The 103,449-nt window shown below is 41.8% G+C and overlaps 4 protein-coding genes across 9 annotated transcripts; 2 read left to right on the plus strand and 2 right to left on the minus strand.

The window, feature by feature from the left end:
* Positions 1-585: 585 nt before the first annotated feature.
* On the plus strand, positions 586-33,031 carry glsb (glutaminase b). 3 transcript variants are annotated; one of them, XM_014973497.2, is made up of 18 exons: positions 586-980; positions 10,053-10,149; positions 10,229-10,350; positions 10,579-10,708; positions 11,980-12,059; positions 13,047-13,210; positions 13,945-14,003; positions 18,664-18,696; positions 18,768-18,826; positions 19,994-20,060; positions 20,917-20,967; positions 21,123-21,299; positions 21,379-21,510; positions 22,269-22,361; positions 29,584-29,645; positions 31,321-31,397; positions 31,829-31,892; positions 31,962-33,031. In XM_014973497.2, exons 1-18 carry the CDS (start codon positions 700-702, stop codon positions 32,104-32,106), a joined length of 1,893 nt encoding a protein of 630 aa, XP_014828983.2. In that variant the 5' UTR covers positions 586-699; the 3' UTR covers positions 32,107-33,031. The 3 variants fall into 3 exon arrangements, with proteins under 3 accessions (XP_014828983.2, XP_014828985.2, XP_014828984.2); XM_014973499.2 differs by lacking the exons at positions 29,584-29,645; positions 31,321-31,397; positions 31,829-31,892; positions 31,962-33,031 and adding an exon at positions 24,102-27,101 and having other exon boundaries at positions 588-980; XM_014973498.2 differs by lacking the exons at positions 29,584-29,645; positions 31,321-31,397; positions 31,829-31,892; positions 31,962-33,031 and adding an exon at positions 24,099-27,101 and having other exon boundaries at positions 590-980.
* A 1,051-nt stretch (positions 33,032-34,082) lies between these two features.
* LOC106907676 (signal transducer and activator of transcription 1-like) lies at positions 34,083-43,001 on the minus strand. 3 transcript variants are annotated; one of them, XM_088003466.1, is made up of 24 exons: positions 42,856-43,001; positions 42,049-42,176; positions 41,378-41,522; positions 41,213-41,308; positions 41,066-41,143; positions 40,911-40,989; positions 40,696-40,784; positions 40,318-40,469; positions 39,811-39,972; positions 39,630-39,722; positions 39,050-39,109; positions 38,934-38,963; positions 37,363-37,453; positions 37,240-37,281; positions 37,057-37,140; positions 36,829-36,930; positions 36,619-36,754; positions 36,387-36,445; positions 36,087-36,163; positions 35,868-36,007; positions 35,618-35,791; positions 34,752-34,812; positions 34,599-34,671; positions 34,083-34,524 (listed from the first exon to the last, which is right to left on the minus strand). In XM_088003466.1, exons 2-24 carry the CDS (start codon positions 42,174-42,176, stop codon positions 34,405-34,407), a joined length of 2,271 nt encoding a protein of 756 aa, XP_087859592.1. In that variant the 5' UTR covers positions 42,856-43,001; the 3' UTR covers positions 34,083-34,404. The 3 variants fall into 3 exon arrangements, with proteins under 3 accessions (XP_087859592.1, XP_087859596.1, XP_087859600.1); XM_088003470.1 differs by having other exon boundaries at positions 36,387-36,433; positions 36,616-36,754; XM_088003474.1 differs by lacking the exon at positions 42,049-42,176 and having other exon boundaries at positions 42,856-42,977.
* Positions 43,002-46,038: 3,037 nt separating this feature from the next.
* LOC106907678 (signal transducer and activator of transcription 4-like) lies at positions 46,039-71,699 on the minus strand. 2 transcript variants are annotated; one of them, XM_088003483.1, is made up of 23 exons: positions 71,412-71,699; positions 63,575-63,710; positions 58,662-58,760; positions 56,503-56,595; positions 56,351-56,429; positions 56,196-56,281; positions 55,962-56,113; positions 54,858-55,016; positions 54,627-54,719; positions 54,482-54,541; positions 54,380-54,400; positions 53,736-53,829; positions 53,615-53,656; positions 52,458-52,541; positions 52,291-52,389; positions 51,960-52,095; positions 51,326-51,378; positions 51,126-51,220; positions 49,772-49,908; positions 49,104-49,295; positions 47,497-47,542; positions 47,077-47,182; positions 46,039-46,228 (listed from the first exon to the last, which is right to left on the minus strand). In XM_088003483.1, exons 1-23 carry the CDS (start codon positions 71,537-71,539, stop codon positions 46,205-46,207), a joined length of 2,214 nt encoding a protein of 737 aa, XP_087859609.1. In that variant the 5' UTR covers positions 71,540-71,699; the 3' UTR covers positions 46,039-46,204. The 2 variants fall into 2 exon arrangements, with proteins under 2 accessions (XP_087859609.1, XP_087859607.1); XM_088003481.1 differs by having other exon boundaries at positions 53,615-53,659; positions 71,412-71,698.
* A 2,257-nt stretch (positions 71,700-73,956) lies between these two features.
* Positions 73,957-101,405, plus strand: wdr75 (WD repeat domain 75). The gene is made up of 21 exons (XM_015003151.2): positions 73,957-74,075; positions 74,410-74,539; positions 75,121-75,186; positions 75,322-75,421; positions 76,226-76,350; positions 76,427-76,497; positions 76,767-76,883; positions 76,950-77,038; positions 78,362-78,520; positions 84,152-84,211; positions 84,372-84,487; positions 84,961-85,136; positions 85,207-85,364; positions 85,733-85,913; positions 89,727-89,821; positions 90,102-90,197; positions 91,231-91,400; positions 98,604-98,663; positions 99,934-100,083; positions 100,175-100,266; positions 100,658-101,405. Exons 1-21 carry the CDS (start codon positions 73,990-73,992, stop codon positions 100,875-100,877), a joined length of 2,517 nt encoding a protein of 838 aa, XP_014858637.2. The 5' UTR covers positions 73,957-73,989; the 3' UTR covers positions 100,878-101,405.
* The last annotated feature ends 2,044 nt before the right edge of the window (positions 101,406-103,449 follow it).

The raw sequence follows: 103,449 nt of genomic DNA on the forward strand, positions 1-103,449 counted from the left end.
GTTGGCGTGTCGGGTTTTGCAGTCTCGGGCGACTGTGTGGTCTACAAGGAGTTGGTGTTTGGCTCCTCTACTATTTATGCCGATGCCCTTCTGTGCCGTGCTCATGTATTTATCCATGTGTCCGCTTATCTTAGCCGCTATGATGCCTGACATGAGCTTCCATGTTGTAGAGAGACAGGTCATTCGGGCCACGATTCTCTCTCTCAGGTCAGTTGCTGTCTCGTTCAGCTTTGATAGTTCGTTCATTACTGGGGCTGCATACCCAGTCTCGGGGCATGTATTTTTTGTATATTATATATATATAATATACAAAAATTATTAATGTGGAATTTAATTGGTGTAAAAATCACATGCATTTATTTTATTTTCTAATTATTTTATAATCTTGTGTTGCAGCATATTGTGAATTATTTCATCTGCCATCGGAGCAGACATCCATATAACACAGGGTATGTGTTTTAATGTAGTTTTAATATCTGCCAAAAGAGGGCAGCAGTGCACCAGTCTAACACGTGTTTCATAATATGAAGCAGAATTGTTTTCACCAATCAGAGCAGGGGTGGGCGGGGCCAGACGGCGGTATTTATTTGGAGGACGGGTGACTCATCGCCGCCTAGATTCTATTCATTCCGAGAAGCAGTTCCTCCAGACCGTCTCGTTAGGACCCACGTTTCTTCCCCACAGCCGGACAGGATTGAGATGTTACATTTCAGGTTCTCCACAGTCCTGAAGGAGTGTTTTCAAGCCACCGTGAAGCGTCCCTTCCCCTGCCGCACCCAGGAGAGCTGGTACCCGGCGCCCCGGCACCGCCGCTGCCTCGGTTCTGTCCCCAGTGATGTTGCTGCCGCCGCCGCTGTTGCCACACCGCACCGCACCGCGCCCTGCTCCGCACCCCGCCGCTCATACTGCGTAAAAACAGAAGGCGCAGCTACCGTGGAGCTGGATGACCACCTGAAGAAGGATGGGGCCGAAGGAGACAAGTACGTTTGCTAGGTTTTCTCTCTCCCGGGGGGAGGGGGGTATGCTGGGGGTCACGGTGAGTCATGACGCACATGAGCGGATGCGGGGTCCTTTCACCGCCTGAATAAAAATGTCATGAATAACCCGTAAAGCTGCTTCCTCCCAGTTAGAATATGTACATATGGTGGCGTCCGACAACATGAAACCATCAGAACCAGTGTCGGCGGTGGTAACGCGGACTGGAGGCGGTGTAACGGCCTGTCCCGGATAGCACCGGCGGCGGCCACCGCACCATGTTACTGCTGTTCATTTCTGTCTGGAGTTTCATTTAAAACCGCAACACATTGAATTAACCCCATTATGGCTCCATCTGGCCAGTCATAGCGCTTATTACCCCCCAGCGTGTTCCTGCTCTGATGGCAGCACGCCGCTCTGAAGTCAGCCTGCGATTTGGAGCTTGGATAAAGGGCTATTACACAACATTTTATGAGTTTAAAATCTAAAATACATAAACGTATTGAACCTGGACTGGATTATTACACAATTATGATGGATTTTATTAAAAAAACTATTTGTTATATGTAAAGTTTGTAATAATTATTTGACGTCTAAATGCACCGATCCACTGTTTTCACTTCCAATATTGATCTGAGGTTTAGCATTAGCTGATACAGGAAAAACAGCTGAACTGACTTGAAACATTTCTTTTTGTAAACACAGACATAAAGGTGCTGAATTAAAAAATGAATTTGATAACTCCTACCAATAGCTTCACAATCTAGGTCAAACTCTTAAAACAACACAACTTTAATTATTTCAGCCAATAAGGAGGATAACAGTCGGCCTGTCATCATAACAAGCTTTACTGGACCATAAATCATTGTTATTGAGACCATTTTCAAGTAACATAATGTTAATGTCAAAATAATGCAAAACCATGTTTTCAAAATCAATCATTTTAAATTCTAATTAACATTTAACACTAGAATTTAAATATCCAAAATAAACAAAAAGAACAGAAACAATAAATACTGAATTATGAAATATCTGTAAACAAACTGAGAGCAAAGGTCCAGACAGAAAACTTTATCATCCAGTTTTTAGTAGAAAGAGAAAAACGAGTCATGCAAATGGAAATTATTCATTTTATTTCCATTTATCACAATTTAATGATTTATTGATTATTGTGACAGGTCCAGACAGCAGCCAATGGAAGATAAATAATAAAGAAACTGACAAAAACCTTTCAAATGGTTCAGAAAGTGCTTCAGATCTGGAACATTGATCTAGAAATGCTTTCAATATTGGGACCAATACAGATATTGATAATGGTATTACCTGAATTCCTAGCAATAAAAGGGAATCTTCTTAGATCAGCAGCTCCACTCAGACCAGTTAATTTAAATGTTTCCCAGCCCTGATCCTCTTCAGGTGTTTCCTGCTTCAGCTCACCTGAGTTAGACTGACGCCTGATTGGCCGACGTCTGCAGGTGTGTTAAAGCATCTGAAAAACACCTGAAACATGCAGGATTGTTTATAAGCTACAAATTAATTTTCTCTTTCTTGTAAACTATAACACAGCAGCATTTTCAAATAGGCCTGTCGAAATAATCAAATCAATCACATGATAGATTAAAACAAACTCACTTTAATTTTCTTGATTTATTGTTTTTCTCTTTCTACCAACAACTGGGTGGTAATTTTTTGTTTAGAAACTTCACAATTAATTTTATCTGTTATTTATTTTGCACGTTTAAAAGTCTAATCTGAATGTTTTAGATCTACGGTCCAGATTTTCTCTGAATCAGATGCGGACTTCACGTCTGCAACGTGGAGTAGCAGCTTAAACCAGCGTGTGTGTGTGTGTGCGTGTGTGTGTGTGTGTGAGAAAAATGAAAAGTATGTGTGTCAGTATTTATTCTGTTCCTGAGGGCGTGTCGGAGGATTTTCCTTTTATTCTGATTTTACACACTGACAAACTAAAAGGAAACTTTTAAAAAAAATCTTATTTAACTTTTTTAAGATCATTTTAATGCCTGAATAATTTGTAGCTAAATAATGAATAGTAGCTACAATAGATAAATAGATTTTATCTTTTTCAGATAAAATCTAGAAAAGGGCTTTAGAAAACAAACAAGTAGTTTTAAAAGATGGCAAGAAAATCTGTGAATATAAAGTTTTTTTTATTATTATTATTATTGCATTTTACTGTAAAATTGGATCCAAGCCTTTAATCTCTTCTAATTCCAGAATATTTAAAGAGGCAGTGTCATGTAAAATCCATTCTTTGTGTTTTAGCGTTTCATCATGTTTTCATGTTTTTCCTTAGAATTTTGTTTTGATTCTTTCATGTTGGAGAAATAGTTTAATCTCCATGGCAACCATTTAGCTGCTAAACACCTGGATGGACCTAGCCCCGCCTTCCAGGTGCAGCTCCTCCCCCTCTCTGCTCCTTCAGACTAGCCAGCAGCAATTAGCAAACAGCTGCTGAGCTCGTTATAGGAGCTGCTGCTCAGAGCAACGCTGGTAAAAACATTAAAGGGTTAATAGAGGAGCCATGTTGGATGACTTCCTGGAGGCGGAGCTTCAGGAAGAGCAGGAGTTCTCAAAGAGACAATTTTAAGGCTTTACATCAGGAAATCAAATTTCTTTAAAGTCATATTTGATATAAACAGCATTTTAATGACAAATGAAGGAAACAGTTTCTTTATTAAGCTGTAAAGTGGGGAACACATGACGCTGCCCCTTTAAGACCAAATTTCCAGCTGTTGTAGAATAATCTAGTCCAGGTTTGAAGAATCTAAATGTTTGTGTATCTGAGCTGGAGCTTCTGTTGTGTGATCCTGATGAAAACACCAAACTTCAGAAATCCCAGATTAGATTTTAAATATTCTGCCTTTAATAATAATTTGGTCCCAGAGTTTTTATCGCCGATGTCTTCATGTCCGTGGCCGGCTGCGCCTCCCCCTCCTCTGCTGGTTTCCAGGTGACCGCCGAGTTCCTGGGCTCGATCCGATCTGTTTGGACACGTTCTGGATGAGCTGGTTACCGTGGCAACGCATGGAGTGTTTACTCTGCTGGGAGTGGAGGAGCAGAGCAGCGTTGCATTCTGGGAAATGTGCAAAGCGTGGCAAACTGCTGCTGCTGCATGGTGGAAAACATGAGAGGATTCTGATAAAACAGGAAAGTTTCCTCATATCAGCTGATCAATAACAGAAACTAATAAAACCAAATCAGTAAATACACGATGGACGATTGATTACTTTACTAATCGATTATTCTAATGATTAATCGATTAATCAGATTTTTTTAAGTTGGTTATTCTGCAGATTTTTCATCTAACCATTGAAGCATTTCTTATATAATATTAAAAATGCAAACAATCTGATTCCTTTATTAAATGATAAAATCAACATTTTGTTTCTAAAAGTCAATAACAGATCAAAGGATCAATCTGCAGCTTCTGACACCAACAGGAGAAACTAAAACTGAACATCAATACAGAGATAATTGATTAACTGATTAATAACTGGACAGAAAAATGTGATTAATGGGAGATTATTTCCAGAATCTGAAAGTGACCCAGATGGATCCAGTAGAACAGGTTTTCAGACTAAAAGCTTTCTTTCATCTTAAATTTGAAATGTTTATATTTTTGTTCACTTTTGTTTAATTTCTGCTCTGAATGTTTTGTTCTTTCAGCAAATGATGTTTTACAGTTTGTGTTACTGATTAATCGATTAGTGGACTACTTGAGTAGTCGATGAATCACGATCAATCGCTGCCTGACAGCAGGTGATTGATCTGAGGTATCGGCTCTGGTTGGTGCGCTGAACCGACCAATGATCTGTAGGATAATCTGCTGATTATTTATTATTGATTTTGTAAAATTGCAGAATGTCCTGGTTTGGCAGCAGTGTGGCGATATTTCAGAGGCAGATAAAATCGGTTTCTCATGTCCATATCGGTTGATTCCTGATGTCCAATCGATTTATTGGAGTGTTCTTCTTCTTCTCTCTTTCAGTTTCAGATTTGTCATTTTCAGAGTAGAAAATGTAGTTCTAGATCCGCTCCGATGGTTTAATCCCCTATAAACAAACCGATCGGCCTTTTTGTTTTGGAAACTGCTGCCTGCATTGCTGCTCTGCCTTCCTGCTCTGACTCTTCAAAATAAGAGCACAACGCAAACAGGTTCTATCGATGAGCTCAAATTTACAAAACATTTTTATTATTATCGTTTTTAAGATCATTTGGAAGTAAAATTGGAAGTGGATGATAAATATGATTAATTACACGTCTGTAGTTTTTACTCAGGTTGGATGGAGAATATCTGAGAAAATCAGGTTTCTTTAACTAGGCCGTTTGATGCATGACTATGATCTCCTTCAGACTGTTTTATTGTGGTTTTATGCAGGACTGAAGCGATTAATCGGTTTAGTTGAAATACTAGTAAACTAATGTATAATAATAAATCTTAATTTATATAAGAAAAAAATAATAGTAAATAAAAAATGAAAGGCTATTTAGTAATCGATTAATCGTTATCTGGAGAATCAGACTCAAAAATGGCTATTTGCTGGAAAATATCTATCAAATGTTTTCATTGCATTTTGTATTTACCAAAAATCATATTAAATGTTTACCTGGCAACTTTAAATAAAACTGAGCCGTTTAAGGCAGCATGTTTCTTCTATTTAAAAATAGAATTTAATTATTTGTTTATTTGCATCTTTTAATGTATTTTTTACCTTAGAAAAGGTTAAAGAGGTTAAATGAAAAATACAATTAATCATCAGAATCACTGAGCTGTAGCTCTAGTTTTAAATTTGCTCCAAAATAAATGACTTTAGAGTATTAATGTGTGCAGATGAGAGCTGGATGAACGCATGAATGGGCCAGCAGCCATGTTGACTTTATTAATCCGCCTGCAGCAACGAGGAATCTGTGGAACGCAGAACCAAACGCTGGAGGCAGAAAGGTACCAAATACCATCTGATCGGGCTGGGAGCAACCGCGAAGGTCGATCAGGGGAACCGTCGATCAGGGGAACTGCGAAGGTCGATCAGGGGAACCGCGAAGGTCGATCAGGGGAACCGCGAAGGTCGATCAGGGGAACCGTCGATCAGGGGAACTGCGAAGGTCGATCAGGGGAACCGCGAAGGTCGATCAGGGGAACCGCGAAGGTCGATCAGGGGAACCGTCGATCAGGGGAACCGTCGATCAGGGGAACCGTCGATCAGGGGAACCGTCGATCAGGGGAACCGTGAAGGTCGATCAGGGGAGAGGTGAAGATCGTTGGTGTGTTTTCAGCCTGTGAGTCGTTTGTGATGTCATAAATGTTTCAGCATCTCTGAGCGCGCTCAGTGAGAACAGACAGGACCTCAGTGGACCGGTTCCATTTTAACCCGACCCAAACATCCTCTGACTCCTCCCACAAACCGGCGGCCGGCCAGTCAGTGGTCGGTTACTGCAGCGACGAGTCGGTCAGTCTGGAGGTCAAAAGGTCAAACCTGCTGGTTGAGTCCAGGAAACCAGGAAGGTTTGACCACAGCTGGAAGGAAGATGGAGGACGGAGCAGCAGCTCCAGCATCCATCCATCTGTTCATCCATCCATCTGTTCATCCATCCATCTGTTCATCCATCTGTTCATCCATCCATCTGTTCATCCATCTGTTCATCCATCCATCTGTTCATCCATCCATCTGTTCATCCATCCATCTGTTCATCCATCTGTTCATCCATCCATCTGTTCATCCATCCATCTGTTCATCCATCTGTTCATCCATCTGTTCATCCATCCATCTGTTCATCCATCCATCTGTTCATCCATCCATCTGTTCATCCATCTGTTCATCCATCCATCTGTTCATCCATCTGTTCATCCATCCATCTGTTCATCCATCTGTTCATCCATCCATCTGTTCATCCATCTGTTCATCCATCCATCTGTTCATCCATCTGTTCATCCATCTGTTCATCCATCCATCTGTTCATCCATCCATCTGTTCATCCATCCATCTGTTCATCCATCTGTTCATCCGTTCATCTGTTCATCCATCCATCTGTTCATCCATCCATCTGTTCATCCATCTGTTCATCCATCCATCTGTTCATCCATCTGTTCATCCATCCATCTGTTCATCCATCCATCTGTTCATCCATCCATCTGTTCATCCATCTGTTCATCCATCCATCTGTTCATCCATCTGTTCATCCATCCATCTGTTCATCCATCTGTTCATCCATCCATCTGTTCATCCGTTCATCTGTTCATCCATCTGTTCATCCGTCCATCTGTTCATCCATCTGTTCATCCATCTGTTCATCCGTCCATCTGTTCATCCATCTGTTCATCCGTTCATCTGTTCATCCATCTGTTCATCCGTTCATCTGTTCATCCATCTGTTCATCCGTTCATCTGTTCATCCATCTGTTCATCCATCTGTTCATCCATCCATCTGTTCATCCATCTGTTCATCCGTTCATCTGTTCATCCATCTGTTCATCCGTTCATCCATCCATCTGTTCATCCATCCATCTGTTCATCCATCTGTTCATCCATCCATCTGTTCATCCATCTGTTCATCCGTTCATCTGTTCATCCATCTGTTCATCCGTTCATCCATCCATCTGTTCATCCGTTCATCTGTTCATCCATCTGTTCATCCATCCATCTGTTCATCCATCCGTTCATCTGTTCATCCATCTGTTCATCCGTTCATCCATCCATCTGTTCATCCATCCGTTCATCTGTTCATCTGTTCATCCATCTGTTCATCCGTTCATCCATCCATCTGTTCATCCGTTCATCTGTTCATCCATCTGTTCATCCGTTCATCCATCCATCTGTTCATCCATCCATCTGTTCATCCGTTCATCTGTTCATCCATCTGTTCATCCGTCCATCTGTTCATCCATCTGTTCATCCGTTCATCTGTTCATCTGTTCATCCATCTGTTCATCCGTTCATCCATCCATCTGTTCATCCGTTCATCTGTTCATCCATCTGTTCATCCGTTCATCCATCCATCTGTTCATCCATCCATCTGTTCATCCGTTCATCTGTTCATCCATCTGTTCATCCATCCATCTGTTCATCCATCTGTTCATCCGTTCATCTGTTCATCCATCTGTTCATCCGTTCATCCATCCATCTGTTCATCCGTTCATCCATCCATCCATTCATCCATCCGTGTTTCCAAGACAACTAGAAGTTAACTTTAATAGAAATTATCGGTCTAATACTAAAAAGTTTATTTAATATTTACTTATTGATTAAAAGCATCAAAACTTTAAGTCTAAATAATCTTCAACCGTTAGGCGTTTCCCAATAAGCAATAATCGATGATTTATCAACAATAAAATGTGTGATTTCCTTTCTAACTATTAACTATTAGCAGTTTTCTGTGTAATAATCTGTTTTATTTATGGTTTGTGGTTTTCATTTGTTTTCTGTTTTAAATGTTTCCATTTCCAGAGTTTCACTTCATTTCTGGATCCAGTTCACAGCAGATTAAACTTTAATCCTTCAGAGGGAATTTTTTCCATCATCAGTTGAAAATGGTGTCAAAACAACAATATTATAATTTATCTCAATAAATGATGACATTTTAGTTCATCATCCAACATGTTTTAGTTCCAGTTCTACTGCTGATAATCAGAGCTGGTAGTTTGCTCTGTTTGCTGCTAAACTCTTCGCTCCGTCCCAGAAGCTGCATTCATTATTTCCTCATGTGGAAAAATCCTCGGAGAAAACTGAGTCACACAGAAGAGCGGATGGTTGCTTCTTTCATTTCATTTAAGTGTTTTAAGCTGTACTGATTCATGCCTGCATATTTTTAAAGTTGACTTTTTGACAGAGTCAAAGGAAGTTGGAAAGTTTTGAGCTGCTCATTGTTTTATTTCCTATCAGCGTTTCCTCTGTTTTGGTTTAAAACTGAATCCTTCAGGGGTTAAAAGTGACAAAGGCTCCATTTATTCCCATTTATTTTATTACGTTATGAGAAAAGTCACGGAAATGTCCAAGTTTGCAGGAACTGGGATTGTAGCACCAAGGAGATCAACTGGAAGGAAAAACAGCAGAAATAAAGAGCAGATGAAAACTTTCCTCTGAAGTTACTTCACTCCCTGCAGCATCTTTCATGGGCTCCAGTTTATAAATGTCAACACGTTTCCACGCTAAAAGCAGAACAGTTAGAAACTACACTGAACAAAAATATAAGCCCCGAGTCAAATGTCAGTTTTATGAACATTTGAGTTACGCAGTATACAGAGAAACTCAAACTATATTTTCAGTAATTACTGATCTTCGTATCGGCATTGATGACATCGTGGTTCGGCCGTTTGTAGCGGATTAACAGTCATGATCGGGGTCAGGATGAGGAGTCCGATTCTGACCCAGTTGGCGTAGCGATTACAGTCTGATGCGTCTGTTGTTCAGACCGATCAGCTGTGTCGCTGGTCTGAGCCGATCCTCCGGTGGACGAGCCGATGTGGCGATCTGGAGTCGGTCAGACGAGATGAGGAGGATCTGCAGTCTGTTGGAAACCAGCTCCGAAACGGCCGGCGGTCCGATACCGGAGCTGCTGCTCTGCTGGACGTCCTGCATCCAACACGCCAACGGCTCCACAGAACATCTGAGGCTTTATGACTGGAGACATCATGTGACGTGTTGGGGCCTTTTATTGTCCAGTCGTTTTCATCTTGTCTGGTCACCCAGTGGACATGTCCCACAATGCACTGAGTAAATGACTCACTGACAGCAGCTTGGATTAAAAAGCATACACAGATCAAGAGAAATATTACTTTGCTACAATAAAATGACAGCAAATGCTGATTTACAGTTGCTTGCTCCATATAGCAACAATATCTGACATGTTTATATTTTTGTTCAGTGTAGTTTGTGATTTTTTAAACCTCTAATATGGATTTTCATTTTCTCTGGGGGGGGAATAAAAACTACGAGTATCAAGTGACCAGCCTATCCAAAGCTAATGTTAGCAAGTACTCTCCCTGTCCTTAGCCTGTGGTGTTGCTCAGTTAGCGGTGCTAGCCAGTCATTAAGCGGATGAGTTTTTCTCTGTTGCCGTCAGGAGGAGGAATCCAGGAATCCTGCCCAGTTTGGAGGATCTGCTCTTCTACACGGTCGCTGAAGGTCAAGAGAAGATTCCAGCTCACAAGTTCCTCACAGTGAGTTCCTCAATCAGAACTTCTTTCCTGTAGTTCCTGTTGCAGAGCTTTGTAACCGACCTTTGACCCTGGGAGCCAGGCGCTGAAGGCCACCGGGCTTCGGACCGGAGACCCCCGCCTGAAGGAGTGCATGGAGACGCTGAAGCAGACGCTGAAGAAGACTCCGGACGGCGTGACGCTGGACCGCCACCTGTTCAAGAAGTAAGGTCCGCCGGACTCACCGGAACCGCAGGTTGTTCCACTCAGACCCGGTTCCCGTGGAAACAGCAGAAATGAGGACTTTCTGGCTGTGCCTCTCCACTCTGCATCAGTTTTTACTCTCATCCAGTTTGTCAGACTTCAGAGTGGCTGAGCTGGTCGGCAAACTGCAGCTGCATGGTGCCGCCGCCGCCGCGCTGTCTCAGCATGCTGTCTGGTTCTGTTCATCAGGTGTGTCCAGAGCAACATTGTCCTGCTCACTCAGGCCTTCCGCAAGAAGTTCGTCATCCCCGACTTCCAGTCCTTCACCTCCCATATTGACCAGCTTTATGAGAAAGCCAAAAACCTCTCTGGAGGGCAGGTGTGTCCCTACGGCCGTCAGGTTTTGGGGTGTTTTTGCTTTTTCATGTTTATCATTTATTTCTGCATTCGGATTCATAATCGTCGGCCTGGTGTGGGTTTGCTGCTCTCTGCTGGGATTGAAAGGGGAGAAATTTGCCCTTCAGACGTGTCAGAAGTATCAGAGAGCTGCTACTTTCACACAGCGCTGCAGGATGTTCTGCTGCTGCAGCCTGAGACTAAAACCTGCTGACAAAAACATGGAAAATTCACACCTTGCATTCAGACGGAGCCAAAATGGCCCGAGGAAAAACTAAGTACACCCCTGATGCTGCCACAAGACATCAGCAGAGAGTTCACACCTCCATCAGCAGGTCCCTCCGACCCTCGAGGAGGAGCTGGGGAAGGGGTCAAAGGTCATCGCAAGACCATCTGAACTCCCCAGAGAGGAAGATAATTCCCAAGATAAAAATAAATGATTTAAAAAAAATTAATTCAAAAATAAAAATAAATTTAGAAAGTTAAAAATATAATAGTTAAATTTTTTTTAAATAAAAGTAAAATGTTAAAAATTGGTGAAAAAAAATGATAAATACACTTAAAAATAATGCAAGAAAATAAAATATCAAAAATAATACAAGTAAAACAAATAAAATGAAAAAATAAAACCAGTGAAAAAATTACAACAAAATTAAAGTTTTGTTTTTTTTGTGTGTTTTTTTTAAGTCAAAAATAATCTGCTTCCTTAAATAATGACCTGTCTTTTTTTAAGACAAAGAAGAAAACTTTTGGCAAAAAATGACAGGCTTTTATTTTATGAAGGTGGTAAAAATTAAAGAATCTAAATTAAGTAAATGATAAAATATAAAAAAATAAAATTAAAACAAGAACTAGAACAGCTGCACTGGATGAAAGACGTCTGGGACGATGTCCTCTGGACAGAGGAGACCAGAGACGTTGACCAAGATGAAGGAAACCAGACACAGCACATCAGCACTGTGGTGGAGGAATGACGGCCTAGTCAAAGTCCAGACTCCTCCTGATTGAAAAGCTGTGGTGGAACCTTCAGGAAACGTTGGAAACAGGACATTCCTGCTGAACAGGCTCATGGGGTGTACTTAGTTTTCAGGTCAGCAGCTGGTTTTGGTCGTCTCTGGGCGGATTTGTCCGTTTCTCCTCCGCAGAAGCAGATTGGACGGGTTGTTGTTGTCGGAGGCGCTCCACTGAACCCTGAACCTGAGCGCTGAAAGGCGATGCCTTTCTTTCTCACTCCGGCCTCGCCTCTTTTTCCAGGTAGCAGATTACATTCCTCAGCTCGCCAAGTTCAGCCCGGACCTGTGGGCCGTCTCGCTCTGCACTGTCGATGGACAGAGGTGAGACTTCCAGCACCAACTCAATGTTTTCCACTGAAATGACACATTTTACCTGACAGCAAGGATCAACAGGAGTTTATGTCTTTAGATGCACATTAGCATGAAACCAGCAACAACAAAATCCTCAACAAAAGGGGCACCACATTGTTTTTCTTAATTGATAACGTCAAGTATTTAATGAGGTAGCGGTGCTACATCTTGCTCTGCTTTTAAAGAGTTTCCGTCTTAGTTTTAGGTTAATTACAGGTTGATGACGATCACTAACCTCATGGATATGATTTCCATCAAGTGGTTATCTCATATTTTTTGCTATTGTACTAACTAGTCTAATGTAGACTGCGTTTTCCGAGTGAAATAACAGTTCCTAGTTTGTTAGCATTTTGCCGCTAGCATGCTAGTTGCCGCGCTAGATTAGCAGCTAGCTTAGCAGCGGTTGGAACAATACTTGGTATAGAAGCACAAAATAAAGTATTTCAGTCAGAAATGAACACAGTACGTGAGCAAAATATATTAATTGTTAAAAATTAAGTATTTTATGCAAAATAGCACTTAAGTAGCCTTCGTAGGACTTTGTAAAACATGTTTTATGTTTTACTTACTTTAAGAACAAATGTTTGTATGTTAGTTGTTTCTGGTCTAGTTCTCCCATTTGCAGAGTCTGCTGTCCTCAGTACATCATGTCCTCAGTACATCATGTCCTCACGTGGAGTCATTAGACTTCATGTCTAAAGGCGTTTATTTCTCTGAAATTGGGAAACTTGTACAGAAGATAATTGGCAGCAGTACTGATCAATGATTAATGGAGGTGTGTACCTGACGCTGCTTTCTGCTTGGCTCAGCGCGTGTCTGTGGAAAAACGACTCCATAAAGATAAAACTGTTTTGTTATGAAGTTGTGACCTGTTTTATTGGTCTATTTGAAGGATCCTGATTATTTAACCTACTGCTGCATGTTGACCTTTAATGAGTGGTTTTGTTTTTTGCACAGGCACACGGTGGGCGACACCAAGGTCCCTTTCTGCCTGCAGTCCTGTGTGAAGCCTCTGAAGTACGCCGTGGCGGTTCATGACCACGGCACCGAGTACGTTCACAGCTTCATCGGGAAGGAGCCCAGCGGCCTGCGCTTCAACAAACTCTTCCTGAACGAAGACGGTGAGACTTCACCGGGTCAGAACCGGATCTGCTTCTTGCTGCTGCGTAAAGACAGGAATGTCGCTGTTTTCTCCCCTGACGTGGTTTAACTCCGCAGTAAACACTTCCTGTGTTGATTGGATGTCAGAAGCAGAGAGCTGCATCTAGAATCAGTTTGACAGAAAGTAGAGCTTGGATTTCCAGATCCTGCAGCTCTGCTTGGTTTTCCAGGTGTTTTAACGTCTGGTTAAGAGTAAAAATAATAATAAAAATATAAGAATGATACAAAAATATAAAACTAAATTGACAATACAAATTACAAAATAGCATTGCAAATAAAATATAATGGAAAAAAATGAACATATGTAGTACTATATATAAGAATGAGAATAATTGTAAAAATTAAAACTATAGTATATCTAAGAAAAATATTAGTGATACAAATCAAAATAATAAAATGATGATGCAAATAAAAATACAACACAAATAAAATATGTAATGCGAATAATGATGATGAAAATTTAAAATAATTTAGGACATAATTAAAAATAAATACATAATAAAGTGTATTAAATTAACCTGGCTCGTTTTGACTTTAAAACCTGTAGAGACTTTTTGCTTTTCGAGTTTCTGTTTTAAATGAATCCTTTACTTTATTTGTGCCACGTTGGGTCTGTTTGTTCTGCGCTTGTTGCTGATTTTCCTGTGAGCTCCTGTTGCGACAGCGGCTAACTGAGCTCCTGTTGTTTTGGCAGATAAGCCCCACAACCCCATGGTGAACGCCGGAGCCATTGTTTGCACGTCGCTCATTCAGGTAAAAGCAGAATCGATCTGTGAAGGGGGGGATCTCTGAGCTGCTACTCCAGATTAAAAATGATGATAAATAGCAGAAATGTTTGTTGCTGACTGGTCAGGTTTAAAACAACCCTGAGAAAATCTCCTGATTTAACTTCTTTAGATAGTTTGGATATTTCTGACTCTCAGCGTTTCTCAGCCTTCCTGGTTATAAATAAAACCAACGACACTCAGATGATCCTCTGGGCTTCTAGAGGCCTCAGCCACTGTTGGCATCTGAAAATAACCAAAGTCTCTGCAGCAGACTGTTGGTGTCGCTGAAGGAGACTCTAACCTGGAACAAACATGGAGCTGCTAAATGCAACCAAACGGGTCTTTAAATTCCTGAAATAATCTTGAGGTGAAGCAGGAGGCGTTTAAGCAGCTCCTCTTGTGCTTTTCCAGTTGGACAGGTTCCAGTGATTTATGAGGCGCCAGGTTTTCCTGCTGCACTCCACACCTGGCTGCTGGAAATGGTGACCTGGTTTCACTGAGGAGATCAAATCCCGACTCAGAGGCTGCATCTCAGAACCAACTAATCAAACACAAATAGATTCTTCTGGGCATCTAGATGGTTCTTAGGTCAAACTCACTGCAACACCAACGATTGAATCGTGAAAACAAAATGAGCCCAGTCCTCTTATTAACATGATAATGCTAATAGCAGCATTGCTGTAAAGCAGCAGACTGCAGGCTAGCTAACCAGACTCTTTGTATTGAATTTTGCACAGGAATTCCTGTAATAATAATATAATAATAATAATATAATAATAATATACATTCATTAATCAATAGTTCAGTTTATTTAAGCAGCAGATGGACTGACTGTTTCTCTTCTGTTTTAAATCAAATAAATTAGATCATGTCTTACAGCTTAATGCTGCTGTGTTTGGTGTTTAGGCTTCTGAACAGTGGTGGGCACCACTAACTAAGAAGCTAGCTGCGCTAACCTTAAAGAGCTAGTCATAAAAATGAGTTCCACTAATGCTACCCCAACAGAGTATTTAGTCAAAGCTAATGCTAAAGCTACCCCAACACAGTATTTAGTCAAAACTAATGCTAAAGCTACCCCAACACAGTATTTAGTTAAAGCTAATGCTAAAGCTACCCCAACACAGTATTTAGTCAAAACTAATGCTAAAGCTACCCCAACACAGTATTTAGTTAAAGCTAATGCTAAAGCTACACCAACACAGTATTTAGTCAAAGCTAATGCTAAAGCTACACCAACACAGTATTTAGTCAAAGCTAATGCTAAAGCTACCCCAACACAGTATTTAGTCAAAACTAATGCTAAAGCTACCCCAACACAGTATTTAGTTAAAGCTAATGCTAAAGCTACACCAACACAGTATTTAGTCTAAGCTAATGCTAAAGCTACACCAACACAGTATTTAGTCAAAGCTAATGCTAAAGCTATCCCAACACAGTATTTAGTTAAAGCTAATGCTAAAGCTACACCAACACAGTATTTAGTCAAAGCTAATGCTAAAGCTACACCAACACAGTATTTAGTTAAAGCTAATGCTAACGCTACCCCAACACAGTATTTAGTTAAAGCTAATGCTAAAGCTACACCAACACAGTATTTAGTCTAAGCTAATGCTAAAGCTACACCAACACAGTATTTAGTCTAAGCTAATGCTAAAGCTACACCAACACAGTATTTAGTCAAAGCTAATGCTAAAGCTATCCCAACACAGTATTTAGTTAAAGCTAATGCTAAAGCTACACCAACACAGTATTTAGTCAAAGCTAATGCTAAAGCTACACCAACACAGTATTTAGTCAAAGCTAATGCTAAAGCTACCCCAACACAGTATTTAGTCAAAACTAATGCTAAAGCTACCCCAACACAGTATTTAGTTAAAGCTAATGCTAAAGCTACACCAACACAGTATTTAGTCTAAGCTAATGCTAAAGCTACACCAACACAGTATTTAGTCAAAGCTAATGCTAAAGCTATCCCAACACAGTATTTAGTTAAAGCTAATGCTAAAGCTACACCAACACAGTATTTAGTCAAAGCTAATGCTAAAGCTACACCAACACAGTATTTAGTTAAAGCTAATGCTAACGCTACACCAACACAGTATTTAGTCAAAGCTAATGCTAAAGCTATCCCAACACAGTATTTAGTCAAAGCTATTGCTAAAGCTACCCCAACACAGTATTTAGTCAAAGCTAATGCTAAAGCTATCCCAACACAGTATTTAGCAAGAGCTAATGGTAAAGCATTATAACACAACATAGCAAAAGCTAATGCTAAGGCGCTAACTTCTACAACCCTGAGCACCAATTTAATTTGACATTATAACTATAATGGCCTTAAATATTGTATTTTCTGTATTTTATTTTTTTTCTTGCTTTAACTAAAATTATTAGTGAATAAAAACAGGAGACGAAACTGCACCGCAAATGATCTTCATCCTCTTCAAAATAAGAGCATGATTAATGGTTGGATAACCTAAACTTAAACCTGATTCAACTAGATGTTTATAAAACAGCCAAGTAAATTTATTTGGAAAAATTAATGTAGGGGAAGCTAGGTGTGCTAAAATGCTAAAGCGCTAAGCTAAACATTAGTTCTACCATTAGCATGTTAGCAGATGGGTGCCCAGCACTGCTTCTGAAGCATAAGCACTACAGCTGAATTGACCCTTGAACTTGTGCAGTCTCTGAACCGGCCCCTCCCCCACCTGTTTCTAAAAGTATTTCTGAATCTGCGGCAAAATAAAACCAGCCAGTAATGTTTGATTAAAATGTTTGTTTGCTTTTGTTTCTAAGTTTTGAAGTGAAGCTGATGTTTAGCGTGTAGCTGGTTGGATTTGCGCCGGTGGGTGACGGCGGGCCGCCGGCGCCCGCCCGCCTCGGCCCTCACTGTTACTGCTTCAAGGCTACATGTTGTTGTTGTTTGTGTGTATGTTGCATATTTTCCAGACGTAGGAACTGTGGGAAATAATGACTGCTGCTGCAGGTCAAATGACGTTGGTAATTTTTTCTTCCTTTTCCATATCTATCCTCTGACCCCCCCACTCTCCCTCCTTTCTCTCTGTCCTCTCCTCCAATCAGCCGTTAGAGCCATGTAGTGACTGTTAACACCTCCATCTGTGACAGCGTGCAGACAGCCGATCAGACTCTGATCAGATCAGTTCACTGAGTGCAGCTCGCTCAGTTTTAACTCTTCACATGTGCATGTGTGCAGATTGTTGTTGCTGTGTTTTCCTGAGGCAGTGAGGGCCATTCCTCCCTCTTTCCATCTCCTCCCCATCTGTTTGGGCTGATAACCTCTTCAGCGCATCCACACCTGCATTATCGTAACAAATAATGCAGAAACCCAGCTGTCACCTACACACACACACACCTACACACACACACACCTACACACACACACACCTACACACACACACACCTACACACACCTACACACACACACCTACACACACACACCTACACACCTACACACCTACACACACACCTACACACCTACACACACACCTACACACACACCTACACACACACCTACACACCTACACACACACCTACACACCTACACACACACCTACACACCTACACACACACCTACACACACACCTACACACACCTACACACCATGCACACACACACTGCGCACACACTACACACCTACACACCTACACACACACACACACACCTACACACCTACACACACACACACCTACACACACCTACAGACCTACACACACACTACACACCTACACACACACACACCTACACACACACACACCTACACACACACAGACCTACACACACACCTACACACACACTACACACACACAGACCTACACACACACTACACACACACACACCTACACACCTACACACACACACACACCTACACACACACAGACCTACACACACACTACACACACACACACCTACACACACACAGACCTACACACACACACCTACACACCTACACACACACACACCTACACACACACAGACCTACACACACACACACCTACACACCTACACACACACACACCTACACACACACAGACCTACACACACACCTACACACACACTACACACACACAGACCTACACACACACTACACACACACACACACACACACCTACACACACACTACACACACACACACCTACACACACACAGACCTACACACACACTACACAATCCTACACACACACAGACCTACACACACACTACACAATCCTACACACACACACAGACCTACACACACACTACACAATCCTACACACACACAGACCTACACACACACTACACAATCCTACACACACACAGACCTACACACACACTACACAATCCTACACACACACACAGACCTACACACACACTACACAATCCTACACACACACACACTGCCAATCTGGTTGTTCTAGATTAGCTAATCTACTAAAATCTCCTCCAGCTGCAGGCAGATTTTTCTCTCCTTAAATTGAGAAACCAATCATAATAATAACGTCACTTTATAGAGGCAAAGCTGCAGCGTTTAGGTTTTTATTTGTGATAAAATAATTTCTAATTCTGTAGCTTTAACCTGTCAGCAGTTAGCGTCCTCTGCTGCCCCCTGCTGGAGGACCTCCTCTCACTGTCTTCTTCTGTTCTCTCTGCAGCAAACTGCCAGCAATGCAGAGAAATTTGACTATGTGAGTAATCTGATCCTAAATGTTCCCCGCATCCGGTCAGCAGCCGATCAGCAGCTCTGTTTCTCCTCCAGGTCATGACCTTTCTGAAGAAGATGGCAGGAAACGAGTATGTCGGGTTCAGCAACGCCACGTGAGTCTCTGCATTTAATCAACACACAATAATATTTACCATCAGCAGGGATGAAATGTCTGAACTATTGAAAATTATAAGATTGCTAATCCCAGATTATCTGAGTGAAAGTCCTGGATGGTTTTCTAAAATATCTCTGCAGAGGCAGAAATCACACATCAGAGTTCAACATTTCATTTACAGGAATAAATTTGTCCTTTTTGTCAAATTTACAGCAACATTTACAGCCGTGTTTCTGAAAATTCAACGCAGCGACACACGAGTCTCAGAATGGAAATAAAATCGTTTTTTACCATCGGCTCGGCTTCACTTATCAGACCGATGTTGATGAAAATCATGGTTTATTTTTTTTACCCAGCTGAGAAACTCAGCTTTGATTCCAACTAACGAAGATTTTAGTCATCAATTATTCTGATTAATTGGATAAAATAAATTGGCACATTAAGCTATATGTTTTCCTTTTTTAGCAAATTGTCTATTTTTGAGTCTAAATACCAAGACTAATCAATTACTAAATTAGTTAATGATTATTGTGAACTGATTGATCTGATTAATTGTTTTGGCAGCACTGATCTTTCGTTCATGTTCAGTCCAGAACCAGAATAATTCTAGGTTTAATGAATTTATGTCAATTTGAACTTTGACCTGTGAATCACTGAGGTGTGAAAATACAAACGGTGTCGTTCCTGAAATGTATTTCATGTAGTGGAGGATGAAGCATCGTCAGGATTCAGACACTTTTCAGTTGTTTAATAATATAATATTTTCTTTTGACTTTAAAACGACTTGATTTCTTTTCTGTTTTTCATTTTACCTTTTAATGTTATATTCCTCTTTTTAGTTTCAAATGATGCATTTCTGAGGAAAGAAAACCTGCACTTTTACTTGCAGTTGTTTTTTATTTTTAGTTTTTTACAAGAATTTCTGCTCATTTAATTCTGTTTTTGACATTTTTTATGTTTAATTTTTTATCATCTTCCTGGTTCTGTCCTGTGATTGAACTGGTCTATGTAAAGATGGCGGCTGCCTGCATGCTTTCTGCTGCATGCTGGGAGTGTTTTCTGGCAAACATCATCATCATGTGATGATGATGATGATGGCGGCAGCGCTAACAGACGCTAACAGACGCCTCCATGCTTCCTGTAACGCGGCTCTCTGCTCTGACAGATTCCAGTCGGAGCGCGAGTCTGGAGACAGAAACTTCGCCATCGGATATTACCTGAAGGAGAAGAAGGTCGGAAATTTCATTAAACTGTGGAAACACTGAAAAACTGCACAATATGTTACAATGTATCCTTGTGGCGACGTAGCAGTTCTAATCTACGCTTGGTAATGGATCGTCTGAACGGCATAGAGGAACGTTTTACTTCTCAAAAGTAATTAGTTTAAATCAAACTGGTAGCTGGATACTTCCTGATTTAAAAACAATGTATCAGACAAAAATTTTCCAAATTATTTTATCTTAGAGATTAAAATTAAGAAATAAATTTAATATTCACAAAATAACAAATTCAACACCTTTCTAAATAAAATATTTGTAAAATAATGCTTACATTAAGAAACTAAAACAAAAAAATGGAATAAAGCTGGTTTATAAACAGGAGGTCTCACTTTGACAAAAACAAGTTTGTTCTTCATTTATCAAAGTTTCTCACTGCGAGTCGAGGATCCAGAGTTTAGACTCAGGATTAGCAGTACTTCATAACACGCAGTAAAGTTACTCCTGGAAGGTTTTTTTTTCATTGTCATTCAAGTAAATGGACAGTAAATTTTTACACCAACATTTTGTAACAGATTTCGCATCTGATGTCAACATCAGAACATCTGCTAATGTCTAAAATATCTAAAAGATTCAGATCTGTCGTCTTCCTGTTTCCAAATGAACATCACAAAGTTTCATGAAGAGGTTTAGAAGCTGTGTCCAGTTTAGGAACCTAATATTTTACTGGATCGTCTTTTTTTTTTGTTAAATAAAAGCTGAACCAAACATCAGCGGAAGGTTTTTTTATGAAGCTGTTTATGTTGAATATTTGATCCATTTATTAATTATTAGTTTCTCTGGTGGTAAACTGTCTAATATTTGTCTGCAGTGTTTCCCTGAAGGAACCGACATGACGTCTGTGCTGGACCTTTACTTCCAGGTGAGTGTTTTCATTTAAAAGTTTAAAATATGAATGGCTGAATATTACCTTCTGTTATTTCTCTCCTCCCTGAAGGTCAGACCAGTTTCTTCAGCTCATGTTTGCACCGTTTGTCCTCCATTTTGTTTGCTGACGGTTCCTCTCTGCGCCTCCAGCTGTGCGCCATCGAGGTGACCTGTGAGAGCGCCAGCGTCATGGCCGCCACGCTGGCCAACGGCGGCATTTGTCCCATCACGGGCGAGCGCGTGCTGAGCCCGGAGGCGGTGAGGAACACCTTGAGCCTGATGCACTCCTGCGGGATGTACGACTTCTCGGGACAGTTCGCTTTCCATGTGAGGCCCGGCCCGGTCCGACCCGATCCGCTCCAGGTGGTTTCGCTCCTCTAACCGCTCTGCTGCCCCCCCGCCGCAGGTCGGACTGCCGTCCAAGTCCGGGGTGGCCGGAGGAATCCTGCTGGTTGTTCCCAACGTGATGGGAATCATGTGCTGGTCGCCTCCACTGGACAAACTGGGAAACTCGGTCCGAGGAATTCAGTTCTGCACGGTACGGACAGAACCGGCCTGCCGGTCCTTTTAATGCAGGACGTTTACTCTGATCAGGTTAGAGCATCTGAACCTGATGAGAAAGCCTAGCCCCGACAACGTCTGAAACGTTCCACCAAAAGTGGGCGGAGCCAAGAGAGCGGAGGGGCGTGGCCAAGCCTCGGGCGGAGCAGAGGGGGTGTGGTCAGGACAACAGAACCACTGATGCTAACTTATACACGCTACTGCTACATTTAGCAACTTTTCAGACCTTAATGGCAACTTTTTTCAGAAATATCAACAAATGTAGCATCTTTTATTTCTCAGTGCAAAAAATCAAACATTTTGTTTAACGACATATTTAGATGCTTTTTTTCAAGAAAGCAACTAGCGATAAGTTTGGTAACATTTCCAAAAAGGAAACGTATCTAGCAACATTGTTTTCATGTTGATGGCCCAGTCTGGACCAAACTTCAGCTTCTAGACTCGCATCAGTCTCTAGAATACTCTGGTCTGCAGGGGAAGTTGATGATATTAAATGCTTCTGCTTCTGTATTTTGCTTTAGTTTAACCAGGCCCGATTTCCTACATTAGACAAATGATTTGGATTGAAAGTCTGAAGAATCTTTTATTTTTCAACCGCAAACCCTTAAAAATCCTGCGTATTGAATGGAAACTTTCCAGATGTCGATGGACTGCTACTGTTTAATCAGTGATGGAGTCCCGGCTAACGGTTAGCATCCCGCTGGAGGCTAAGCTAACGACTTCCTGTTGTTTCAGGATCTGGTCGAACTTTTCAACTTCCACAACTACGACAACCTGAGGCACTTCGCCAAGAAGCACGACCCGCGCAGAGAGGGAGGCGACCAGAGGGTAAGGACGCCACGCGGTACCGCCGCGTCGGCCGTCAGCTAGCGGTCGTCACGGCAACCTTCAGTGTCTGTTTCTGCAGTCCATCCCAAAACATACAAGCCACTCTGGTGTGAAGTTTCCATATATTCATCAAGAAAGGATCAGCAAAGGGTCACAACTATACATACAGGTTCAAATATATTCATACACCTTCTGTTGCCGGGTCAGATTTACTGGGCGGCGTTCCCTCTAACCCAGAGGAACGGCTTCACCTTTACAAGGAGCCGAAGATGAGGAAACAGGATTTAACGTCAGGTTATTGTCAGAAGTCACATCCAGGTTCTTCATAAAGGATTTAAATAAACCTTTAAAGGTCAGAGGTCACAGAGAGTCAGGACTAGAAAACAGGGACCTCATGAAGTGGCTTCACATCCTGCATTTATTCCGGTAAGACCGTCAGATAGATCTGTTGGTCGTCTCCATAGCGATGGATGCCATGTTTTTTAAAAAGCATGTACCGTATTTTCCGGACTATAAGCCGCTACTTTTTTTCTAAGCTTTGAACCATGCAGCTTATATGTGGATTTTTCTTCAACCACCAGGGGGCTCTTTAGCAGGAAGTGAATCATTGGAAGTCAAAATTGGAAATAAAAGAAGAAAGCGCCATTAAAATTGAATTAGGTTTTAATAGGGAATTGAAATTTGAGAATGTTGTTTATCAGTTAAACAGCATTGAGGGGAAAAATAAGATTTTTCATTTTTTTAAATACTGGGATCATTATGAGAATTTGAGGTATAGATATTAGGATCCAATAGATGGCAGTAGTGCAACAATAATGGATGCAAGCTGCCGTTGGACTCTAAAGCAGAAGAAGAAGAAGAAATCGTCCATTTTCATTTAGCTTATGCTAGTAGCAACACGAAGGATCAGCACTTTTACTGTTATAGTTTCTGTTCGGAAACTTCCGTAATCAGTTCAGTTAAATCTAAACTGGGCAACTTTTTCTTTTTCAACCGTAATAAATGTGATATTCAGTTGACCTGTTATGACTCAGATTTTGGGTGTCCGCCCCTCTGCTGCATCGCTGTGGAAAACCTGGAGCGGCAGAGATATCTGCGGCTTATATGTGAATGTTTACTGGTTTTAAAAACAACCTTGGGGTTGTGGCTTATAGTCTGGAAAATACGGTAAATCAAAACATACCGGGCCACGGATGGAACCCTGAGGATCCCCACAGGTCGGCCGGCTTTCTCAGGATTTCTCCCAGGCCAACGTAAATTATGGGATGCCGTTTGTAAGTTAGTCAAAAAATTAATTTGGATTATTTCGGCTTTCATGAGAGAACATGGGAGGTTCTTTTTTCACATTTCCACCTTGTTCATTAATTTACAATGTCAGTTTCAAACTAAATATTTAGTTTGGAGAGAACTATTTAAATATTTAGAGAGATGAGGCCCTAAAACTAGAGTGTGTGTGTGTGTGTGCGCGCGTGTGTGTGTGTGTGCGCGTGTGCATGCGTGTGTGTGTGCGTGCGTGTGTGTGTGTGTGCGCATGCGCGTGTGTGTGTGTGTGTGTTAGCCTGTATGCGTAGCTCCTGGCTGGTGATGCGTTCATGGTGACCTCTGACCTCGGCTGTTGAAAGGGCAACGCAGCAAGGCGCCGCTGCTGTTGATGATAAACTCCTCCAGGTGTTTTGTTGTTGCTGATCAAAGCGATCGGTAATGAGACTAATTGATTATCCGTGTCGATTGAAACAGCAGCACCACTTCGGACCGATGGATTACGAGAGCCTGCAGCAGGAGCTGGCACTGAAAGCGCTGTTCTGGAAAAAAGTGTCTCCCACCGAGACGGACCAGGACAGCTCCACCACTGTAGTCTATAGGATGGACAAAGTCGCCGAGTGACCCCTGACCTCCACCGCCTGCTCCACCCCATACTTATATTTATAAACCATGTAGATCATTATTTATTGTTTGTGAAGCGGTTGCTATGGGGACGAGCCGGGAAGCTCTTTTTACTGTTTCATTTGGTTCATATTTGCTCTGACCATCGGCTTCATCTCACTCCAGATTCTGCAGAACCGACCGGGTTTTCTGGGTTTCTCTGTCAACAGGAGGCTCCGCCTCCAAGGGGTGGGGCAAATAAGCAAGCAGCCAATGAGGATGGAGAACTGGTTTGTGTTCAGATATGCAGAAATATTTTAGATTTAGACGGTATTTGCACAAGAATATAAGTGACATGGTGATGTGGTCTGCATGGAGGCTCAGTTATTGCTGGAAAGAGTTTTAATTTCTGGAAACTGACAGTTTGGATGAAGATTTAGGAAAATAAGGCACTTGTTTAGAAAAGTTGGAAAATTGATGGATTTTACAGAAAAGTCACATTTTAAAGCTATAAAATTTATTTAGTTACCATATTTAAGTAAATTATCCATAACACTTTGAAGTATTAATGATCAGCTGCTGTTAATTCTTTCCTGCTGCAGTAGATCCTGAACCTCCAGTCGATTTCTCTGCTTTTATTTTAATCAGTTTAAAGTAAAATGTAAATTTTCTCGGTTTTAATCATGAACATTTTATCGTGTGTAATTTCAATGCGTTGGACCCACGACCATGACTGCCCACAATTGTAGTGAGCAGAAATATTTTCAAAGAGCCTCATTTTGTCTCTTTAAGCCAGCTGAGCAGCAGTGCACAGCCTCTTTTAACTGCTGGAAGAGTTTAGTTTTATTTTGTCTCGTTACTTTTACAAATTAACGCTGTAGAGAAACGAAAACATTTTTGTTGCTTGCACTGGATTTTATTTAGTGACGTCACAGTAAATTGGGCCGAATGCAGATAGATGCCCGCCACACTTTCCAGAAAAAACAATAATAATCTTGCAGTGTACGTTTCTAAGGTGCAGTTTATCCAAAATGTTCCGTTGTCATCAACCCTCAGTCAGTCGGTGCTGAGACTCCGGTCGCTCCGGGTTTTCCTTCCTGCTCCGGGTTTTCCTTCCTGCTCCGGGTTTTCCTTCCTGCTCCGGGTTTTCCTTCCTGCTCCGGGTTTTCCTTCCTGCTCCGGGTTTTCCTTCCTGCTCTGGGTTTTCCTTCCTGCTCCGGGTTTTCCTTCCTGCTCCGGGTTAACCCTGCGTTTTTCTCGGCTGCTTTCCGAATCCGGCAGGTTTACAGAAAATCTGCAGAAGTTTTGCTGCTTTATAAATAACTGACAGAAACGAGGCTTTAAACCTCAAAACCTGTTTGAACGTGAAGATCCTCAGAAAGCTTGAAGGAAAGTCTGACTAAACCTGGTCTGGATGAAGAGTTTTGCACAATGCTGTAGTCCTCTTCATTTCCCATGATCCTCCACTAGGGTCAAAGGTCAACTAAATGATCAGAAAGGAAAACAAGCTGAAATCTGTTCATTGTATCACTAAATTATCAGTGGATCTGTTTCTTCTTCATGGCTGTTGGTGAGATGATTGCAGCAGCGTTTTATTCCAGGCTCTGGTCTCGGTTCTGGTTCTGGTCTCGGTTCTGGTTCTGGTCTCAGGCCTGCAGTGTGTTGTCAGTATTCCTGATCCGTTCTGCGATGCTCAGAGCAGCATCTGTATTTTGCTTTCTGGCTTCTTTTGTTTGTGTTGGATGGAAACTTTGGCCGGTTGCTGTCGCCCCCTGCAGGAACCTGAAGGCGTTGCAGGTGAAAGGGCTTAATGGTGGCTGCACCAGTTGGTGCTGGAGCCGTTCAACTGGTTTTAGGGTGGAGTTGAGCTCAGAGAGAGAGAGCTGCTGGAGCAAAAAATCTGATATGTGAAAATGTTTTTTACTTTGTTACATTTCTACTCTTTTATTTTTGTCTTTTGTCTGTAGTTAAAGATTCAAAGCTTCAGCTGCTTTAAGGCCCCTTGGAGACGATTTGAAGCTAAATCAGGTTACAGCATGATTTCACTGTAAATAGACAAAACTTTAACCAAAATGAATACAAAGTTAAATTGCAGAGTTGTAACTCGGTGTCATCGGCGTAGACATGAATTTTAAGTCTCCTTAGGAAGGAAGGAACTGGTCTGAGGATGGATAAATCATTTGTTGACTCAGATTCTTTTTTGAGGAATGAATTAAAACGCCGTTGATTTTCTGCTTTTCCACTCTGCATAATGCGCTCCATTAAATCCTTGGGGGTCATAAAGTTAAATTTGTAACACTTTAAATCAGTTTGTTGTTCTGAAATCGACGTTTCCCTACGATCTGCCGTGATTCATGAATCGTCTCAGCGTGTGAGCTTAACGCCGGCGGAGCTTTTGAATCTTTTACTGATTGTTCTCATGAAAATCATCCGTTTTTGTTTTCTGCTCATGTCATTCCGTTTCTTTGAATTCTCATCCTGCATGCTGAGTTTTGTACAGAATGTTAAATGTTTTTATTTTCTCCATTCTTATGTTGATTCTCGTGCTGAACCTTTTCTTTCTTTAAGAAATGTTGCTACAGATGCAACTTGGATGAATAGGGATCATTTCTGCTACTGTCTGACTGGAACTGTGAGGTTTCTGGACTCAAACCAAAGATTTCATGTTTAATTATGAAAATAAACTCGTTTCAGGTTTTAAATGTAGAAATGAAACCTTACATTTCCAGGTGTTTATGTTTGTGATTGTGTATGAAGTCTCCATGAATCCATCATCTGTCTGATTGGAGCAGACGTGACAGTCTGTTGTTCATTTGATTTTTCTTGTTTTGCCATTTTTGTCTCATGTATGAAATAAAATAAAGCTCTTATCTATCAGCTTCCTGTTTTGTTCCACAACTCTAACTTAACCCACAGGGATAAATTGCAGTTTAGTTCCTACTGGGTGTTTGAAGCTGTTGGTCATCATCATGGGGGCGGAGCTTCAGGGTTACATCAGTAAGGGTTGCCACAGGGTTTGCTACTGGGCCCATTTCTTTTTAGTTTATCGTTTATTAACCATCAGGGAGGAGTTCAGAGTAGAGCTGCTGGATGAACAGATGGTTGGATGAATTGATTACTTTATTTACATTTAAAACAGTTTTTCTTAGAAGTCCAATAATAACGATGATCCAAATATTTTCATTCTAGTCTTTACCAGTGAAGTAAAGACTATCCTGAACCGGAAAAAGAGCGTTCAGGAACAAAAACTGACCAGATCAGGAGGACACAAAGGGAACTTAAAATCTGCCTGAAGGAGGCTAAAGAGACGTATAGGAGGAAGCTGGAAAAGAATTTTAGTGAGAACAACATGCGAAAGGTGTGGAACAGTATGAAGACTAACAGGCTGTAGTGGTAAGATGGCACTGCAGCGGATGGGGATCCTGAGAGAGCCAACGAACTTAACATTTTTTAAATCGGTTCAGCTCCCCCCAGGCCACCCCCACCTTTTCCCAATTCCCCTCCAGCCCTCCTACCCATCATTCTTCCACCTCTACCTCTCCCCCTTCTGCCGTTATTTCCTGCTCACCTTCACTATTTGCTCTCACCACTCATCCTCCTCCTTTTACCGCTGACCAGGTACGGACTGAGCTAAGACGACTCCATCCTAGTAAGGCTGCAGGACCAGATCGGGTGTGTCTGAGGGTTCTAAAGGCCTGTTCTGTGGAGTTAGGAGAACCTACAGCATGTCTTTAACCTGAGTCTGCGACTGGGTGTGGTCCCCACCCTATGGAAAACATCTTGCATAGTTCCTGTTCCAAAAACGGGTTGCCCAAGCGACCATTTGGTTCGCTGGATAATGGATTACTTGACCAACAGACCACAGTTCGTCAAGACGGCGAACTGTAGGTCCACCATTCTGACCAGCAACACAGGGGCTCCACAGGGCACGGTTCTTTCGCCCCTCCTCTTCACCCTCTACACCTCTGACTTTAAATACAACTCGGCTACATGCCACATGCAAACATTTTTGGACGATGCTGCCATTGTGGCGTGTATAAAGGAGGGTGGAGCCTGGTGAAGGACTTCGGAGCATGGGGCCACAGGAATAAACTCCAACTGAACATCTCTAAAACAACAGAGATGGTTCTTGATTTTCGTAGGGTGCCCCTCTTGCCTCAGCCTACCACCATTGATGGCATTGAGGTAGAGGTGGTCAGATCATATAAATACTTGGGCCTACAACTGGACAATAAGCTGAACTGGTTTTCCAATACAGACAATGTAATAAAGCACAGAGTAGAATGTACTTCTCGAGGAGACTGGCCTCCTTCAATGTGTGCTCTAAGCTCCTGTACATTGTGTCGACTGTTATATTCTATGGTGTTGTTTGTTGGGGGGCAGTGCAAAGAAGAGGGACATACAGAGATTGAATCGCCTCATCCGCAGAGCTGGCTCTGTGGTCTGTGTGAGCCTGGAGTCTGTGGAGACAGTGGTGGGACAGAGGACAATGTCCAAACTCAGTTTAGTCCTGGAGAACCCAAGACATCCCTGCATACTGTCCTCTCCAACCAGAGCAGCTCCCCCAGTGACAGGCTTCTCTCACTGGGATGTTCAACTGAGAGGATTAAAAACTCCTTTGTCCCACCGGCCATCAGGCTTCACAATGCTGTGATTTCTGGGAGGGTTAAGGGAGGGAGACGGAGTAATTAGCATTTTTAATGTATTTATTGTATTTAAGTTCTTTTACTAGACCATTTTTAATGCGTGTGGATGTGAATTAATGTGTGAGCAACAGACAATCTTAATTTCCCTGTGGGATTAATAAAGTTTTTACCTTACCTTGACAGAAAATGGAAATAATCTGAGAATTTAAAACTAGAAAACGTGGATTTCTTATTTCACTTTAACTTTATTAAAACTAGCTTTGGGGATCCTGACTCCATGGTTATGACAGCTGGGTTTTATAACGAGCTGCTAAACCAGTAGAAACTTCATAAACCAGTTTTAGGTTTCTCCTGGGAATCCAGAACGTCATCATGACCATTTTAAATGTCTACGGTGAGATTTTACAACCTGTTAGATGTTCAGGACTTTCACGCATTGAAGTGTGCAAAAAGTCTGATTTTTCTGTATCCATACAGTATTTATATTCATCCTGCAGGTTAATTTCTATTGCTTTAACTTCAACGCTTCAAAGAAGGTTAAATTTAGAGGTGAACAAAACTGATCTTATTGGTTTTCATATTTACAAACAGTTTAATGTATTAATTTTGAGGCGGATCATCTCCATCAGTCCGTCTCCAACATGTCGCAGCGGTTTGTCCTCCACCCGGAAGCCATCGGTTTGTGGGCCTGATGTCTGTGATTGTGTCCTCAGGTGAAGTCTGTCATCAACCTGCTGTTCGCTGCCTACACAGGAGACGTTTCCGCCCTGAGGAGGTGAGCATTTCTCCCTCTGAATCCAATGTCAAGGTTTTACTCTCAGAAGCTCTGCACTGACGCAGCTGTGCGCTTTACCGCCCTCTAGTGGCGACACAACGAGCATGTCTACTGTTTTTAGATGTTACTGGTGGCCACTTTATGACTACATGTATGATCCATTGGCAGTAACAATTCCCTTCATTTAGCCTGTCTAAAGGGGCTAAAGTTTTTTTCCACGTTATTTATTCATTTGTAAAAAAAAAAAAAAAATCAAATAACTAATCTGCAAACTACATATTTAGCTGTGGAAATTAACTTAAATATTTAACTATCAAGCTAACTTCAGTTCAGAGCCATTGCTATGTAAACGATGGGAGCAATTAGCTCTGAGCTTTTCATCTAACTGTATGTTTAGCAAGCTAAATATTTAGTTTGGAGCCATTGATGCTCAGAGTTACTGAGGAGCTATTTAACTAAATATTAGTTCAAAGTAGTTAGCAAGCTAAATATTTAGGTAGTGCAGAGATAAATATTTAGATATTTATCTAAATGTGAATTTGCATTTGCTTGCCAACAAGCAGAAGTGAACTACCAAAATAAAACTCACCTGGTATAAATTACATTTTTAGCTATTGGAATAACGCTCAAGAGAAATTAATTTAATCAGAGAATGTCATGAATGTGTGTGCAGGGCTGCACCGATTGCAGCTTTCTGGCCGATCCCTGGTTACCGATATTTAAAAAGCCTGAGCTGCTGATTTTGGTTTTGGTTGATATGAATTTTTTTGTCTGAAATGTTGCTAAATATAGCAAGAAAGTCACTGAGTTTCCACAGTGGGTGAATATTGTTAACTGTAAAGGTTCAGACCTGGTGGGTCTGTCAGTCAAACCTCTCACTGCAGAGCAGGAGAGGACAGAGGCTGAGTTATAAAGATCAGCTTCACATGTAAGTATCAGCAGATCATGATCCGCCAAAATTAAGGAAATCGGTCCCAGAAATCGACTGGTGGATAAATCAGTTGGCCAATAAATGTATCCTATATTATACATGTATATAATGTAAACAGCCAGAGATGCAATCAGCTTATAGCAGGTGTGTGAATGATCCAATGATCGGACTGCTGACTGCAGCCGGTCCACATTGTTAGCAGAACTACAGGGCCCCAAAACCACATTTTGCTTAGGGCCCCATGGAGGCCTGGGCCGGTCCTGTGCCTCAGTGTCTCCAGCAGCAGTTTCTCAAGACCCAGTTTTTATTTTGGTAGTCCACTTCCGTTTATTGGCAACTGTGTTAGCATATTAGCTATTTAGCTCTAAGCTTGCTAAGCAGTATTTGACGATAACCTGCAGGTCCAGTCAGAAGTTCACAAACTTTTCAGAGCAATGAAGATTATATTAAAAATAAATCTTAAAAAAGATTTATTTCAGATTGTCTTTTCTTTAAATGTCCAATAACCAGTTTTGTGTGGATCTGGGATCGTTCCTGCTGGTCTACATGATCCAATTTCACCTCAAACAGCAAAGTTGAGGAAACTTAACAGTGAGGATGATGACCTCCAATCCAAGCTGGTTCTGATTGGATACATCCGGCTGACACGGTTCAGTTCAGAACCCAGACCTGTGACAGGTTCTGGTCTGACGGGACCAGAAAACCGGCTGAAGACACGTGCGCGTGTGTTTGTGTGTGTTTCAGGTTCGCCCTGTCCTCCATGGACATGGAGCAGAGGGACTACGACTCCAGGACGGCGCTCCATGTCGCAGCAGCTGAAGGTAAACCGGAACCAGAACCTTCAAAAGATCTAAAGTATCATGTCTGATAGAACATTCACTTAAGTCTGAGCCAGGACCGCACAGTATTCTGGGAGATGTAGGCAGAGGAAAGGCTTTAGCCGTGCAACCTCTCACGGCTAGCTAAGCTAAATTGGGTGGCATCAACTCACCTGCTCTTTGGTTACCTAGCAACTCGGTCATTCTTTGGTTGCCTAGTAACAACCTGCTGAGTCACTTTCAGGTTTCTCCATCATGCCTCAAAATTTGCTTAAAAATAAAAAAAGGCATGGAGTGAAAATTGTAAAACAGGAATGGTCACTCTACCAGTTTGGCAGGATTTTACATATTTGAAACAAAACTAAATAAATCTGTCAGCCATATTGTCGTTCAGTTACCCAGCAGAACCAGTTAGCGTCTCTGTCTGCCTTCAGGACACCTGGAGGTGGTCCGCTTCCTGCTGGACGCCTGCAAGGTGAACCCGGTCCCTAAAGACAGGTGAGTTCCGCCCAGCAGGTCCATTATTCGGTCCGGCCTGGTTCTGAGTCCAGCCTGTCCTCCGGCCAGGTGGGGCAACACGCCGCTGGATGAAGCCGTGCAGTTCGGCCATCACGACGTGGTCGCCGCCCTGCAGCAGTACCAGGAGAACTACAACCCGGCCGACGGTTCTGACAAGACGAGCAACGAGAAGAACCTGGACAGCCTCCTGTAGAACCGCCGGATCCTCCGGAGAAAACCCGCTTCAGTGGCTTTGCTTTGTGTTTCCGCCTGTATCCTGGTGTAATGTGTGTGAGCTTCATGCAGCGTCTGTAATCCAGTGTTTACAGTATATTTACACATATTTATATGAATATGAATATATCAAGTCAGGGATGGGAACCAGAAACCTACGACAGCATCAGGGCCAGATGGAAAACAAAGAGATGAGCACATTTCAGCCAAACAACTCTGAGATTGATCTCAGAAAATTTCTAGTAAACCAAACACGGACATTTCTGAGTTTGAATAGTCAAAAAATATTGGAAAAAAATCTCAGAAATTTTTATCTCAAGTTTTCTTGAAAAACAGGAAGACTTCTGAGCTTGAAAAATCTGAAATTTGCTAGAAAAAAATTGCTTGATAAAATCTCGGAAATTTTGACACTCAAATGCAGAAACACAAAGAAATTTCTGAACTTGAGAAGTCTAAGATTTTCTGTTTGAAATTCAGAAAATGTCCAAGTCAAACATTTTCAGAAATCTGTTTTTGCAGAAAATGTGAGTAAAAATTTATTTTATTTTTCTATAAAATGTTTTGACTTTTCAAACTGAATTTTTTTCTAGAAAGTTTATGAGATAAATCTCAAATTTTTTTGGTGGGCATTTACTCCTTTTGTCTACCTACCGCGGCACTTCTGCGTTGTCATAGAAACCAGGTTCTGCTTATGTGAGTTTGTGTGAAATCTTTGGCGTTAATTGTTCCAGGTATCTGTTCTCTGATTGGCTGACGGCCGCAGACGTCGTGCGGCTCCTCTGACGTCAGATGATTGTATCCTGAATGTATTTTATGACGACGGCGTCGTCGGTGCACAAAGACTTTGAGACTCATGTTTGTGTAATTTATTCAATTTACAATAAAGTTTTTTCTCTTTGGTTGCATTCTGACTCCAGACCAAAGGTGGCGCTAGTTTTTTGTTGTTGTCAGTCAATTTTAATGATGGGTCGGAAGAAATCTAGTCATATTCTCTCATCATGGGCCGTCACAGGCCCATAATGAGAGAACAAAAATCTGGAAATTTCTGCCAAAACGTTGAAATTTTGTAGAAAAAAACAAGGAAATTTCAGGCTCCAAAAATTGGAAATTAGGAAGAAAAAACATGTTTTTACATTAATCTCAAATATTTTCTAGATAAAAACTTGGAATTTCAGAAATCAAAAATGTTCAACTTTTGAAACTCAAAAAATTTGCACATGCAAATATTTATGTGTTTTTTAATTTAAAAAAATCCTGATTTTCTTTCTAGAAAAAAATTATTTGATTAAGTTCCAAACTTTTTTGTTTTTTGGCAGAAATATATTAAGCTGTCGTAGTTTATATCCATCTGTTTGTAAAAATAATATTTAGGGTATGTACGGATAGACTGAGAACACAGAGAGGTCAAAGGTCAGAGCTGAAGATTCATGGCGACATAAAAACATCAATGCTAATGGGCTGTAACACCATGGTATTTAGCATGAGCTAATGCTAAAGCAATATACATAACTCTCATGTGACGTCACACTTCCGAGAACTTTGTAGCCGACAGCCATCTTGGTAGGTATCCATCACTAACTCTCATTTACTGTAGTACTTACTGCCAAACAAGCAAAATTAGCTTAGCTAATATAGCTTTTATCTGCAAGCTGCAGGGGATATGCAGCCTACCAAGATGGCGGTTCTTGTGGGAAAGATGTATTCCCACCTGGTGTTTGGTGAAAGCTAATGCTAAAGTACTAATTTCAACCATGTTGATAAATAAATCGGGTGCAGTTCACACTCCAACCACTAGATGGTGCAAAAGTACATCTCATCGCATTCTTAGTAATACAGGAATATCAATCGTGTTCATACTCCTGTTTTGCTGTATTTACAAAGAGGCATTAAACTAATAGTTTATAGTTTCAGACAGATATTTCTGCAGCATAAATCATGTCTGATAAAAGTAATAAATTTCTTTCTATGGAAACAGATTGGCACCTTTAATCTTATGCCAGTGAATAAAATGCAAGGTTTTCACATTCACCATGTGTTGATCACATTCACTGTTGGAGTTAACTTCAATCTCATACATAAATTCTGTTCCATTATGTTTGGATATTTACAGCTTTATTAAAGCATTTTTTTAAAAAACACAATGAGGTAAAAACTGAAAAGTGTATTTATATTTCAGCCTGAAACCCTGGAGGAAAGATTTCCCTCTTAAGACAAACTTGCATTTTTTATCTTTACTATGTACACAATAATCAAATTGATGTTCATGAACTTTTTCTGATCACTGACTGATGATGAATTGATTGAAGAAACCAGGCTCACTGCAGCTTTCCAGAGGAAGATGCGACAGGTCAGGCAGGTCCGAAAATAAATCTTGGAGAATGTCGTTCAGGGGCATCTCCTGAGCAACAAAAACGTTCATATTAATCAGCTGCCATAAAGAAGTCATGAGACAGGAAGCAGCCTCCAACCCACCTCAGGGCCGTCAAGGTCCTCAAGCTCCATGTCAATCGTCGGCATGGGCGGAGACGGCGGTGGCGTGGGGTCACTGAGGGGAACGACACGTTTACTTCCTGTTTACTTCCTGAAGTTGAACTAGCAAAGAGTTTCAGTTCAGCAGAAACTTACATGGAGACCGGAGCGATCGTCCTGAAGAGGTAGTCTGTCTTCTTGCTGGGAGGAGACGGCTCTGCAGAAACAGCGCCACCAACAGGGTGAAACTTTACACAGCTCTGACTCTAAAACTGATTTTAGTTTGAGCTTTTAAACAAACTTCCCCACCAAGACAACAAGAAAACTGGCTTTTAAACATTTTTGTAAATATTGATCTTCACACCCTTGGCTCAACATTTTGTTGAAGATCCTTTAGCATCACAGAAAATGGTGTAAATACTTATGAAAGCACTCAGTTTAAATGTTACGTTTAAACATAAAACATTGTTTAAAAATACATTTTCATTTTGTCATAATAGGATATTTTGTGTCCAAAGTTTTAGAATTGGTAAAACTGAAGGGTGTGAATAGTTTCTTTCATTTTAAAAGTCACAAAATTTATACATAGCAATCTGGGCTATTTAGAAAATAAAGAAAAAGTTATAAAAGTTACATTTTCAACATGTTATTCATAAATGTTGCTGTTTGAAACTAAGAATTTAGCTTGATGGCTAAGGCTCAGAGCTAACTAACTAGCAAGCTACCTGGCTAACTAAATATTATCTTTGAGTTCAATATTTAGCTTACTATCTAAATATAGTGTTAAATAAGTGAATATTAATTTAAAGTTAAATATTTAGCTTGTTAACTAAATATTTAGTTAGCAAGTCAATTATGTAGGAAATGTTTAGCTTGAAACCAACATGAACAACTGAAAAATTAGCCTCCATTTTCACTCTTAAGGCAGACCAAACGGGCCAAATTACTGCTGTTCATTTTTTATCCACACACGTCAGAACCGTCTCCAGACGTGAACACGGCCCGATGGCGCCGCTCGGTACCTGGCGCTCTGTAGCGTGCAAACGCGGCGTCTTTGGGGGTGTCGGGGTACAGGTAGACCAGCGGGTTGTGGCTCCGTCCCGACGTGGTCAGGGTGTAGTTGTAGATGGCGTTGGGCAGAGACAGAACCGACAGCTCCTTCTTGGTGTACGGCTCCACGGCGTGGATGCGTTTCTCTGCAGAGCGGGTTAGATCAGTCCTCTGGTTCTGTTCGGGTTCTGTTGGTCTCGTTTGGGTCTGTGTGAAACTGACCTCCGGCGGACTGCTCCACCCAGCTGAAGGTGATGGCGCCGTCCAGGATGCTCTCACTGAATCGGATCAGAAACGTCCCAACCGGTTTCTCCCGCAGCAGGGAGCGCGTTCTCTCCTTACTAACAAATCCCATGATGCATCTGGAGAGTAGAAAACATCCAGACATGGTGAAGGAGGAGAGAAGCAGGAGGCCCGCTAACCCGACCCGACCCGACTTACCCGTCCCGCCACAGCTCCCACACAAACTTCTTGATCAGATCCAGAATCCCATCAATCCAGATCCACACGCTCTCATCCTGGGAAACAGGAAGTCAGAAACATCCAGCGATAAAATCAGTAAAAACATGAAACTTTATTTATCTACATTTTTAGAAGACTTTTTTCAGGGCGTCATTCATTACAGCATGACTCTGGATCAACATCCTGAGTGAATGAACCAACTTTGTGCCATGTTGGCCCCAAAAGGCCCCCGACCCACACTTTGGACCCCACTGCACTAGAACGGGTCCTGAGCCTCACCTTGGAAAACTTGTTCCAGTGAATCAGACCATCAGGATCACCAGGATCACCAGGATCACCTGGATCAAATCAGAAACACGCAGCGTCAATTTAATCAGTTTAACATTTAAACTAGACATTTACATCAATCAGGCTAGTTAGCTTAGCATGGAGGCTAAGCTAATCTAATCAATTACATGTATGGGAGCAGAAACATGGAGGAAGTGGGAGGTTCTGGTTCTGTTGGACCCACCCATGATCTTGGCCTGCAGCATGGACAGCTGGTCCTGGTCCAGTGGCCGCTGCCCAACCGACAGGAACTGCCAGCTGAGGAGAGGCGCCAGCTGCTGCCAGGTCAGGCCCGGCGGGTCCAGAAACAGCGACAGGTTCTGTCCACACAGAGCAGAACTTCAGCCCCGTCCGGTCCGGCAGAGGCCGGTCCTGGTCCTGGTTCTGTACTCACCTCCGAGTCGGCGCCGGACGCCATGTTGGACCACATGATGGCGGCCCAGGCGCTGGGAACCTGGTTGGAGCTGGAGACGACCACCAGGGGCAGGGAGCTGGCCTGGTGGACAAACAGAACCAGAGCGGGCCGTCAGCCGGTCCAGAACCGGAGAGGGCCATCAGCCGGTCCAGAACCGGAGAGGGCCGTCAGCCGGTCCAGAACCAGTTCACTGGTTTTACTGGTCACCTGGATGTGGAACGTCTCCCCGTTGTGCTGCAGCTGCGTGACGAAGCGGATGATGTGGAGCTCCTCTGTGACCGTCAGCTGGCTCTGATTGGCCCAAAACATTCAACATATTTAAATATTTACAGTAAAATAATCACCTGATGAAGTTTTTGCTTCCTGGTTAAACAATTCAAAACGTTTCACCTCACAGGAACCTTTAACTCTGGACTTTTTTTCTTTGAGTGACTGAAAACAAAAACAGTTACAAAAGTGATTTATTAATGATGATCAATACTTTGTAATCATAGTTTGATCAGGTTTTCCCACCAGGTGCTCGAACGCCGCCGTCAGCGCGCCGCTGGACAGATCCACGTCCAGAACCTTGGCGTCATCACGCGAGAAATCAAACTGACGAAAACTATAACAAAGGAAATAAAAAGGCTTTTTTGTTATTGAAATATTTTACTTAAATATATAAAATAATAAAACAATTTTTTTTTTCTTTTTTGCTTTCTCTTGCTCTCGATGAAGGCAGACGCTTTTTCCCTCGGCTCCCTCCCTGCCCTGCTTGCTCTGTTTTTCTATATTTTTGGAGCCTTTCTTTGCGCATCATCCAAATCTACAAATTATGGATCTGGTCAATCGACCTCTCAGTGCAATTGATCAAATTTCGACAAGAAGTCTGGGCACAGCAGAGAGCCTCTTGTCCTGCAGGGACACACCCGGCGGGATTCACCCTGGATTTATTCATGATAACAGGATTTCTGCTGTTTGGAGCTTGTGGATTCCTGGATTATCGACAAATTTGTGACGGACTTGGCCGAACACTCAGACTGTTGATGTGGACAGAGACGCAAGTTGGATGTGAGTCACAGCCCAGCTGAGGACTCTAAAACTCACTAACCGGATGGAATCGATCTTGGAGAAGCTGCTAGTTTCGGTTCGGTGGAACGACCAAACTAATTTGTATAATTGGGAACTGAGATGTATCGGAGAGACTTTTGGGAAGATTGAAATTTATAATCTTGCCGACCTAAGACATTCTGTTTATGAATTGGCTTCCCCCGTGTGGCCTTGGAAGGGCTGCATATTTCTAATCTCTTTTAAGATATGTAAACATAATGCTCTTCCCTCCTCACCCCCTCCTTTATCCATGCAGCTGTGGAGCTGAGCGCTCCCAAGGACATCATGCCTCAATAAACAATACCTCTATCGGACTTTTGCCAGGGGCCACAGCCACCTGGTTTCATGGCCCGCCATGAAATCAGGTGGCTTCATTCATGTCTGTTTTGCCCTTTGTTTTGTCTGAATGTTGCGATTTGCCCTAATGTCTCCTTTCCTCTTTTGTGTTTTAGTTTGTTAGAAACTGTGGAGTACTCCCTATTTAACCCAGAAAAGGATTATTTTAGTTTATTAGTAATATCAGAAATTGTGGAGTACGCACTATTTAGATCAACATTAGACAGCCCAGAATTAGAATTAGAATAACTACGAACCTAGAATCCAGAAATACTTAACAGGAACAGTCACTGCTTAATTACTTTTCTATTACTACTTTTTAGAAACTGTAGCTACTCACTTTACACCAGAAAAGGATTTAGATTAGTCATTTAGCTTTTTTTTTCTTCTTTTTCTTTTCTTTGGTTTATTTTGATTGCATTTCCTTTTAACTCATGTAAATCACTTTGAATTGTCTTGTTGCTGAAAATGTGCTACATAAATAAAATTACCTTGCCTAAAATATTATATATAAATATTTATTAAAAAATAGTAAAACAAGATTTAGACATTGTTTAATTTTTTTAAATTCAATTATTAAAATAATAAAAAAATAACAAAAACAAAAAAGAAGACATTTATTTTGTTAATCAGTGGTTCTGTTTGTCTCGTCTTCTTACCCGCTGATCGTCTTCACTTCCTCCACGTCCCTGATTTAAATGAGAAAAATTATATTTTATGGAAAAACAGAAGCTGAGAGGAAAATATTTGATTTTAACTGAAGATTTTTTCTTACTTGTCAAAAACAGGTTTGACTTTGATCAGAGTCTTAAAAGCTGGAAGGTTTACCAAAAACCTGAGGAAAAATAAAAATAAACGCTGAAAATAAAATTCCCGTAAAAACATTTTGATGATTAAATCCCACTGAAACAGAGAAGATGAACCTCCAAGCAAAATGGTGTCAAACATTTGTGCTGCAAAGATTTTTGTTTGTGCCGCTATCATTTCATAGACTGTTTTTTTAAATGTCCAGAGGTCAAAGGTCAACCAGCCCCCATGTTTACAAAATCAAAACTTGTTGTCAATAAACTCTGCTACGTTTGTGCTGCACAAAAATTAATTTGTGCTGGTTTTGTTTTGATCTTATTTTATTTGATTTCATAAATGAAACAAAATGTCTGATTTCAAAATGGCTGACCTCTGGAAACTTTTATTTATGTTTTAAAGTGACAGCAGCACAAACATCCAGTTCTGCTAGCTCTGGATGTGGGCGGCCATCTTGGCTCAGGTTGTAGGTCAGTGGTCACAGTGTTTGGACCCAGGCAGTGCGAGTACCCTGAGGGAAGCCGCTGCCCGCGGCGGCCGCTCCGCCTCACCTCACGGTGACCTTGAAGCGAACGCCGGTCTTCAGGATCAGCGGCCGTTGAGGAAGGTTCTGCATGACGGGCTGCTTCTCCACCACCAGGGCGCTGCACAGAACCCAAAAAGAACCGGTCAGAAGGCCCCGCCCCCCCGCCGCCAGATGGTCCAATCAGCAGCCGGGGGGCGGGGCCTCACCTGGTCAACAGGTTCCGGGTCAGACGGCGGCTGAACTTCTCCATTTCTGCCATGGAGTCGGTGAGGCCCGGGAAGTCCGGGGTGGGGAACCTCTGGTTCTGGACCTGCAGCTGCTGCAGCTGTTCACCAACACCGAGCAGAACCTCGGCCACCGCCGTGAACCTGCAGAACACAAACGGGTCGGGTAAAAGAGCGGGCAGGTTCGGGTCGGGTCGGGTCAGGCTGCGGGTCGGGTCGGGTCGGGTCAGGCTGCGGGTCAGGTCGGGTCGGGTCGGGTCAGGCTGCGGGTCGGGTCGGGTCGGGTCAGGCTGCGGGTCGGGTCGGGTCGGGTCAGGCTGTGGGTCAGGTCGGGTCGGGTCGGGTCAGGCTGCGGGTCGGGTCGGGTCGGGTCAGGCTGCGGGTCGGGTCTGGTCGGGTCAGGCTGCGGGTCGGGTCGGGTCAGGCTGCGGGTCGGGTCGGGTCAGGCTGCGGGTCGGGTCGGATCTGGTCGGGTCGGCGCCAGCTCACCATTTCTCCAGCAGGTCCAGGCCGGCGTCCTCTGGGCTGCCGATGCAGGATCGCTGCTGCCGCCGCCGCCACTGAGGAAGCTCCACTCCGGTCAGAGTCTGGACCGAACCGGCCGCCTCGTTCAGAACGCTGACCAGCCGCTGCAGCACAACCTGAGAGAAACGAGCCATGAAACACCTGAGGAGGATCAACCTGCTGCAGGGGAGACAAATACAAACATTCAGATGAAGCAGGTTGTTCTTCAAAATAAAATAAGTTAGCATGGTGGCTAGTTTTGTTGCTAGTCCGTTTCAAACCTTAAAGTGAGGGAGCTGCTGGTTCTGACTGGTTCTGATTAGCTGGTTCTGATTGGTTCTGTATGGTGTGGGTCTCTGGTACCTGTTTGGTCTGGGAGATGGACCGGGCCATCTTCAGACACTCCTGCTCCACCAGGGCCTTGGACTGGACCAGTTCCACCTTCTGCTCCACTGGTGAAGGAAACACAAACGGTCCTGTTAGAACACAGCAGTGATGACCTTTGACCCAAATGTTCCTGTTAGAACGCCGTTTAGCGTACACCGCAGCGTTCCTGCAGCGGTGACCTTTGACCTGACCTTTGCTTTGCCACGAGTTCCGGATGAAGTCGAGTTTTTCGCTCAGGTCCTCCAGGACTTTCACCTCCTTCTTCAGTTCCTGCAGCAGATTTCACAGATCAAGGTTCTGGTTCTGACTGTGTCGGTCCGGTCAGGAATCGGATCCGTCTGATTACCAGAAGCTGCAGCTTCAGCTGCATCACTCGGTTGTCCAGCTCCGTCCACTGCGGCGCCGTGACGACAGGGCTGCCGCCCTGAGAGGAGAGCAGGGTCAGTTAGCTCCCAAGCTGAGCACCACCGCCGTGCCGTTAATCGGGACTCACCATCGTCATGGTAACCGACTCCAAGATCTGCTTCTCCTCCTTCAGACACTCAGACAAAATGGCGGCCAGGTTCAGCGGCTGAGCCTGGAAGTTCTCCTGGAAACACAGAGCTGCTTCAGACCCGGTGGCGGTAGCATACTGACCGCTGCACCGGCTCCGCCGTACCACTATGTAGGCCCTCATCCTGGGGAAGTCGGGTCCCTGCAGGATGGAGTTCTCCTGGACTGAGCGGTGCCACTGCTCCTCCAGGTGCTGCAGCAGAGCGCAGAAACACGCAGCCGCTGCGTTCTCGTTCACAGCCGCAGAACTCCTGCAGCAGGAAATTATGTCATACTTTAACCTTTGACCCGCCTCACTTCCTGTTTTACCTTCAAGCTTTTTTCTGTTTTTGTGTTTTTATAACAATATTTATAATGTTTTTAAATATTGCATGTATTCTGTACAAATTTTAAAAATAACCATGGATAGAATGGCCTAGTCAAAGTCTAGTTGTTCAGAGCTGGTGGAGATAAACCCTAGAAAACCTGCAGCCAGAGGAGGCTCTGCAGCATTCTGACTCAGGCAGGATGACTAGAAATGTCCTCCACACTTTTCAGATTTTTTTGTTCTATTTTTACAATATAATTATTTTATTTCCATTTTATGTCAAATTAAATCATTTTATGAAACTTTTTCAGGGTCAATAAATAAAACATGTTCAGTCTGACCCGCTGCGCCCCCTGCTGGACCGCAGCAGGCGTCTCCATGGCAACCGCATTCAGGAAATGCAGGGTGGATTCTGACTGCGCCGCCTGGGGGAGGAGCCACCAGAACCCGGGGGAACCGGCTCCTCTTACCAGTCCTGGCTCTCGATCCAGTGGCTCAGCTGGTTCCGGATCTCTGTGGGGAACCGGCCGTCGTACAGCTGCCTGACCCGGTTCTGCAGCGCCGAGTCCAGCTTCAACAGCTCCTGCCACTGGGCCATCTGCACAGAACCACAACAGAACCGCCTGAGGAACCGGCTCTGACCCGGTTCTCATGTCTCAGGTGGGAAACCCGATAAGTTTTCCTTCCACTGAACTTTCCTTACATATCTATGGGTTAAAGTATATCCATAAAAACCTCCAGAGTTTCACATGGAGCAGAACTTTTCAGATCACGTTGTGGTTTGTAGTTTGAGTCTGTGAACGTTTCAGATGTTCAAAGATTCTCGGTTGTGATCCGGGAAACGTTCAGTCAGCTTCTGATTCTGATTCAATAAGCCCTAAAGAATCGGATGCGCTCTGTGTTTTCATGGGTCACTACGCAAAAAAACAAAAACAGGAGTGAACCTTAAACTGGAGGAAGGAAAAAAGGGTCCAGGCAGCAGCAGCGGTACGGAAGCCTGAATGGTTCATGTTCGCTCCGGAGGACGCCGGTAAACCGTGACCCGTTTACCGGGTCACTGTTGATACCGGCACCGATATCAATTTATTTCTATTTTCTTGTAATATTTTCGGACGCGAGTTAATAATCTACCTTTAAATTATTAAAGTTAAACTTTATGACAAATGTTTTCTTCAAATTCAGCTTGGAAACAGCTGACATTAGTCAGAAAACTAACAATAAACACGTAAAGACTAAAACAAACTGTGTTTGTGCGGATCTGAGGTTGAGTTTCTCACCGTGAATCTTCAGAGTTTCTCCGGTAGAAGCAGGAAGCGGAATCAGAGCCGATCTGCAGGAGGCCGAGCGGCAGCAGCGGCTTTTATTCCGCGGAAACTCCCTCCGGACCGGCTGATTCTCGGGAAACGGCTCAGCCAGAGGCGTCAAGTTGAGCCGTTCATCGGGTCACACTTCCGCCGTCAGCAGCTTTTCATATTAAAGGTTTTTATTTTTAAAGAAAGGAGCCGCTTCAAAAACACTTTCGACTTTGAAACGATCAAAGAGCTGCGAACAACTTTACATTAAATACTCTTATTATGCTAATCATAGGCGCCGGACATGTAAATGTGATAAACAAAAAATAACGGCAATAACACTCAGTGGTATTTTCAACATGTTATTAACTGTTTGTAAGCTTTATTCGTTACTAAATAAACTTATTCAAGTCATTTATCAGTGTCTTGACATAGCTTAATTAACAAGCTATTATTTTTTAGCTAGCTAACTGAATATTTAACTTGGTAAATATTTAAATGAGGGTGAAATATTAAGTAAATATTAGTAAATATTTAGTCTGGTGGTAAATATTTAACTTGGCTAAAATCCTAAATTGGTAAAATACTTAGCTTACTAACCAAATAATTAGTTTCAAGTTAAATATTTATCTTGCTAACTACTTAGCTTGGTAACTAAATATTTAGATGGATTTGTGTCTCAGACACAAAGTATAAAAATTAAAAGTCAAGACGAGCAACGAGAAGAACCTGGACAGCCTCCTGCAGAACTGCTTTGTGTTTCCGCCTGTATCCTGGTGTAATGTGTGTGAGCTTCATGCAGCGTCTGTAATCCAGTGTTTACAGTATATTTACACATATTTATATGAATATGAATATATCAAGTCAGGGATGGGAACCAGAAACCTACGACAGCATCAGGGCCAGATGGAAAACAAAAAGATGAGCACATTTCAGCCAAAAAACTCAGAGATTGATCTCAGAAAATTTCTAGTAAAACAAACACGGACATTTCTGAGTTTGAATAGTCAAAAAATCTCAGAAATTTTAATCTCAAATTTTCTTTTGAAACTCAAAAAAATTGCACAAGCGAACATTTTTGTGTTTTTTAATTTAAAAAATTAAATTTTCTTTCTAGAAAAATTATTTAATTAAGTTCCAAACTTTTTAGTTTTTTTGGCAGAAATATATCTTTAAGCTCTCGTAGTTTATATGCATCTGTTTGTAAAAATAATATTTACATATTTAACTGCACATATTTTCCATTCAACTTCATTAATGTTCAAATTCAAGAACAGAATTGACCATTTTTGCAATTAAATATTTTGGTTACCAATACTAGTATAGCCAGATTCCATTCCTTAGCTGCCTAGTGTTGCTAAAAAGCTTCAAACCCAAAAACTTAAATGAATGTCTTCTATGCTTATCAGTAAGCATAAATATATTTTTTAATCCACATTCCAGCTCAGGTTAAGATTATTTACGAGGTTTATTGATGAAATTCTGATTTCCACTCAATGAATCGGGTGCAGTTCACACTCCAACCACTAGATGGTGAAAAAGTACATCTAACTGCTGCAGGAAGAAAGCAGAGATTCTACCTGATACTGATACAGTAACTGTAACTGTTACTGTAACTGTAACTGTTTCTTTCATTCAGAGAGTCTGACTCGAGGCCTGAAGGCAGAAACTGAACTCAGCAGGTAACGGCTGAGATCTTTCAGCAAAGATGGCTTTAGTTTACTGATGATCCGTTTACTGAACAGTTCTGTAACAGAGCTTTGTTCAACTCCTAAGATCTTATTACTAGCATGTATTATTCTGCTGAGGGCATTTTGACCTAATGCTAAGATTTCTAAACCAACAAAGGAGAGAAAACGTCAATATATGATCCATAAAATATGATCATCTTTGACTTATCACCCTGAAACTTTGCGATCTTTCTTAGACAAAACAATCTTTGGCCCTTTTTTGCAGCTTCTCTGAATGGCAGATACATTTTAACTTATTATCTGAAACAGTCCCAAGATGTTTATAGTTTTCTACTGTCTGACCTTTCATTACTGTTTGATTTATGTTGTGGAGCTTCTGTCTAGAATAAATGCAGGTCCTTTGTTTTCTGTAAAAGTTTTATCACACCAGTCAACAAATTCATCGACCACAGAGTCATGTTCATCATCAGGCTAACTATCACCAAACCATCTACAGATTTTAATACTGACATGTTGTCACCCGTCTCCATACCAAATGCAGCCGGGCAGACAGCGACGTCTCTACATTCATCCATTCACTCTCACTTTCTGCATTCTGCATGTTCAAACATCCAGAATCCACTTTGGAATGTAAATGTGGATAAGAAGTTTATCAATTAGTTAAGTATTTTGTGTTTAGCTTGCTAATTAAATATTTAGTTTGGAACAGGGACATTTATAAATGTCTGAATGAAATGGTGAAATTATGACTTTGAAACTATAAAAACGTTTTTTTTTTTCTTTTATGTCAATTTAAATAACCAATGTTAACTCCCTTCCAAGCATATTGCTGTAAAGTTGAGTGGAAGGTAAAAATGTGTACAAACAGCAGGGATTATAGCAACCATGTGAGGTAAAATAAAGCTTATTTAGTGGGAAGAAAATCCAGTAAATATCATTAATTGCTTTGAATAAAATTAGTTTGGCAGTTTTCAGATATTTTAGTGACAGGTTTGCTTCATTCTGTAGAAAGTAGACGTTCAGTGAGAAGTTTCTATGCAAACCAACAGCAGACATTTAAATCCAGAGCAAAATGTTCCTGCTGATTCTTTGTTTTACTCGGATGTTTCCTCATATTTCACTGACTCACCAGCTCTGAGTCATTGTTCTCAGGGAATCACCCAGAATCTGATTTGGTTTCCTTGTCAAACTTTGTGACCTCTGGGATTTCCACAGATTCAGCTAATAATAATAATAATAATAATAATAATAATAATAATAATAATAATAATAATAATGAGAGTCTCATTTTAAAGTTTTCTCTGGCTCTCCGAGAACCACGTGATTCTCCAGAAACCCTGTACAGCATTTACAGAGAGTCACGGCGAGTCACAACATCCGGTTTCCTCTCCAAAATAAAAACTCCGAACCGGGAACTCTGGCTGCAGTTATTCTTACTGGCCAGCGGGGGCGCCAGTGAGCGGAGATGACAAGCTGATATGAAGGAAAAAATTTATTTAGAAAAACTTTTTACAGAGAACTTCAGTAATATTGGAGCTCAAATTACAACAACATTAAATAAAAACATAAAGGTGTTTTTGGTTCTTTTAAACATGAAATATTTTTGATATTTATTTCTGAAGAGGTGTAGAAACATCGAGGATTCACTCTGAGTACGGAGAGCTCATCTGGAAACAAAGAAAACAAACTTATTCTCAGAGAAATAAAAATACATCATAAAAGACAGAAACACTGAACATGTAAAATAAAGAATATAAATAAGAATTAGGTTTCCTGTCGGGACAGTTTGTAGGAGAAAATGAGATGCATAACCATCACAATATTCATGACAAAAATATTAATGTCAAACTGACGTCCTATATCCAGAATAAATCTTTTATAATATTACTGTTGAGTTTGGAGACAGACTCATAACGTTTGTCCAGGATATACATTTCTTTTCTTTTCAAGAATTTATTCCTTCCAACTAAATGTATTTAGATTATGAATCAATGTGAAAGTAATTGTTCTGTGTGTATTCTGAAGGTCATGTATCTCATTTTCTATTCATTTGATTGTTTTTCACCCCTTTAAGACTTTAAATTACTGTAATGCACCATGTATGAGTTTTAAATGAGCAAAAATGAATTGTTAATTAAAAACAAAGACATATTCTTACATAATAAAATGTTTTGAAAAGCTTCTCAGCTTCGTTGCTGTAATCTGATTAAAACCCTGACAGGAACCACAGAGCTTATTATTTATTGATATTATCAGTTATTAACTGATAAATCAGCTTCTTTAAAGTTTTTATGATTTCAGTTTTTAGGACATAAAGAGGAAAAATATTAACTCTGACATATTGGAAGGATAAATAATAGAAATAATAAAATGGATAAATCTTCCACTGAAGCTCTATTAAATTAATTTAAAACTGTACTGTAAAGATAAGACTACATGGACACCAGGGGGCGGTGTGGTGACCTCTGCCGCCCTGGGCCCCCTCTGTTCTGGATAAACCCCTGGAGAAACTCACGGTGTCGATGTCGAAGCACAGGTGCTCACTGAGCATGTCGAACTCTCCGGGCGTCATGGGCGGCTCTGGAGATGGGCAGGAGCGCGGCGTGGAGCTGGCTTCTGATCTGGATCACAGAGCGAGAGACATGTCACTCCAAAGGTCACAAACCGGGTCAGAAACAAGATTCCTCCTCAACTGGGTCAGAAACAAGATTTCTCCTCAACTGGGTCAGAAACAAGATTTCTCCTCAACTGGGTCAGAAACAAGATTTCTCCTCAAACTGGGTCAGAAACAAGATTCCTCCTCAAACCGTTACCAACATCGGTTTATTTGGAGAGATAAAACGGAACAAGATCTTCAGCTACAACCACATAGCCTGTAGCTTAGCCGCTAACGTGCAGCTAATGAGAGTTACGGCCATTTCTGTGGAGGACTCACCGCAGCTCGGAGATGGGGATCAAAGTTGACGGGATGTACGGATAGACTGAGAACACAGAGAGGTCAAAGGTCAGAGCTGAAGATTCATGGCGACATAAAAACATCAATGCTAATGGGCTGTAACACCATGGTATTTAGCATAAGCTAATGCTAAAGCAATATACATAACTCTCATGTGACGTCACACTTCCAAGAACTTTGTAGCCGACAGCCATCTTGGTAGGTATCCATCACTAACTCTCATAACAGTTGCTATAGAGTTGCCATCAGTGATATTTACTGTAGTACTTACTGCCAAACAAGCAAAATTAGCTTAGCTAATATAGCTTTTATCTGCAAGCTGCAGGGGATATGCAGCCTACCAAGATGGCGGTTCTTGTGGGAAAGATGTATTCCCACCTGGTGTTTGGTGGAAGATAATGCTAAAGCACTAATTTCAACCATGTTGATACCAATCATGGTTGAAAGCGCTTTACAATTTACATGAAATAACACTTCTTGGTTGATTTAATGAAGTTGCTTTTCTTGTAGCAATGTTGTTCCGTGATGTTGGTTGGTTGTTTATATATTCTGAGAATCAGTTTCCTTGATTTATCAGAAATCCGATCCTCCAAAGTGAAACTGCTCAAGCATGGGCGTAGGTTTGGGTAGGGACGGTAGGGACATGTCCCGACCAATATTCACGGGATATGAAAAAGTCCCGACCAATTTTTGCCATATTGGCTCAAAGAACGTGGATCTACGATCTTTGATTAGCAGCAACAGGCGGTGCGCGGAACGGAAGCTTCTTAGTTTGACATTTATTATGAGCCTCCGAGACCGTGTCGGAACGGGGGGGGGGGGGGAGTCAGTTGAATCGTCGGACGTTCTTTGATTAGCTGCAAAAGGCGGCGGCTAGCTGGGCACACGCGTCTCCTTCTGAGTCTCCGAGACCATGTCGCCACCAAAAGAGAAAAGGACAGACATTAGAAGTTATTTCGCTACGTCGGCTGTAAGTACAGTGAGTGGACCCATAAGTTAGATATATCACGCAACGCATTTGTTGTAAAGTCCAGTGTTTAGTAAGGTCAGCACTGAATGTGAGGTAGAATAGGTCTGTTAATTATGTAATATTTTTTCACATAGGATGCTCAGACAGCAGAGCAGAACGATGGAGAGGTGGCTGGAGCTTCAGGGCTCCAGGTGAGGTGTTAGTTCTCAGATATGAAATATACTGTGAAATTATCTCAGTAAATATGGCATTTGAAGTGTTAGTCTTAAATTAAGTTAAGCTAGTGTGAATACAAACCAGTGTTCTTGAACTGATCTGCTGAGTATGACTGTATCTGGTTGTATACACAAGATGTATGATATGGTTATGGTTGGGGGGAGGGGGTTATTAAGCCAATGTGGTTTCCCCCCCCCTTCTCAAAAATGTTCGGTGCTCTTGGGCATTTCACTGTGCTGCCGGGGGGGGTCAAGGTCCCCACCAAAACTTAGACCGAACCTACGCCCTTGTGCTCAAGCCACCTCGTACTGCTGGGCTGGTAAAACACTGACTACTTAGAGGTACTCCACCTAACCCCAGTCAAAGCAAGCCTGTATGAACTCAGATGTTAGTGTCTTGCCTTTGCTGGGCTGGCTGTTGTAGAGCCGTCCGAAGGCCTCATCTTTGGGAATGTCGGGATACAGGAACTTGAGCGGGTTTTCCGGAACGCCACCGTTTGAGATCACCTTGTAGTCACGTATGATATCAGCGAACGGGAGCGCGCTCAGCCGGTTCTTAGTGTACGGCTCCACGGAGTTGAACTTTACGTCCCCTGTTGGACAAAGTGACAGTTAATAAGACAAGAGAAGAAGAAAACTGGCAGATAATCAGAAAGTGGAATCACAAATCACTGAGGTGTCTTCAGTTTCTCAGGCGTTTCATTGGACGCTGGCAGCTTATCAGCTTATCAGCTATTCTGAGCAAACTTAGCGCTTTAATGTTAATTCTATTAATTAATGTTAGCTTCTACTAATTACTACTGCTATAACAATTAGCTTCCTCTAAATACTATGTTGCTTCATGCATTAGCAGAACTAATTTCAATGACTTGTACTTTATGGTTTAGCTTCAGCAGTGCTAGCCACTGCTGAAGCTAAGAAAACCAATTCAGGGCCAAGGAAGGTTTGGATGTGAAACCCTGTAACTTTGTGTTTATATGTGTGTTTATATGTGTGTGTGTGTGTGTGAGTGTATGGTGTGTGTGTGTGTGTGTGTATGGTGTGTGTGTGTGCTGGCCTCTCCGCCCACCGCTGTCGCTGTGCTCCACCCAGGTGAAGGTGATTCCTCCCAGGTGACTCTCGCTGAAGCGCAGCAGGAAGGTTCCAGGCTCGCGGTCCTTCAGCAGAGCGCGCTCCATCTCTTTGCTCACGAAGCCCATGATGAAGCTGCACACAGAAAATCACCTTCATCACTTCTCCTTCTGCCTCCAGGGTTTTACTGTAGGAACTGTTGTTCCAGCTGTGAAGCTGCATCGCGTTTTGCTCTGCACCACTTCTCTGTACGGCCTGAACAATGAAGCAAAGCAGAAATAATCTGGGCAGATTACAGGAAGCTGCAGTTCCTCAGCTCAGATTAAACTGCTGCTGTAAAATGAAGACAGAAAACAGTCCCTGCAGCAGCTGATTTCATGAACATCACAGCTATCTGATAAAGGCTTTACACCACTGAGGTTTCTCACTGTTCCAGCCACAAACCTCAACGTTTTTATTTATATAACTAACCAGCACAAAGTGGAAAGAATCCAGGAAATTATTCCTGATTTTCACTATCCTGAACACACCACACCCAGAAAGAAGCCTGGTGGTGTCAGCATCATGCTGTGGGAAGCAGGCCAGGTTAAAGTTAAATCCTGACAGGTAAACCTGTTAGAAGGTTAACCTGTCTAGCTGCAGTGCTCAGGTTCACTTATGATGGAATAATTTAGAACATGGGTCAGGATGGCCTAGTCAAAGTCCAACTCCATCAGGCTCCATCAGGCTCCATCAGGCTCCATTATTCTCCATCAGGCTCCATCAGGCTCCATTAGGCTCCATCAGGCTCCATTAGGCTCCATCAGGCTCCATTATTCTCCATCAGGCTCCATTAGGCTCCATCAGGCTCCATCAGGCTCCATCAGGCTCCATCAGGCTCCATTAGGCTCCATCAGGCTCCATTATTCTCCATCAGGCTCCATTAGGCTCCATCAGGCTCCATCAGGCTCCATCAGGCTCCATCAGGCTCCATCAGGCTCCATTAGGCTCCATTAGGCTCCATTAGGCTCCATCAGGCTCCATCAGGCTCCATTAGGCTCCATCAGGCTCCATTAGGCTCCATCAGGCTCCATTAGGCTCCATCAGGCTCCATCAGGCTCCATTAGGCTCCATCAGGCTCCATTAGGCTCCATCAGGCTCCATTAGGCTCCATCAGGCTCCATTAGGCTCCATTAGGCTCCATCAGGATCCATTAGGCTCCATCAGGCTCCATTAGGCTCCATCAGGCTCCATCAGGCTCCATTAGGCTCCATCAGGCTCCATTAGGCTCCATCAGGCTCCATCAGGCTCCGTTAGGCTCCATCAGGCTCCATCAGGCTCCATCAGGTTGATGGAGGCGTTGGGGGACTTACTTCTCGTTCCAGACCGGCAGCAGGTGCTTCTTGATGAGCTCCAGGATGGAATCCAGCCACATCCAGAAACTGAACGGCTTCCCAGGAATGTTCTCCTGTGAAGGACAGAGAGCAGAAGGAGTGACAGAGGGAAGAACAGCAGTCTGAGGTCAGTCTGAGGTCAGTCTGAGGTCAGTCTGAGGTCGCTGTGAGGTCGTTACCTTAGCAAACTTGGACCAGGAGACTTGATAATCCCCACATGAGGCATGCTGACCTGCAGAAACAGAAAACAGCAGAAATGTCACTAGATTAAAATCTGTCCATATTTTTGTTTTCTCATGTTTAGTAGTTTATTTATTAGTTTGGATGAGCAGAGTGTCATGTGCATAGAGTGAAATAAAACCAGAGAAACCGACTGAGAGCAGAAGCTGTTTGGTGTGACAGAGAGAGTTATCCTCCATCTTTAAACTGTAACTTTTATAAAAAAATATATTTTTACATATTTGTTGAAGCTGGTACCATGTTGTGACAGTTTGTTATGAGACAGAAAATCTGTGAAAAAGTTGAGCATTTCCTGTTTCTTCCAGTGCTAACTAGAAATAACCAATCAGAGCCCGGAGGCGGGGCTTAGCGTTGTCAATCATCCTCCGTTTGTGAATGCTAAATCTAGTTAGCATAGGGACCAATGACGGTGGATAAACAGTTTTTCTGTAACGGTAAGTTGTTTCTCCACCATTGGCACATTTGAGTACATGAGGATGAGTGGCAGCGCTAAGCCCCGCCTCCTGGCTCTGATTGGATGTTGTTGTTGCATTTCCTCAGTCGGTAAAGCAGCTCAGGCAGGCAGGCGCGTACCCAGCAGCTTTTCGCCCAGCATGTCCAGCTGCTCCTTGTTGAGGCCGCGGCCGGCGAAGGTGGAGAACTGCCAGCTGAGAACCTCAGACAGCTGGCTCCAGCTGGCACGGGGCGGGTTCCCGAAAAAGCCCAGGTTCTGTACGGAAACACGAGTCAGCAAAACCAAACCAACGGCTACGGCAGGCTGGTTTAGCATTAAATTCACCACACTTACATCTCTGACTACATTTTAACATCAGATTTATCACTTAGCTTCAGCTTAAGCCGCCTGCAGTATGTGACTAGCTGGTTAGCGTGTCTGGCTAAAGTTTTGAGCAGCTAATCATTTCACCCGCGGCTCGTCGGTCAGCAGGTTGTACCACATGACGGAGGCCCAGCCGCCCGGCAGCTGGCTCACGTTGGAGATCACCACCAGCGGCAGTGAACATGTCTGGGGAGAGGAGAGCAGAAATGAGCAACAGCAGCAGCCGGCGCATGGTGATGGAAACGACCTCTGACCTCCAGGTCGACGGCGAGGCCCTGTACAGTGAAGCAGGCCTCGAAGCTCAGTGAGTGGAGCTCCTCCGTCACAGAGAGCAGGCCCTGAAAGACAGCAGCCATCAGATCCAACCGAGTCCAAACTGAGGCCCTGCAGGGACTTTGTGTAGCCCTCAACTGCAACCAATCAGAGCCAGGAGGTGGGGCTTAACGCTGCCAGTCACCTCATGTACTGGCTGCTAAATGTGCTAACGGTGGAGAAACAACATAGTTACAGAAAAACCATTTAGTGACGATGCTAACTAGTCTTAGCATTCACAACATGCTATGCTAGATCCAGCGTAGTTGAGTTATTGACAGCATTAAGCCCCGCCCCCAGGCTCTGATTGGTTATTTCTAGTTAGCACTGGGAGAAAGCAGAGCAGTTAAATCTTTCAGATAGTTTCAACAAATATGTAATATATATATTTCATACATTCTGCAGATAATAGCTCCGACTTTCACTTTAAAGCAGACTGTTATCATTAAAGTCTGATTTAATCAGACTTTAATGTCTGATTGGTCGAGTAATTTACTAAACTAGACCTAATAGATTCAGTTTTTATGTATTTTTATTTTCCAAATGATCGGAAAGAATGTACAAACTGGATGGATTTTTTTAATTATTCAAACGGTCTAAACATCGCTTCCCTTCATAATTTGACTGTTTTATTAAAATCCTACATTCGTAGTTTATTATTGATAAGATAAAAAATTATGAATATATCTGCACCAAGGTTTTATTGTAACATTATTATAGATGTGAAATTTGTCTAAATTGTTTTATTTATTCTTTAAATTGATTATATTTGGTCAAACTGTGTGGTAGTTTCGCTGTGCGGTTGGTGGTTGCCGTAGCAACCGGTAACCTTCAGCTCTCTGCATGGATTTGAATATATTTATGATCAGTTTAACTGCAATCAGGGTCTCATGTATTTCTGTGATGCCCTGTATGTTTTTAGCTTTAATTTTCTGGTTATTTGACTATCCTGAGTTTTCCAAACCGCTGGATAAACTTTCTGTTATGAGGGAAACATTTCCTTCTAAATGTACGACTTTGTACAGTTTTTGTGGCGTTATTCCTTTAAACAGTGATCATTTTGCCTGTGAATGTTCAGATGTGTTTGAAGTCTGGTCACCTCGTTGCCCTTGGTGCCGTTGGTGTACTTCTTCTCTTTCAGCTGCTGTAAAACACAAACTGGGTCAACTTTCAGGCAGCGTTGCAGCAACCTGCGCTGCTCAGCAGTGAAGGTTTCCTACCAGGTGTCTGAACTCGACGGACAGGCAGCCGTTGGAGTAATCCTCAATGTCCATCACTTTAGTGTTGTTGGTGAGGATGAAGAACTGTCGACTTCTGAGGAGCAAACGGGACGGAGTCCGACTCAGATTCACCACCGAAACGCAGACAGAAACTATTCACGCAAAAAAACTCTGAAATTTTCTACAAAAAACTTAGAATGTTCCAGAAATGTCCAAGGTTTCTGGAACATTTCTGAAATTAATCTCCAAATGTTATTTTCTAATACATTTTCAGCGTTTGGAACTCTTTATCTAGAAGTTTTTTGAGTAATTTCAGTATTTTTTTCTCTGTTTGTAACTGACTTCATCAGAATCCCATCAGAACTTTTTGGACTTTCTCCGTCAGTAGGGAGGAATCTGGACTGGTTATTTCCTAATTTGCCGTTCACACTCCAGTGTGACTAACGAGTAGCATGAGCGATGCAAAGAAAAAAATCAGATTTCAGTAAAAAAACTTTTGACTTGAGCATCAAGAGCTGCTGTGAAGGTGGTCATAATGTTCTGCTGCAAACTGACTGGGTATGTTGCTGTTTTATAACTGAAAAAACATGAAAATGTAGCTTCATGTTTAGTGATTTTTATCGGAGATGTTAGGGGAAACTCACACTCTGCCGGCTGGAAGATCCCTGCAGAGACGACGACACACTCATTACTCCTCAGATTAACGTCCAGATTAAAACCAAACAGGATGAAAACTGTTTTCATACTTATCAAATGTTGTTTTCACTTTTAGCTGATAATCCACTTCAGGAAGTTTGACCAAAAGTCTGAAAGGAGGAGAAGAGATTTGCATTACGGCCGCAGTGATGAGGCGTCGTTCAGGAAGCGCTGCGGCTGCTGGGCTCTCGTTACCGGACTTTGGTGGTGAACTGGACGCCCGTCTTGATGATCAGAGGTTTCTGTGGGTGTGTGGGCATGCAGGGCTGCTTCTCCACCACAAAGGAGCTGAAACCAAACCAGACGTTTAAAACTTACTAAAGACTCATTAAACTGCAATGGACCGAACATGATGATATACTGATGATATATTCGTGATGTAGCTGAAGTCATGTCAGATTAAACCGGGCAGCAGAGCCGGTTCACCTCTTGATCAGGTGGTAGATCAGGTACTTGACTCGCTCCTCCATCTGAGGCTTCTGCAGCGGGATGGGGTCGCTCTCATATGTCACCTTCACCACCAGTTCTCCCAGTTTGTCCAGCTGCCGTTTGATCTGGAAGAGGCTCTGTGCCGTCAGAGTGAACCTGAGGGAGCAGGAGGGTTAAAGGGTCAGAGCCGTTTGACCCCAACAGATGGAGGTCAGACTCTTAAAAAAACTGTTTAGCATTCATGTGATATTTATTGTTTTACAATTTCGCCAATAGAAACATGACTAATGAATTTTACTTTACATAGAATGAAAAACAGAGAAACTAAAACTGCTAATCATGCTAGCTAATGCTAACCTAGCATACCCACATGTATCTTCTGGTTGCTAAAATCTGAGTTATGTTCACAACATTTAGTTTTTTTTAAGTCAAGATTCAATTTATCACTTAATATTTATATGAATAATAAAATACTTGAACTTGATGCTAACATGCTAACATAGCCTAGCTTAGCATAGTGAGAATATCCCAGGTTTAATTTAATATTCACAATATTTTCTGTGAACTTAAGGAGATTCCTAAATCAACTAAACAGTGTATGAAAGGAAGAGAATATTAAAAACTTATAATTTACCAATTTTTTTTTTACTATTTTCCTTGTAGCAGTTATAAAATTACTACTTCATTCTACTAATATCACATTATTCAGGTATTATTCTGACTTTTTTGTCATGCAATTTTTTATTTTACAACTTTTTATTGCATGATTATGACTATTAGGAGTTTATTGTCTTATCATTGCGACTTTTTCCTAAATTATTGCAACTTTTTTCATGTAATGACTTTATTTTTGTGATGTCATAAGTTTTCTCTGTCGTATCTAGATGATGTCATCGCTGATATTTTCCATTCATTTAGCTAAAACTGAGCAGTAAACGTATTTGTGTCGAGCTGTTTGTGTTTATAAGCGCTGATTTGGCTATTAAATCGGTTGTTAGGCGTAAATATGTCCGCCTGTCCGCTGAGTTTAGCAGATTATTATCCTGACTGTCATCATAATATTAAGTGATGTTGCTGTTGTGCGTTGCTGCAGCTGTTTACCAGCTCTGCAGCTGCTCCAGACCCGTCAGCAGCGGCCCACCGATGGCGGCGATCTGCTGCCGCCGTTTCCAGTCCTGCAGCTCCGGTCGCAGCTGAGAGGTCATAAGGTCGTCGATCTCTTTGATCACCACGTCCATTTTTGACAGGATCTCCTGAAAACCAGAGGAAGAACGAAGAACGACGAGTTTACAGCTGTAAATGCTGGAGCTGCTGAGGCTTCGTGTCTCTGCTGACCTTCCGTTTAAAGTCCAGCCTGTTGAGCATCTCCTGCAGGCGAGTTATTCCCTGTTTGATCATCTCTGATGTTCTGTCTGCCGATTCTGGAAAATCAAACACATGAATATTCAGCGTTTCCTTCCAGCTGTCCAGACCCTGGAAGCGGCGCTCACCTCGTGACTGAAGCGTCTTGTAGCAGAAATCGAAATCGTCCTGCATGTCCTCGATGTTCTTCACCGCCTGGTCCATCAGCTGCAGACAAACGTTTTGTTTTTATCAGAGCTGATGCTCCTCAGCCTGTTTCTCTTCAGGTGTGCTCAGCTACCTGGACGCTGTTTCTGATGATGCTCACTCGGTTGTCCATGTTCTTCTGCCTCTCAAAGGCCACAGAGTTCTGCAGCGACTGCTCCAGCGCGCCCTGCAAAAACATCCAGTTAGCCGCACCAATGTCTCATATTTCTTCATTTTAAATCTGTAAGTTGATAAAGATAACATAAATACAAAGCAGTAAAGAAACTGTTATGCAATGTTCTGTGAAGGCCAAACTGATCTGAGGAGATTGTGATAAAAATGTTATTATTATTGCAATATCACAGAAACGGCCTGAGCTGCAGTAAATACTTCCAGTCCCTGATGTGTTTGATGAAACCTCAGTAAGCTGCAGGTCTCCATGAATCACTTTATTACTTTTAAAAAACTGCACTTTTATTCAAACTTTCATCCTGCTTGGATCTAACAAACATATTTTGTTGAAATGTTTGTGTGCAGTAATTTAAAAAATATATATTTTTCAATAAAATCTTACAAAAAAAAATCTTACAAAACAAGATTTTCTGATGCTGCGTTCCATAAACGCAGCATCAGAGATAACAGTATCAGAGATAACAGCATCAGAGATAACAGTATCAGCATTAACAGCATCAGAGATAACAGCATCAGAGATAACAGCAGCATCAGAGGTAGCAGCATCAGAGATAACAGTATCAGCATTAACAGCATCAGAGATAACAGCATCAGAGATAACAGCATCAGAGATAACAGCATCAGAGATAACAGCATCAGAGATAACAGTATCAGAGATAACAGCATCAGAGATAACAGTATCAGAGATAACAGCATCAGAGATAACAGCATCAGAGATAACAGCATCAGAGATAACAGTATCAGAGATAACAGCATCAGAGATAACAGTATCAGAGATAACAGTATCAGAGATAACAGCATCAGAGATAACAGTATCAGCATTAACAGCATCAGAGATAACAGCATCAGAGATAACAGCATCAGAGATAACAGCATCAGAGATAACAGCATCAGAGATAACAGTATCAGAGATAACAGCATCAGAGATAACAGTATCAGAGATAACAGCATCAGAGATAACAGCATCAGAGATAACAGCATCAGAGATAACAGTATCAGAGATAACAGCATCAGAGATAACAGTATCAGAGATAACAGCATCAGAGATAACAGTATCAGCATTAGCAGCATCAGAGATAACAGCATCAGAGATAACAGTATCAGCATTAGCAGCATCAGAGATAACAGCATCAGAGATAACAGCATCAGAGATAACAGTATCAGAGATAACAGCATCAGAGATAACAGCATCAGAGATAACAGTATCAGAGATAACAGTATCAGAGATAACAGTATCAGAGATAACAGTATCAGAGATAACAGCATCAGAGATAACAGCATCAGAGATAACAGTATCAGAGATAACAGCATCAGAGATAACAGCATCAGAGATAACAGTATCAGAGATAACAGTATCAGAGATAACAGTATCAGAGATAACAGCATCAGAGATAACAGTATCAGAGATAACAGTATCAGAGATAACAGTATCAGCATTAGCAGCATCAGAGATAACAGCATCAGAGATAACAGTATCAGAGATAACAGCATCAGAGATAACAGTATCAGCATTAGCAGCATCAGAGATAACAGCATCAGAGATAACAGTATCAGAGATAACAGCATCAGAGATAACAGTATCAGAGATAACAGCATCAGAGATAACAGTATCAGCATTAGCAGCATCAGAGATAACAGCATCAGAGATAACAGCATCAGAGATAACAGCATCAGAGATAACAGCATCAGAGATAACAGTATCAGAGATAACAGTATCAGAGATAACAGTATCAGAGATAACAGCATCAGAGATAACAGCATCAGAGATAACAGTATCAGAGATAACAGTATCAGAGATAACAGCATCAGAGATAACAGTATCAGCATTAGCAGCATCAGAGATAACAGCATCAGAGATAACAGTATCAGAGATAACAGTATCAGAGATAACAGCATCAGAGATAACAGTATCAGAGATAACAGCATCAGAGATAACAGTATCAGAGATAACAGCAGCAGCATTAGCAGCATCAGCAGCATCAGAGGTAACAGCATCAGAGATAACAGCAGCAGCATTAGCAGCATCAGCAGCAGCATCGGCCCCCAGGCTCCGTCACCAACCTGTTCCTGCGTGCAGGTGGTGGCCAGGATCCGCCGCTCCTCCCGCAGGCAGGTGGAAATGACTCTGGCCATTCCTGTCGGGTTGGTGGTGTATTTCCTCTGGAGCCACATTCACAAACAGCAACGTGTTTCAGGTTAGAGCAAAACATTTTGAATAAAACCAGATGAGGAAGTTATTTAATCATTCCCACGTAAACCGGTTCAGTATTGTTCTGTTTCTTCTGTTATCCAGAATATTGTTATGCAACAACAGTCACTAAACAGAAACTCATCACGTTCTCCATCCATGATGAATGACTTCATTCTTTACCCACAATGCATCACTGTAGTTCAGTAAACTGATGTCTCCCTGCTTCCTGCCTGAGTTAATTATACAAAATTAGCGACAGTTAGCAAAACTCAACAGTGTTAAACTCAAACCCTGAGTTCATCACTTTGGTTTATTTCTCGACGTGTTCATGTAGCGCTTAGCTCCTCTAAACCTGTTCATGTAGCACTTAGCGCTTAGCTCCTCTAAACCTGTTCATGTAGCACTTAGCGCTTAGCTCCTCTAAACCTGTTCATGTAGCACTTAGCGCTTAGCTCCTCTAAACCTGTTCATGTAGCACTTAGCGCTTAGCTCCTCTAAACCTGTTCATGTAGCACTTAGCGCTTAGCTCCTCTAAACCTGTTCATGTAGCACTTAGCGCTTAGCTCCTCTAAACCTGTTCATGTAGCAGTTAGCGCTTAGCTCCTCTAAACCTGTTCATGTAGCAGTTAGCGCTTAGCTCCTCTAAACCTGTTCATGTAGCACTTAGCGCTTAGCTCCTCTAAACCTGTTCATGTAGCACTTAGCGCTTAGCTCCTCTAAACCTGTTCATGTAGCAGTTAGCGCTTAGCTCCTCTAAACCTGTTCATGTAGCACTTAGCACTTAGCTCCTCTAAACCTGTTCATGTAGCACTTAGCGCTTAGCTCCTCTAAACCTGTTCATGTAGCACTTAGCGCTTAGCTCTTCTAAACCTGTTCAGTAGCGCGTTAGCTTCCACTACATATCATGTTGGCATGTCACCTTAGCATTGGATGAATTTTGACTGTATATGGAAACAGAAAACTCACTATATCAGAAAAGGTAATTTAATCAAGCAGTTTGAAGATGGAGGACTGCAAGCCATAGATTTTGACAGCATGAACGGCACTTTAAAAATAAACTGGCTTCTGTCTTTTTTATCAAATCAAAATGAATTATGGTTCCATATTCCAATAACATATTTTCTAATCTGAGCGGAGTTAGTTTCCTTCTTAGACGTGACTTTGACGTTAAAAAACTGCCTGTTAAACTTTCCAAGTTTTATTATATTGGAGATGAATCTATAACTACAGCCCACACAACACTCCCTAAGGAACTGCTGTTACATAAAAATTAATAATAAATCAATCTTTGCACATAATTGGTTAGAACAAGGTGTTTTGGTCTGTGATGCATTTATTAAATCATGGAGGTTTTATGTCTTTTGAAGACGTCAGTGTTAAATGTAACTTGCAAATAAATAAAAATGAATTTCAAGAAGTTATTAGAGATATTCCCCCAAATATTTTATGTACAGCTAAATGTTTTTCTGAGATCCCAGATTACAGAACCCGGATCTACCTGGACGTCTGACTAATGGGCCCAGTGTCACAGATAGTAAACTAAAAAAACTCTAAAATTAGGGAATGCTTTACTAGTGCTTTGTTTCCTTATCATATACAAATTTTATATCACATTTCTTCTCAAAGGATCAAAGGGAAAAATAGGATAAATTATTTAAATTGTCCTGTTTCTCCAAAAGCCAAGGAGTCCACTTCAAAATGTTTTTACCCCTCTAAGGAATCCTCAGACTTCGATTTGCTGTTGATGATAAAACATGTTTACTTTGTGATGTGATATTGAATCGACTGAACATCTTTACATGAATGTGTAAATCTTTCTGTTATGATGTGCAACACTGGCTTTTCCCTAAAACTCCAAACTTACCTAAATTTTCTAAGACATTATTTATGGGAGAGAAGAAAAGAAATCTGAAAGGCTACTAAATGTTTTTCATTCACAAATGTTGTTTTCTTAAAGCAAAACCCTTTTCTCCATTTTTCACAAGGAGCTCTTCTTATCCATAACATTCATGGACAAACAACCAGATGCAGAACTGGATCATAACCAATCTGAAACCCCTGATGAAGACTTTCAGGTTTGAGTACGTCTGATACTGATGCCATGTTTGTTGTATTTGATGTTATCAATATATTCAGAAAAAAAGAAATATTGCCTTGGCATTAGCTTCTGCTAAATATCGTGTTGGCATAAGGATCCTGATGGCGTCCCATTTGAAGAAGCCCAGTTGTTTTTTCTTTCCATTATTGGCCATAATCTTTACATAATCCTGGTTTTCTTGCTTTAGTCTTGACTGGATGTTTCTAATAGAAATGGTTATTATTGGGCCTGAGGTTTCAGCTCTGTGCCTCTCAGATAGCATAAAGGAAGTCCAAATCTGGTAATGTAGTATTTCCTCCATATTAAACCGTTGCCATAGATACACCAACATCTGCTTGTGATTGGCTGACTGATCCTCTTCCGGTCACCAAAGAGCTGAACTCTCAGGGTCAGATTATTTATTTAAAAAAAGAAAAGGCGCTTCCTGTTACAAATTTCATCAAAACTCTGAAGTTCTCACGAGGTTTTCAGTCTTGCAAACATCTTCGATTCTCCAGCTACTAAAATCAGCTACATAAACATTTACAAATTAGGCTTGAGCAAATTTAGCCACCGCAGACTTTCCCTCAGCCGTGTCCTCACCACGATGAGCTTCTGCTTGACATTTACACCCAGAGCGAGGCGTTGGCCTGCCCATTCAGAAAAACCAGAACGTTTCTCTGCGGAAAATTCACCCACAGTCGTGACGAAGCTTTCATCACCAACGGAAAGTCAAAGGATCCGATGCACACCTACACCGGCTGCTCGTTTCTCTGCTTCCAGCATCAAATGAAGGCTGCAGTTTACCTCTCACAGCTTTCCTGCTAAAGGAACAGACTCTTAGCAAAAACGTCAAAGATCATTTCAAAACGAATCAAACTAAAAGCAAAAATAAGCTTAAAAGTCTCAGTTTTGGTCCTTGTGTTGCTTTAAATCTACAGAAACACAACAGCAGCAGAAAACCGCAAACGCCACAGAGCAGAGCTCAGGAGTATCTGCTTCCTCTGCGACATGTTCGCTTGACACAAACATCGAGCTGACAGGAAGCCGCGGCGAGGCGCCACGGCCCGGTTCTGCAAAGGTGAAGAACTTTTCAAGAACAAAACACATGCGCTCATGTTTCTGACGTTTCCTCAAACAAACGTCCTGCAGAAATCCTCAGACAAACAACATTTACTGCAAAAAATACTCTGACGTACTGTGAAATACCGTGAAGTACCGCAAAGTACTCGGCTTCAGATGGATCTTTAAAGCTGGATGTCTGGGATTAAGTTCACAAACATTTCCAGATCATTTGGAGGAGAACCACACATTTAAAGCTCATTTCAAGCGAACATGAACTAGATTTTACTTCCTTTTCTCTCCTACGAGCTGTGCAGCAAATGCCATCCTGCTACTTCTGCTTACTGCTGCAGGTCGGCTCTGAGCCGCTGACCTGGTTCTGATGCCAGAACCGTTTCAGGAGGAATAAACTGGTTTCTGTACGGATGACTAAACGTTTCATGGTGATGCTCATGAAAGAACCGGAAAACTTTTTCCTATCATTGAAGACAGATTACCGTAAATCCAGGCAGAATTCATTACCGCCTGGAAATCTGTAGAAATGATTTAGCGCTTCCGGCAGCTCATCTTTCTTTCCTTTGTAGATATCAGTAAAACACTAAAAATGTATCCGTTTTAGAACTTCTTCCAGTGGCGAATACACTGCTGCTAATGTGCTAATAGCAGCACTACTTTTTCACTTAGTCATTCAGAGTTTTTGCTAACTTTGAAAACAAAATTAGTGTTTTAAAGCTTTAGCATTAGCCTCCCCTAATTATGTTTATTTAGAGCTTTAGCATTAGCCTCCCCCAATTATGTTTATTTAGAGTTTTAGCATTAGCCTCCTCCAATTATGTTTATTTAGAGTTTTAGCATTAGCCTCCCATAAATATATTTATTTAGAGCTTTAGAATTATTAATTATGTTTATTTAGAGCTTTAGTATTAGTCTCCCCTAATTATGTTTATTTAGAGCTTTAGCATTAGCTTTCATTAATTCCTAATGCTAGCTTCCACTAATTACTATGTTAGTTTAGTATTTTAGTGTTAGCTTCCTCGCTGACATCGTCGGGTAGCATTAGCTGAACTAATGTTTATGATTGGTGTTTTAGGATTAGATAATAAACTTGTTACCTAGCGTTGCTAGCTGCTGGCTCCTTATCTGTCCCTGTTATCATTCTATACTTTACTGCGCTAATAAATGGCTAGCCTTCTGTTTACCTGCAGAATCGGAGATTCTGGTCCGTTTTGACGGATCCATCATCAATGATGAGAATCTCCAGTTTGTGGAAAATGTATTTTAAAAATGAGGATTTTCATTTAATTGCTTTTTGTTTCTCTTTTTGAATAAAATAATCTGATGACCTGTGTGACCTCTGCTCTTGAGTTGCAGCTTAATTTTGTTTCTCTTCTGTTCAGGATGAGATTCTTGTTTTTATTCTGCATGGACTACTTCCTGTGGAGTGTGGTCATAAATAAGAGTGTAGTTTCTCTAGTAAATAATACCATTTCTGCAGTGCATGAGGATCTTAACTAGGAAAAGAAAAACTCAGAAACAGGAAGGAGAAATAAATGTGATGCTCTTGGAAACCTGAATTCCTGAGGTTTGAGGTGAAAGTTCACCTCTTAAATGTAAAACCAGAAACAAAGCCGGCGAAGCTGTTACCTGCAGCTGCTGCTGAATGATTTTCATGTTGTGTCTTTGCAGGAAGTTCTGCTCCTGCGATCGGACCTTCTCCAGCTGCGTCTGCAGGTTGGTGAACAGGACCGAAGCCATCGACTCGTCGTTCACCGCAGAATCCCTGAAAACGGCCGAGAACGACCAGAAGAGCAGCGAGATTTACACAACGAGCAGCTACAGCTGGACGTGATAGAGATTCATCTGACGATTTAAATGGATGCACTTTGACCCCAGAACGGCAAACTGATAGAAGTCATAGTCACTGTGTGAATATCGGAGCTACTGAGACTGAGTCTAAAAAGAGAGAATAAGTTTTAGGTTTGAGAGAAAGATGCACCAGAAGTGAAGAGTTCAGGTTGAGTATGCTGCTGTTTGCAGTAGGAAGGTGGAGTTAGCGTTAGCGGTAAAGTTAACGTTAGTAGTGAAGTTAGTGTTAGCGGTGAAGTTAACATTAGCTGTGAAGTTAGTGTTAGCAGTCAAGATAGTGTTAGCGGTCAAGATAGCGTTAGCAGTGAAGTTAACATTAGCAGTAAAGTTAACATTAGTGATCATGATAGCTTTAGCAGTGAAGTTAGTGTTAGCGGTCAAGATAGCGTTAGCAGTGAAGATAGCATTAGCAGTGAAGTTAACATTAGCAGTAAAGTTAACATTAGTGGTCAAGTTAGCGTTAGCAGTGAAGTTAACATTAGTGGTCAAGTTAGCGTTAGCAGTGAAGTTAACATTAGTGCTCAAGTTAGCGTTAGCAGTGAAGTTAACATTAGTGGTCAAGTTAGCGTTAGCAGTGAAGTTAACATTAGTGGTCAAGTTAGTGTTAGTGGGACTCTGAGGATCAGGATGTTTACAGACGACATTGTGATCTACATTTCTATGTTGGAGTCACAGTTAGCACGGTTAGCTTAGCATGATGTGTGTTTGATTTTAGTTTTAGGTTTTCTTTTTGACAGAGTTCAAGGGTGACTGCTGGTTTCATTCTTTCACCTGAACCCAGAGGGTCGCATTAAGGGGCTGAATTTGTGTTTTCCAGGCACCCTCTGCCATTTTACAGCATAATAAAAGTGTTGAAACCTTGAAACTGCCACTAGATTGAGATATAAACTTCATTTAGAGAAAAATGATGTTTTTAATGTGGCAATGGTAAGAAAGTTCCTCGTCATCAATAGTTTTATATGTTATTTTAACGACAAATTTTCTCTTTATTAAGATATTTCAAATAGAATTCTTATTTTAATGAGTTTTATTTAATTTTAAAGAAAAACTTTTTTATTTTAACAACATATATTTAACTCGTTGAAAATGTTTAAAGGCATTTCTCCTTTTTCTCTCTTTCATTTAAACATTTAAATAATAAATGTTGCTGTTTTACAGATTTGATATTTCTTATTTAAACCACAATATATTCAGGAGAATAAATCTAAATGTAAGACGTTTTTTATCTCGTTAAAATGAGAAAAGATTTTATTATAATTAGATTTTATTGAATTTGTTTCTCTGGCAGTTAAAGAAATGTGTCAGAAAATAATAAAACATTTAATAAATGGATCTTTAAACTAATCCTTTGTTAGAGCAGCTGTGAAGATTGTTCACAACAGAATATTTTATCTTTTTTTCAGCGGCTTTAAATTCATTTTTCAAACTTTTCCATTATTGTTTCTTTTTTTGGTTTTTGGAGGCGTTTCTCTGTTTTCTAATTGAATTTTGCTCTTTGTTTATGTCATTATGTGATGATGTAATAATAGTTGTGTTTTTCAGTCACCTGCTCAGGTGAGGGGCAGAACAAACTCACCTGGGTGAACTTTGACCTCTCTCGGGAGAGCGGGAGTTTTAACTATAATTCACTGATCGTGTTAAATTTGTTATTTTGTTTCTTTTGCTGCTTTTGTTGGTGAATTAATTAGTTTATTTTTGATTGTTTTGCTTTTTGAGTGAATTTCAGTTTTTGACCTGAACAGAAATCCGTCTTTGGTTTTCACTGGAAGTTTTAAATCTACTTACTGGGAACTTTTCATAACCTCTTCATCTTGATAAAGTAATCCCCACAGCATGATCATCCCACCACTGTGTTTCTCCGTGGGAATGCTGTGTTTTTATGAAACTGTGACCTGAAACCGAAGGTTTCATCGGATCATAAAGATTCTCCAGAAGGCATTGAGAGATTTTATCTGGTCCTGGATGTTTCCTTCAATCTAAACATGATGTCTGTTATTTAGAGCAAGCGTTCCTGTGCCAGGTGGGATCCCACAGGGCTCTGTGTCAGGCCACTGATTCTTTTACTGCGTTTGTTGCCTCTAAATTCCACTTCTATGCTGACGACTGTCTGGTTTGTTGGCCATTAAAGCAGAATAGAGCAGCAGATAATTCAATATTTCCACAAAATCTTTCAAAAGCAGAGATAAAAACTTTAGACCAGATCTTCCTGGTGGCTGTGTTTAAAAGAGAACACAGCCATGTTAGTTTTTTTAACTAACATTAAAAAAAACAATGTTAGTTCCTGAAATATTCAAGATGGTGGTCATTTTTAAAGATGGATGGAAATGAAAATTCCTTCCTGCACTAAAACTGTAAATAATAATCTCACATTGTGTTTGGCGGCAAGTAATTGGACACAGAAATCATATTTACTGATCATTTTTTGATGATTCAAGATGGCCGCCATATTTGTCATGGAAGATTAATATTTGCTCAAAAATTGTCAATTAAGTAAATGAGTTTGGTGTCAAATCATAGCCTACATATTTTGAACCATAGAAATTGCATATTTTTTCTTGATATTGTTTTTTCAAAATGGCTGCCAATGTTGTAACAGAGAATATTTGTTTGCACTGAAATCAGCAGTAGTCATTGCCAGTGGTGGCACAGCTAGCCAAAAAGTAAGAATCGCTAGCCACTAATATACTAGAATCATAGCTATGCTATCGCTAAACCTAAAATTTAGCTGAAGCTAATACTAAACTGCTAAATACATATTTATGTATTAGCAGAAGCTATCGCTAAACCATAAATAAATTAGCAGAGGCTAATGGTTAGCATCGGCGAGTCTGGAGTCTTCATCTCCAGACTCCCTGAGGTTCCTCAGTTTCTGATTTTATTAAATGTTATTTACTTAAAAGTTGTATGAACAGGATAACCAAAGTCAAACACACATAATGAGACATAAAATTCATCCAGGTTATGAAAATGGGAAACATTTTATGACAATTATTGGTTTAAAGGCTCAAAAATGACGGCCATCTTGAAAAATGGTGGTCGTCATGAAATTGGTGACTGATGTGAAAAATGAATGAAATAAAACCATGAACTGCAGAATCATATTTAGAGCTGAAGATGAACTAAAGACAATTGAATCCTTCAATAAAACCTTTTAGTTTAAAGAAACTCGTTTGTTTTTCAGAATAAAAGTGACAGAAAATGTTTTAAAATACAACATTCATCTTTGTGGCCGTTGCTGCAGCGCGTTAAATATAAGCTGTGGTGAACAGACAGGAAGTGATGTCAATGAGGTTGTAAACAGAAGCTTCAGGAAGTAATCTGATTACTCTGATAAACCAGTAATCCTGCTGTGTTTTCGGTTCCTCTCTGAGTCGATTCAAATTTATTTGTGACCCAGATAGTCAACTGATGTTACAGCAAGTATAAAAGCTAAAACGCAAAGTATTAAAAAAAATAAAAACAATAAAACATACAAAAAGTTGATCAAATATAAATCAATTCTTAATGGAAAGAGTACAGCAGAGAATTTCACTGTTGACCGACAGAACGAACCCAAACAGTCAGTCCACCGAGTCCTGAGTTAAAAAGAGAAACTGCTGCAGGAACAAAGCAGAGATTCTACGTGATACTGTAACTGTGACTGTATCTGTTACTGTAACTGTAATTGTGACTGTTACTGTTACTGTTACTGTATCTGTTGCTGTATCTGTATCTGTTACTGTATCTGTAACTGTATCTATAATTGTATCTGTAACTGTATCTATAACTGTATCTGTAACTGTATCTATAACTGTATCTGTAACTGTATCTGTAACTGTATCTGTAACTGTATCTGTAACTGTATCTATAACTGTATCTGTAACTGTATCTATTGCTGTATCTATAACTGTATCTGTAACTGTATCTATAACTGTATCTGTAACTGTATCTGTAACTGTATCTGTAACTGTATCTGTTGCTGTATCTATAACTGTATCTGTAACTGTATCTGTAACTGTATCTGTAACTGTATCTATAACTGTATCTGTAACTGTATCTGTAACTGTATCTATAACTGTATCTGTAACTGTATCTGTAACTGTATCTATTGCTGTATCTATAACTGTATCTATAATTGTATCTGTAACTGTATCTGTAACTGTATCTATAACTGTATCTGTAACTGTATCTGTAACTGTATCTGTAACTGTATCTGTAACTGTATCTATAACTGTATCTGTAACTGTATCTGTAACTGTATCTATAACTGTATCTGTAACTGTATCTGTAACTGTATCTATAACTGTATCTGTAACTGTATCTGTAACTGTATCTATAACTGTATCTGTAACTGTATCTGTAACTGTATCTATAACTGTATCTGTAACTGTATCTGTAACTGTATCTATTGCTGTATCTATAACTGTATCTATAATTGTATCTGTAACTGTATCTGTAACTGTATCTATAACTGTATCTGTAACTGTATCTGTAACTGTATCTGTAACTGTATCTGTAACTGTATCTGTAACTGTATCTATAACTGTATCTGTAACTGTATCTGTAACTGTATCTATAACTGTATCTGTAACTGTATCTGTAACTGTATCTATTGCTGTATCTATAACTGTATCTATAATTGTATCTGTAACTGTATCTGTAACTGTATCTGTAACTGTATCTGTAACTGTATCTGTAACTGTATCTGTAACTGTATCTGTAATTGTATCTGTAACTGTATCTATAACTGTATCTATAACTGTAACTGTATCTGTAACTGTATCTATAACTGTATCTGTAACTGTATCTGTAACTGTATCTGTTACTGTATATATAATTGTATCTGTAACTGTATCTGTTGCTGTATCTATAACTGTATCTGTAACTGTATATATAATTGTATCTGTAACTGTATCTGTAACTGTATATATAATTGTATCTGTAACTGTATCTGTTGCTGTATCTATAACTGTATCTATAACTGTATATATAATTGTATCTGTAACTGTATCTGTTGCTGTATCTATAACTGTATCTATAACTGTATCTGTAACTGTATCTGTAACTGTATCTGTTGCTGTATCTATAACTGTATCTGTAACTGTATATATAATTGTATCTGTAACTGTATCTGTTGCTGTATCTATAACTGTATCTATAACTGTATCTGTAACTGTATCTATAACTGTATCTATAACTGTATCTATAACTGTATCTGTAACTGTATCTATAACTGTATCTATAACTGTATCTGTAACTGTATCTGTTGCTGTATCTATAACTGTATCTATAACTGTATCTGTAACTGTATCTATAACTGTATCTATAACTGTATCTGTAACTGTATCTGTAACTGTATCTGTTACTGTATCTGTAACTGTATCTGTAACTGTATCTGTAACTGTATCTATAACTGTATCTATAACTGTATCTGTAACTGTATCTGTAACTGTATATGTTACTGTATCTATAACTGTATCTGTAACTGTATCTGTAACTGTATCTATAACTGTATCTATAACTGTATCTGTAACTGTATCTGTAACTGTATATGTTACTGTATCTATAACTGTATCTGTAACTGTATCTGTAACTGTATCTGTAACTGTATCTATAACTGTATCTGTAACTGTATCTGTTACTGTATCTATAACTGTATCTGTAACTGTATATGTTACTGTATCTATAACTGTATCTGTAACTGTATCTGTTGCTGTATCTGTAACTGTATCTGTAACTGTATCTATAACTGTATCTGTAACTGTATCTGTAACTGTATCTATAACTGTATCTATAACTGTATCTGTAACTGTATATGTTACTGTATCTATAACTGTATCTGTAACTGTATCTGTAACTGTATCTATAACTGTATCTGTAACTGTATCTGTAACTGTATCTATAACTGTATCTGTAACTGTATCTGTTACTGTATCTATAACTGTATCTGTAACTGTATCTATAACTGTATCTATAACTGTATCTGTAACTGTATCTATAACTGTATCTGTAACTGTATCTATAACTGTATCTATAACTGTATCTATAACTGTATCTATAACTGTATCTGTAACTGTATCTGTAACTGTATCTATAACTGTATCTGTAACTGTATCTATAACTGTATCTATAACTGTATCTATAACTGTATCTGTAACTGTATCTATAACTGTATCTGTTACTGATACAGTAACTGTAACTGTAACTGTTACTGTAACTGTTTCTTTCATTCAGAGAGTCTGACTCGAGGCCTGAAGGCAGAAACTGAACTCAGCAGGTAACGGCTGAGATCTTTCTGCAAGGATGGCTTCAGTTTACTGATGATCCGTTTACTGAACAGTTCTGTAACAGAGCTTTGTTCAACTCCTAAGATCTTATTACTAGCATGTATTATTCTGCTGAGGGCATTTTGACCTAATGCTAAGATTTCTAAACCAACAAAGGAGAGAAAACGTCAATATATGATCCATAAAATATGATCATCTTTGACTTATCAATGATGATCATATTTTATATGACAGTAAAAATATTCATGAAAAACCGAAACAAACTGTGACGTTTCATCACACTGTGGTTACTTTTAGAAAAACTACATTAAATTATCACAAAACCTGAAACCAAAACTCTTAAAAATATCAAAGGGAAAGTTTGATTTAGTTTCAGATTAAGTAAAAGTTATTTGTAATATTTAGTTAAGATCAAATCACAGCTGCCGGAACAAATCGGTTGGTTTTGTTTCTCACTTTATTTTTTATTTTTAAAAAACACACAAAACACAGATTAGCATTATTATTTATCAAGTTTTTCTTCAGACTTTAAATGATTTTCCCTTGTTTTAGTTCAACATTTGATCATTTTCTGACCCCATTAAAACAAACTGTAAATGAATCAGTTTGAGGAAAGTTTCATATTTAAAACGAGAATCTCTGTTTTTATCGTCTTTATCTTTAAAACTGAACAAAGAAGCAGAAAACAAATGATTTTGTGAAGAGACAATGGAGATTTCACTAAAGACGACGTCGTTTTTATCTTTGCTGCTCGGTGAGGAAAATCTGAGATTATTCTGAATAGAAAATATTATTTCATGAATTTCCTGTTGGAGTTTCACTCTGTTGGGAATATATCAGAGAAGTAAAAATATAAATAGTTTGAATCTGAAGTGTATTTTTACTAAGGAGGGTCATAGATGTTTTACAGAAGCTGCTCTGTTTATTAAACCTGACCACAGGTTTTACTCTCAGGTCAAATCAAACGAGACAAAACAGAAGCAAAAGTTTAACTGTAAAATGTTTCTGTGTTTCTGGAGGACCGGCTGTCCTAACAGCAGGAGTTTAAACTTGGCTTAATTCCAGTTAATAACATGATTACATGAAGCAGGAATCACGTGAGGTTACAGGAATTTCATCTCTGAGGAAGATAATTAAATATTCTCAAAATAAAAGAACAAATTGATGCTTCAAACCCAAATCCTCTCCAGATAATTTTATATTTACTGTAAAAAGTTGAATTATTCTCAACTTGTGAGACTTTTCATCCATTTAATTTGATCCACTTCTTTACATTTTAAGCAGACATGCTGCCATGTTCAGGTCCACGTTGCAGTCGATGCAGCAGAACCGACCCGAGTCGGACTCACCAGTCCTGGGACTCGATCCAGCCGGCCAGGCCCTGCCGGATGTCCATGGGGAAGTTGTCATCGTACAGGTAGTCCACCTGCTCCAGGAGCCTCATCTCCAGCTGCTGGACCTGCTTCCACTGGCTCATTCTGCTTCTGGCTCAGGGTCAGAGGTCACACTCAGAAAGCTGGCTGTGCTGCTCTTCAGATGATCCTGGGTGTCAGAGCGCCGTTTCCCCGTCAGTCCCTGCCAGCATGTGTGCCTGATTCTGTCAGAGGTTTCAGTTTTACAGTGCGCTGCGTTCAGGAAGAGAGCTGATTTACTGGCTGCTGGTGCTCAGCAGGAAGCCGGCCCATCCCCCGCCACGCGTCAGCTCGCAGGTTTCACCCCCCGCTGTTCCACTCCGACAGAAAAACAGCACAGCAGAGCAATAAAACCAGAAACCTCAACCAAAAACACAGGAAATCAGAATCTATGGCGCTCCCAAAGTGCCATTAATTATTGTTCCTTTGTGTTTACATTTAGCTCCAAACTAGTTACCTCACTAACTAAATATTTACTTACTAATTACATATTTAGCTTGCTAATTAGTTATCTTCCAACTAAATATGTAGCCCACTAACTAAATATTTACTTGCTCTAACTAATTTTCTAGATAACTATTAAGTTTCAGATCTAAATATTTAGCTAGTGAACTAAATAGTTAACTTACTGACTAAATATTTGGCTTATTATCTAAATATTTAGGTTCCAACTAAGTAGCTGACTAACTGAATATTTATCCTTCTCTTAAACATTTAGCTCCCAAATAACTTAGCTCAATAACAAAATATTTAGATTAAAGGAAACTTTAATCTAAATAGTCTGGAGCTAAATATTTAGTTTGATAATTAAATATTTAGGATAGAAGTAAAAACATTTTTTTAATTATTTAGCTCTAAGCTAAATATTTATATCACTAACTAAATATTTACTTTGAATTTAGTTTGTTAGCTAAATGTTTAGTTTGGAGCTAAATATTTAGCTGGCTAGCTATAACAGCCACTTTAACACAAAGATAGCTTGAACAAATAAATTTACTGGAGGAGTCATGCTGTGGGACTGCTGCTGTCTCTGTTTCCTCTGAATTTTAATAAATTATTGAGTCTAACTTTAGACATCACACAGTGAGTCACAGATTAATATCGGGAATAAAACCAACATGATGTGTGACTGAAAGTGAGAGTTGACCTGAGGTGTTGGTTTCATATCAGTCATAATGAATTATAATGTTGATAACTTTCTCTGTCTGACACCGACAGTCAGAACAAACTAAACATTAGAGGTTAAACAGGAAACACTTTCTTCAAAGCACCGTGGCTAAATGTTGCCATTTTAAGTGGAATAAATTTCAGGGTGTCATAATTTATTCCTCAACAGAGATGGTATCTTTAAAATGTTTTGAAAGGAAAACAGTAAATTTAGTTGATTTATATCAGGGGGCCCAAAGTGGGTTCTGGAGGCCCGGCATCCTGCATGTTTCAGTTCTCTCCCTGGTGGTAACAACCTTTTCAGCAGGTCAATGTTCCTCTTAGGCCTCTAACAGCCGTCATTTGATCCAGGTGCGTTAAACCAGGGAGAGACTAAAACATGCAGGATGCCGGGCCTCCAGGACCCACTTTGGGGACCCCTGATATAGATACTTGCTTTTCATAGTCGGTTAATAATTTAAACTGTGATCTGCTGACACCTAGTGGAGAAAGTGGTTGATTGCCTGACAGACATAATAAGGACTATCATCTGGTCTGCTCTCCTTTCAGTGACTCTTTAAACTATTTCATCTCATCACCTGAAAAATTTAACAAATAGAAACATTTTCATTTTGACCCAATGAAAATCCACAACAAATCCAAACTTGTCCTCCCAATTCTTCTTTTTTAAACTTTCTGCAGTATGTTTTATGTAATCCCACCGGCATTAATTAATCATTAAACATCCGTACTACTGGGTGTGCTGTGGTGGTGCAGCGTTTAAGCACAACCCATGCATGGCGGCCTTAGTCCTCGACTCAGCCGTCGCATGTTCGATTCCCGGTCTGGCGACCTTCGCTGCATGTCTTTCCTCTTCTCTCATTACCAACTTTCCTGTCGATTAACTATCAAATAAAGGCCACTAGAGCCAATAAGACCTTTTAAAAAAAACATCCGTACTACAATATTTGCAGCTTATGAGTGGCTCCAAACCTCTGCATGAGCATTCACACAGAGTGAAACAATAATAATAACATGCTGATAGTTGAAGTAAAAATAACACAATGGGCTGTTTGAGATATACAGCCAAGAATTATTCTCAGCCTTTTATTAAGAAATCTCGATGAGTCGGTTAGTGAATGAAAGGAAGTCCGAGTCTTCTTCATCGAACAGATGCTGATCATTTCGCTTCTTTTCATCCCATAATGCCAGAACACGACCGACACGACCGTCCCAACTTAGCCACGTCGATTACGTTCAAAACATTTAATCTGCAGTGCCATTTCCGCTCGCCAGGTGGCGGTAAGGTTCCAACCGAAAGCTTTACGTAGAGACACCGGGCGGATATAACGTCAGCCGGTATGAAAACATGGTTGAACAGGCTGAAATCCGCGTGGTTCACCAAGGTGGCAGTAATATAACCTTCAGGGAGCCGGCTATAAGCTCCGACTCCAGGTTAGTGACTTATTTTAGTCCGGTTTATAAAGCTAATGTCAGATATTTAGTTGGTGTTAACGGGAAAGCGGATGTCTAAGCGTTAGCAGCTAATGCTACATTCTGCGCTTCTGCCTGTATGGTGCTATTAATTCAAAAACTTACCTGAATGCAATTTCACAGTGAAATTATGTAAATAAAACTTGCCAGAATTATGCGTTACTCTAAAATCATGACTATAAAATCTACATTACTACGAAACTTTGTCCATAAAACCTGCCTGAATTCCGAGTTACTACAATTATGACTATAAAACCTGCCATTAAAGCCGAAAGATGATGTTTTGTGTCCGCAGGTTCCTTCTCTGCGCCTCGGGACACAACGTGAAGGTGTTCAGTACCGTCACTGAGGAGTGTGTCCAGGAGCTGCGGGGCCACACGGACCTGGTGACCGGTGTGCTGCTCAGACCTTCCAACCATCTGCAGGTAAACATCCAGATGTGCTGAACTCTTTGTGTTGTTGTGTTAGCCACGGCTGATGGGAGAGAAAAGCTGCAGATAACCTGACTTCACTTCATTGAACCCCTCAGTAATCCATCTGCTGTTGAAGCCATGCTAGTCACCTGAGGAATGAAAACATTCAGGAAGAAAAGTAAAATAAAAGAAGGATGTAGTTTCTTTTCTCAGTGCAAAAGTAAAAATCAAATCAGTTTCCATGCCATAAACCAGAGCAAGAAAACCACAAATCTCTGATTATTATGATTTAAATATATTCTGAGTGACTCATATAAAATCATATTTGATATATAATCTTGTTTTCTAACCTTTGACCTGTGAATGTGTCTGATGATGTGAAAGCAGCAGGTCAGACGTGTTTTGTATTGAAATCCAGATACATCTCAATGAATTAGAATCTCATGAAAAATGAATTAATTTCAGTAACTTAGTTCAAAAACAAGCAAACTGAAATAAACTCCTGGGTGTTCTGGATCTCTAAAGCTTACCTTTCTGAACTGATTGAATGTTTGATGCTTTATTAGAAATGAATTCTGTGGTTAAACCTGCAGGCTTACTCCTGCTCAGCAGATGGCACCGTGAGGCTCTGGGACTTCACCGATGGGATCCTCATTAAGGTAAAACCTTCTCCTCCATCATCCGAAGGTTCATTCAGGTTGATTAAACCTTCAGGTTTTAACTTCCTGTCTGAGCTGGTTCCACCTGGACCAGGCTGTTTCTAACAGAGCTTCTCTTCCTGTTTCCTGTTTCAGACGTACGTCATCGGGTATCCCATCTGCTCCATCTACGCCTCAGCCAGCCATGATGGCGTCATCTTCATCGCCACGCCAACGAAAGGATACAAAACTTTGGGTAGGTTTGAGTTCCTTCCAGCCGAACGAGAAGTTTTGGTCTAAAACTTTCTTTGTCACACTTCCATCTGAATATTTTTCAGCTTTTTTTGTTTTTTTATTGCATTAAGACGTAAAGTTAAGACCATGGTAGACATCTTACAACAAAGATATTCCTAGCTTTTAATCTCTTATCCAGGTTCTTCAGCACAAGATCATTCATGAAGCTTCTTAAGAAATATGGAGTGTGGATGCTAACATTAGCATTAACTGCTGCATGTCAGCATTGAGGTGCTATTTTAGGCTACCTTGGCTTCTCTGCTAGGTAAACTCTTTTTAGCACATCTTGAACACACCGATGGTCTTTTTCAGCGTCCAATCAGATTGTTTAGAAGCAGAAATGAAGCAGCGTCATCGCTTCTGTTAGCGGATGTAGCTGTGCATCAGATTTATGGATGCACTGGAAACGAGTGAACATAAAGGTTCCAACTGCAACGTTTGTATGTAAAAGAAAAAATGATTGTGTTAAAATTTATGTAATTAAATAATCAGAATGGACATGTTAAACACTTCAAACAGCCGTTTAAAAATATGAAACTTTATGACATTTTGAACATGGAGGACGTAGCGCCGCCTGGTGGACAAGCATGAAACGTAATGAAATGTTGACATGAAGGAATCTGTTAGTTTATATTCAGATAAATATGGAAACAGAAACAGCGTTTTTAACTGAATCTTCAGCCATTTTATGTATATAAAAACAGAATTACTGAATAAATATTATCTAAATTTGTAAATAAAATCTCATCTCTGTCTCTGGTTGCAGATTCTCTGCAGCTCCTGGCCGTTCATCTCCCTCAGACCGCCGGCCAGTTGGTGGAGACCTCTGACCTCTCCGCCGTGCTCTCTGATGTCAGCGCCAACCCGGCGACCGTCGCCTTCGGCAGAGCGGTGCGTCTCTCTCTCTGTGTCTCTCTCTCGCCCCCAGCCCTGTTCTGCTCTCTGATTGGTTGCCGTCTCCCCACAGGGAGAGTACGTGGCCTCGACGAACGGCGTTCAGCTGCAGATCTTCTTCTTCAAGAAGCAGAAGTCCTTCAGGTCGGTTCGACTGTCTGGTTAATTGTTTGATATATTTTATTTTTGAAAAAGCCAGGCAGCCAAGTTAATATAAACATTTTTGTCTGTTTGTAAAAAACATTAAGTTTATCGAGAATATAAAGCAAATTTTGTAACATGACTAAACTTTTCTCAATAAATGATAATGATAAATTATAATTTTTTTACAATAATTAATGATAAATGATAACGATAGCTGATGATTTTTTATGATAAATTGTTTTTTTGGATAATTTTTCTGCTGCTTCCAGATTCTCTCTGAAGGAAAACAGCTGCAGCGGCCGCAGCAACACGTTCACCTGCGTCGCCTGCCACCCGACGGACGACTGCATCGCCACGGGACACGAAGACGGAAAGATCCGACTCTGGTGAGCCCTGCTGGTCTGGGTTGAACTTCCCGCTCCTGGTGAACTCTGACCTCTGCGACCTTTCAGGAGAAACTTCGACCAGAAGAGGGAGTACACCTACCGCACCCTGCACTGGCACCACAGCGCCGTGCGCGCGCTGTGCTTCACTCCTGAAGGTAACGCCGCCGCAGCGCGTCCCTCCCTCCGCAGCAGCGCGTCCCTCCCTCCAGCGCGCCCCTCCCTCCAGCGCGTCCCTCCCTCCGCAGCAGCGCGTCCCTCCCTCCCTCCAGCGCGCCCCTCCCTCCAGCGCGCCCCTCCCTCCAGCGCGTCCCTCCCTCCCTCCAGCGCGTCCCTCCCTCCCTCCAGCGCGCCCCTCCCTCCAGCGCGTCCCTCCCTCCAGCGCGCCCCTCCCTCCAGCGCGTCCCTCCCTCCAGCGCGCCCCTCCCTCCAGCGCGCCCCTCCCTCCAGCGCGTCCCTCCCTCCAGCGCGCCCCTCCCTCCAGCGCGTCCCTCCCTCCAGCGCGTCCCTCCCTCCAGCGCGTCCCTCCCTCCAGCGCGCCCCTCCCTCCAGCGCGTCCCTCCCTCCGCAGCAGCGCGCCCCTCCCTCCAGCGCGCCCCTCCCTCCAGCGCGCCCCTCCCTCCAGCGCGTCCCTCCCTCCAGCGCGCCCCTCCCTCCAGCGCGCCCCTCCCTCCAGCGCGCCCCTCCCTCCAGCGCGCCCCTCCCTCCAGCGCGCCCCTCCCTCCGCAGCAGCGCGCCCCTCCCTCCAGCGCGCCCCTCCCTCCGCAGCAGCGCGCCCCTCCCTCCAGCGCGTCCCTCCCTCCAGCGCGCCCCTCCCTCCAGCGCGTCCCTCCCTCCGCAGCAGCGCGTCCCTCCCTCCGCAGCAGCGCGTCCCTCCCTCCGCAGCAGCGCGCCCCTCCCTCCAGCGCGCCCCTCCCTCCAGCGCGCCCCTCCCTCCAGCGCGCCCCTCCCTCCAGCGCGTCCCTCCCTCCAGCGCGCCCCTCCCTCCAGCGCGTCCCTCCCTCCGCAGCAGCGCGTCCCTCCCTCCGCAGCAGCGCGTCCCTCCCTCCGCAGCAGCGCGTCCCTCCCTCCGCAGCAGCGCGTCCCTCCCTCCCTCCAGCGCGCCCCTCCCTCCAGCGCGTCCCTCCCTCCGCAGCAGCGCGCCCCTCCCTCCAGCGCGCCCCTCCCTCCAGCGCGCCCCTCCCTCCAGCGCGTCCCTCCCTCCGCAGCAGCGCGCCCCTCCCTCCAGCGCGCCCCTCCCTCCAGCGCGCCCCTCCCTCCAGCGCGCCCCTCCCTCCGCAGCAGCGCGCCCCTCCCTCCAGCGCGCCCCTCCCTCCAGCGCGCCCCTCCCTCCAGCGCGCCCCTCCCTCCAGCGCGCCCCTCCCTCCGCAGCAGCGCGTCCCTCCCTCCAGCGCGTCCCTCCCTCCAGCGCGTCCCTCCCTCCGCTTCAGCGCGACCTTCTGGTGATTTTTGACCCTCTGTGTTGCCGTTGTTCCCACCAGGCTCCAACCTGTTGAGCGGCGGCGTGGAGTCGGTTCTGGTCCAGTGGCGGTACCAGCAGGAGAGCCAGCAGGACTTCCTGCCGCGCCTCGGCGCCGCCATCACTCACATCGCCGTGTCACCAGATGGGGCGTTGTTCTGCACCTCCCACAGCGACAACAGTAACTAACAGAAAACACTCTTAGCAAAAAGAAAGTACACCCTCTGTGGGTTCACAGAGTAGTGAGTAGTTTCTCCACTATCAACACATTTAGCAGAAAGTACATGAGGTTGATTGACAGCGCTAAGCCCCGCCTCCTGGCTCTGGTTGGTTGTTTATAGTTATCACTGGGAACAGACAGACTTTTTCACAAATTATCTGTCTTATAACAAACAGTCTGAACAAATACATGAAAATATATTTTTTTAATATATATATAGAGTTTTCAAAATACAGCATACATAAATCATACACAAGAGTATGAAGCATATGCGTATTTAACAAATTACTGAATAAGAAAAATATACTCTTACCAATACAACAATGCAAATAAAAACATTCAGCAACTAAAAGTAAAATAAAATAAGAACAAGTCAAGGCAGTTATCTAAATAACTGGTTACACTGCACTGGTTACCATTTACACTTTAGCATAGTAAGAGGCTGAGCGAGCGTCGGGGTCGGTCTTAGACTGAGAAAGATGGTCCAAAAACGGCTGCCAGATACTACAGAACTTATTAGTGGAGCCCAAAACATCAATCCGCAGTTTCTCCAAATGAAGAATCTCAGTGAAATCACTTAACCACATTTTAAACTGAGGAATCTTGTCAGTTTTCCACAACCTTAATATTACTTTCTTCGCCGTTACCATTCCATACATCACAGTCGTTTGCATAGAAATGCTGCGGCTCCGAAGTGAAGGAGAATATCCAAACAATGCAATCTGGGCATCTGGAACCAACGTGCATCCATACACTTCGGAAAACAAGTTAAAAATGTCACACCAATATTGGGGGAGTTTGGGGCATGACCAGCACAGATGCGCCAGGGAGCCACCAGCGGACTTACATTTATCACATTTTGAAGATATTGAGGGGAATATTCTGTGCAATTTCATTTTAGAATAATGGAGTCTATGAAACACCTTGAACTGAATTAACTGGTGCCTTACATTGATGGAACATGACCGGATCCTCCCAGACCTCACTCCCAGTCTGCAAACCCAGCTCCTCCTCCCACGCAGCCCTCAAGGAGTTTGTGGTGAAATTAATTTGCTCTGCAAAGATGTCAACAAAGCTTGAAATTATTATTTTTGATTCTGGAGAGCCCAACAGCATTTTGCATATCTTATTTTCTTCCGGAAGAGATACAAAATTTGGGATGTTAATTCGAAAATAATTTCTAATTTGCAGATATCTGAAGAAATCTGCATCCGGAAGAGAGAAACAGCTCTTCAGCATTGCAAATGAAGCAAACTTTTTGTTAATAAACAAATTTTTCAGCGTAATTAGGCCTTTTAGTCTCCAATTTTTAAATGATATTTCCGATAGCGATGGGGGAAAAGCATGGTTACGGTAAATTGGGGCATGAACTGAGGTCTCTGGTGGGTTACAGTATACCTTAATTTGTTTTCTTGCATTCACTGCCCAATAATGGTGCTGGAAGCAGGGTAGTCCTAACCCCCCCATCTCTCTTGGTTTATGTAAATGAGTTTTTGATATTCTATGAGCTTTAAAGCCCCAGAAAAAAGGCAAAATTATTGAGTCCAACGATTTAAAAAAGGCCTTTGTTAAAAAAATAGGCAGACCCTGGAAAAGATATAAAAATTTAGGCAAGGACACCATCTTAATAGCATTAATGCGGCCCATCACTGAGAGTGGGAGTGTTCTCCATTTATCAACATCTTTCCTAAGATTATCCACTTTTTCTAAAAAGTTCAATTTGAAAATTTGTTTGGGTCTTTAGGCAGAATAACTCCAAGATATTTCAGTTAGTCAGTCATCTTAAATAAAAGGTTATCTAAGAATTCAGAAGTCTTGAACCTAATGACATAAATTCACTCTTCTGCCAGTTAATGGTATAACCTGAAATCTCGCCAAATGACTGAATAAGGTTTAGGAGAATTGGCACTGACTTCTCAGGCTGTGATACAAAAACAACATCATCAGCATATAATGAAATGTGATGGTCAATGTTTCCCAATTGAATTGGTTTGATTAGGGAGTGTTTTCTAACACTAATGGCAAGGGGCTCCATGGCAACCACAAAAAGCAGACGGGTTCCCCGATGCAGCAGAAAGGGCTCTGACTTGTCCTGGTTTGTGAGGACAGAGGCAGAAGGTTGAGCAAACATTGTTTTAATCCACGACACAAATTTACTACCAAACCCAAATTCCTGAAGTACAGCCAGAATGTAAGGCCACTCCAGTTGGTCAAATGCCTTTTCAGCATCCAGGCAAAGAACAGCTCCCTTAAACTTACTGTCAAATTTATGATGCATGATGTTCATTAACCGTCTGATATTAAAAAATGAAAACCTGTTGGGGACAAAGCCCGTTTGGTCCGGATGAACAATAGAAGAGAGATGTTTATTTAGCCTATTTGCCAGTACTTTAGCGAATATTTTAATGTCAGAATTCAATAATGAAATGGGACGATATGATGAGAGCTCCGTCTCCTCCCTGCCTTCTTTATGTAGTAATGTGATATTAGCTTCATACATAGTGGGGGGAAATTTTCCTGAGTCAAGACGTGAACGAACATCCTCTGGAGGAGAGGAGCGATCTTCTGGGCTTTGGCACTGGGAAATGATTGATTACATCAACAATCTCGTCCACAGTGATGTCTGCGTTGAGGCTTCACTCATCTTTGGGAGATTTAGATCTTTAAGCCAGTTTGAGGTATTTCCTTTTGCTTTAGACATGTATAGTTGCTCATAATATTCCTTAAATGAGTCATTTATGTTTCTTGGTTCAGTTATAATTTTTCCTGCCTTGGACTTAATTTTATGTATTGCCCTGTTGGCCTGCAAGCCCCGCAGCTGACGAGCCAACAGTTTATGGGGCTTATCACTCAGCTCAAAGTGTTTCTGATTAATTTTAAACATCTGATCAAGCACCTGCCTGGACAGAATACTGTTATATTCATACTTTAAAACAAGAATGTTTTGTAAAATCGAAGGATTGGACGAGGACTTGTAGTTAGATTCTCAGCATGCTAATTCAGTCTCAGTGTCTGAGAGGCGTTTCCGGCTTTTGTTTTTCAGGAACTTTTCAAAAGAGATATGACCCCTGATCACAACTTTAAAAGTTTCCCATAAAGTAGAATCTGTAACATCTTTTGTATCGTTAGTGTCTAGAAATTCAGAAATTTTATCACCTAGGAATTTACAGAATGTCTCCTCTGATAGCAGGGATTGGTGGAAACGCCAGAAATATTGTTTCTTATGGTTAAGATTGAGAGTCAGTGAAACTGGAGAGACGTCCGAGATTAAAGGCGTATGATATTTGGAGGATATCACATTAGGTATTAATTTAGAATCCAATAGAAAATAATCTATTCTTGAATAGGACTTATGCACATTTGAAAAAAAGGAATAGTCCCTCTCCACCGGATGCTGCAGTCTCCAAACATCGACCAGATTTGTTGAGGTCATGAGGGTGTTCAAAACCACAGAGGAGGGTGGCTGTCTCGTTCGAGCTGACCTGTCCAGGTGGGCGTCAAGCACGCAGTTAAAATCCCCTCCCAAAACTAGATGTGTATCAGCCAGGTCTGCAACCAAATTAAATATTTTTCTGAAGAAGCCTGGGTCATGAAAATTAGGACCATATACATTAAGAAGCGTGACATGAAAGGAATATAAATAGCCGTTACCAATATAAATCTGCCATTTGGGTCAGTCACAGTAGAAATGTGCCACCCCACGAGCTTTACCTGAAAAGGTGGACTGAAAAACTTGGTTGGTCCAGCTGCATCTCAGTAACCCCTCCCTGCCTGGTCTAATGTGTGTTTCTAGAAGGTATATAATGTCCGCTGATAAGCTCTTTAAATGAGAAAATACTTTAGCCCTTTTTAAGACATGCCCCAAACCCTTAACATTCCAGCTGGTAAGAGTTATGCCACCGCCTTGCAATGATGTTATGATACACAGAGACTTTTTAACAGAATGGCTTCGGTGCACTCATGTGTTAGCCTGACCCCCCACCCCCCACCCCCCTTTCCCAAACAAAGTGAGAGTAAAAGCCCCACATAACCAGATAGAGGAAGCCGGGCCGCATGGGCCATACAAATACAGAACCAACTCCACAAAAAGGCTCCCTCACCCACTCAAACTTTACAAACTTAGATTATGGTACAAACATCAAGCTGTTATAAAAGTCATTCTGGTCCCCAGTGACCCTAAGCAAGAAGCACATACCACAGTGTCTCTAACTTCCAGACGCTCAGTGACTCTGTAAAGTTTCTGCAAAGACCTCTGCATCCCGCGGAGAGGAGAAGGTCTTATCCGTAGAGCCGATGGTGACGAGCGGATACAGGACACCGCACCGCTCCAGCATCCTGCAGCCGCTTCTTTACACCGTCGAAAGCCTGCCGCTGCCTCATCACCTCCGCCGGGTAGTCAGGGAAGATGTAGATCGGCTTATCCTTGTGACGGAGGGGGAACTGCTGACGGGCCAGTCGTAGAATCGTCTCCTTCACATGGAAGTAGTGAATCCGTGCTATCATTGCTGGCGGCCGCGCGTTGTCGCCAGGCAGCCTGGTTCCCAGCCGATGCGCCCGGTCCACCTCCAGCTGTGTGTGAAAATGATCCGCACCAAGCAGTTCTGGAATGAACTTCGTCAGAAACTCTCTTGGAGATCCACCCTCGATCTTTTCCGGCAACCCGATGATTTTAATATTCTGCCGCCTGGAACGGGCCTCAAAATCGACCATTTTCACGCATAGAGCTTCGTTCTCCACCTGCATCCTGGTCTCCTCCAGTTTGGAAAGGCGGCCCTCGTGATTGGATGTAGCTTCTTCCACCTCTTTAATCCGGTCGACGAGGTTTAATAAAGACGCCTGGGTTGAAGCTAGTGCTGCTTCAAGATGGTTAAATCTATCATTCATTGTCTTGCTCATATTATTTATTGCAGCAAGGATGGCAGAGGATCCGGCTCACATGCTGGCTCAGCTTCTGGTGCGGTTGTCGCTCGCGTAGCTCCAGCACGTGCTGCCCAGTCGTCTCTTCCGAAGCCTTATCTTGCTTCTTTCCTTTATCCGCCGTGGGTTCAGCCATCCTCGATGTCAGAGCAGTCAGAGCACGGGGACACCGAAATATGGGTGAAATATCAATGTGAATAAGAAATTACTTTTAAGTGGTGAGGAGCCAGGAAAGAACACGTCTACTCCATACGGTGCTCACTAGCGCCCCCGAAAATATTTTTAAGTTAAACTCTGCAGCTTCCTGTTCCTCAGTTATTTAGAAATGAAATAATTTTATCAATAAAACAGAAAATCTGCTTTAACCTACATTTGCCAATATAGCTTTGAATCCGAGTTTTTCGTAAGTTTTATCAATATCTGCTAAGAGCCGGTGAGTTCTGATCGGATCGGTTCTGGCCAGGTTGGTCATCCTGCTGTCTGTATTTGTCTCATCTGTCCAGAGGACTTTTGTCCCAGAAGTTTTATTCTCCTTTCAGAAACCCAGGAAGTGAAGCAGGGTGTACTTTCTTAGTGAAATTGGAGGGTGTACTTTCTTGGTGTACTTTCGGATTGTGTCTTTATTGATCTGCTGCGGCGTTTCGTTGTTGTGACATTTTTCTGTTTCCTGTCTAGAAATCGTGCTCATCCAGAGTTGTGTGAAAGTGTCGTCCATCATTCAGGGTCTGGTCAAAGGTCAGCTCAGATTCTGATCATTTTATTCTCATTTTAAAAACTTTTATCGTCTGAGAGATGCTCAGCCTGATTGGTTGGAATAAAGCGGAGATGTTTTAATTCACCTCGTCTCCTGATCTGGTTGCCGTAGCAACGCCGTTGTTTCCATGCGTCTCTGCAGGCGAAGCCGTCCAGACGGACCTGATGGTCGACCCGCGCAGCAAAGCTCTGGTTCTGAATGGGAAACCGGGTCACCTGCAGTTCTACTCCCTCCAGAGAGACAGACTGCTGTTCAACGTGAGACTGGAGCCAAACGCTTAATCTGGGTTTAATCTGGAGACCTGGCGGTTTAATCTGGAGACCTGACGGTTTAATCTGGAGACCTGACGGTTTAATCTGGAGACCTGACGGTTTAATCTGGAGACCTGACTGTTTAATCTGGAGACCTGACGGTTTAATCTGGAGACCTGACTGTTTAATCTGGAGACCTGACGGTTTAATCTGGAGACCTGACGGTTTAATCTGGAGACCTGACGGTTTAATCTGGAGACCTGACTGTTTAATCTGGAGACCTGACGGTTTAATCTGGAGACCTGACGGTTTAATCTGGAGACCTGACGGTTTAATCTGGAGACCTGACGGTTTAATCTGGAGACCTGACGGTTTAATCTGGAGACCTGAAGGTTTAATCTGGAGACCTGAGTTTATAATTTAGAGATATGAGGGCTTGATCTGGTGGATTATAATCTGTGATGAAATAATCCCCCCAGCTGGACGTGGTGCAGCAGGAGTTCATTCACCAGGAGGGTCTGGACCAGTTCCAGGTTGTCATGGCGACGCTGGATGGCGCCGGCGCATGGTTGGCCACGGTGGAGGAGCGGAAGCAGGAAACGGCGGAGGCGGAGCTTAATCTGAAGCTGTGGGCGTTCGATGAGCCGAGCCAGAGGTACCGAGGTCTTCCTCACCGGGTGTCCGGAACCTCCAGAACTTCTGACGTCTCTCTGTTTTCGCTCCAGCTTCGTTCTGAACACCACCGTCTCGACGCCCCACGAGGTCCGGATTACGGCCGTGACCTTTGACCCGGCGGCCCGTGGCCAGACCTCCCTGCTGGTCTCCTGCGGCCGAGACGGACTCTTCAAAGCCTGGAGGCTAGCGGCGCCAGCCCACCCGGACGGTGAGAATCTGGCCGGGCCGGGTCCAGACTGACAATAATCTGTCTTTAATCTGAGGCCTGCTGGTTTCCATACCAAGATTAACCTTTGACCCCAACGTCACGACTCTATGGAGGGACGACGAAAATCTGAAACTTTGTCTTTCTTCATTTCTTTTCATGGTTTCTTTTTTTTTCCTTTAGTTTCTTCCAAAATGAAAAATGTCAAAACAATCAAATGGAGCAAAAGACAATAATAATAAAAACTTATTTTATAATAATAAAAATCTTAATTCATCTGTTAGTTGTCAGATTAATTAATTTGTTAATTTCGCCGTTAATCTGGAATCGTCAAACTTTAGTTGGTAACAATCCGACTGTCCTGTCTGCAGACGGCGGTCCTTCCTGGACATGTGACTTTGTGTCGGCCTATCACGGCCTGACGCCGCAGCGCTGCTGTTTCTCCGCCGACGGCTCGCTGCTGGCTGTCAGCTTCCAGGAAGTGGTTACCGTCTGGAGCCCCGCCTCCTGGGAGCTGCTGCTCACGCTGTCGCAGCCGCCGGGCATCATCAGGTAAAACAGGAACCTTAATACTTAAATAAATGTTTGACAAGATTTTATCTGTCTGTAAAAATCTCAAATTAATCATTTGAAGAATGAATTCTCTCCATTCTTCAAATGTGGACAGAAGGGCCAAACAAAATCATCCAGAGGGCTGTAAATGGCCCCGGATAAGGCTTCTGCATGTTGGTGTTCCCGCTAAATCCTGAATATGACCAATTTGGGTTGTCTTGGCCCTTTTATCGCAGCCTGTGGGGTTTTCCCTGACTGGGAAGAGAATACAACCTGCTGAATGTGACAGGTAGCCAATCAGAAAGCGCGGTGACGTCAGAACAGAGGGGAATCCCAAACAGCTGACATATCGGTGCAGCTGAGAGTCCGGTGGATATCGGATATGATATGTGGAAATGTTTATTATTTTATGTAAACGTCATTATTATATATGTTTATGTTTATTCAGTTAAAAAGGTTAACTATGAAAAAACACAGTCACCTCCAAATCATAGTGCAGCAGATGGAGCTGCTGCTCCCGTCGTCTTTTATCCACCGCTTTTTCTTTTTGTTTCTTTTATCTCTTAAAATGTCTCCACATCCTGATATTGCTTCTCCATCGTCATCCGTGTTTGGTTATTCTAAATTACCGTTTGCTATGTTGGGGGTTTTGTGGATTTTCTTCTGGAATCGGGATGTTCGTGACTGGAATCGGTTCGTGTTGCTCCTGCCTTGAGGCTGAACACGAACCAATCGAACCTGTTGGACTTTTATCAGCTCTGTGGTCACAGAGGTTTGGAGGATCGGCCGACAATCCTTAAATCTTGCCGTCTAAACCAGACTTAAGACTCACAAGCTCTACTCATCTGCTCTCGACCACTGCCCAAAGCTCTGACTCTGGTCGCTATGGTAACGTTTATATAGCCCTTCAAAATAAGATACAGACACGCCACAAAAACGAACGAAATCCATCCTCCTGTCTCTTCTCTGGGCCTTTTCCCCTTTGCAAAGAAACTTTCCAAAGACATCTGATCTGTTTCTTACTCATATTGCTGCTTGTGGCTCAGTGTTGGCGCGCATTTAACTGAGAGAATCCGGTTAAAGGATTTTCAAAATAAAAGACCTCCAGACTCAAATAATACATAAAACGGAAATATTTAATTATTTCTTGCGTGGCAAGGTACCAATTGGTCCACGGACCGGGGGTTGGGGACCACTGTTTTACACATTTTGGGCAATTCCTTTTGTAGCTGTGACATATTTAACCACTAGGGGCGCCAGAGGATAGAAAAACATTTATACTCAATTAAGGGAGAAAATCTGTGTTCACTAAGGATTCTTTATGAAGCCAAACCTTTTTGATGTTTTTAGTGTCTTGTTTTTCAATTAATTAATCACTGTTTGCAGTTTTTAACAGATTATTTAGTAATGACCTGAAATCATGAGCCAGTTTGTTGTTGGTCCCAAACTGTTATCTTTAGGGATTGTTTTGTACAGTAAAATATCCCAGATTTTAATACTGTTTTCATTGATCAGGAACAAAATGTTTAACATGATGGCATGTTAAACATTTTAGCAGGTGTTCACAGCATCATGAACACCTGCTGGCATCGTGAACACCTGCTAGCATCGTGGACACCTGCTAGCATCATGAACACCTGCTAGCATCGTGGACACCTGCTAGCATCGTGGACACCTGCTAGCATCGTGGACACCTGCTAGCATCGTGAACACCTGCTAGCATCGTGGACACCTGCTAGCATCGTGGACACCTGCTAGCATCGTGGACACCTGCTAGCATCGTGGACACCTGCTAGCATCGTGAACACCTGCTAGCTAGCTGTAATCAGGTCAGAACAGCAGCGCTGCTGCAGCTACCAGGTGTTCATAGCATCATGAACACCTGCTAGCATCATGAACACCTGCTACCATCGTGAACACCTGCTAGCTAGCTGTAATCAGGTCAGAACAGCAGCGCTGCTGCAGCTACCAGGTGTTCATAGCATCATGAACACCTGCTAGCATCGTGAACACCTGCTAGCATCGTGAACACCTGCTAGCATCGTGAACACCTGCTAGCATCGTGAACACCTGCTAGCTAGCTGTAATCAGGTCAGAACAGCAGCAGTGCTGCTGCAGCTAGCAGGTGTTCATAGCATCATGAACACGCTGCTGCAGTCCTACCCTAACCCTCTTCCTCTGGATCGGACCTGTAATAATGATTAGCAGAGAGCTTCCTCATGTCTGATCTGAATTTAATTTGCTGTATTAATGTCTGTCAGGTCGTCTGCACCGGATCAGAACATGTTGGTCATGAACTTCAATCTCCTCCTGACCTTTTTAGACCTGAAATCTATAAATCTCCTTTATGAAAATCACCTGCAGGCTCTAAACTGGGAGGTTTTCTTTTATTTCTGGATGTTTTTTAGACCCAGCAGGAACTGGCTGCAGTTTCTGCTGTAATGTTGGCAGCTGTTCCTGGGCTCACATGGAGCTCCGGGTCATAGAGGACACCAGAACCGTGCCGCCCAGTTCTGCTCGGCTCATTATGAAATAATCCACATTCAGCCACAGAATAAACCGAGCAACTCTTTTTCTTTTGGGAGCGGTGAGCTGCAGCGCTCAGATTGAAGCTGATCGGAGGAAATGTTTGGGTTTGTAAGAACCAGGCAGGTCGGGTTTGAAAGAACCAGGCGGGTCGGGTTTGAAAGAACCAGGCGGGTCGGGTTTGAAAGAACCAGGCGGGTCGGGTTTGAAAGAACCAGGCGGGTCGGGTTTGAAAGAACCAGGCGAACCAGGCGGGTCGGGTTTGAAAGAACCAGGCGGGTCGGCTCAAACTCTCCCCAGAGTTAAAATGAGATGTTTGAAGCAGGAAGAAGCTCATTTCCAGCTGTTGTTACAGCTGTGAGGTGCCTCTCTTATATAACGGCTGCCTATAGAGGTCAGCCCTCTTTAAACCAGACGCTGATCTAGTCGATGGCTGCCGGACCAGAGGAAAACATGGAAACTGAGGCTCTCACCTCTGTTCTGAGGTTTTCCATAAAAATCCTCAGAATGAGATCAGAACCGGCCAATAATAAACAGAAACAGTTGGTGGTCTCATGGCTTGAAGGATTTTTAAATCATTTCACGTTTAAATCCTCCAGTTGTGGTCTAGTTAAAGCTGAGCTGGATGTTTGGGTCTGAATTCCTGGTTATTGTAGTGCCTCAGGCTCCTCTTTGACCTCTGACCTGAGCTGTGTTTGGCAGCAACTTGTTTTGATACCGTCTCTTTAAATGCAAATGAGGTACGCCAGGCCCCGTGAAGAACAGTTCATTCAGACGAACGTGTTGGAGACACATGAATGAACACAAGGCTTCATCGCTGAATCCGTTTAGATCATGGAGTCCCAAGATAAAAATGGCAGAAACAACAAACTGTTGATGTCCTAATAATATTCAAAACACGCTAGCATGCAACGCTAGCATTAGCACAGTGCTACTGCTAGCAGAACAGCAGCCTGGACGTCCGCGGTGTCGTGACTTGAGTGGGCTAATACAACAAACAACCAAACATTTTGACTTGTAGCTTTGGTGTCCTTGGACTTGAACTAGGACTAAAAATAGCTGGAAGTTTATGACCTTGATGGCAGTTCTGCTGCAAATACTGTGATGTAACAGTTCAAATGAACATAGAGAAAACTGAAAGGGTTGAAAAACCTGCACCTGTACTCAGCAGCAGGAGAAACGCAGAGACTCCAGGTTCACAGTAAGATGAGTTACAAAGTGGATTTTGTCGTTTTAAAGAGCAGATGATGTGTCCAGATGTGTGAGTGACGCTTCTTCCTCCATCAGGGATCTCTGCTTCGGCCGGCTGAGCTGCTCCAAGTTTCTCCTGGGAACAACCAGCAGCAACCAGCTGTGCTGCTGGAACCTCCTCACCTGCTCCTGTAAGCCTCCACAGCGCCACCATGTGCACAACATGCTAACACACATCTCCTATCTCCACACGGCTCAGAATAAAGACAAGAAGCAAACGCTCATTTATTCACATTCAGCTTCAGCAGGAAAACTGCAGTATTACAATAACAAAGAAGCTGATCTTCGAGGGTTAGCTAATGCTAGCGCCAACATTGCTAGCATTAGTCAACTAGCTAGTTAACTATCAGGCAGTCAGGTTACCAAGCTGTTTGAACTGAACCTGCTTCCTGTTTCCTGTTTGTCCTGCAGTGGAGTGGAGCACGTCCATGGAGGTGAGCCTGCTGCTGGCAGATCCGCTGTCTGACAACATGGCCGCCTTCTGCCACCAGGATGGAAACACAGACCGTACGTCCAGACCAGCGCTCGGCTTTATTTAACCAGAGATACAGGAGAACTGATGGCTGCTGCTTCACTTTATGCACTTTATGCTAACTGCAGCTAAGCCTGTTGGAATCAGCAATCAATCAATCACATGATCAGTTAAAATTAGATCAATCATGTCTGTTCTCATTAATATTTTAATGAGAATATTAAAATATTAATGATATGGTTTACAGAAACCATAAATAAAAATTCTTGAAGAGAAATTTTGTTTATGGAAGTTTCATAATCCAATTTATTTATGGTTTCTGTCATGTTCCAGTTTTATTTCTGTTTTATTTATTGTTTTTAGATTGTTTATATATATATATATATATATATATATAGGGGTCCTCTACCAAAGGCCTGGTAGAGGACCACAAATAATGCTACACAAATATTGATTAATCAGTTAATGGCTGTTAGGAAATATAAGATATCAAACTTGTTTACTGTAAATTTAGTTTTTATCAGCTGATGTTACTTTAAAATAATAAGACATGTTTAAATGTCATTCTGTATTCCAAAATCTAAATCATATGTTTTAGTTACTCCTGTAATGTTAAAACAGCCATAGTAAGACAATCATGCTAATGCTAGTTAGCTTAGTAATGAAGAAGCATCATGTTGGTACAGGGGCCCCAAATAAAAATCTGCTGAGGGCCCCAGAAAGGTTTGGACCAGCCCTGATCTGGATATTTAATTTTATGTTTTAAATGTTCTTTACAAAATGAAAGTTTATTGGTGGGTGAACGTGGATTATTATCTTATTATTATATTACTGAAAAATAGTCTCCAAACAACAATATTATTGTTTGTCATAATAATTTCTATCCTCCAGTAAAATCTGTTATTGGCTTCGCTGCAGCTGAGATGTTTGGACCTTTTGGTGCAGAAAACCAGAGGAAAATAAATCAAATATCAAACCTCAGCGCTAGTTTTAGCTCCAACTCTGAGGGAGGAGGCTGCAGGAGAGCCGGTTTCATCACCATAGTTACACCTCTCCTCTGTTTTCCAGTTTTTGTCTTCAAGCCCAGTGAGCCGCGGCCGCTGTTTTCCCAGAAGGCCGTGTGCTCGGGGCGGGTGAGCCGCGCCGTCTTCGCCCCAAGGGAGGTGGCGCTGGAGAGCTGCGAGGAGAGCAGCCGGTGGCTGAACCGCTCACAGCTCTACTTCCTGACGCCGCTCATGGTAAACAAATGGGCCAAATATCGGCCAATCAGCAGCCAGCTCACGCTCTGGGAGAGAGGTCCCACTCTGACGCCTGGCCGCTTCCAAGAAAACCGTTCCATCTTTCTGAGAATAAAAACCTGCTGAGGCTTAGAATAAACCCCCAGCAGGTTTTATCTAAACTCCAGCAGGTTTTATCTAAACTCCAGCAGGTTTTATCTAAACTCCAGCAGGTTTTATCTAAACTCCAGCAGGTTTTATCTAAACTCCAGCAGGTTTTATCTAAACTCCAGCAGGTTTTATCTAAACTCCAGCAGGTTTTATCTAAACTCCAGCAGGTTTTATCTAAACTCCAGCAGGTTTTATCTAAACTCCAGCAGGTTTTATCCTAAACTCCAGCAGGTTTTATCCTAAACTCCAGCAGGTTTTATCCTAAACTCCAGCAGGTTTTATCCTAAACTCCAGCAGGTTTTATCCTAAACTCCAGCAGGTTTTATCCTAAACTCCAGCAGGTTTTATCCTAAACTCCAGCAGGTTTTATCTAAACTCCAGCAGGTTTTATCTAAACTCCAGCAGGTTTTATCTAAACTCCAGCAGGTTTTATCTAAACTCCAGCAGGTTTTATCTAAACTCCAGCAGGTTTTATCTAAACTCCAGCAGGTTTTATCTAAACTCCAGCAGGTTTTATCTAAACTCCAGCAGGTTTTATCCTAAACTCCAGCAGGTTTTATCTAAACTCCAGCAGGTTTTATCCTAAACTCCAGCAGGTTTTATCCTAAACTCCAGCAGGTTTTATCTAAACTCCAGCAGGTTTTATCCTAAACTCCAGCAGGTTTTATCTAAACTCCAGCAGGTTTTATCTAAACTCCAGCAGGTTTTATCCTAAACTCCAGCAGGTTGTATCTAAACTCCAGCAGGTTTTATCTAAACTCCAGCAGGTTTTATCTAAACTCCAGCAGGTTTTATCTAAACTCCAGCAGGTTTTATCCTAAACTCCAGCAGGTTTTATCTAAACTCCAGCAGGTTTTATCCTAAACTCCAGCAGGTTTTATCCTAAACTCCAGCAGGTTTTATCTAAACTCCAGCAGGTTTTATCCTAAACTCCAGCAGGTTTTATCTAAACTCCAGCAGGTTTTATCTAAACTCCAGCAGGTTTTATCTAAACTCCAGCAGGTTTTATCTAAACTCCAGCAGGTTTTATCTAAACTCCAGCAGGTTTTATCTAAACTCCAGCAGGTTTTATCTAAACTCCAGCAGGTTTTATCCTAAACTCCAGCAGGTTTTATCTAAACTCCAGCAGGTTTTATCTAAACTCCAGCAGGTTTTATCTAAACTCCAGCAGGTTTTATCTAAACTCCAGCAGGTTTTATCTAAACTCCAGCAGGTTTTATCTAAACTCCAGCAGGTTTTATCCTAAACTCCAGCAGGTTTTATCTAAACTCCAGCAGGTTTTATCCTAAACTCCAGCAGGTTTTATCTAAACTCCAGCAGGTTTTATCTAAACTCCAGCAGGTTTTATCCTAAACTCCAGCAGGTTTTATCTAAACTCCAGCAGGTTTTATCTAAACTCCAGCAGGTTTTATCTAAACTCCAGCAGGTTTTATCTAAACTCCAGCAGGTTTTATCTAAACTCCAGCAGGTTTTATCCTAAACTCCAGCAGGTTTTATCCTAAACTCCAGCAGGTTTTATCTAAACTCCAGCAGGTTTTATCTAAACTCCAGCAGGTTTTATCCTAAACTCCAGCAGGTTTTATCCTAAACTCCAGCAGGTTTTATCTAAACTCCAGCAGGTTTTATCTAAACTCCAGCAGGTTTTATCCTAAACTCCAGCAGGTTTTATCCTAAACTCCAGCAGGTTTTATCTAAACTCCAGCAGGTTTTATCTAAACTCCAGCAGGTTTTATCCTAAACTCCAGCAGGTTTTATCTAAACTCCAGCAGGTTTTATCCTAAACTCCAGCAGGTTTTATCCTAAACTCCAGCAGGTTTTATCTAAACTCCAGCAGGTTTTATCTAAACTCCAGCAGGTTTTATCTAAACTCCAGCAGGTTTTATCCTAAACTCCAGCAGGTTTTATCCTAAACTCCAGCAGGTTTTATCCTAAACTCCAGCAGGTTTTATCCTAAACTCCAGCAGGTTTTATCTAAACTCCAGCAGGTTTTATCTAAACTCCAGCAGGTTTTATCCTAAACTCCAGCAGGTTTTATCCTAAACTCCAGCAGGTTTTATCTAAACTCCAGCAGGTTTTATCTAAACTCCAGCAGGTTTTATCCTAAACTCCAGCAGGTTTTATCCTAAACTCCAGCAGGTTTTATCTAAACTCCAGCAGGTTTTATCTAAACTCCAGCAGGTTTTATCCTAAACTCCAGCAGGTTTTATCCTAAACTCCAGCAGGTTTTATCTAAACTCCAGCAGGTTTTATCCTAAACTCCAGCAGGTTTTATCCTAAACTCCAGCAGGTTTTATCTAAACTCCAGCAGGTTTTATCTAAACTCCAGCAGGTTTTATCTAAACTCCAGCAGGTTTTATCCTAAACTCCAGCAGGTTTTATCCTAAACTCCAGCAGGTTTTATCCTAAACTCCAGCAGGTTTTATCTAAACTCCAGCAGGTTTTATCTAAACTCCAGCAGGTTTTATCTAAACTCCAGCAGGTTTTATCTAAACTCCAGCAGGTTTTATCCTAAACTCCAGCAGGTTTTATCCTAAACTCCAGCAGGTTTTATCTAAACTCCAGCAGGTTTTATCTAAACTCCAGCAGGTTTTATCCTAAACTCCAGCAGGTTTTATCTAAACTCCAGCAGGTTTTATCTAAACTCCAGCAGGTTTTATCTAAACTCCAGCAGGTTTTATCTAAACTCCAGCAGGTTTTATCTAAACTCCAGCAGGTTTTATCCTAAACTCCAGCAGGTTTTATCTAAACTCCAGCAGGTTTTATCTAAACTCCAGCAGGTTTTATCTAAACTCCAGCAGGTTTTATCTAAACTCCAGCAGGTTTTATCTAAACTCCAGCAGGTTTTATCTAAACTCCAGCAGGTTTTATCTAAACTCCAGCAGGTTTTATCCTAAACTCCAGCAGGTTTTATCTAAACTCCAGCAGGTTTTATCCTAAACTCCAGCAGGTTTTATCTAAACTCCAGCAGGTTTTATCCTAAACTCCAGCAGGTTTTATCTAAACTCCAGCAGGTTTTATCTAAACTCCAGCAGGTTTTATCTAAACTCCAGCAGGTTTTATCCTAAACTCCAGCAGGTTTTATCTAAACTCCAGCAGGTTTTATCTAAACTCCAGCAGGTTTTATCCTAAACTCCAGCAGGTTTTATCCTAAACTCCAGCAGGTTTTATCTAAACTCCAGCAGGTTTTATCCTAAACTCCAGCAGGTTTTATCCTAAACTCCAGCAGGTTTTATCTAAACTCCAGCAGGTTTTATCCTAAACTCCAGCAGGTTTTATCTAAACTCCAGCAGGTTTTATCTAAACTCCAGCAGGTTTTATCTAAACTCCAGCAGGTTTTATCCTAAACTCCAGCAGGTTTTATCCTAAACTCCAGCAGGTTTTATCCTAAACTCCAGCAGGTTTTATCTAAACTCCAGCAGGTTTTATCCTAAACTCCAGCAGGTTTTATCCTAAACTCCAGCAGGTTTTATCCTAAACTCCAGCAGGTTTTATCCTAAACTCCAGCAGGTTTTATCCTAAACTCCAGCAGGTTTTATCTAAACTCCAGCAGGTTTTATCCTAAACTCCAGCAGGTTTTATCCTAAACTCCAGCAGGTTTTATCTAAACTCCAGCAGGTTTTATCTAAACTCCAGCAGGTTTTATCTAAACTCCAGCAGGTTTTATCTAAACTCCAGCAGGTTTTATCCTAAACTCCAGCAGGTTTTATCCTAAACTCCAGCAGGTTTTATCTAAACTCCAGCAGGTTTTATCCTAAACTCCAGCAGGTTTTATCCTAAACTCCAGCAGGTTTTATCTAAACTCCAGCAGGTTTTATCTAAACTCCAGCAGGTTTTATCCTAAACTCCAGCAGGTTTTATCCTAAACTCCAGCAGGTTTTATCCTAAACTCCAGCAGGTTTTATCTAAACTCCAGCAGGTTTTATCCTAAACTCCAGCAGGTTTTATCCTAAACTCCAGCAGGTTTTATCTAAACTCCAGCAGGTTTTATCTAAACTCCAGCAGGTTTTATCCTAAACTCCAGCAGGTTTTATCCTAAACTCCAGCAGGTTTTATCCTAAACTCCAGCAGGTTTTATCCTAAACTCCAGCAGGTTTTATCTAAACTCCAGCAGGTTTTATCCTAAACTCCAGCAGGTTTTATCCTAAACTCCAGCAGGTTTTATCTAAACTCCAGCAGGTTTTATCTAAACTCCAGCAGGTTTTATCCTAAACTCCAGCAGGTTTTATCTAAACTCCAGCAGGTTTTATCCTAAACTCCAGCAGGTTTTATCCTAAACTCCAGCAGGTTTTATCTAAACTCCAGCAGGTTTTATCTAAACTCCAGCAGGTTTTATCCTAAACTCCAGCAGGTTTTATCTAAACTCCAGCAGGTTTTATCTAAACTCCAGCAGGTTTTATCTAAACTCCAGCAGGTTTTATCTAAACTCCAGCAGGTTTTATCTAAACTCCAGCAGGTTTTATCCTAAACTCCAGCAGGTTTTATCCTAAACTCCAGCAGGTTTTATCTAAACTCCAGCAGGTTTTATCTAAACTCCAGCAGGTTTTATCTAAACTCCAGCAGGTTTTATCCTAAACTCCAGCAGGTTTTATCTAAACTCCAGCAGGTTTTATCTAAACTCCAGCAGGTTTTATCTAAACTCCAGCAGGTTTTATCTAAACTCCAGCAGGTTTTATCTAAACTCCAGCAGGTTTTATCTAAACTCCAGCAGGTTTTATCTAAACTCCAGCAGGTTTTATCTAAACTCCAGCAGGTTTTATCTAAACTCCAGCAGATTTTATCTAAACTCCAGCAGGTTTTATCTAAACTCCAGCAGGTTTTATCTAAACTCCAGCAGGTTTTATCCTAAACTCCAGCAGGTTTTATCTAAACTCCAGCAGGTTTTATCCTAAACTCCAGCAGGTTTTATCCTAAACTCCAGCAGGTTTTATCTAAACTCCAGCAGGTTTTATCTAAACTCCAGCAGGTTTTATCCTAAACTCCAGCAGGTTTTATCCTAAACTCCAGCAGGTTTTATCTAAACTCCAGCAGGTTTTATCTAAACTCCAGCAGGTTTTATCTAAACTCCAGCAGGTTTTATCCTAAACTCCAGCAGGTTTTATCTAAACTCCAGCAGGTTTTATCCTAAACTCCAGCAGGTTTTATCCTAAACTCCAGCAGGTTTTATCTAAACTCCAGCAGGTTTTATCTAAACTCCAGCAGGTTTTATCTAAACTCCAGCAGGTTTTATCCTAAACTCCAGCAGGTTTTATCTAAACTCCAGCAGGTTTTATCCTAAACTCCAGCAGGTTTTATCCTAAACTCCAGCAGGTTTTATCTAAACTCCAGCAGGTTTTATCCTAAACTCCAGCAGGTTTTATCCTAAACTCCAGCAGGTTTTATCTAAACTCCAGCAGGTTTTATCTAAACTCCAGCAGGTTTTATCTAAACTCCAGCAGGTTTTATCTAAACTCCAGCAGGTTTTATCTAAACTCCAGCAGGTTTATCTAAACTCCAGCAGGTTTTATCTAAACTCCAGCAGGTTTTATCCTAAACTCCAGCAGGTTTTATCTAAACTCCAGCAGGTTTTATCTAAACTCCAGCAGGTTTTATCCTAAACTCCAGCAGGTTTTATCTAAACTCCAGCAGGTTTTATCTAAACTCCAGCAGGTTTTATCTAAACTCCAGCAGGTTTTATCTAAACTCCAGCAGGTTTTATCTAAACTCCAGCAGGTTTTATCTAAACTCCAGCAGGTTTTATCCTAAACTCCAGCAGGTTTTATCTAAACTCCAGCAGGTTTTATCTAAACTCCAGCAGGTTTTATCCTAAACTCCAGCAGGTTTTATCTAAACTCCAGCAGGTTTTATCTAAACTCCAGCAGGTTTTATCTAAACTCCAGCAGGTTTTATCCTAAACTCCAGCAGGTTTTATCTAAACTCCAGCAGGTTTTATCTAAACTCCAGCAGGTTTTATCCTAAACTCCAGCAGGTTTTATCCTAAACTCCAGCAGGTTTTATCTAAACTCCAGCAGGTTTTATCCTAAACTCCAGCAGGTTTTATCCTAAACTCCAGCAGGTTTTATCTAAACTCCAGCAGGTTTTATCCTAAACTCCAGCAGGTTTTATCTAAACTCCAGCAGGTTTTATCTAAACTCCAGCAGGTTTTATCTAAACTCCAGCAGGTTTTATCCTAAACTCCAGCAGGTTTTATCCTAAACTCCAGCAGGTTTTATCCTAAACTCCAGCAGGTTTTATCTAAACTCCAGCAGGTTTTATCCTAAACTCCAGCAGGTTTTATCCTAAACTCCAGCAGGTTTTATCCTAAACTCCAGCAGGTTTTATCCTAAACTCCAGCAGGTTTTATCCTAAACTCCAGCAGGTTTTATCTAAACTCCAGCAGGTTTTATCCTAAACTCCAGCAGGTTTTATCCTAAACTCCAGCAGGTTTTATCTAAACTCCAGCAGGTTTTATCTAAACTCCAGCAGGTTTTATCTAAACTCCAGCAGGTTTTATCTAAACTCCAGCAGGTTTTATCCTAAACTCCAGCAGGTTTTATCCTAAACTCCAGCAGGTTTTATCTAAACTCCAGCAGGTTTTATCCTAAACTCCAGCAGGTTTTATCCTAAACTCCAGCAGGTTTTATCTAAACTCCAGCAGGTTTTATCCTAAACTCCAGCAGGTTTTATGCTAAACTCCAGCAGGTTTTATCCTAAACTCCAGCAGGTTTTATCTAAACTCCAGCAGGTTTTATCTAAACTCCAGCAGGTTTTATCCTAAACTCCAGCAGGTTTTATCCTAAACTCCAGCAGGTTTTATCCTAAACTCCAGCAGGTTTTATCTAAACTCCAGCAGGTTTTATCCTAAACTCCAGCAGGTTTTATCCTAAACTCCAGCAGGTTTTATCTAAACTCCAGCAGGTTTTATCTAAACTCCAGCAGGTTTTATCCTAAACTCCAGCAGGTTTTATCCTAAACTCCAGCAGGTTTTATCCTAAACTCCAGCAGGTTTTATCCTAAACTCCAGCAGGTTTTATCCTAAACTCCAGCAGGTTTTATCATGCTGTCTCTCCTGTACAGGACCTGCTGACCTTCAGCACCAGAGCAGAGGAGGAACGGCTGATGACTGCAAGCAAACAGGTGAGCAGATACCTGCTCTATCTGCCTGGAAAATGGAGAGCATGACCTTTAATCTCCATGTTAACTCTAGAAATGATAGCATATACGTAGCCTTTATTGCTAACTTTGACTCAATTAGCTTTACAATTCCCAGTGCTATCTACTCTTTACATCATACTTCACACGTACTGATCCTGTCCAGTTATTGAGTTGTAATTATCTGACCACCAGGAGGCGCTCACAGGATGTTGATCTTTTAATGTAAAAGCAGTAAATTTCACCCCATTGATCCCAGTTTACATCCAGTATTCAGAACTAAAATCCATCTAAGAGACACAAAGTTTGATGTTCCACAAACTCTCCTTCATTTCCTGATGCTTAGACCCACCTAACGTTTTCCAACATGGCGGCTAACATGGAAGGACATTCCATTTGGTAAAATTATTTTAATAATTCAAATTTGTGCAACTTTATGGTAGATAGGAACACAATCAAAAAAACAAATGCGTCAGAATAATGCTGCAATCACAGGAAATGGAAGCAAAACAGCAAGTACAAAATGTTGCAAACTCCTGCCACAGTCCGTTAGTCCTCCAGACCACTAGAGGGAGTCTGGAGTCAGTAAACCTGACGTAAACATGCTGCTGCTGTATAAGGTTAGGAAAGACTTGAAGTATTGCGCAGCTTTTCTTTCTGCTGGTCGTCCCGTCTTTCCTGAGGTTCTGGTCCCAGATGATCTGCTGGTCGACTCCCCCTGCTGGTCTGGAGGACCAACGTTTTCTGGAGCCACTTCAGAGTTTTATACTTCCTGTTGTTTTGGTATTTTGCTTTTATTTCCTGTGTTTTCAATATTTTCTGCTGCATCTTTTTCTGTTTTTTAAAGTTAACACTCATTCCTGTGTTTGCTGCCGTTTGAACCTGTCAGCCACCGTACTTTAGGAAATGAGCCAAAAATATTAAACAGACGTAGAAAAAGAAAACGTTAATTTTCCAGTGAGTTCTGCAGCTTCATGCTGACGGAACGACGATGGTGTGATCCGTTTAAGATGATTCTTAAATTCTGGACGTTGTTCAGATATTTCTCTTGGTAAAACTCAATAAAACATTTTAATTGCATTTTAATGTAAAAACAAACAAACAAACAAACAAACCAGTTTGTCTGCAAAGCGTCTTCATCTCCATGTTTGATGGGAACCGTCCTGAGTAATGAGGCTGTTTGTGTCGCCCCAGATGTCCGACCCGGTTCTGTTCTCACAGCATTTGCATCCCCGTCTTTTCTCCTCCTTCGCAGCTCGTGGTTGACGACAGCGTTGCCATGACGCCCTTCCAGCTGTTGCTGGGGAAACGCCGACCCCACCACCAAGCAGCGGTGGAGGATCCGGCGGTCAGACCGCCCGCCGACCGCCCGGTGCCGCCTGGAGGTTCTGCTGCTGTCAGAGAGGTCCGACTTCCTTCTGCTGGAGGAAACAGGAAGTAGGAAGTAGGAAACAGGAAGTAGGAGCAGGTTGACTGACGTCTCGTTGTTGTTGCAGCTGCTGCAGAGTCCGGCTCACGTCCTGCCCGCCGCCGCCGCGCTTTGCTCCGTCTTCATGGAGGCTCTGCTCGGCGTCGCCACGGAAACCAGGTCAGAACCAGAACTGATTACAATTTAAACATTTAGAAATTATTAAATGGTAAAAATTGTGACTGGGATTAATGGTTTCTCACAGCGTGTTGGTTCAGATCACATTCGGGGATCTGAACCATAGATTCAGTTACAGAAACAGGAACAAACAGCCTGAAGGGAAAATTACTGCAGTTTGTTACATTTATCTGAAACGGTGAGACTAAAAGTGATCCAGGATCTGCTGACGAAGCGTTTGGGTCCGGAACCTTCTGGAAGAACCGGTCCAAACAGCCAACAGAAAGTTCAGCATGACTCGGCACAAAGAGCTGCTGCAGCACGATCTGCTGTGACTCGGCAGTCTGGGTTGTTTTTCTGCCGAGTCATGCTAACATCTCCACCGTTCCTCCAGGGAAAACGAAACCTCAGCGGGAGAAACGCCCAACGACCCGGAGGAGGAGGAGGAGGAGGAAGATTCAGATCAGGAAATGGAAACCAGAGCAACACGGCCAGAGAGGGGGCTGCTGGAGATGGACAGCACCGACCCGGTTCTGAGCAGAGCCCAGGTCAGGGAGCTGAGGCGGGTCAGGAAACTGGACCACAGCTGGTTCTCCAGCCTGCTGGACTCCTGAGCACCAGAACCAGAACCTGGGAGCGGTTCTGGGTTTCCTTCCAGGAAGGAGAAGCGACAGGAAGCTGGTTCTGGACTTGGACGGGTTCTGATCCAATTCTTCCTGTTGGCACCATCGAGCCGGTTCCGTCTGGTTCTGATGTTTATTTTATGACTCCTGAAATAATAAACCTCACTGATGGTTTGTGCTGATCAGGCAGAACATTATGACCAGCGTTATAGCCATGTCTGGACATTTTAGTAGAAATATAATTTTAATGTTTTTCTGTGTAGACATCTTGATGTTCTGCAGACTGTACCTTTAAGAGCCTTTGGCCATCGCTCTCACTGCATCTCCACTGGTCATAATGTTCTGCCTCGTCCCTGTGACTCAGATTTTACTACACATGATTGCAGAGAACTGAATTAGTTTTTTCCTTAATTTTCTTACAGAAACAAGATTTTAATTGTTTTGTTTCCTAAGAACAGAAAAGTTTGGATACATTTTTTTTATTTATTCCAGTGAAATAAAAACTGAGCTTTCCTAAAACCTGCTGACTCATCATCTGGCTTTCCCCACTTCCTGTTAAATAACATTATGGTGAAGATTCCATCGTCTTCCTCATCAGAAATCAGGTCATCAACACTTTAGTGAGCTAAATATTTAGTTTAATATTCAGTTAAAATTATTTTTTTGCCTCAAATTAAATATTTAGCTTACTAATTATTGATTTAGTTACATGTTTAGTTGACTATATAGTTAGCAAGCTAGATAAGTATTTAGTTTGCTGACTTGCTAATATTTTGCATATTTAGCTTTATAACTAAATATTTAGTTAACAATTTTTTTGTTTCCTAACATGCTAATGTAAACAGTAAGTTAGCAAAAATAATTGTTTTGGTTTGCCAGCTTAGTTACCAAAAATAAATATTTAGCCTCCGACTAAATACTTAGCTTTAGCAGTGCACCGATTTAGCGGTGCCGATTTCCTTAATTTTAGAAGATCGGTGATCTGCAGATTTTCACATGTGAAGCTGATCTTATCTTGGCAAAGGTCTAAGAATCAACCTCTGTCCTTTCGCTCTGTGGTGAGAGGTTTACTGACAGACTGGCCTGTTATATCTGCACGTTAACAACAGTGACCTGTGACCCCGCCTCTCGCCCAAAATGTTCGCTGGAGAGGCACCAGCACCTCCCAACCCCACTAGGAGGGAGGAAGGAGAGAAGGAAGGAAGGATGGATTGGACAGAACTGTTCTGTCCAGGTTCTGGTTCTGACTGTGGAACCTCTGGAGATGATGATGCAAAGAAGGATTCTTCATAAAAGCTAGTAAATTATGGCCGAATCTAACCGTCCTCTTCATGAGGCAGAGCGTCTTCAGTCAGAGGCTCCTTCAGGTTAAGTGCAGTACAGACTGCTACGGGAGATCCTTCCTGCCAACAGCCATCAGCATCAATGGCTCTGAAGAATTTTCATGAGCTTCAATTTCATTTCCCTTTAAGATTTATAAAGTATTTTTGAACTGAATTTGAATTTAGCCTGAATTTTTTAGTTTATAGCTGACATGGTAACATTAGCATGTTAGCAAAATAGTTTGCCAACTTGTTAGCAAAATGAATATTTTACCTCAAACTAATAAATATTCTGCTCTCTGACGTCATTTATTACCGCATAAATAACATCTGGAAGATTAACTGTGTTTTTTCCTTCTTATCTCAGGCTAAATAACCCAAATGATTGTTAACTTTTGACACTTTAGCCTTACAAATGGCCGCCATTCCTTCCTGCTGAACTCATCTGATGATTTTGTTTTTCTGTAGAACCGTGAACTCGGTCGGACCCAGCTGGGTTTAGAAATCCTGATTAGACATTTTCCCGTTTTCTTTGTCTGTTTCACTTCCTGCCTTGAGTTCAGTTTATTATCTGGTGGCTTTTACTGCAGCTGGTCATCAAACCGGGTGGCGCTGCAGATGTATGGTCTTTATCGTAAAGCTGCTCCCAGCTGTCATAAGCCAACAGAACAACGTTACCATGGTAACCTGCTCCGACGCAGGACCGATACCGGTGATCTTTATCTATTTGAGGGTTTAACCTGGACCCCAGCTGGTTTGGTTCAGGGAATGTTGTGTGAATGTAGCCAATGGACGGCAAACAGATACACAAAGAAAGGAGTTGGGGATTAATCTCAGAAACTTTGGAAGATTTTCTGGGTTTCATTAGTTGAAAATATTCAAAGTTTGCATCTCAAGTTTTTTCTAGAAAATATTTGATTATAAAATTTCTGAGTTTTTCTAATTTTTTATTTTTGGAGCTCAGGAATTTGAATTTTTTTTCTTGAACATGTGTCAGACCAATTGACCAAAAATTGTAGTTTTTGGCGGAAATTTCCTTTTTTTTCCTTACATACCATCACGGCAGGGCGCCTGAACGACCATTTCGCATTTCATCCGACTTTCACGTTGATGTGACATGATTCTGCAACAGACGGAACCAGATGGTTTTTATCAGCCTCCTTCGTCTGGTTCTGATCCGGTGGCCATGCTGTCGCTCTCAAACACTTTAAACCCTTCCAGAGATGGCGGCGGCCATCTTT

The sequence above is a fragment of the Poecilia mexicana genome, unplaced genomic scaffold (genome assembly GCF_051168715.1).
Source record: "Poecilia mexicana isolate PSO_F unplaced genomic scaffold, ASM5116871v1 scaffold_2, whole genome shotgun sequence".
NCBI lineage: Eukaryota > Metazoa > Chordata > Actinopteri > Cyprinodontiformes > Poeciliidae > Poecilia > Poecilia mexicana.

Bases quoted from the DNA above. Each gene is read 5' to 3' on its own strand.
- wdr75 (XM_015003151.2), top strand. From the start codon at position 73,990: ATGGTTGAACAGGCTGAAATCCGCGTGGTTCACCAAGGTGGCAGTAAT. The intron at 77,039-78,361 runs GTAACGCCGCCG...TGTTCCCACCAG, and splicing joins GCTGTGCTTCACTCCTGAAG to GCTCCAACCTGTTGAGCGGC. The intron at 90,198-91,230 runs GTACGTCCAGAC...TCTGTTTTCCAG, and splicing joins CCAGGATGGAAACACAGACC to TTTTTGTCTTCAAGCCCAGT.
- LOC106907678 (XM_088003481.1), bottom strand. From the start codon at position 71,539: ATGAGCCAGTGGAAGCAGGTCCAGCAGCTGGAGATGAGGCTCCTGGAG. The intron at 55,017-55,961 runs GTAAACAGCTGC...CTGCTCCCTCAG, and splicing joins CTGGAGCAGCTGCAGAGCTG to GTTCACTCTGACGGCACAGA. The intron at 53,830-54,379 runs GTGAGTTTCCCC...TTTGCTCCTCAG, and splicing joins GATCTTCCAGCCGGCAGAGT to AAGTCGACAGTTCTTCATCC.
- LOC106907676 (XM_088003466.1), bottom strand. From the start codon at position 42,176: ATGGCCCAGTGGCAGGAGCTGTTGAAGCTGGACTCGGCGCTGCAGAAC. The intron at 38,964-39,049 runs GTAAGAAAAAAT...CATTTAAATCAG, and splicing joins GTCAAACCTGTTTTTGACAA to GGACGTGGAGGAAGTGAAGA. The intron at 37,141-37,239 runs GTGAAACGTTTT...TGGGCCAATCAG, and splicing joins GAGTTAAAGGTTCCTGTGAG to AGCCAGCTGACGGTCACAGA.
- glsb (XM_014973497.2), top strand. From the start codon at position 700: ATGTTACATTTCAGGTTCTCCACAGTCCTGAAGGAGTGTTTTCAAGCC. The intron at 14,004-18,663 runs GTAAAAGCAGAA...TTCTCTCTGCAG, and splicing joins TTTGCACGTCGCTCATTCAG to CAAACTGCCAGCAATGCAGA. The intron at 18,827-19,993 runs GTGAGTCTCTGC...CTGCTCTGACAG, and splicing joins GTCGGGTTCAGCAACGCCAC to ATTCCAGTCGGAGCGCGAGT.